The sequence below is a fragment of the Macrosteles quadrilineatus genome, unplaced genomic scaffold (assembly GCF_028750875.1).
Source record: "Macrosteles quadrilineatus isolate MER2022 unplaced genomic scaffold, UCM_ALF_1.0 Scaffold_3__2_contigs__length_128488019, whole genome shotgun sequence".
Taxonomy (NCBI): Eukaryota; Metazoa; Arthropoda; class Insecta; order Hemiptera; family Cicadellidae; genus Macrosteles; species Macrosteles quadrilineatus.
In genome coordinates, this window is record NW_026542596.1 from 48816168 (window position 1) to 48960346 (window position 144179).

The 144179-nt window shown below is 35.2% G+C and overlaps 4 protein-coding genes and 1 non-coding gene across 6 annotated transcripts; 3 read left to right on the top strand and 2 right to left on the bottom strand.

Annotated features, from left to right (window-relative positions):
- Window positions 1-1584: 1584 nt before the first annotated feature.
- On the top strand, window positions 1585-32186 carry LOC128990193 (ubiquitin carboxyl-terminal hydrolase 16). Its single transcript, XM_054412479.1, has 15 exons — window positions 1585-1674; window positions 10528-10697; window positions 12239-12378; window positions 14541-14674; window positions 15964-16085; window positions 16325-16455; window positions 17646-17786; window positions 18961-19188; window positions 20245-20487; window positions 22226-22421; window positions 23922-24827; window positions 26486-26782; window positions 28610-28794; window positions 29889-29972; window positions 31066-32186. The coding sequence occupies exons 2-15, from the start codon at window positions 10601-10603 to the stop codon at window positions 31207-31209; spliced, it is 3048 nt and encodes a 1015-aa protein (XP_054268454.1). The 5' UTR covers window positions 1585-1674; window positions 10528-10600; the 3' UTR covers window positions 31210-32186.
- Window positions 32187-35870: 3684 nt separating this feature from the next.
- On the bottom strand, window positions 35871-58897 carry LOC128990196 (frizzled-10-like). The gene is made up of 5 exons (XM_054412484.1): window positions 58711-58897; window positions 43589-43794; window positions 39002-39212; window positions 37927-38243; window positions 35871-37095 (listed from the first exon to the last, which is right to left on the bottom strand). Exons 1-5 carry the CDS (start codon window positions 58870-58872, stop codon window positions 36435-36437), a joined length of 1557 nt encoding a protein of 518 aa, XP_054268459.1. The 5' UTR covers window positions 58873-58897; the 3' UTR covers window positions 35871-36434.
- A 10162-nt stretch (window positions 58898-69059) lies between these two features.
- LOC128990202 (RPII140-upstream gene protein) lies at window positions 69060-78919 on the top strand. 2 transcript variants are annotated; one of them, XM_054412491.1, is made up of 6 exons: window positions 69060-69137; window positions 73009-73174; window positions 74297-74385; window positions 76416-76549; window positions 77773-77887; window positions 78753-78919. In XM_054412491.1, the coding sequence occupies exons 2-6, from the start codon at window positions 73070-73072 to the stop codon at window positions 78856-78858; spliced, it is 549 nt and encodes a 182-aa protein (XP_054268466.1). In that variant the 5' UTR covers window positions 69060-69137; window positions 73009-73069; the 3' UTR covers window positions 78859-78919. The 2 variants fall into 2 exon arrangements, with proteins under 2 accessions (XP_054268466.1, XP_054268465.1); XM_054412490.1 differs by lacking the exon at window positions 69060-69137 and adding an exon at window positions 70998-71483.
- LOC128991186 (U4 spliceosomal RNA) lies at window positions 69285-69425 on the top strand. Its single transcript, XR_008490608.1, has one exon. It is a non-coding gene; the product is annotated as a U4 spliceosomal RNA (small nuclear RNA).
- A 3480-nt stretch (window positions 78920-82399) lies between the features above and the next one.
- LOC128990200 (phospholipase ABHD3) lies at window positions 82400-108829 on the bottom strand. The gene is made up of 9 exons (XM_054412489.1): window positions 108729-108829; window positions 105305-105430; window positions 100144-100313; window positions 98102-98315; window positions 97582-97694; window positions 96289-96468; window positions 95856-95910; window positions 89953-90118; window positions 82400-86632 (listed from the first exon to the last, which is right to left on the bottom strand). The coding sequence occupies exons 2-9, from the start codon at window positions 105377-105379 to the stop codon at window positions 86427-86429; spliced, it is 1179 nt and encodes a 392-aa protein (XP_054268464.1). The 5' UTR covers window positions 105380-105430; window positions 108729-108829; the 3' UTR covers window positions 82400-86426.
- Window positions 108830-144179: the final 35350 nt, after the last annotated feature.

Genomic DNA, 144179 nt, shown 5'->3' on the forward strand with positions numbered 1-144179 from the left:
TAAACAATAAGAAGATCTCGAATATGTATAGTGCTATATAGTGCATGAAATTTAGTGTGGGATAAGAAAAGCTCCATGAAGATGCCAAACTGAGCGGTGAAATGCACATAGAGTAATTTACATCCTACTAATACCTATCTTCGGACCAAATAAGTAAATAAATCTAGGCTATATAATACGCAGATCTTGTCACTGATTTCAAAATAACATCAAAATATTTGAAGAGAAGAACATTTACTTATTCGGATTGGATTACTCAATATTAAATTTGTAATGTAAATAAGCCAACGTACTACACGATAATCTAGCTACTGCAGGCAACATTCTGAGTCGTGAGTTTATTCGTATCCAACCCGTTACTTTTCAACTTTGATTTTGTAATCTAACGGGTGATTGATGTAACCTGGGTCGCAACCGGTTGCTTGTTCCCACGAATTTTGATTACATTGGCAAGACTGCACATATTGGACATTGGACATTGGACTGCATATGTACGCTGTGGACGAGCCGTGTTACTCTTTTATCACCAACGCATGAAAGAAACTACGTACAGAAATCAAAGAATGGATCTATAAGAGGTGCAAATAAATTAGTTGTTTTTTACTTAAAAAATGATGGGAAAGGGGTTTCCTGTTTGTTATGTGTCACGGGTACATGAGTGCACACATCTCTAGCACGAATCCATATTAAAAATTGCCTCAGATCTATGCAAAACAAACACTTACCCCAACGACATTTAAAACCAGTCGAGGATCAGAGGAGCCACCAAACGACGGTTTTCACGCATAGGTCGTCCAGTCACGTCAAATTCAATGTGTCAGTACTGCCATAGACTAAAGAAAGTGATCAAGCCAGTTGTGGGGCCAGGCGATAAATATCGCGTCCGTGTGCGTGTGTATAGAGGCACAGTATATAGAACCACAGACAAGGGAAGAACCCATGGTCTATGATCTTGATCTATTGTCTGTGATAAAAGGTTAAAGGAGTATCATTACCAAACTAATAACCGCATTGATTGGGGGAGGTGTTGGTCTATAAATGGTAATAGCATAGACTAACCAACACAAGGGAAGGGAGTATGTTTTATCTATGGTAATAGTCAATGATTATACATTTTTATGTGGCGCATTAAAGTAGAAAGACTACTTCTTCACGATTGTACTAGATCCAATTATAAAATCTTTGAAATTTTATTTTAACATCGACTGTAAGATAAATATACGTTACTGCTAGCTTAGTAAAATAAATACTACGTTATATCATAGATAAAAGGAGTATAGACAGTATGTCTATACTCCTTTTATCTATGCTTATATATGTAATTAAATCAATTTTTGAAGTCAGCCTCATATATATATAATATAATTTATTTCATTATTATTGTATCTTGATGTGCTTTGATATAGTTTGTTTGTTGGCTTCTTTGTTTATACAATTGAACATGTGGGCCAAATGGACCTTTTTAGGCTTTTCCATTCACGTGGGAAAAAAATCCTGAACAGTTTCTCTTTCTGTCTGTTTCTGTTTCACGTGTTTCACTGTTTCTCATTTTCTGGCTCCTGTCGAACGAAACGAAGTCTTAGTCTTACTCTCTTCTCTACTCTGCTGACTCTAGTGAGTAGTGAGATACTGAGATGAATTCGTCAAGATAATTATTTACAGTTTTTGTTCAAGGTAAATCCTTATTCATATTTTACATGTTTACTGTAAATTGTATAGATTAACTTATTTTTTATATGTGTAGTGAAGGTTATTACGCAAAATTTAAGAGAAATGTGCCCAACTCTGGAACGTGTCGATCCTCAACTCCACTGCTTTGTCATTATTGACTTGACTTGCTCGTGGCAGATTTTGTAGGATAATATATAAATAATGTTAATTCAAAATTCGTGTTAAGCAACTAAGTTAAGTAGCTATGGCTTTAAATCATAAGTTAACCTACTTTGTGGGCCTCACGTTACCCCTACCTAATAACTTGGGTGACCCATTTATTATTGGGGCATTGCAAGTCAACAGGCAGAAGTTAGGCTAGTGGCCCACAAGGACTTTATCCTAGCAAAGAGTTATTAATTGGCCCTTTCGAGATAACTATGTAAGTTAGAATGAAATATGTAGGCCTAGGATTAAAAATTCAATAGGCTATAGGCTACAATACACTAGTAATTAACCAGGTAAGTAGGCCTATGGTAAACCTCTTTTCACAAAAACACAAAATAAAAATACAAGAACAAATATAGGCCCAGAAGGTACTGTCCTGTTAAAGGAAACATTAATTATTAATGATGATTTTTTTTTTTTGATATACCGTAATGGGTCCGTTTCATTACCACTAGGGGCCTATGCTACTTTTTTGCTATTCCGTTTAACTCATTCCCTACCAGAATGTTTTCATATTAAGCAAGTTTGGTTGGATAGGCCACTGCAAATTGCGAAAATAGGGTACCTACACTTCCATATCTGTTGGCATAAACAACCGAATGAGTAATATAGGCCTAGATTATTCGATTGTTTAATTCCATATATCGTTTGGTTAGTTAGGTTAGGTTAACCTTACCTAACTAACCAAACAATTTATCAAATAATCGATAAATTTTCATTTGGTTGTTTGTGCCAACAGATATGGAAGTGTAGCCTACCCCAAAAATATACGGAACAGAACTAACTTTCTCAAGGCACGGAGCAAATCAGATGCCAGGGAACAAAGTGTGAAGTGATACACACCAAAGTTGTGTATCACAGACCGGTGGCTGTGCTGTGACTGACTTTTAAGGTTAAACATAACTTACTCTTGCTTGGGCTTTGGGCTCCTAGAATGGTCTGTGAACTTACCTAACTGTACCTACTAAGTTAGCTGATCATTTAATTTCATTTCATTTTATTAAACGGCAAACACCATTTTACAAGTGGGTTTAACAAGATAATTAATATTTAAGAAGATGATCAATCAATATTCAAGATAATCAATAACAAAGAACACAATTAATAAGATAAAAAAGAAATATATCATTAAAAACTATACAAAAACAACAACAAAGAGTATCAACAATTGATAAAGATTTATAAATTAATAACAAGGATTTAAATATTTAAAAATGAAAACGATACAGTGATAAATACTCTAGACAAAAAGAAAAACTTAAATTTACGAGATAATATTGCTTGGCAGTTGGCACTTCCTCTCACTGGTTGTGTGGCTCTCTAGAGGCACCACCAAAAGCACAACGACTAAAGCTGGATCTGGTCAGCAGCCCACTTAAACACTATTCTCCTAAAGAGTGGCAAGGACGACCCGAAGAACTCAAGTTGAGCTGCATTTCCCAGACGATGTAAACGGGGAGCTGTGCTATGGTAAGCGTAGGCAGTTGGTTGGTGATGCTTGGAGAAGAGTCGAGATCTCCGGGTGGAGACTGGGACATGGAAGTTAATCATTTCAAGTAGTTCAGGACTGTCCACCTGACCATTGATGATCTTGAAGAGTAGTAGAAGATCAAAAGCGGCTCTTCGTGATGTGAGTGAAAGCACACGGTGGTCCACTGCGATCACGTGGACGTTCACGTCGAGGTAGTTAATGCCATCTCTGACACCAAGCAGCCGGAGAAAGTCCCTCTGGACCATGTTCAGGGAGTTACAGTGGCCAACCTGATGAGGAGACCACACAGGAGAAGCATACTCCAAGATGGGACGGACAAGAGAGTTGTACAAGACCTTCACTGATGCTGTAGATAGAGAACCTCTAGAAGATCGGGCTATCAACCCAAGAACAGAATTAGCTTTGGAACAAATTTTTGCAATGTGAAGTCCAGGATCCAAGCAAGGTGTGAGATAAACCCCAAGATCCTTAATCGATAGGGTCCTATCCAGTTGCGCACCGTGAAGACAGTACAGTACAGTACAGTCCCTCTTATCCGGACTCCTCGGGACCAAGGCCAGTCCGGATAACGGTTTTTCCGGTTAAGCCCCCAAAAACTCATTTAAATGGACCGTTTACGGTGATATTTGACTTAAATTTAAGAGAGCATTGTATTTAGACAGGTGATCACTGGTCTCAAATCTTTCCCACGAGAACAGTCGTTACAGTACCACCCACTTCCTGCCGATTTAGTCCGGTTAAACCAATGTGCTGATAAAAATTGTCTGGTTAAAGAGATGTCATTTCCGTCGAGTGTAGTCCGGTTAAAAGGTGTCCGGATAAGAGGGAGTCTACTGTAGTTGAAGGTCAGCAGCGTTTTGGTTCTTCCAAAAGTCATCACCTGACATTTTTTTGCATTCAGTTGCAAGGAATTATCTAAACACCAATTTTCAGTTCTCCTCAGATCTTGTTGAAGCTCAATTTGTTGTTGGGTGGAAGTGACCTCAGTGAAAACTTTAACATCGTCAGCAAAAATCAGGAACTTGCATGCAAGAGGTTTCGCAATATCATTAATAAATATACAGAACAAGAATGGTCAATAAGGAACCCTGAGGCACACCCGATGTCACTTGTACCGTAGACCTAGAGCAATATGAAGCAAATTTCACACGTAAGGTTCTTCCCGTTAGGTAGCTCCAAATCCAAGTAAGAAGAGGGCCAGTGATACCGAGAGCTTCGAGCTTAGCAATGAGGTGAAGATGGCTAACTCGATCAAACGCCTTAGCAAAATCCAGGTAAAGACAGTCGACCTGATGCAGATGTGTGAAGGCAGATGTCACGAATTTCGAGAAGACACACAGGTTTGTAACTGTGGACCTTCCAGGACGAAACCCGTGTTGCTCAGATATGAAGTAACTCTTGAAAGTGAAGGAGAGTACATCAAGGACCAGACTTTAAAATATTTTAGCCAACACAGACTGGATCACAATTGGTCTGTAATTCTTTACATCAGATGTCGAGCCAGATTTGAAAATGGGGACAAGAAAACTAGACTTCAGTGAATTAGGAAGGATGCCAGCTCGCAAAAGTTGGTTGAAATAAAGAGATAGGTGGGGAGCAAGTGCTGATCCACAAAACCGTAGAACCGCCGGTGGGATGTTGTCAGGACCAGGTCCCTTTGAAGTGTTCAGCTTCAGTAATTTTTTCTCAACATCGACAGCAGAAATATGCCACACAGAAACATTGAAGCTTGGTTCGAGGTTGTAGTGAGGCACAACTCCATCAGGCTGTGCGTAGACAGATGAAAAGTAAGAAGCAAAGACATCACACATAGCCTGAGGCTCCTCAGCAGATTCCTGCTCAAACTGCAGTTTGCTTGGAAAGGGACTGTTCTTGGACAGCGACTTAATATACCTCCAAAAGGATTTGGGATCTGATTTTAAGCAAGTGTCAATCTCCCTTAGGTAGCTCTCATGACAGGCTCTTGTCAACAATTTGCATTGACGCCTGACTTCCTTAAAGTCATTATAGTGGGTGTTACTAAGAGAGTTTTTATAAGTTTTATGCAGCTCCTTCTTTCTAGCAATTAGGAGTCTCAACTCAGGGCTGAACCAATGAGGGAAATTCGATTTGGTAGATTTCCTTAGTGGGGAGTGAAGGCGTATGCAATTTCCAAGCTCACTGCAGAAGGAAGATAATAAAGACTTGACATTCAGTATGGGCAACTTGGAATCCGGATAATTCAGGGACTCGACCCAACGACGCACTGCATGAACGTTGCATCTCCTAAGGTCATACGTAGAAGTTCTACAATCACTTGGTTTCAGATAGGCTACCATCATGGAGAATTCCAGTGCTGGGTGGTATGCTTCTTTTGGGAGTAGAGGTTCAGTCGCTTTGGTAACAGAAATGGATTCATCAGAAGTAAGAACGAGGTCCAGCAGCACTCCATGAGAGTTGAGAATGCGGTTATGTTAGGTGAGCAAAGCTCATAAGATTTATAATACATTCAGAAGCAGAATTTGCAGACACAGGAGAAGGGATAGACCAGTCCACACCCGGCTGGTTGAAGTCACCCGCAATAATGATTTTAGTGCTATCTTCACAGGTAGTGTGCAGTTCCTCAACCGAATCAGTGAAAGCAGAAAACAACTGATTTGGGGATTGAGGTGGCAAATAAACTCCACCAATAATGATGTAAGCTAGCCTTACTACTTACTTCACCATTTACTACCTCATAGACCTGTTTCCTTCCATTCTCATAGCATTTAAGTATTACAGATTCATTTATCTAACTGCCCAAACGGTTCCCCCACTCTGCACTGCCAGCCTTTACTACTTTCTTCACCACTTCCTACGTCGTGGGGCCTGTTTCCCTCCCTTCTCATAGCATTTTGGTATTAAAAATACGTTAATCTAACTGCCACAGACGGATCTCACACTATGCTGATGCTCATACTTTACTACTTCCTACGTCGTGGAACTGTATTCATCACTTTCCATAGCATTTTAGTATTTTAGATAGGTAAGTTAATCTAATTGGCACAAACATTCCCACACTCCGTACTGCTAGCCTTTACTACTTCTTTCACCATTTCCTATGTCAAGGGCATGCTTCCATCCCTTCTCATAGCATTTCAGCATTGCAGATACATTAAAACTGCTACAAACGGTGTCCAGTTTCCACACTCTACACTGCTCACCTTACTACTTCTTTCACCTCTTCCTACGTCGCGGATATGTTTCCCTCTCTTCCCATAGCATTTTAAGATTGTAGATACCTTAAACAGATCCCAAACTCCAAACAACTCACCTTTACTACTTCCTTCACCACTTCCTAATCGCGGACCTGTTTCCCTCTTTTTCCGTAGCATTTTAGGATTGCAGATACCTTAATCGGACCTCCGGACAGCTCGCCTTTACTACTTCGTTCACTACATCCTACGTCGCGGACCTGTTTCGCTCCCTTCCCATAGCATCATAGGATTGCAAATACCTTAATCTAATGGTCACAAACAGATTCCACACCCTGAACAGCTCGCCTTTATTACTTCCTTCACCACTTCCTACGTCACGGACATGTTTCCTTCCCTTCCAATAACATTTTAGGATTAGGCCTACAGATACCTTCATCTAATCGTCATAAACAGTTTCCACACTCCAGACTGCTCGCCTTTACTACTTCCTTCACCACTTCCTAGGTTGCGGCCTTTACTACTTCCTTCACCACTTCCTAGGTTGCGGACCTGTTTTCCTCCCTTCCCATAGAATTTTAGGAATGCAGTTACCTTAATCTAATCGTTATAAACAGTTTCCACACTCCAAACTGCTCGTCTTTACTACTTCCTTCACCACTTCCTACGTCGTGGACCTGTTTCTTTCCCTTCCAATAGAATTTTAGGAATGCATATACCTTAATCTAATCGCCATAAACAGTTTCCACACTCCAGACTGCTCGCCTTTATTACTTCCTTTGCCACTTCCTACGTCGTGGACCTGTTTTCCTCCCTTCCCAAAGAATTTTAGGAATGCAGATACCTTAATCTTATCGTCATAAACAGTTTCCACACTCCAGACTGCTCGTCTTTACTACTTCCTTCACCACTTCCTACGTCGTGGACCTGTTTATTTCCCTTCCAATAGAATTTTAGGAATGCATATATCTTAATCTAATCGCCATAAACAGTTTCCACACTCCAGACTGCTCGCCTTTATTACTTCCTTTGCCACTTCCTACGTCGTGGACCTGTTTTCCTCCCTTCCCATAGAATTTTAGGAATGCAGATACCTTAATCTTATCGTCATAAACAGTTTCCACACCCTGAACAGCTCGCCTTTATTACTTCCTTCACCACTTCCTACGTCACGGACATGTTTCCTTCCCTTCCAATAACATTTTAGGATTAGGCCTACAGATACCTTCATCTAATCGTCATAAACAGTTTCCACACTCCAGACTGCTCGCCTTTACTACTTCCTTCACCACTTCCTAGGTTGCGGCCTTTACTACTTCCTTCACCACTTCCTAGGTTGCGGACCTGTTTTCCTCCCTTCCCATAGAATTTTAGGAATGCAGTTACCTTAATCTAATTGTTATAAACAGTTTCCACACTCCAAACTGCTCGTCTTTACTACTTCCTTTACCACTTCCTACGTCGTGGACCTGTTTCTTTCCCTTCCAATAGAATTTTAGGAATGCATATACCTTAATCTAATCGCCATAAACAGTTTCCACACTCCAGACTGCTCGCCTTTATTACTTCCTTTGCCACTTCCTACGTCGTGGACCTGTTTTCCTCCCTTCCCATAGAATTTTAGGAATGCAGATACCTTAATCTTATCGTCATAAACAGTTTCCACACTCCAGACTGCTCACCTTTACTACTTCCTTCACCACTTCATGCGTCACGGACCTCAAGCTAGTGTCGTCATTTGATTATATTTATGATTCATACCGTTTCTGTTCTAATATCTGGGGAATAATGCTATCAGCTCTTTATTTATCTACTCCATTCAAAAGTCAACAGCTGATCATATGTCTTTGTTTATATGTATCAAATACTGCTTCCATAAGGATTACATTGAAACTTTGTAGACCCAGTTTGCAGACCCAGTGGTGCGGATTCCTGAGAGACTTTTTTAACGCCATATAGATGTTGGCACTCACCGATATGGTCTTTATCACCATGCAAAATTTGAAAACGATTGATTCAGCCGTCTAGGAGGAGTTTGCGTATTACTAAATGCATAAGAGTCAATGTATAAGAGCTTCGCTCTCTCCGCTCAACTAACAAAACCTAACCAAACTTGCTGTATGATTTCATGAATTGGTTTCATAAGAGAAAAGGTATATGGGGAAGCCAGGCCGGGCTTTATGAGGATTCGTGACTAACTTACATTAAGTCCGTTGAAGGTAGCTTAGATTAAGTATGCAATAAGTTAGTTCACTATTACATATTTAGGCTAGCTATATTTTTGTTTGAGGGTAAATAATAACAATAGGATACCTTATATTAAAATTTACGTTTTCAAGTCGTCTTTTTAGATGACTACATAGTTTCGGGGCAAACAGCCCCATTGTCAAACATTCTGTCTTGTTAATTACTGTTAAAGCATTGGTCATCGTTGAATTCCACATGTATACACACACTGACACACGAAACATTTATATTTTTACACGAGACATTAAGAATTAATACTTTTGGCCGGCCTAAACAAAAAATGACTAGCATTGTGCGGACCAGTACACTTCAATCACCCTTCATTCATTTAGTACAAAATATACATGAATACTATTAATATTATTAATAATACCAACAAAAAAATACGTACTGGTACCGTACAAAGGTCAGCTGAAAAAGTCATTGACCTTATAGCAACATTTGTTACATAACAACTTAAATACAATTTTTTTATTACCTGAGAGAAGGTGCAGACTTTATGGAATCAGACAGGTTATTATAAAATTTAATAAATACCAGAGTAGTGGGGAAAAGATCTAAAAGTAGAAGATTTGTGTTTGGAATATGTAAGGCAGTCTTTGTTTCTGGTTTCATAATTGTGGTTGTCTGAACTAACAGAAAATTTAGAGATGTTTAGTTTAATAAAAATTAGTAAATTATAAGTTAGATGTGAATAGGCTAGGAAAAGTAAGAATGTTCCTATTGATTTTAAAATATCCTCACACATGAAACTCTAGCTTTGAGAGAATAGATTATTCTAATGATTTGTTTTTGCAATTTATATACGATAGGCCTACCTTTTTCCTTTTGTCAGAATTTCCCCAACAAATTATTATTCTATAAATAAGAATATGATAAACATATCCATAGTACACCATCATAAGAGTGGAGACATCGATCTACTGATCTAGATAGATAACTTCTGCAATGTGAGTTTTCCAGGTTAAAAATTTGGTACTTTCAGAATAACTGTGTGGTAAAAACTTAGCGTGGTATTGTCATGGAAAATTTGTATGAGGATTTTTTTTTTTTTTAACTGATTAAAAGTGATTTAAACTGATTCAATCTGGCCTAGTAGCTTGAAACCAACTTTCTAGCTTATAGAATTCTTGTTTTATCAGTTGTGGAAACCTTGATTTGTCAGGATGGGTAAATATAGCAGAAGTGTCGTCAGCAAAAATTACTATAGTTCGGCCGCTTAGAAAACGACCTGCGCGCTAATGCTAAACCAATGCTGGAGGAGGTCGCTTTCTAAGCGGCCGAACTATAATTTGGAATTTAAGGCCATAGGCAAGTCATTTACATAAATCAAAAAGATCAAGGGCCCAAGAATAGACCCTTTGAGGAACACCCTCTGTGATGGATCCATGATCAGGCCCCAGTGACTGCAGCCTTATACACTGTTTTCTATTAGCCTAGATAGAAAAAAAACCAACAATTTAATAGTAAATGTCCGATATAGGCCTGCCATAAAACTGCAACTTACAGATCAGGTTATCATTATTTACGCACCCAAACGCTCTTGACAGGTCACAGAACAGACCAGCTACATTCTGTGAACTGTCAAGAGCATCTGCTACTTCAGATACAAAGCTAAATATGGCATCTACAGTGCCACAAAGGCTAACTTATTTAAGCAGCCAACTTATAAAATGCTTAACTGTCTAAATAGGCTATGTGGTTTAAGTAAGGCTAATTGAACTTTTTTCTCTACAGAATTCTTAAATGCCATCAGGAGATTCACTGTAGACACCAGTAAACATCATAAATTTTACATTCTTAATTCATAATGGGTAAGAAGAAGAGATCCCACCAAAACTCAAGCAATATTGTTGGAGATTCATCTGAGTCAGAAAGCAGCAAAGATTCTACTCAACCAGGGGAAGGTAAAAGATGTTTCACTTACAAATAGGGACAATATTTGTAGCGTAGAGCTGCATTCTTTAATATTTTAGACCTAGACAGCTTATTTGGTAAAACTATCAACCTCCAGCCAATTCTCTAAAGATTTCTGTTTTCAAAATGTTTGTGTTTTAGCGCAGTTGTCCGGGAAAGCGAAAAAACAGGATTTTTTTTAAAACCCCATGTTGTAGGTAAGTGTACTCAAATTGTGTGGAATTTCACTTTGAATTCAACGGTTTAATTTCCATTTCAATACGACAACTAATAACCTCAAAAAATCGAATTGATGATAATCGGAAGAATTAATGATTTAAGTTAGCCAAACCTAAAAATTAGGTAAACTGTTGTACACAAGTAATCTCATTAGTCAATTCAAATTAAGTAGCCTAATAATAATTGAACAAGTACAGTATCTTCACAAGGCCTATACATTAATGCTCGGTAGCAAATGTGAAAAAGAACGTCGGTAGCTTAAGAATAATCAACTCTACATGACCAGTTAAAAAAAGAATATTTCTAATTTTACTGAAAAACTATAAACTTACTAGCTGACCCGGCGAACTTCGTATCGCTTAAGTTATAGGTTTCCCCTAAGACAGACCGATGGAAAGAAAGTACCGTTACGTTTAATTTTCAAGATGATCTCGTTCGCATCGCTCAATCACGTCCTGGTTGAAGTTCGTTCGCTACGCTCACTCACCTTTAGGTTGGAACTCGTTCGCTGCGCTCACTTGCCTTCAGGTTAGCTCGTTCGCTACGCTAACTCGCCTCCAGGTTGAAGTTCATTCGCTACGCTCACTCACCTTTGGGTTGGAGCTCGTTCGCTACGCTCACTCACCTTTAGGTTGGAGCTCGTTCGCTGCGCTCACTTGCCTTCAGGTTCTAGGTTGAAGTTCGTTCGCTACGCTCACTCACCTTTTGGTTGCAAATTAGCTGTTGTCATAAATGTAAAAGAAATAATAGTGCTGCACCCTGTTGGTAATCCTTGTAACTTTAATGCTATTGAACATCATAGAACAGAACCAACCTGTTTAATTGAAACAGCTGTTAAGATTCATTAATTCCATTTCTCATAAGGTTAACATGGGAAACTCCAGAGCCACTGGGGCGGAGCCCTTTTAAGAATTTCGAAACGGGAAATAGTTTACGTCCGATTCGCATACCTACAGAATTTACACACCAAATTTCATAACGATCGGTGAAGTCGTTCCGGAGGAGTTTGCAGACAAACACTGTGACACGAGAATTTTATATATTAGATGTACGAGTCTGAATTTTGAGTCAACAGCCCTGAAATATCATAAGTTAGTAGGCCTAGGCCTATCTAACTTTCCAACCAGACCAAATCTTAGGTATATTGTACATTCAGTAGGGCATGTTTTCAACAATACATGTTTATTGACTCTAAATCAAAATACTTTTGGTAGGCTAACTAGTTTGAATGAAAAGTTTCGATAAATATATTGAAGCTTTATTGAGAATAATTCACCCTGACTTGATTTAAAATTGTCTATTTCATTTCCAGCCACCAACAAAGCATGCTGTCCTCACATAAATAAATCTGTTGAGATAGCAAACATTAGGAAAAATTTGAAAACGAGTCGAGACAAAAACACTCATAACTTATGTTCACTTTGTAAAAAAAATGAATCAAGTTTGTGTAAGGTAAGTGTTAAGTTCATTTATTTTTTAAGAAAATAATTTAAAATGTCAATCTTGAAAACAGAGTGAAATGTCAGTCTTATTTATTGAATATTAGATGAAAGACGGCGTTTTGTGTGTTGGAGTTGGTTCTCCTTTAGTTACTTATAGGCTACATAATTGGCCTTATCAAGAACAACGTGTATAAGCTTAGGCCTATACATATGGTTATTAACTCGTAAGAATACATACCCGTGTGAAGATATTTGCAGAAAAGCAAGTATAGACACATGCATAAAAAATAAAAAGGAGGCATATTTCTACATGCAGATAAAAGCATGACAAGCAAGAAAAACAATTGACAAATGATTCAAACAAAGACATCACACACCATTCAGAGTTTAAAACTTAAATTGCAATACTTGCTGGAACTTTAAATTGTCAATTGAGTAATAAATTAGTTTTGTCTTTTTTTAATAGGCCAAGATCTATATTAGGCCTAGGCTATATTTTGCTTAAATTCTTTACTTGATATTGATAAGCCTATATTGGCATATCACATTGATAATAATTCAGAAGCCAACACATTCACTGCTTCTGCGTAATGACCAGCTGGGAGCTGGAACAGCCAATGTCCTGTATGGATGAGTGTGCAAAATGTTTAAATTCAGTTTCATCCAATAGAAAAGCCACATTACAGCATACTGCATTCCAGTTGTGGATAGTTCCACAGGGCATTGGCTTTTCCAACTCCCAGCTGACCATTACAAAAAAGGCCTTTTAGACAAAATATATCACAAAACAAGCCATTCACTGGTACAATGTTTAGTCTTAAAAAAAATGCAATTAAACCCCATCCTTCTAACATCATTGGTTCCAAGCTAACTGATGGAAGTTTGCATGGTGTGCTTGTACAAGGCCTTCACCAGTGACAATGCTGCATTCAACATGTTAACTGTGAAATCAAATACAGATGTTTGAATAAAATAGAAAAATGCAAAAGCAAAACCATATCCACCATTCAAAAAGATTCATCAACAACGTATTTATTTTTTTAACACTTTGTAATTAGAGTACAGTAAAATGTTGATGTTTTATAGTGAAATATGCTCCCCTGAATTAGGCGGAACTAGTTGACCACGCTAATAGCCTTGCTCTTCCAGTCTATTGCGTCCGTTCAATGCTGCTGTGGTAGCCTGGTCAGTGAGTCATACTTTTGGCTTCACTTTATTTTTGTAAAAATTTTGTAATTAAAGAAAATATTACAAAGCATATATATTAAGCTGAGGCTTAAAACAAATTTATTTTAATCATCTATTAATTTTTCTATCAAATTTGATCCGAATTGATAAGTTTTTTGACATTCAAGAAATCAACCCTATGCCTAAAAGTTTGCTGGTTTGTACTGACCTGTGCCACGTGCACACTATTGTGTGCTATTGACTTCAGAGGAGAGGCTAATGGTGCGATAGACTGATTCTGTCTTACTCTGAAGTGCATTTCACTAGTGATTAACTAGTTATTCTGCTAGATCAAAATTTTAGCACAAAACCTTAAGATACACCTCACATTAGCCATACATCTCTGGTTTTAGAAATATCTCCCTCGTACAAATAAAATTAATATAAAATCAAATTCCTAGCCTCGCTTGTGAGAGACACATTGCAATGTATACCTTTCGGTGGTTTGTTTGTGGTTGTTTAACCGAAGCCATTGGTATTATTTACGATTTTTGCTACAGACACCATTTTGGTTGTTATTTTGTGTTTACCCAAGCCTTTGTTATGTAATAAGTTTTTTGATATGGAAAGGCTCAATCCTGTACCATACACTCGTCGTTTGTTAGATATAATTTCAAAGGTCTAGCCCAGTCATGTAGTCGTAAAATTTCTAGTAGGGGAATGCTCATCATCTCTTTGATGGGTCACCAATTAATATACCGGAGTTTTGGAAAAAGCAGAGGTGGGGACGTTGTTCCTACGCGTTCCCGCTGCACTACTGCACTGGCCTATAGCAATGGCAATCGGGTCCAAAATTTATGTTGTGTGGATTCGAACCAGCAACCTTCAGATTTAGGGGCGGTCTCTATAAACTTTCAGCTATTGGGACGATTAAATATGGTGGTATTTTGGATTCTGTTAAGCAAATTCCAATACCAAAAGTAAAGTCCATGTGACAATCCACAGGATGGATGGGTGTGTCTGAGATGTGGCTCGTGCAACTGTGGACCGGAGGAGGAGGATCATAGAACTGACCATTACAAGACTCCTCGCTCTGATGCTCACTACCTGGCCTACCAGGTCAACAACAACCTCATCTGGTAAGTGAGACTGTGAAAACAATAAAAATATGAATAAGCTTTGCATTTTGTCTACTGTAAAAAATGTAAACCTAAACCTGAAGTTGAATCTTTCAAAGTATGGGCCGATTTCCATTTGGGATTTCTTTTTTTCTGGTAATATTTAAGAATTCAAGACTTTGGATTCGATACGGAGAAAATATCACAACATCATGACCTCAGGAGATTGTCAGAATATTTTTGTTATTGCAGAAGACGTTGATACTGTTTTCTTGACCGCAGGAAATGGTCACTGTTTTGCTGCTATTGCGGAGATAATGACGATGTTATCACTGAAATGTGATGTTATTCCGTTATCACTGAAAGATATTCAGAATTTTGTTTCGCAAAAACACCTTATTACCCCATTATTGCTTGTGTAACGATTAAAAGTCATGGGTTGTAATACATTACAAAACTTCATTAAAATTTAATAAAATTTTTAGTAAGAGTTTTATAGTTGTCTAGTAGACAGGAAGTTGGTAATTGGTATTGAATTTCCAAAATGGTCTTGAAAAGTTGGGATTTAGTCTTTATCTTTTTTTTTATATCAAAGTCGAGAATTGTCATTATTTTGCCGTGACTGAGCAAGACGACCATTACGTTTACGTGGCTGTGAAACTACCTAGTTACTACGCGATATAATGTATTATGTATTGTTCTGAACGCCATTCATGTATACTTTTGTATATATGTGAATAAAGTAGTAAAGAATTATTGCAATAAAGTAGTAAAGAATTATGTCTACACATCATTGGGGAGATGTTAACGATTTTGCCGCGATCGCGGACAATGACGATGACGTCACCGTGACTGCGGCAGTCAATGATGATGTCTACACGTCCGCGGAGTTTTCATGATAAAAAAAACCCCCTAATCGGCTATTTAGAATTTTTCATTGCTGCATTTTGTCTTTACTTGAAAACATCACATTATCTTAATAATACTTTATGACATAAAGACAGGGGTGTGTGTAGTATAACCAAATTATTTAGTAAATTTTGTTAAACTATAAAAATTGGTATTGGTACCAAGAAATAACTAGTCTTGAAAATTCTGGAATTAGTCTTGAAAAATCTAGAAATTGGTCATGAATTGTGAGATGGACTCCCCTAATTTTGAATGAATTTTGAAATAAATTAGACACCCTGTAGAGAATTGAAAAATTGTAGTCTCGACACATCTTTAATTTCTAGGTTCATCATTTGTTAAAACATGATTAAGGATGTGTATTTAAAAATCAGTAGGTGAATTAATTATTGTAATTTCAGGTGTTTTATGTGTGAAAGAGATATTCCGATCGATGTATCAAAGAAAGTTCAGAGTTGTGCTGATTTTATCAAGAAACAGTACAGTGATAATTTACCTTTCAGCCCAGTCCGAGTAGAATCAGGTATGTGTGTGGTCTACCACCTTTATTTGATTTTTTTTGTAGAATTATGATGCATTGTTTGATTTCTGCAATAATTTTAGCTATTAAGTTAATTTAAATACCTTTTGATCCGAAGGTATGAAAAAAAAACTGGAATCAGAAAAAAGTCATTAATACATTGTCTTTGTTATATTTTTGTTCTATTGTCTTTGAAAATTCTTGTTTTATATTCACTTTGAATATTTCATGAATTTTTGCAGACTCGAAAAAAATGAATGGGACTGAAGGTTTAGATTTCTTGAAGGATGATATAACACCTAGGATGGCAGCTCTAAATAAGAGCATTAATAAAGATGAGGTTAAACCTGTCTTAAGCCTGCCCAAAGTGAGGGTAAGTTTCTTTTTGTTTTTTTCAGCTTACATTTTTCATACACATACATACAGTAGATAGGATGTATACATCTGTGAAAAAAGAAATATTGATGCCAGTGGTACGTACTGTACAGTCAAACCCTGACTAACCAATACAAAGGAGGCAAGGCCATTTTGCGTAACTTATTTTTAACAATCAATTGTTGAAATTTATAGGCTGTTTCGACTGTTGTGTTTCAAAACAGTGTTATTGTTATATGTTATTTCAATTATCATCATCTAAAAACTGTATAGGCCTAAACTAATAACTATAACAACAGTTGTTTATAACTACTGTATATAGGCCTAAACAAAATCTATTTCTAAAAATAATTGACAATTAATTTTCAAGTACAGATAGGGTTGCTCGGGTGGCAATCATTTTCACAGTGATTGCCGCAACAATGTCTCAGACCTAGCCGGGTCAACTTCACATCTTGGCAGACAAAAATTAAAATATTTTAACAGATTAAAATATTTTATTATGGATTCGGTTTACCCAGATTTCGGTGAGTGTGTATGTGAATGTGACATACTGTATATCCATTAACTCATTCATTCATTGTTTTTTGGTGGCCTAAATCTTTTAGAAATATATTTTGGTCAGTGCTCAAGATGTCTAATTTTACTAATTTTGCTTGTTTTATTGAACATAGCCTAACCTTTTCTTGCTAAATGATTATTTTTGCCGATCTCACTCTAAAGAGAGCAAACAATGGTATTATAGAAGTGAAATTTTTTTAGATTGCTCTAGCTCACTCTGTAATAGATGATCCATAAAATCAACGTTTGTTTATGATCCACAACAAAAAGTGACCTCTAATGTATTTTATCCATAGTTAAGTCAAATGTCAAATTGTACGGTAGGCCTATCCATGTTTTGTCATTGTTTGTGCAGATAGAATTTGATCATGAAAGTGATACTGAAACACTATAAAGGAATCAAGCATTCCAGACCCCTTAAATGTTTTTGGAAATAGGCTACTAGGGATTAAACTCAACGCCATTAAGCTGGCACAACATCTCATTGACACTGTTCATGCGCAAAACAGGCATTAAGTAAAACTAATCTGATTTGTTTTGTAGTTCATAATTACAATGTTTGATTCCTTTCTGGAGACTTGAGAGATTCAAACTCCAAGAGTAAAGAGTTGGTTGTGTTTGCAACAGGGGCTGTCAAACCTGGGCAACACATGTTTCTTCAACTCCGTGCTGCAGTGTCTCGCCCAGACCCCGGGACTAGTGGACTTGTTGAAGGAGATGGACGTCCCTGGAGAGAAGTTCCCTGTGGACGTGAAAGGAGTCACCATTGTGAGTGCAGAAATTCAATTAAATGAAATGTTTATTCGTCATATAAAGCTTACAAAACTGTGATTATTCACATATAAACATATGACATGTCAATACAAATAATACCGTATGCTAAATTAGTACAGAAAATCATCTAGTGAGTTAAGATGAGATTAAAATATTTCGTTCAGCTTCAATTTATTCTGGGATGTCATTGTAAATTTTCCTACTTATGTTCCATAGTGACCCTTCACACTCTGTTTTGTGCACAAGATATTGAAGATATCATTCCTTTGTCGGGTGTTAGAAGACTGTAATGTTTAGACACAAATTCCTCATTATTTATGGTTTACAAAGGTGCACTAAGAAACAGACTATCTCAGTTGTGATATTTAACTCACCTTCATATTGCTATCATAATTATTTCAGTTATCTAACGAGACTAGGCCATCCATATATTTTGTCTTTCCCACTGTACAGTAGAGTTAAAACTCAGACAATCTTGTATCCGAACTTCTTTGTTTAACTGATTTTTCCTTTGGCCGATCAAGTTTTGTGAAATCGTCTGTTATTTCTGTGTGTTCATTATGACTGTACAATAGAGCAGGTACATCAAGACACCCCTTTTTGCCCTCCTATCTGTACTCAAAAGATTCACACCACTTACTTTCTGATCGCATACCTCACAGTTCGACAACTCCTCATACTTGCATTAGTCTCTTCTACCCATATTACTGTGCGGAACGGATACCTGTGCCTGAGTGGGGGAGCCTCGCTTCTAGTTCCAGTTACACTAGCGACGTTTCTAATTTGTTGGTTACTTATGATGTATTTTGTTATAATGGCTTAAAAATTAAAAAATTTTGCGGTTTTAGTGGTAGACTAACTTAACACTTTGTTTATAATTGGCAATGGTGAAACTGAATTGATAATATCGACACATTTACAGTGCTCTTGTTATTTTCTGTGTTACCTGACCTTTCCTCAGCCAGTTTACAATGCGTGATTTTTTCCAGTTCTAAGTTCTGTGACCACCCAGTAATAATAGATGTAAAAAAAATTATTGTAGGGCCGCCAACAAAATTAGGCTCTAGGGAACACGGACAATAATTTTAGGAACTGTTGATTAAAAACAGGTTTAGAGGATTCCTTTTGATTCATTTCGGTATGTTGATACTACTGATGTCTGTTGCAGGACGCTGTGCTAAAGAGACCCAAGGGCCCACTAGTGAGTGCCCCGCTGGCAGATATCCTGACAGAAGTGGCGGGGGTGCCTGGCGGTGGTGACTGTCACACAGTCAACCCTCGCAAGCTACTAGACGCCCTCACCTCCAAGTGTCCACAGTTTGAGGGTGGTGATCAACACGACGCACACGAACTGTTGAGACACCTCTTGGATTCTGTGCATAACGAGGACCTCCGGGTTAGCTGAGAGCTTTCTTTCTTATTAAAGCTGGGTTTTCCTAGGCGCAGAAGCGGAGAGCGGAAAAGAGATTAACATGGTGTACAACAGTAACATTATATTACCTAAGACAAGTGGAGTCCGCTCTCCACTTCTGCGCCTAGGAAAACCTGGCTTAATGCTAGTGTCTACTCTATTAAAATTGTGAATGGAAAAATCACAAAAGTTTGAGGGAAAGAGTCCAAATTTCTTAAATGTTTATGAGGTATGCGGGCGATCAAAGCTGTCCCGTTGTGGAGTTTGCCGTTGTCACTACAGCCAAGACATGTTTGAACTTGATTTTGTATCTGACATCTTCTGTTGTCTGTTGCTTTCCCTACCTTCAGTGACTAGAGTTTCCATCCAACAGCCAAGTTGTTGGTGAGTCAATGGCTCAGTCGATACACAACATTAATTTTTTAAATTATCAATTAACAATGATCAGTGTCATCAAAACCGCAAAATATGCGAATGTGTGTTGCTGCGATCGCGCGATAGGGTTGCTGGTGTCGCCGAGACTGCAAGATATGCCCACGGGTATTCCCGCGATCGCGGTAGATGATAACTGGTGTTACCTTACCTACTAGTTATACTGTTTTAATATGTTGTATAAAATATTATTTTTTGGAAAAGTTTTGTTTCAAAGTTATAGTGCCAGCCAGTTATTGAAAAAATAAATAATACAATTTCTAACTTACTATTTCTGAAGTAAATTTTTAAATACATTAGTTAAATGCATTACCTGTGTGATAAAAATGATGAATTAAAAAAAAAATCTTTTAAAAGTTTTTACTTAATATAAAACGGCGTGATAAAGCTTAAAGTAGGGAATAAAATTCTTAAAATTCAGGAATTTGTCTTGAAATCTTGAAATTTTTAAACCTGATTTAGTAGACACCATGAAATGGTAGAGTGTGTTTCAACAGGAGGTTGTTACAATCATCCAAAATCAGAACCACGTTAAGGTGCAAGCAAATCCGAATCAGAGAGTCCACTGCATAAGTGACCAGATTAATACAATATCCATTAATTTTGCAGAGGTACCAGAAAGCAATACTTGACCACATCGGCTACAACAACAACAACTTGGACGAGCTGGAGGAAGACAAGAAGAAGTTTGCCAAGTCAGTGAACCAGTTGGTGTGTGACACGATCCCCATCCGGCCTGACCAGGTTTTCAAAGGGTCGTTGGTCAGCATCCTACAGTGCACTGTCTGCTACAACAAGTCCGAGCGGGAAGAACCGTTTTTGGACCTTAGTCTTCCAGTTGCCCAAGAGAAGGTAAGAGATTGACTTTTCATGCTATTTCTGTTTATAAGTTAGGTACCTCGTTGTCATCATTGCACTATATATCATTAGATTTATAGTTGTGAGCTTTATAGCTTCATTTTTTAAATTTCAAAAGAAGATAGTAAAAATGGTTTAAATTAAAACACAACACTATCTGTGCAATTGGTACTGTGGCTGGACTTTGTTTTGTTTGTTTGTTACGAAATGCCAATTTGCAATTTTTGTTAAAATGTTAATTTTGTGTTCATAATTTTGGCAAACTTTTGAAATTCTAAAATGGAGCTATAGTGTCTGAAACTAGTAATTTAATAACAGAGACTTGAGTGATGATAGGAAAAGGCTTGTATAAAGTTATTATAAGAATAAGTCTACCAGGAAATTTAAGTAGGTAGTTAAACACTCTTACAAGACATATAGCTACAATATGAATTATTAAGTCAAGATGGAATAAAATCAAGAAAATTCCTATTGCTACAGTTTTTTAAATTCTTTTTTTCATAACAAAGTAAAACACCACAACAAACCAATATTTTAAATTTTCCAATAAAAAATATATAGCCTAAAACAAATACCTTAGATAAAATTTTACTTTCTTAATCCCCAGCTTGAATAAGTACTGTACAAACCCGATATAGTACTTGACCTGAATCTAAAATGTCATTACCCACAGATCTCTAATTTTAACTAAGATTTAATATGTTTTGTTCACTTTACCTGAGCTTGCTGAAAACTGAATAGTACACCTGAAATATTGTAACTGTTGTGTACTTCACCGATTAATAGGGATGGTCAAGTCTCGAAATTTCAGGAAATTTTCGGGAAATTTTCAATCTCGTTACACGAGACGAGATTACTTTTTGGCCGAGATTTTTATCGAGACGAGAATTAAAAAAAAAAAAAAAAAAAAAAATTAAAAACGCCTGCAGAAAGTCAATGCAATACCCGCAATACAGGAGCGTGTTGTAGTTGCGTTTCCTTTTCGAAGGCGTTCTTATTTAATTAATTCTTTTAATGTAAATATTACTTTAATTCTTTTAATGTAAATATTACTTTCATTATTTTAATAATATTACTTTAATAACATTTGAGAAGTTTTGTTAAGTGTAAGCAGTGTGAGGAATGTTTTATTACTATAAAAAAGTCAAAACAAGTAACTATTTTATAAAAATTAATATTGCTTTTATTTTATGATTTATTTTATTTTAGGATAAGTTGAACTCTATCCTAACTGATATCACCATGTTTCCTAATCGTAGGCATTTTTAATAAGTTAGGCGTGATTAATAAAAAAATGTTATGCTGATGTTATTTAATGAAAGATTGTAAATATTCTTGCCTATTATCATTATTTTAGTATTTAAAAGGTCATCTAACAATGTTACAAAATCAGGTAAAAATTTCAAACGTGCATTTCCCGTTGTGTATGAGAAGAGAAATCTCGTCTCGATCTCGTCTCGAAATTTTATGAGAAATAAAAAATCTCGTCTCGTCTCGTCTCGAACTAAAAATCTAATCTCGTCCATCCCTACCGATTAATTAAGTACTAATTTAATTATACAATTTTGTACCTTACTGAACTTTGCTTATCTCAAATTTTCCAACTCCAGACTCCTAGATAATAATGAGCGCCTAAGGCTTAGTCAAATATATTTTTAACAACTATAATTATTCTATTGAAATATAGTTCTCCAAAATTTTCCAACATAATCTTCTACTCAATTTGTTGTAGGCTCAACCTCCGACTGTCCGAAAGAAACAAAACTGCAACAGCCCTGTGGAGGAGGAACATGGTTCTCTTGAGCGGAAGGATACTAAATCAAAACATCAACTGAAGAAGGAAGCAAAGGTGGCAAGAAAAAATGCTAAGAGACAAGGCAAGAAAGATAAAAATGGAGAATTCACCATTGAGGAAGAAGATAAAAAAGGTATATTTGTAGTTTTTGCTTTTGTTGAGTGTGACAAGACTGATTGACAGTTCAGTGACATGGATTATAATCCTTACTTGTTTCATCACTGTAGTAATAGGCCTAGGCATCAAAATTATATTTAACTATGCAGCATAACATTAAAATGTATTTTAAGATGGTAATATGGACAAATAAACTTGTCAGGGATATAGGCCTATAAACTTTTAACACATTCATTATGTACAGAAGCTCCGCTCGAGAAAAGCGCAAGATTCTAGTTTTTTTTAATAGCTTGATTTTGTCATAAATCTCAGGCAATTGCAATATTCTTCATTATCTAGACTTTGTATATACAAATGTTTCCTCAAATCCTTTCTTCTTTTCATCCTCAATTCTTTATTCTTTTTGTATTCGATTTAGTAGAAATATTCCTTTGGCAATAAGTCTTTTTGTAAGAATATCAAGAGCCACTTTCTACAATATTTCTGAAAAGATTTGGTTTTAAACAAATGAATGACTCTTAACAATATTCTAGAGATACTCTTAAAATTTGCACAAATTAAATATATATATGGACTCTTCATACTACAGTAGAACTCAAAGCATCCGGATCAATAGAGACTAAACCCTTTCTGGTTACTTGGAAAACATTTTCTTTAATTAAAAAGAACAAAAGCAGTTAACTAATATGTACGTTTAAAAAAATATAGTGCAAACAAAAAAAAGCATTATCCAGTACTACATTTCTTTCTTTTTTATATACAAACTAGCTGTAACCCGCGGGCTTTGCCCCGTTTAACTTCTTAATTTTCAAGATGATCTCGTTCGCATGGCTCAATCACGTCCTGGTTGAAGTTCGTTCGCTACGCTCACTCACCTTTAGGTTGGAGCTCGTTCGCTACGCTCACTCACCTTTAGGTTGGAGCTCGTTCGCTGCGCTCACTTGCCTTCAGGTTAGCTCGTTCGCTACGCTAACTCGCCTCCAGGTTGAAGTTCGTTCGCTACGCTCACTCACCTTTTGGTTGCAAATTAGCTGTTGTCATAAATGTAAAAGAAATAATAGTGCTGCACCCTGTTGTAATCCTTGTAACTTTAATGCTATTGAACATCATAGAACAGAACCAACTTGTTTAATTGAAACAGCTGTTAAGATTCATTAATTCCATTTCTCATAAGGTTAACATGGGAAACTCCAGAGCCACTGTGGCGGAGCCGATTGGACAGATCACGAAATTGATGGTGTATAAACCTATTCCATGAAATTCTACACGTATATACCAAGTTTTGTGGCCATCGGTCCAGCGGTGTCTGAGTTTATCACTGCCAAATATACCAACATCCTCTTTTATACTTATAGATATGTATAGTGCTGCAAACTGTAAACAGTAATGAACTTAATTTTCTGGTTGATTTTCTTGTTTGTCTTGGATGTGATCCGGATGGTTGGTTTGAATAATTTGAGTTCTACCATACCATACTTGGGCATTTTTAAATCCTAATAATTTCTCTTTTTAACAGATTCCAAGGATGGAGAGCAGAGTGATGCGGACGTGGAGGACAACGAAGACAACGCCTGCGAGGAACAAGATCAGAAAACAGAGATTGTAGAGTCTGGATACAGCTCAGAAAAACAGATGTCCGCCCGGGGTAGTCCAGTTACAACCCAGAGTCCCGAGGACGAGAAAACTACAACATCGCCTGTGCTGCAGAATCAAGCCAGTAATGTGATACCAGGCGTGTACTCATCTGAGGACCCTGAAACTCTACTGGCCAAGAGAGCAGAGTCTGGTCTAGGATCCATCCAGGAGTTGACAGTAGCAATACCAGAAGAAATAAACACAGAGTGTAACAGTCAAGACTCTGTACGAGTCAACGCCTCCAACGGATCTCCGGATATAAGCTCAGACAGTCAACAAAGTAGTTTTAGAAACGTAGACTTGTCTTTGTCGAGTTCCTCAGATTACAAACTACCTCCGAGCAGTGACAGCCAGGTAGACCGCAACACGATGATCTATGATTGGAACTGCAGCGGTGATGTGAAATTGCTGAGTCAAGACAGTAGTTCGTTGAGTGTTTCACTCAGTCCTCTGTGCGGATCTGGATCACACTCACAGAAGAACAGTCCTGGTAGTAATGACAACATGAGTATGTGTGCTAGTCTGCAACACAGCAACGAAATGTCCGTCTGCAACAGCCTCCCCGAGAATGTGTCTATGATTCTCAACAGTCCGGTTAAAAGTCGAGAAGACAACAGTGGTAGCGACGAGAGACCGGAGTCGAGAATGGAATGTCGGAATCGAAGCAGTCCTGTGGAACCCAGAGAGATAACGGAATTGGACTCTGGACTGTTAAAACTCTCCCTGGAGGGAATGACTTGTGCTGATATGGACACTGATGGTGCAGAGGATGTGAAAGTTGACACAGGTAACTTGATGAGATGTACGATACGGGTACCGTCAAATATGCAATTTCATGAAGCACTCTACACTATTCTGGGCTTACATTTCACCCCATTTACGTTTTCACAGAACTTTAGTGATAAGAAATATGTGTATTATCTTTTTACATCCCTATAACTGCAAAAACATCCTTTTCGATTATATTCTAGTTACTGCACATTGGCGTATTACAATTTGGTGCATTTTCATAAAGCTTTTTTACATTTTTATTTTTATACGCCTCAGCAAATTATCAGTGGAAGCTGGATAACAAAACACTTCACCCACTTATCAAAAAGACTATTTGAAATCCTTTTGGGTTAAAATTGAGACTAAATTGTATTCCTTAATAACAAAATTTCTCAATATAGGCTAAATTAATGTTCTTGAGATTGATTTTGTTAAGATTTTAGGACATTTTAGAATATAACTTATTAGCTTTGTTTACTTTTTTGTATACAATACTTCTAAAATCACCTCACAAAAACTCTAGAAGCTCTCTTCAACCATTCTTCCATTCTATCTAAGCTTTGTTGCTACTCAAACACCGAAAAAATACATTTCTTTGGCATTAGCTTTTCTTATTTCAAAGACTTGCAGAAACAAAATACATTTTCAAGGATAGACAAAACGTAAAAAAACTATAATTCTCAACTATACCCAAGTAGACTTAACTTCAGCAACACATCTTTGCGAGCGTTTTATTTCGATTGTATTTTCATTTGAAAACTATGAGAGTTGTCTATAAATTTAAGTGTTCAACAAACTCCAATGCGGTCAATTGAGCTTGTTCAAATCTTACTTGACCTAGTTTAGAGCTCCTTGTTGGAGACTAGTGATGTGTCAAAACCGAATCTCAAATCTCAAAACCATCAAAACTTAGGAAAAGTTTTGATTTCGAGATTCGATCACCAAGTTTCGAGATTCAAAAGTTTCGAAATTGAAGATTTTGACAGTTTTATTTTTGAAACTGCTGACGTTTTTTTGTGCTATTGTAATGGTTTTTAACACTGTTTCCAAACAAGCTGGTAGCAACAGAGCAAACCATTATCAGTAATGAAACAAGAAAATTTGATTCTGAACTTCAAAAGGTATCTTAAATACTATAACTGGTATAACTTAGTTTCACATCAATACTAAACACAAAGAAATATTGATCACTAAATGTTCTAATTAATCTAATATTCATGTTTATGTTGGTGTTAGAAGTTTAATTTATTTTTTTGTTGGTTGTTTATGAACAATCATGTTGTATTGGGTTTTAAGATTATCAGTCATATTCACATATTTTATGTTATGTCACGGTCAGGAGTATCTCTTTCAGTTTTGATTGCATACAACATTTTATGATTATGTGTATTTTTTGTAACCTTGACCTTTGTAACCAGCTAAGTAAAAAGGTTTCGCCTTTGGGTTTTGAGATTCGAGATTCGGGATTCGATTTTTTAAGTTTAGGTTTTTTTGGTTTTGAGATTTGAAATTTCTGGTTTTGACCATCACTATTGGAGACCTTAATATACAAACCGCACCCGCATTACAGAGTTAGCTCAATTGTATAAAGCTTTTACAGGATTGTGGTCACTTGTAGTATTCTTTACTGGAATTGTGATTTGTTCACATAACTTATACCTTGTTTGTTAACAGCTGATTCTCCAACACACGTCGGCAGTTTCAAGGGTGCGATCCCTCTCCCCCCTCCTCAACCCCCTACACAGCTGTTCTCTGCCCCGTATACGTTTGTACACCCCTCTCCTTCTGTGCCGTCTCTTCCTGCCATCCCTCGATACTCCCCCTCTACCTCAACGTCCTACTTCCCCAGACAGAGGATCGAAGAGGGCGAATGCTCACTGCATTCTTGTCTCACCCAGTTCACCTGCATCGAGGTGCTTGCCGGTGCCAACAAAACACACTGCGAAGCTTGCACTGAGCGGCTCAACAAAGGTACACTAGACTTTAGACAGGGTTTGTCACAAAAGTGTTGCATTGGATCTAATTGTCACACAAAGGTTTAAGACCAGTGTCTCAACGTATAATGTTAAAATTGTGTGATAGTATCCAAAAGTACAGTGAGAAAAACGTAGACTATCTATGTTCTTTGGACCTTATGAAAAAAGCGGTTTATTGACGGAAAAGTAGCTGGCTGCAAGCACTTGTCAGTTGCCTTTACTGCATACTAATCAAGTACTTGCAGCCAGCTACTTGTCGTCTTAACTTTCCCCGTTATTAAGCCACTTAAGACTAAATTAAACATCACAGTTTGTACATTTGAAATACTGGTACTAGAATCGTCATACAGTCTAAACAGTACATTGCCTGGTTCTGTTGCACTAAGTCTATAGTCCTCGCCACCCTAACTTGAGGCAGCCCAAGTCCGCACTAGAAATATGGCGTGTAAAATGTTGGTGAAGTACACCAGTAGCATTGACTATTGGATACAGAAGTAGACATCCCATATATATGGACCAGCTGTTGCCAATTTTAGCGAATTTCCCATATAGGGAATAAGCTATTACCGTAGTACTCATGGTAAGACCTGGACGCGGGACCGATTTTTTTTTTCGTTTCGAGGTCCCTAGAGGCCAAAAACACCATCCGTTCAAATTCATATATATATATATTTATATATATATATATATATATTTATATATATATATATATATATGTCCGTTAGCACGATAACTCGAGCAAAAATGATCCGATTTTGATTAAATTTGGTACAAACGTGTAAACCTACGTTTATTCGAACGGGTTCGCGATCCAGCATGATCGGACCATGGGAACGGGGGTTTTATGGGGTAAAAATAGGTTTTTCGCATTTTTGACCCTAAAAACATAAAATTTAGCATTTTCTTTCCAAACCATTTTGTAGAGCTTAAAAAAAAAAATTTAATATATTGAAGCGTTATTATGCGCCTAATGGTTACGGAGAAAATTCCAAAAAATTGTAAATTTAAAATTCCCATGTTATTCTTATGGAGAATAAGTAAACTGTTGTAGTTTGCTTGTTTATGAACATATTTTGATCAAATTTGGAAAATGTTTTTATTTCTTACTAACTATTAACACTAAAAAAAAAACAGTTTTACCTCCCTGATGCAGCAAACCTAAGTACTTGTTAAACTAATTCTATTTAAATCGGGAATAAATGTTATATTTTTAAGTAGACATTTCAGTGTAAATCAAATCAGTCAAATGGAAATTCACTTAGTCTGCAGGTTTGCTGCGGCGGGGGTATTTTACTAAACAAAATGTAGTTGTGTGAGCCAGTCACAGAATGCTCTACTAGTGTCTAAAATTCTATTTGCTACCTTACTTTTTGTTGCTGACAAACTTGATGGGTCATAATAGTTGCTATAGCTCAACAACTTTAACATGGGGATCGAATGTCTACCAGTAGGCACATTTTTTTAAAATTCTGATGTAAGGTTATGGCCAGCATATCTATGGCAAACAAAGCTTAGCTTTATTATTGACGTTATTATGATGAACAAGACTAAAGTCCAGAAATAGTATGCTGGTGTGCAAACCATGTATTAGTGTCACCCTGCTCTTTGTGCCTAAATGGAGGAGGATGTTTTAAAAAAAAAGTTGTAGAGTCTTTTAAAAAGAAAGTTGTAGAGTCAGTCTCATTTCGAACAAGTAACTAACATCTTAAATGTCTTAAAACATTCCAAGAGACTTCTCTAAACATTTAATTAATATTAATTTGTTGTTTTTTCTTACCCATTGATCCCATTTATTTACTCTGATAATTTATGTTTCACGTAGGTAATAAAGAAGGCAAGCCAGTTTACCAGAACTCTACCAAACAACTGCTCATCAGTAAGCTACCTCCAGTCATCATCTTTCATCTGAAGAGGTTCCAGGTGCAAAGATGTTCGTTTAAGAAGATATCACGGCATGTCGACTTCCCTCTAGTACTGGACGTAGCACAGTTTTGTTCCATAAATGAGGTAAATCACAGACTTCTAGGCTTAAAAAGTCACTTTTACCTTTGTTAAAATTTTGAATAACTGAAGGATAGTTTGTGGAGGAAAAGAGTACTAACATGGAAATGCTTTAAGGAAGAAGGAATTGACACAACTAACTTACCCTAGAACAGAGTTCCAGGTGGTTTTGACAGCACACAAAAGTTCCACACATAATTAATTTGATATTTCACCCCTACAAGACGGTTTCTTTGGAAGAACTAAAATTGCAGCTATTAAACTAGCACTGTTTGAGCTCTAAATCAGTATTGTATTATGTATATCTTAGCAAATCCTCATAAAAATGTATTTCCAGTCAGTTGTATAAAATTAAGTAAAATGTACAAAGTAAATATTTAAAAAGGTCATTATAAAACAACATTAGTTCCCGAATAAATGAGCTGGGCTGTTTGCATTTTGCAATGATCGAAACGTTAGAAGATTTCCCTTTTTTTTGCAGAAGTTTTTGGACTAGGTTTTTCAGACTTGGAACCATTAGCTTATGCATCAATAGTCAATAAGGTCTGCTCGCTACCTTGTTGTTTTGCTTCTGTAGCTGGAAGTCATACTTTTTAAAAATGCCACGTTTTTAAACGCACAAAAAAGTTTAAAATAATTTATAAATATGTTGAGAGAATAAATATTTGTAAATATGAAAAACATGGGGCACATGCTAATTTACAATTAACTACACCTATTGAACTATTATGATCTATTGCATGCGCCCTACGTTTTTCGTTTTAAATCTTACAAATATTTATTATCTCAACATATTTATAAATTATTTTCTACTTTTTAGTGTGTTTAAAAACGTGGCATTTTTAAAAAGTATTCTTATTTATAAATTATTTAACCTGATGTTCACATTATGGTACTTTTTAGCTACTGAGTAGAGTTTTTGTGTGGATTGTAATTTAAAGCGCTAAGATTAAATTAAAACATTACAAGATGCCTTTCCAACAGTCTTTAATTGAAATATAAGCAAAATTGAAAAATTTTGGCTATCATGTGTTCTGAAATATTTTTATATGTATGTCTTATTTGCCATTGTAATCTGATGATTTATATTTTGTTTCCAGAATGAACCAATTCTCTATTCATTGTACGGTGTTGTCGAGCACAGTGGAACTCTACATGGAGGACACTATGTAGCCTATGTCAAGGTAAATAATATCTCAAGTACCTTGTTGATTGACAAAATTTATCTTTAAACGATTTATACAGAATTTTTCTTGTAATTGTTTATGGTTCTCTCTAGCTATAACTCTAGTTAATAATTACGGTAGATAAAAGTGAATCATTAGATTGCTATGCTCTTTAAAACAACTAAAAAATAAAACCTTATACAATATGCTAAATGCAATCAAATTTTGGTGAGTCGGTGGCTCAGTTGGTAGCGTCACAGACTTCGGGCCCAAGGCAGCGATGTCGTGGGTTCGGATACTTGTCACTGCCGCAAACATTTTATCAATACAGTTAACCTTCGTACTGTACCGGCTCACCCCTTGGTTTGCTGGATACGTTCTACGCACAGGTCTGTAGTCTATGTGGGCGGTCTATGTAATTATTATTTTATTAGCTAGGCTACTATTATTTAACTTCGTTAAAACTGTATTCAAGCTCTTGTTGGCTGCTAGATAACATCAAAAGTTCAATTCACTAATCAGGTAACATTTTTAGACGTGCTCCATTTGTTTGAAAATAATTTTAGAAGTCGGCCCCGACTAATTATAATGTGTATAGTGGTTATAGTTCTTGCCTTCAAATCTGAAGGTTGCTGGGTTGATTCCAAACAAGATTGTTTCCAGACCTAGATGCCATTTGTCATTGAACAATGAATTAATAATGCTGTCCAACAAAAAGGTTGACGTTGGATAGTAACAAGACCAGATTCTGGACCGTTCCCTTTTAAAACGTAAAAATGTCATTGGTGTAGAAAACGCAAAAAAAAATATTAGTGACAGTCTGGGTAGTTGAGTGCTTATAGTCCTTGCCTTGAAATTTAAAGAAAGCTGGTTCTTCCCAAAAAGTGTCGATTCTTGAAACTAGATGCAAATGTTCTGAATTGGTGGTACAATGGCATCTTGGTCCTGAATTGACAATTTGAACCATATAATTTTTCTAATCAGAAAGTAAAAAGTTAGTTAGAAAGGTTTGGAAAGTTACCTTGAAAAAAAATCATTAAAATTATAATTTTCTTTGAAAGAAGCACAAAATAAATAAAGTAAACCTAACTCTTGGCTGATTATGTCACAGGTTAGATCCCACGCAGACCGAAGACCAGGACAACCTCCGCCAGGACGATGGTATTACATCAGCGACTCCCGCGTTAGTGACGTCGACGAAAATACCGTGCTCAAGACTCAAGCTTACCTCCTATTTTACGAACGAATATTCTAGCTCTAAGTAGTTATTTATTTGTAAATTTGATAATATATTGTATACATGTAATTTATTGTTTAGCGGATATACATACTTGTACAGTAATAGTGTGTCCTTTACTCAAATGGGAAAGTGGAAACTGAATACCTCATCTCGATTATCTCATTTAAGCGGAATCGATTACGTCGTATATTGGTATCAATTATGTTGAAGGTTTTTAATTTTTGTTGTAACTTGTTATTTGTTGACTTTTGAATCAAGGTATGTTCTTTTACAAGACATTAATGAGATTAGTTTTGCTGAAATGTGTGATCGTACTTCACAATGTCCTGATCATTGGTTGTTTTATGTTTAAGAGGTTTCAGGTAAACTCGCCACTTGTTGAATGGTAACTGCTAGGATCGTAGGATCACAAGACTGACTATCATCTCTCACTCTCCATAATGTGGTTGTTAGTGCTAGTAGCCTATTATAACTCAGTGGTCATAGGTTTTATACTGATCAGTGATTAATCTAACGAGTATTGTGATTTTTTAAATCTTTTTTTACTGACAACTTATATCGCGCAAATGATCATCACAATGTTGTCGTCAATGTGACTTGTGTGTCAAAATGTCTATAGGATAAAATGTGATACTTTGTTTAAAAATTAAAGTTTTTACAAACTATATAAAACACTGGGTGTTATGTTTTAGAATTTGTTTATGTTTACTATCAGCTTTGTGTAATGAGATATCCTAATTGCTCAAAAGCAAATGATAACTTTGTTTGAAAAACTTGTTTGGACAAAACTGATTTTATCTGAAGGTAATTTTTTTAAGCAGCTTCATACGTTTTGTGCATGTATTTATTTGTTTTAATTTTTATTAACTGTAAATTTGAGTAAAAATTTAGTAATATGAATGAAACTATAATTATATAACTTGCACTAATTTGGAAGTTATGTAATTTTAAATTGAAATATAAATTATTATTTTGTATATAAAAGATTGTATTATTGATTAACATGTCTTTAACCTATAGTCTTCACATACATATATTGTTGGAAACATTTAAAAGTTGGTTTAGCAACCAATGGTTTTGAAAATGATCATTGGCTTAAATTCAAGGATGTCAGAGCTTATTAGTAATGCAAAAACTGGTAATTTTATATCAAGGAGATTTTTCCCGTTTTAATGAATCGTAATAGCAAAAAAAAAAAAAATCTTAATTAAGTTAGTAATAAGGCTATTTACTATATCATTTACTAGTGTATATGCTAGTACATGCGAATTCAAGCAGTTGCAAGCATTACAGGAGTTATTTGAAAACAAAAAACGGAAAAACACTCATAATTTCCGATAACTTTAAAAGAGTCAACTTAAAGATTATTTAACTACGGTAATGATTAATGAAAATACTAACAATGTCCATACCAGTTCGATATAATGAATATTTCTTGTAGATATTTGATCATTTTTCAAAAGCTGATCTTTTAGTGTTTTCTACTAATTGTTTTCCACTAACTGCATTGGGTTGTACATTATTATAATCGTCATTGATAATGTAGCCTGCTTGGTACCACCATTGTTGCCAGTATGTTTACAAATTTCAGTAATAAAAAAAAAAATAGCGATAAAATTTGTTCACATTACTTAAGAACTACGTACCAGTACCTGATTTCCTGCATAACCTCTGTCACAATTTTATTTGCTTCAATTGGCATTCTTTTGGTAAGTTGCTGTAATAACGTCAATTATATTTACCTGAGAAAATGGAGAGTTAAAAGGCCTAATGTTGTTCAGTTGGTTTTTTTTTGTTTCCTTGACTGGGCATAGTAATGTTTCAATGAAAGTTTTAGTAAAGGTTTCTTGGATGTAGTCATATTCTTCTAAAATTACTTGACTTTTATGAAAACATATATTTAATGTCCTTGCCGTACCAGTTTAATTTAGCCTTAGGGGTTTCCTCTGCAATATATCACAAAGTTTATCCACGTTTCCTACTAAAATTAGTAGCACTTCGGCTAACATCCTCGTTCATCGTTTGTAGGAATCTTCACCTTGTGCGTTTTTCATTTTATATAGGCTAAGAACAATACTGAATTCTTTAAAAAACATTATCCCTATTTCTTCTACTTGGCGGCGTTTTATGACTCTTCTATGTTTCCATAGTTTGCAAATCGGTTCTTTCAAGGATTGCTCAAGAAATACAGCACTGTGTCAATTCATTTATCTTACTTGGTGAAATATATTGAATTGTTCAAGCTTTCTCCATTTTTTTTGTATTATGATATGTATGCAAACCCAAATATTAAATATTTAACACGTTCAGTGCTGACTACATCAATTGATGTATAGTAGACTCCCTCTTATCCGGACTCCTCGGGACCGAGGCCAGTCCGGATAACGGGTTTTCCGATTAATCCGACAGCCCCAAAAACTCATTAAAACGGACTGTTTACTGTGATTTTCAACTTAAATGTAGGAGAGCGTTGTATTAAGACACTTGATCAGTGTTCTCAAATCTTTCCCACGAGAACAGACATTTCAGTACTGCCCACTTCCGGCCAATCTAGTCCGGTTAAACCAATGTGCTGATAAAAATTGTCCGGTTAAAGAGATGTCACTTCCACCGAGTGTAGTCCGGTTAAAAGGTGTCCGGATAAGAGGGAGTCTACTGTAGTCGCGCGACGAGCGCTCCAACCGGCCTACATCAATTGATGTAGTTGCGCAATCCCCACTACAATAGTTCAGTATGAGCTCAGCCATTGCCGGGGAACGTTAAAACCGTTGCTAGCCTGTAGCTTAGAATGTGAACTTTATTTTGGTGTAGGTTTGTACTAAAATCCCGTCTGACAATGCTTTTGTCCCGGTTTCGGGGATTTTCTCTCTTCAAGCCATATTACAAGGCCACTGACTACTGATCCAGGCAATGCTACCTTTGGGTGTTTTAGGGAACTACGTCCAATCTCAGGGGAACGTAGTACAATCACCGCTGTCCTTTTGATATTCGTCAGATTGAAATATTTGAATGCCAATTAATTGCGTTCGCTGTCGCGGTGCCGCGCCGGGGCTTTGCCCGGGCCTCACAGTCATTGGCGAGCGCCTGTTGGAATGCCTGCCGCACTGAACGTGTTAATTTCAACTAAATCAGTGTTTATACATGCTTTTCCTTGAATTACAATAGTAGTTTACGCAACGATTGCGTTAAGTTATTCTTTACGACACGAGTAGAAAATTTAAGGCACGAGCCTTGGCGAGTGCCTTAAAAACTTCTACGAGTGTCGTAAAGACTATTAACGCGAGTTGCGTACACCGCTTTACCTACGACCGTTTTTTAATTACTAAAAATCTGGTTTTTTATTACTAACAATCACTACTCATAAAGCTGATTTCATGTAATTACGTGTTTGTAAAACTTTGTTAAATAATACGTTACTTTTTCAGGCAATAGGTTCTGCTAGCAGCATTCTTACCATAAATACTGTATCAGGTACAATTAGGGAAATATTGCATATATTTTTGGACAACTGAATAATATAGTGAAACAGTTAATTTACAGTTAGATCTCAGCATCGAATATGTGGTCCACGAGTTGGGTGAAAAAGTGGTTAAGAGGTTTTCAAAATAAACCAGAAGAACATTTTCATTTATCAATTTAACCTTATTTTGTTTCGTCCATTTAATGAATTGCTGGTATGTAATTGCATATGGTACCTTTGTTTTGATTTTGGTGGCAAAAGATTAGCACAAACAGTTTGTGCTCTCATTTCTATCTCGTCAACATCACTTTCACTAACTGATATTTTAAAATCAACCTTCATTTAACTTCCACCAACTGATCAACAATTAAAATTGTCAACTGATCAGCTGATTAGTTGACGTTCGAAGTATTACAATTGTACTTTTCTCTCAATCCTTGAACCTCATTGGTCCGTTACCCGTGTTGATATGAGAAAAACTATGCTGATATGAAATGAAACTATGCTGATATGAAATGAAACTATGCTGATATGAAAGTAAACAGCTGTTAAGTGAAACTTTTCAATTCTAAGAACTGAACTGAAATGGCTACTTTAAAAAACGGTCGTAGGTAAAAATACATATTAACAGCATATAATATGATTTTCCATGTTTTTCCTCATTTAACATTGGAAAAAGCTTCCCAAAACTTATTGATCTGTGTTTGATGACCCTGCTTTATTAGGTCTCAAACATAATTATCATTTCATCTGTGATACAACTTCAAAAAAAATGTAGCAGTTGCGTTTTGGTTCATTAAATTCATCAAGAAATTTTGAAATTGAAATATGTTATATGTTTTTAACTAACAATGAATAACTATCTATTTTGACTTGAACTGAATTATTTTATTCCTAGACTTCAAAATATAGGACATATTATTCTTGTTTCTTCTGGAAGTTTGGACAATCTAATAATTATGCTAAAGGGATCAAGTGGTCAAGAATCAAGATGTTCTTAAAGAAAGTACTGAGAATGAAAAACCAGTAGCAAATATTCTTGACCCTGTATCAAATACAAAGTCACAAAACAAAGTATTGAGAATAATCAATTCCTTGTTATGAATGTTATTTTAAAAATTAATTATACTAAACATTTAACAATCATACAATGAAACTGGATCAAAGAAATTAAACCACCGATATTTTACCTTTCAAACTGCTGTATATATTTACAATTAATTGTCAAGTTGATAAGCGTTTCATATTGTACAATAAATAAGGCACATTTTTATTTACACTAATGTAAGATCATCTGTTAAAAAATAATAGATAATATAATCCTAGTTTGTAAAAGAACATTATTTATACTTAAATTACCAAAGGATTTACATTTTTACAAACTTAATAGTGAAATCTATTTCTATTTTTATAAAGCAAGTGGTACTTTTGGTTAGGTGAAACTTGAAGAGTGTAAAAATTAAACGATAAATACACAGCAAGCACCAAACGAATGAAGAAGGCAACTAAACTACACAACTTTAATACAAGGTTTTTAATATTTTTTGTCAGGATATCAGGCTAACTTGATTGGGAAATAATTCAATTTGGCACAAGAAATACAAATTTTCACTTTAAAATAACATCAGAACATTACACTGTTACAGACAGCATTTTCAATTAAAGATTTTAAAATAAATATTTTTTACAAATTCAGTCTATTCAGTATCATTAAAAGTACAACACAAAATATTACAACATTTACAGTAAATATACATGAACATATATAATATTTACAATATCACACTCTAGTTATGGGGACAGGCCGAGCCTTTCTCGGAGCTGTGAACAGTTTACTCCAAGATCTACAGGTCTTACCAGACCAGACCCACATCCCAGACGTCACTCCCACGACAAGTGACAGGAACACTCGTAGCAGCACAACCTCCACACCTGCAGAGTGATAGGAGGGTCCCGGGGGACAGCCAGGAGCAGCACTACAGTCCAGGGCGGAGAGTAGTGCCAGAGAACGCCACCTGGGGCGATGCCACGCCTCGTACACTAGACAAGCCAATGCTGCCAACGCAGGGAGTACATACAGCGCTGTAAACACAGCCAGTCGAGTCATCAAACGTTCAAGTTTAGCTGTACTTCCTCCCGCTTGCCTCAATTCGGTTCTCACTCTGACCAAAGCCGCTGCACCGAGACATGCCACGATGCAGCCGAGACCCAACATAACTCCATGGGGAATCACCAGGAAAGTGATGGAGGACAACTCATCTACTTGACACAGCCCGGTGAGTTCGTCGGCGGAGACACGATGTAGTGCGAGGGCCAGGAGTGCCAGGACTGCGGGGAACGCCCATGCGGCCACGTGGAAGTACGAGGCTAGGCCATGTACTGCCTCACTGCTCCACTTCTTGGCTGCTGAGAGGTACCATGCTGTGGCTAACACCACCCACCTGAAACGTAAAACAATAGTAAGTGATAAGAACATTCTAATGATCACTATCAGTTTTTAGAATTGAATAAAAAAGCACTTGGCTCAGAAATACGTTGAGGAAGAAATTGATACACACAATGAACTTGCTCAAAAAAGAGCTTGGGCAAAAAAACAAATTATGTTCAAAACACAAAAAACAAAAAGCTGTGAATTTTCATACTTAAACTTTTAACAAACAAAATGTGATTTTATTTATCTGCTTTAGAAATCTTTTCTTGGGTAAGTTAGTTCTGATCCTTATTCTTTAATGTATAGACTCTTTTATAACAAGTACCCCATGGAAACCTAATTCATTATTAGTGGAAGTGTTGATTTTCCTTCACATCCTTTTTGGCTACTATGATGACACTTATCTTTGTACATAGGTGGAATCTGCCTAAAATGGTGGTGAATGACAATTTAATAAATCAGGGTTGGTGTCAGATTTGAACTAGCTGGCTTGGCTGTGACAGGAGCTTGTACTTAACTTACACAGATAACCCTCATATTTTCCTTCGTTTACAAATTCTGAGAGTAGAATCTCCACCACAAAAATACTGTAACATCTTAATTTTGTTTTTTCTGGTGTGGTGTACCCCTAGAACTTTTATTGTCAACATTGTACTTTTCTTACCTTTAATATGAGTTTGACATCATAATAAAACTAAAAATCCAAAACGCTAACCACTATGCTATCAACACAACCCTTGTGGTTTACTTGAACTCGATTCTAAATATCTTTGCACTGAGGCAAACCTGTATAATCTGAACGAAAAACATATTTTAATTTGAGTGAAAGCTTAAAACTTACCAAACACTAGCAGACAATCCGCAGTAGTATAGCAGGAGAAACACCACAGTACACGGAGCAGTCTCCAGGCCATCTTTGGCTACGTAGCTGTCGTCCCCGTCCGTGGCGGAGGTGCAGGTGAAGGCCTCGGGACCCACAGAGCCTCGGATGATGTACACGAGAGACACTGCGTTGTAGCAGAGAGCCAGGAACACAACGGGACGTTCCGGGTAGCGAAACCTCGCAGGCTCCACCCAGAATGTCAACAGTGTGAAGAGAGTAGAGACAAAACACAACCAGGCCCAGCCTGTCATCCAGCGTTCAGCAAATAACTTGTCCTGTAACAGGGATTTATATATTAATTTGTGTTTAATGTAATACCATTCTCATGTTTACATCCTTTGTAAAGGTATGATCCGAAGGTAGTGTTGACCTTATTTTGATAGCATCAATTAATAGTCCAATGACAAATGGCATGTGGGCACAGAACCAATCATATCCTAGTTCGGATCGCAACAGAGGCCTTCAAATTCAGTGAGCACAATAACCTTATTCTGTTATCTAGACTCGGTTATAAATAGACCAACGTTAGGATATTTGAAAAGTTAAAAGGAATTTGGTTTACTATCTACTATTCTATGCATTTGCTATACTGGTGTTAATCTTCAGATATTTATTCCTTTATGGATAGCACTTTGACACCTGCATCAGCTGTCTCAATTCGACGCTAATTTTCAATCTAAAACTGGCTTCAACTTGGTAATGGACCTGATACTGTATCAATAGTTAAAAGTACAACTTAGTCTCTGATTTCATTGTGGCCTAGCATCTGGATCACTATGATTATTTTAACAATACTGTAGTAGGTTATGTTACCTGTTGTATCACTAAGTGACCTTGATCTTGCAGTTAGCTTGTAGACTACCATGGTTTTATGTCTTCACTGTTCATGTAGACTTAACAATGAAAGCATTAAGTCTTTTAAACCATGGTAACAAACTACATGAACAGGGTTACTTGGTGATACCAAAAGTAACATAACCTTCTATAGTAATATTAGTCACTGAGGACTAAATTTACATTTCCACCTACACACCTCATGTCTGTAGTAAGCATCCCGGCCACATTTGGGACTGCAGGAGACTGAGGTTGGTTCTCGCGTCCGGGTAAAATCCGGAGGACACTGGTGGCGGGGGGCAGTCACACCTGCGGGGGCCTCAGGCCAACCCCCGCTCTTCACAGTCCCCCTATCTTCACTGGCATTGGGGAACTGCATACATAGCCCATTTCTCTCTGGGATTGGAAACCTAAGGGAAAAGTGTAGTGATTAAGTCAATATAATTGTAAATAATAAAGTTCAAAAATTAAGTAAATCCTGAATCAATGAAGCTGCACTCAAGGGGAGGTTTTGGGGCAGCCTGGGTAGTTTTTCACTTATGCAATACAAAATATTCTGAGGGCTAAAACAATATTTATGTCATTCATTTCCTATAAATGATAAGAAATACCATTCTAAACAGGTGTACAAAAAAATTAATTACTGTCCTATTCTCGTTCACAAAATTTAGGTGGTTTTAGGGAAAGGAATTTATCCCATCCACATCTTGATCCTACAATTAAAACATAGCTCAACAGCTGAGATTTAGTCAAAACGTCAAACAGCTGCAACCAAACAATTTTCCCTTAAAATAGAATACAGGTGAAAGAGCCACTCACAGTGTAGGCTGCTGTTTTCTCTCTAAATTGTTGATACCTTGATGCTTGGTGATAAAATATCCTTAAGTTAAAACTTATTAAAAGTCAGTTGTCTTTTTAGTTTTTCTTGATTACCAGAGAAATCATATGATAGTCATCAACACACTCTGTTGCTGGCTTAGATAAACTATATAAGTTCATTTTGATTCAAAATGTTGCTAAAACTTCAATATGGGAATGGAATGAGTTTTGTCCTTGGTAAATGTGGAATTCAGAAACGCAACGGGCGGGATGATTCAGTACAAGAAATAACTGTACTGATAAAATATCAGTGAGGACACTTGGAAATAAGCCTATGCCATTGCTGGGTTGAATATGGGGTCGGTTACAATAACTACATTATGAGTTTTTCTTGAATTATTCTCCCAAGTGGAGGTGTTTAGGGATAATCTAATTAAAACTACGACGAAAAATGAATTTAAACTATAAAATAATCAAATGTATTTCTCATTAGGCCTAATGTTTTCATGACAAGGAACAATATTGGACAACAAAACAGACAGCTGATAGTAAAAACAACATTCACATCATCTGTAGTATGACTAAATAACAAAAGGCAGGCATTTTCAACACTTTCCCTTATTTGCATAGTCATGCCGAGAGTATAAGATTTTCTTGCAGGACTTGAAGTCTTGGTTGAGGTATAGGGTTCGTTTCATCGTCAACAAGAGTAACTTCGGCAAAGTTTGATGAGACATAATCGTTTAGCCACACAGGTTGCCTTCTTTCCCGAGTCGAGTGCCGGGTTGCAGGATCATTGGATAACTCTGCATCTTCACTATCACTGCTACTTGACGTGTCCTCAGTTGGTCAAAAACCCCCACCATCTTGGACTCTTTATGTTAGCTCTACACAATCATAGTCCAAGCTTTCTCCATTTTTTTGTATTACGATATGTATGCAAACCCAACTAGTAAATATTTAACACGTTCAGTGCTGACTACATCAATTGATGTACAGTAGACTCCCTCTTATCCGGACTCCTCCCCCCCCTCTTAACTCCTTGGTAAATGCAAGGCCCAACATGAAGGCCTTAACACCAACAACTTGTAGTACCTTGTAGCACCAGTAACTTTTCCTTAACTAACAGATATAACTATTTTGGTATATCTCAAGGGGGCTTGACTGAGGGTGCTCATCATCACCCTTCACTGGAGAACTAGGCTCGTCAATAGTCTCTTCAACTTCTTCAACGTCAGTCTTCTTTGACGTCATTGGTTTTCTCAATCTTGATGGACCACTCAACTTTCTTGTCACAGTCTCCAACAATTTCTTGAAAAATTACATCACGAGAAACTACGATATCTCTTCTCTCTGGAACATAGATTCGATATCGTTCTTCGCCATCGTATCCAACCAGGTAACCAACCACAGCTTTCCTGTCCATTTTCCGCCTCCTCTGAACAGGAACATGGACGTAGCACTTTGAGCTGACCACTCGCAGATGTTTGATCCTCGGCTTTTGACCAAACCAGAGCTCAAAAGGTGATTTGTTGGCAACTGCTGACTTCCCAACTCGATTCAAAACGTAGCCAGCAGTGATGACAAGTTTCGCCCAGATCGCTGCAGGAAATAATACATTTGGATTGGCGTACTTGAAGGTCCGGGCCATTTCGACGATTGTTCTGTTCTCTCTCTCCACAGCACCATTTTGTTCGGGTGTATACGGTGCTGTCAGACGTTGGTTAACACCATATTCTCTGAGAATTTGACGAACTTCAGCGTTGTCAAACTCACCACCGTTGTCGCTGAGAAACTCTTTGACGTGATGACCAATTGCACGTGCTTTAGCCAACACTTCACACAACGCTTCCTTCACAGCAGATTTTCCCTTGCGACAAAACAGTATCGATACCTTGAAAAGTGGTCTTTTATGACGATCAAGTATCGGCGACCTCCGAAGGATGGGTCAAACGGACCGCAAACATCACCGGATAACAACTCACCGGGGGCTGAGGGGCGTTCTCGTGTTCCGAATGGTAGACAACTCGCCTTTCCGAACTGACACGGTTCGCAGATCTCGTAGTTGGCTGGCACTTTGATACCCATTTCAGATTCGAGGTTTGATCGCACGTAGCGTTTATCCATGTGACCCCAGCGCTCATGATATAACTACAGAATGCGATTGTCTTCTGCTGCATTAGCGCAAACCTCAGACGGTTGAACTGTGTGAAATGAGGCACGATACAAAGTTCCACCACAGTTTCGACTACCTTTGAATTCAGTTTGTTCGTTAATAGTGAACCGACACTCAGTATAAGTCGATTCAAACCTGCTATTAGGGTTTCGATCATGAGCTGCGAGAATGGACACTAAGTTCCGAGAAACGTCAGGAACATACCAGACATCGTTGAGTGTGGGTGGACGTTTCCATTTTCATAGTTCACTACTTCAACGACTCCACTGCCAAGAGCTTTTATAACTTCCTTTCCCGCCGCCTTTACTGTTGCGTTCGAGTTTACAGGAAAAGGTTTGTACTCCGTGAACCAACTCAGATTTGACGTAATGTGCCGCATAGCACCATTATCGATCCACCACTGGTCGTTCGTGGTCACGATATTCATGTCACTGCTGACGGAAATCAGCACTTCAGTTGTCGGTCACGTTAACGTGCGAGCCCTTCGCTCTCTTCTGATCATTGTCACTCATTTTGAGCTAGTGCTAATGCCGTAGCTGGATACGCAGGCTTGCTGTCAGCTTTCCATTTAGAACACTGGTGAATCCAATGATCTTTCCCCGAATAGTATTTGCACGAAATGTCACCTTTTGGTTTCCTATTCTTCTGACCACCGCTGTTTGTGGCACTAAGAATGTCACCAGCTTTTGACGTAGGAGCAACATTACGCTCATGAAGGATTAATGCAGATGAAACATCTTCAAGTTTCTTGCTCTCGTTTGCCTTCATAAGTAAGTAGCTAGACTTGAAGGATTCAAAACGCTTCGGCAAAATGTGTAACAATTTTGACACAAACAGGAGCTCAAGAAAATCTTCGACTGTTTGGATGTTACGTGTTTTTAGGCCAGCTGCAAATTCGCGGTTTTGATTCTTCAATCTTGAAAGCACGGTCGGGGCATCCTCGGTATCATCCCATTCCATACTGAAAAAATCCAAACACTGACGAAACAACTGGTCTTCTGCCTTGTTATCAAACTGCTCGATCAAAATGTCCCACGCTTCCTTAGCTGATAATCTTCCGGAAATACGTTGATGTAGATCATCACTAACGCACTGAAAAATGACTATTTTTGCCTGAGTCATGGATTTGTTGAATTTCTGAAGTTCTTCCTTTTCGGCTTTAGTCGGAGGCTCAGAGAGGGTAGGCTTCACTCTCTTTCCCTCGACGATATCAACCGCGTCGAACAACTCTAGAATGTCCAACACTCGATCTTTCCACGTCGGCCAATCTTCTGCTCCTTTCAATGATTTATACCTTTTACGCACTCCATTTGTAGAGCTGGACGAACTCGATCAAAAGATATACCAAAGAAATAATACTCTTGAGACAGAAAATTACTTCAGATTAAATTGTTCTTACCGTGTACGTAGTAGACTAAATTTCCCAACACTGTTATGTACATAAAACGATGCTGGGGCCCATAACCTCTCTTGAATTATTCTCCCAAGTGGAGGTGTTTAGGGATAATCTAAGTAAAACTACGACGAAAAACAAATTTAAACCATAAAATAATCAAATGTATTTCTCATTAATGTTTTCATGACAAGGAACAATATTGGACAACAAAACAGACAGCTGATAGTAAAAACAACATTCACCTCATCTGTAGTATGACTATTACAAATAACAAAAGGCAGGCATTTTCAACAGTTTTTAGCCTTTAGCAAGAATCATTTATCAAAAGCCAAAAGCCCAAACAAAAACAACTCAGTTTTTTTTGGCACATCAGAAAGCTACTGACTATCTTCTACCTGGAACAGTTGAAGAGTGCTGGCCAAGGAAAAGCGAAGGTGTCCATGACAGGGCGACAGTCAGCCTCTACTTCCTCACAGAGACTACGGCACGAGGGGATGGCTCCGATGACATGCTCGGAGCACAGCGGGGCAAACACGGAGCACAAGAAGAAACGGAGGTGGCGTGAGCAGTTGTAGTGGACAAGAGGCATGAAGGCCTGTAGCTGAAACAGGGAGAGGAGGATTATAGAATAACAGTTTTTCAAAAGTACAAGTTATTTAACTTCATAAATACATTTTCCAAATACTTGGAACTTGACTACTGATAGAAAGACAATATATTTGTATGTTAAAGCTGTATCTATTTTAGAATACAAGTAAATGAAGTTCACTTGAAACTTGAACCAATGACAGTGTGCTGATATCAATTACTGATTTCTGAAGAATACACCAATTCAAACGACCAAGCTAAACTGGAAGTACCTATATCTTTTTGCAATCTACAGCAATCTTTTATCTCATGAAACATTATGGTTTTTTTTATCTGACAGGCAAAATAGAATTTTGAGATTAGCACACTCTATTTCAATAAAACAATCTGGCTATGACCATAGACAAAAAGAATTAAATACTGGTTTATATTTAGATGGGATTTCTACTTCAGAATCCTAAAGTTAATGGTATATTATGTTACAAGTGCAAGCTGTGATAAGTCATACTAGGATACATGTTTCAATATTGTACATTAAAATACCAGATAACGTTCATTTTATATCCAACCATCTGTAAACAATGAAATGTTTTTGTCTTAACTTTTTTAATCAAGTCCCTGTACCTGTAGTGGATCTGATGTTCGCCAATAAATTACTCAAAAAACAAAGGTGTGTAAAATTCTTTATGTCTGATTGATAATCTATATCGAAACTTTTTATGACGGTAATTGCATTTTAATATTATGGAAGAAGCTCACGGGGTCTGTGATAGCGAGGTGTGTAAGGGTGTGGTGTGAAGTGTGTAAGGGAGCCTGATAACAAAAATATAAAACAAGGCTACCTTGATAACTATGAAACTTGAATTTGGATAAAACTACCATCTAATTGATATTTTTTAATGTGCTTTTCTAGCTTAGGAAGTCACCTACGATGACTTCTTAGTTGTCATTCGATAACTGTTTTGTAATTTTAGATTTTGCATACAGATGCCAGAATATTCTGAACATCGTTCATACAGTATTTGATAAAATATACGTTACAAATGCAGGATGAATTCTATACAGTATTTTACAGTTTTGTTTTGAGGATAGTAATGATCTGTGTCTGCTTAAAATTTGTGTTTGTTAATCTGCTCCACGTTAGCTAAAAATAAAAAGGAAGTAGGCCTATGTGATAGATTATGGTATAACGTATTTCATTCTATACTACTTTAATAAACCATACAGTGCTTATTACATTTCCGACAAAAATAACAAAATGACTTTTACACAATGCCATTTAAAGTATTTGGCATTGGGCGAGATTTTTTCAACCAAAAAGTCCAAAAACAAACCCTTTTAAATTTATCATAAAAACCAAACCTCTCAAAAACCAAATTGTCAACCGAATTGCCCAATTATAATCCGGATAATTGAAAAAAGGAATCCAACGCCGGCGACGATAAAGTAGAAAATGCGGAGTCTGTGCAAGAAGAGGTTGGCCAAAACTGCCCTTAGCTACTGACGGATTCCTTCAACCGGTCGCGGTGCCACAAAAGGCAATCGTACTGCGTCGGCCGCCGAGTTGAACAATGCAGCATCAACGATATGACAGGAATCTTAATTTCTGTTTGGTGTTCGTTGGGTAAGAAGAACGCAGAAAGTTTTTGCCAATCAGCCGTCTGCTGGAATAATTGCCAGGGAATTATTTAACTATGTAACTGCGAGGTTGGATTCTACAGCTGCGCGCGTTTCAAAATGTACAAAAGAATACAGTGTTGTTTCATTTTTATTTTGTGTGTTAACGCCGATAGCAACTTTGCGCATTAAGCAAGAGAACGGGTTGCACCCGACAAATTGCATCTGCATGGGTTCGGAATCGACTTGTGAGTTCATCTTTGATATTTATACGTTTCGGATCTTTTTGCTACGTTCTCAGTACATACAGTTAGTCTAACATAAATATTGAAAATAAGGCCATATTATCAATGATGACAAGGCGATTATCCGCCCTGTTGGACGTTTGTGTGTCAAGTCAAATAGTTCGTTTGTAGTCATTAAAATTGCACAATCAAACAACATAGTTTATAATCTGATTTGCTGTAAAAACGGGATATTCTATTGACATATAAAGCTAAATTTAGTAAAGAAACACATTTAGAAGTCAACTTTTAAATCTATAATGAGGGAATTCTTGAAATCATAATTACAGTAACCACTATCCAAAAGAGAATTTTAGATCAATTTTCAATATCATACAATTGTCTCCTCCTACAATTATTTGCTATTTCGGTACCGTACGTGGACCTTAGAGAATCCGAATATTTTCAGTGTGGACCAAAAATATCTCTGAGCCAATAATCCACTGAAGCTAATCAAGCCTGACGAGGCATTGTGCGGGCAGGAAATTAGCCGGGACTCGACTCAAAGACGCCCCAGGTATCGTGTTTCAGCCCTCGGCAAATCTTTGAGTTTTTTGTAAGGGAGCCGACCGTTGAAAAGACCCGTGGTTTACAAGATGTCATTGAGGGCTAGGAGACTATTCTCGTAAAACATCGTCTATTTAACTGTCCGCTGGCCCATTTTTAAATGCGGAGGAGAACGAAAATTATATATGAAAGGTAAATATAACAGTTATCTGCACGATGAGTTTTTTGTGATGCAATTGATCGTCTATATGATTGTAAACTTTGAGTCTCGTTTTTCGGACAAGTAATATTAAGTCGGTGCTGTTTCATGGGCAAAAACTGGTAATATGAGTCTGTCTGAGGAAGTGATGTTTCAAAGAAGAAAAAGACTGACTTCTCCGACTGGAACATTTCCGTCTGTATTAATTGACATGAGCGTGCAACCGCGCGTAATATTAAACAAGACACTGCCTTCCGTCGTTCCGTCCCTGAACCCTGAACATCAAACTGTTTGAACTATTCACTAAAACACGAAGTTCTCGTATACACTAATACACTATGTGGACGTAGACAAATAAAGTCTAGCGAATACTTTTCTGGTATTAAAGAGTTTAATTAAAGGTAAAAAAAGAGTCAATAGTTTTAGTATGCATCGTTGAATAAAAACCTAACCAAATTAGGCCTACTCTGACAAACGGACATTTATTTGCAGGCGACACACTCGTTGAGATGTTTATAATTTCGTTTTAGTAGTGTAAATAGAATTTGAATTTATAATATTTTACATTAGTTTCACATTATAATTTAGTTTAAAACGTTCATTGGAATACTCAAGTGGTCCAACGAATGGGGAGGGGTGGTACGTGGTTGACAGTAATACTGAGGTCAATTTAAACAAGCACAGCAGGGGCCACGTCGTTATACTGGGGAGGGTAGACCTAACAGAATAATTAGCTGAGGTCTTACCAGACCTTTATTGTTGTGAAAGTATTCAACTGGAAGTTCCACTTTTGAATAATAGAAAAGTAGACCCTCTACCCTCTCGTTGAATGTGATCTGCTAAGGCACAGTCACGTCAACAATCATAAGACCAGAAGAAAATAAAAACTAACGTGTTATAATGTCCCATTAGATCACCATTAGTAGTAAAAACATTTATTGATGTGAAAGTATTCAACTGCAAGTTCACTTTTGAATAATAGAAAAATAGACCCTCTAGTTGAATGTGATCTACTAAGGTACAGAACGTCAACAAGCATAAGACCAGAAAAAAATAAAAAAATAAGGTATTAAATATAATGTCCCATTAGATCACTATTAGTAGTAAAAAGCAAAGTAACCCGGCAGTTCTTCAGTTATAAGCAATCAGCCACATTCTTTAAAATCTCGCAATGTCTTCCAAACTCTTCACTTGGAGTTGTGTAACTGAACCGAAGACCTATGAGCTATAAATAATGAAGAGCAATTTACTGCCGCAATCATGGCCCAAGAAGATTGTCCACGAAAAATATACCAGAGTCCTCTGATGCGTATACCTCTGCTAAATGAACGTAGCACAGACACAGCTTGCAAGGCGGCGAGGCCATAAATGAAGACTAGCCTCAGATGATGGTTGACATAATGGGAGGAGAGAGAAGGAGAGGGGGGATGGGTTCCCGAGGCCAGTCCAGAGCCCATCATTACAGGCCCATCACAGTAATTACCAACGCCCAGGCTGTGGCCAGACACTCTCCAATTAAACATAATTAATACTTGTAAACACATTCCTCCGGGAAAATTGCCTCAGGGGAGTTATGGGCCGAACTGCCAAAACGCTTTTATTGACTCCGGCTGGTGTTGCGGCCGGCATTTACTGTAAAGAACAGTTACGGACGAAGTGCTTCTAAGCAGTGTTTCCCAACCGGTGTGCCGGTACGCCTCTGTAGGTGTGCCGCGAAATTTGAAGTAGTTAAAAAATTTTTGATGTCGTAATAGAGGTGCTTTAAGTGCGGTTGCGCGTTCATGAGAACACAATCTATTGTGTAGAATTACTTGTCAGTGTTGAATCCATGTTTCCAATTTTGAAAAGTCTGCGTCTGTTTGAAGGAAATATAAAAGAGTACTTCTCATCCCTTGATATTTCGAACATTATTGCCACCAGGACTGATGTACGAATGATATGATAGGTTCCGTACCTTTTTATTCCGTGTCCAGTCCTTAAAATAGTCAAGGGTGACTAGTTTCGGGTCATAAATGACCCATTTTCAAACCCATGTCATCAAATTGATTGGTCCATAAATCTGATAGAAGCCTTCGTTATAAGATACAAATACACGTCATCTTGTTAATTAAGCATAAAGTTCAACATAAAAAATTACATTCAACATTAAACATAAAGTCCACACATTTTTAACACAAAATACATGATTAATCAGTGTGGCAGATTGCGTGTAATAAATATAAAGGTTACTTACAGTCTTCGCAATCCTGTTAGTTGAGCACTACGGCCGTTTCGGAGATAACTCCATCGTCGGGTGCGTAGTCATTATACACTAATCTGAGCTATTTACATATTTACATTTCTTACGTGGTTTCTTCATTTTCATTGCGTCAAAGTTAAATAAATAGTACATACAACACAAAACACGGACACGACACGAAAACATTAAGGCACGTGCACGGCTAAAAACTGACGACCGACTGATCCGTCAGTCGGTCGTCAGTTTTTAGCCGTGCACGTGCCTTAATGTTTTCGTGTCGTGTCCGTGTTTTGTGTTGTATGTACTATTTATTTAACTTTGACGCAATGAAAATGAAGAAACCACGTAAGAAATGTAAATATGTAAATAGCTCAGATTAGTGTATAATGACTACGCACCCGACGATGGAGTTATCTCCGAAACGGCCGTAGTGCTCAACTAACAGGATTGCGAAGACTGTAAGTAACCTTTATATTTACAAAATACATTTAATGAAGGTAGCCGGCCACATTTATAAGGGACACACTGACGCAGGTAGCACGGCGTACACGACTGTGGTCATGATATTTTTGTAGAAAAGTGTGCCGTGACTACAAACGTGTTCTAGTTAGTGTGCCCTGAACGGAAAAAGGTTGGGAAACACTGTTCTAAAGTGTATGTCTACATCTGCCGACCTGCTGGTTCGGTCTTGGCGAAGATATTGCAAGAGATGAAGCGGTCTGAGACATCAGATCCTGGCAGATCATCAATGAAAGGAATTATTCCGTCAAACGGTTAACGAGACACTTGGATGTACCAAAACCTTTTCCTTTAAACATACTGATCAAAAAATAAAAGTACTAACAAAAGGGGGTATAGTAAGTCAATTATGAGTTATAAATCAGTACGTTTTGTCATTGACTATGACGATGAGCTGGTTCTATAGTCATTAGCATTTATTAAAAACCAAATGATTAAGAACAGATTAGAACAATTTCGACCAACAACAATAGTTTGACTTTTATCAGCATAGAACTGACGACTTTCAGATTAAGTAGGAGAACCCAAAAATATCTTAAAGCTACTCAGCTATATGGACACCCTTTCCTGTATGTGAACACTGAAAATCTCTAACACAAAGTGTAAGGACTAAAAGAATGGTAAAGTTCTGCTTGAACTGATATTTATATAAAAGAAACTAAAAGAGAAAATAGTTGTTATTTACCAAACCATAAAGTGTTTTCTATCTATGGCTATTCGTTGCATAAATTGAATGGAAACGATATTTACAAGACTTTGCATGGGATACAAGGGGTTTCTCTGCGTTTATTTATACATCGTGAGAGCCCTTCTTCAGTTAGTTATTTCTAGACGTATTCAGTGCTATCTCTTGTTGTTTACAGGATGCTTATGGACCCCTTCATCAAATGGGTCTAAGTGTGTGTTCCTCTAAGTTAGGATTCTAAAAAAATATAAATAGAAGCAATATCATCCTGTCTAGTTTTTATAAAAGCATTTTGCAGATTGCCTCCTGTTGAATAAGCTGGCAGTTTTTTTAAGTCCTTTTCTATGGTTTCTTGGCCGTTTATAAGTTTGAAACCGCCTAAACTCTAATAACTCCTTAGTTTATAAAATATAGCTGTAGCCGAAGTATTGTAGGAACAACTACAATACTTACATTGCATTTCATCGAAGTCCTTTTACGTCCAATTTCTTGGCCTAAATGTGTCTTAAAAGTGTAATTTGTAATAGTTCAGAATTATGAAATTTATTCGTTTGTTACTTCTATAAAACTAAATCGTAGTTTCGAGTCGAAGGAATCTTTTAAAACCCGTAAACAATGAGTAAATGTAAGCAATGTACCGGGAGTAACCAAAGATAAGTTTTCAATCGCAAAGCAATCGAGGTTATTTCCTTCTGTAACATGGTTTAAGGACTTAAGTAGCAATGTTAAAGTTAAATAAATTAAAGTTCCCAATGAAAATAAACACGAAAGTACTTTCTGAAAGGAGGACGAGAAACGGAGTCCTGCAGATTTAACAAGCTCTCTTGCTTTACACTTCAAAGTGAGCTACCGTCGACAGCAGTCTGTTTATGAGTCATGCGCTGCACCATTGTCGAGCTGCGCATTGCTATGCCGCGCATGCGTGAGTGACAAAGACACCGCGCAACTGACATCCCAGACACTGCGCACTTCTAGTCTGTCTGTCTGCACGAACATCGAAATCATAGCATTCATCCCGTTCATCCAAACAGTAAAACTTCGGAATTTTGTAAAGTTGATCCTGGGATATCTAAAGTGTTGATATTGCTATGCTATATCATCTGCTGGATGCGGCATTCAGACATATGTAAAAATGAATGAAATTGTATTTAAAATCCACAGATTTAAATGTTTTAGTTTAAGTTAGACAGACGCGGAGACACCATGAGCGTATTTTAACGCTGAGATGATTGCACGAAAAGAACTAAGAGTGTTGAGTGAATGAGATGACAGCTTTGTCACTGACTAAGATCAGCTGATTCTTCAGTCAGGGTCATGTGTTAAAATCCAATGATCAAGTGGGTTTTTAACAATCAAAAAGCCACTGACTTTTATCAGGACCAGAACTAGCAAACCTGAACACCGCTGATAAATAATAGGTACCGGTACAGCCACACTGATAACACTATGATTCGTCGTTCGAAGATCTTGCTCTGAATTACTGTACAACGATCCAAATATTTAACTACAAGACAGAGAAGTAAGGTGACTACCATCCAAAACTGACTACGGAATTATACTGTCTTGGAGATGTTTTGAGAACAAATTATAATTTTTGACGACGCCTGTCTCCTTAAGATATTTCACCCTGAACATCTGACCGTAACACGTTTTGATCTAAGACGACGGCGGTTGATATTTCGGGTATCTTTCAACGTTAGAAGTTATATTTTGATTTTAACGAGGCATGGAAAATGAGTCTCGGGCGGGTATCTTTAGATGTCACCGGAGCTGCTTCGATGTGTTTCACTTGGAAGAAACTGTTCTATCAACGAAGTGGGAAATTTTAGTTATGGTTTTATTTTATATTTATGAATACGTTGATAAAATAATAAAACATATTAGATTGACACATTTGTTTGAAAGGTAGAGTTAATAAATTATCAAATAGTCGAGATTAGGTTGTAAATAAATATAAGCTAGCCATTTCATTGATAAAGTCTGGTAAAACTAAATCAAATGATTCAAATGATTTATTTGGCCATTCAGTTCATACAGGACAATAGGCTACGTCAACAATACAATAAATAATAAATAACATGCCAAGCTTCTTCTAGCATTCTTGACTAACAAAATTAAATTAAAAGCTGAAAAAAACACATGCAGGACCTCAATCAATATGACTGAAGACATATTGACAAGTTGTTGCCAATTTTTATTCCAATAGAACTTAGTTTAGAGATCCACTAACAGTGGCCTACTGTTTTCTCTTTAGGCTTTTGGTACACAGTACTATGGTTGATGTCACAAAAGTTGTAAGTTGTATCTTTGACTATTAGTTGTATTTTCGGCTTGGCTGGTTACAAAAAGTTAGTATATTTGACAGAAAGGGGTAATAATTGACATCAGCGCAAACTGTCGGCGGCTCATTTTAACTTATTCGTTTTAGGCCAAATCTGTGTAGGCCCTACAGCTACATATGTGATATTTTACCTATTCCTAACACTACATTCCTAATTACATTAATTTGTTCCCCGACACAATACTGTTAGTGTAAATTACATATTTCATTGTATAATTTTAAACCACACGCATTACATGAAGTGACCTTCCACTTCAGGTTCTCATACAATCAGTATCCACTTCAGAACCTCAGCCTCGCCACATAAAATTATCGGACGAAGTGGTATTCCTTGTCGCGACGTTCTCCTGTGTTATTTACCCTCAAGATAACGCTACACTGAAAGCCCATCTACCGTCGTCTCTTTACATGACTTAAAAACGCAAATTTGGCAGTTCCAGTGATATGGTAGGCAGTGCCGTAGACAACACACCCGTTGTTCTGGTAGATACTGTAAACTATGACTCCTCTGTCAAAACAATTTCGCGAATGGAAATGGTTAGAGCACGTATTTATAAAGGAAGGCAATTGTTCAAATAATATAGATTGCATGCGACGCACGCCTGAATTAAAAGCGAATATATTTTAAGAGAATCAATAATATTTGAAATAATGATCAAGGACAGCTAGGTTCATTTTTGAATTATCAAAAAACTACTGATTTTCCTCAGGACCGAACTGACAATCTTCTGATTAGATGTAAACTATTGTAAACAGTTTTGATCCCAACGTGAAGTTAGATTATTTTGATTGTTACTGAAAAAGGTGAGGTAAACTTATCAATAGTACTCGAGTGTATAGTCGAATAGTCATAATTTCAATCGGAAGAGTGAAGGTATGAAAATTTCATCGGCCTTGGGTCCTAATTATCAAATTCTTGATGAACCTGGTTTTGGCACCTACATAAACATTAAACTACATTCCCACCAAAGGGCATACTCTTACCACAATTTGCAGTTTTCTTATGGGTTTTTTACTTTAGCTCCCCCGCTAACTGGGAAATAAATGTATTTAATAGCCTATGTCGATGAATATTTTCTAACACTTAAATTCTCTTAACAATTCACACACTACTGAAGTTTAAATTGTGCACGCAGCTGAACTTGTATCTTCTCCTTCTCTGACCTGTAATTACTAGAGCAATTTACTTTTCCCTTGTCGCAGCCCAGACCACATACCTGACAGACCAGTCCGAGACAGACTCGCCGCATACTGCGGTGGAAGCCACGGCAGAAATTAGATGACATTGATGGATGAGGCGGCTGAAGAATAGAGCCGAGTGACGTCGCTGCAGACCGGAGCTACAATGGATTTGATCGGAGGCTGGGGTGGAATCTCGAAAACAAGACCTTCGATAACGAATAGTCATTCGATGGCAAAATCGATTATAATACCATTCCGGTGATAACAGAACTGTTGCAAAGTTACTCGATAAGAAGATCCTTAGTGTCAAAAAGTGATTCGACGACCAGATAGCCTACTTGGTGACAAAGAGTACGAAGCAGCATTGACTTTAAAATTAGCCCTCCATGTTAAGATCTTGATAACTAAAAGTCACTCGATTACAACTCCTCAACGATAACCAAGAGTCTCTCAATGAGAATAACCTTGAGCACAAGAACCTTTATTACAAAACGTGATTTAAAAAAGTTCCTCGAAAACAACCGTCGATAAAAAGAAAATTTGATTACAAGACCCTTGACAACAAAAACTTGAGTGGTTATAGTACTTGCCTAACAATCAAAAGGTCGCTGGTTCGATTTTAAGAAAAGTCAGTTGCTTTTTGTTTGTTCGAAACCAGACTTAGCTGTTCCTGATCATTGGGCTTTGAATAAATTAATGAAACAGCTGATCTTAGTCAGTAACAAAACTGCACAGATCATCTCACAACATTCTACACTCATCCTTCATTCATATTTGGGTAAAAAACGCACTAGATGGCGTCTCCATCTCAAACAAAATTCGTAATAAGAGGCTAATTGATAATTGAACATTGATTACAAAAAGTCCCTCGATAAAATAACCGTGTATAAAAAGACGTTGTGTAATAAGGGACCCTTGATATGGAACGTGTTGATATAAAGAGTACCTCAGTAACAAGACTCTTGATGACCAAGAGGTTCTTCTCGATAAAAAATATCCTTGATAGAGTGAATCGATTGCAAGGCCCTAGAAATCAACTAACCTGTCCGTAGTAAAAAAATAATTAAAATTTAAAATTGTTTTGGATAAAAACTCAATAAAGCAGCTAATAATTCACTTAGTCATTAGGTTTGGTTGGAGCGATAGTCAATGAGGGTATTTAGATATATATATAGATTTCCCAAGCAAAATGCACAGTTATGCACTGTACAGAATTTAAAATGTTTAACTTCGTAAAGAATGAAATCTTAATAAACTAGCAAACCAACTCACCGTTCGGGAGTTTCTTGACCTCTTGGCGAGCACCCAGAGCGCCGTGCCATGGTCCACCCGCGCCTCTCAAGTAACCACAGAAATAAGTTAAGAGTTTTTCCCTTACCATGATAGTTTGAAAGACGAATGATAGAGTAAATCATGTTTATATTAAACCCAGGACTACTAACATAAACCACTATATTTAATGGTATGCATTTACAATTTCAGTTTTCGTCAGTACAATGTTTTACAGTTTTGCTTATGACTGATATAAATTTCTATCTTTCATATAAGAGTCTCAAACGTGATACGTTGTATTTTTCTGTTCTGTTTCAACATGTAACTTCTTTACATTGTTTAAACATCGTAATCTTCTTATAAAACAACACAAACCTTCTATTCCATTTCTTCCGCAATCATTTGTATTTTCCCCTTCCCGCTATTACGATCTCAAAACGTAGGAAAAACAACGATCACGATCCTTGTGAAACATACAACATGCCCGAATTCTTGTGTTATATATTGTTAAGGGGTATAAACTATGTACTGTATCGATTGATTCAATCGGCTGTAGCTTATTGTCGCATTCATGTCAATAGTTCGACATATCGATAGCACAATGCAAACAATCTTAAAAGGCGAAATGATAGATTGAATCAATTAACTCAGCAGCTATTTGTTTGCATTAAAAAATATAAACAAGCTTGGAGTTATCTTGAGAGGTGATATTTACATGAAACGATGAAACGTATTTTCGTTCTCTTAACTTAGTTTGTTAAACAATTCTGCAAAAATTCGAAAAATATAGTTCATTACACGGTAAAAAGTGTTTTTCCAACCCTCGCCTATTTTCCGTGAAAATTGAGGTCGTGTCGAAAAGAATCGCTGTTCACTTTTAGCGAAATACTTGCTGTAACCCGCGGGCTTTCCCCCGTTTAACTTCTTCATTTTCAAGATGATCTCGTTCGCATGGCTCAATCACGTCCTGACGTCCTGGTTGAGTTAGCCTTGGTAGCCTGATAGCCTTGGTTTAGGTTAGAGTTCGTTCGCTACGCTCACTCACTTTTAGGTTAGAGCTCGTTCGCTTCGCTCACTTGCCTTCAGGTTAGCTCGTTCGCTACGCTAACTCGCCTCCAGGTTGAAGTTCGTTCGCTACGCTCACTCACCTTTTGGTTGCAAATTAGCTGTTGTCATAAATATGTAAAAGAAATAATAGTGCTGCACCTTGAAACAGCTGTTAAGATTCATTAATTCCATTTAAATATGAGTACTCACAAGGTTAACATGGGAAACTCCAGAGCCACTGGGGCGGAGCCCTGAGGTCGGAGGGTAAAATCCATTTTTAGTGAGCGTCTACTACCCAAAAGGAAGATGCCTGCCAAATCAGGTTCCTAGGTCTTATGGTTTCTGAGTTTTCCTGATGAGTGAGTGAGTCAGTCAGTGGTATTTGAGCTTTATATTTATATAGATATTCACTTTTCGCTTATACTGATGAAATATGCTTTCACCTTGTGTCACTAGACAGGTCAGCTGATCTGAGTTTTTGCTGGTCGACCAGCTGTAGCGCTGTAGCGGCTCTGGGCAGGCTTTTAGACACCTATTGCTACTCTTTGTCGGCAGGCGTGCCTTTATAGCCGTTGTAAATACCTCGCTCCACTCCCCTCCGGGTTTTATTACTCTGTGCTGCTCGCCGGCATCGGCTACACGGTTCAGCGGGAAACCCAAAGATGCACTATGTTATTGTTGCCATGCAACCTCTATGTTCTCCATCCGCGGCAACGAAGTAACGTTAAACTTTGCGTGTACAGTATTATCAATGGGCGTGTTTAACCCCAAATATGATTTGAAAGATGTGTATATAGAGTTAGATGACTTATGTTTGTTACTAAGACAAGCAGCTAATTCAGCCAGGATAACTTTGTTAAAGCTCAATAAGTGCGACCGCATGTGGTGTACTACCACAATCACTTGGCTACCCAGACAATGAAAGATAAGTAAGGACATTGAAAATATATTGTGAGACGAATTGAACATATACAAAAATTAACCCGGCAAGACATCGAGCAGAAAAATATTAAAATCAAATTTATAATCGTCTATGTCTGATCACAGAGAAGTGGATCGACGAACAAAAACGTCCAAGCGTCCAAGCCATTTTCCATAAATCCTATATCATGTTGAAACATAACTTAACCAATCCACAAATCATTTTAGAAAAATAAAGCATAAAATAAATCATAAATCTGTTTTAAATTACAAAACGACCCTAAGGCAGACGAGTCGAGCGGAGAAAGCAAAAGTTTCGACTCGAAATTGGGGTCGGAGGTTCTAGGAAGGTGGTTGCGTACGTGAGTGTGTGTGTGTGTCTGTGTGCATATGTGTGGGTGTAGTAGTGGGAGAGAGAGACAGGTAAACGCTTTCAAATGAGCCGCCGCGCCGTCGAATCCCGGAAACATCTGAGATTGTATCACCACAACAGCTGATCATGTGCACAGCTGATTGCATACATAGAGTATTCCTTTCCGCTTCCGGCCACCACGCATGGAGTAATAATTACTACGCTCAACGATGCACCGGTGGGTTTCGCAACTAGTTCCACATGGATGATAAACCATGCATGGTTTCGAGTGTTTCTCTTGCCTTACCGAACGGTAACGTGCGTTGAGACATACGAAAACTCATTAACTTATTTTAGTAAGTTCTTCTTCAAATGTAATATCAAGTCCTTCACTAAAAGCATTTTTTTAGAAACGTAATGAGCTCACTTTCAATTTTATACAAGGGGTTTATTAATTGTAGATAACAAATTTCCTATCAAATTTAATGAAGGTTGACTGAATGGATAGAATGTTGAACATAAAAATGGACCATAAATTCTAATCACAAAGCTATGCAATTAGGTAAGTATGTGTAGTTAATTTACTATGGATCAACATTTTGGTCATTTTAGAGAAGTACGTTGAGTAGGCTATTATTTAACAATAGGTACTAATATTGAATTTATTATAAAATTGTAGATTAGAAGATTAATAAACAGTTTAGCCTTTACAAGAGAAGTATTATTTATTTTTTATCTTAAGTCACTGATAAGAACAACTAGGCCTATACATATATAATGTCTTAATCCATGTTGTAAAGATATTGTCCACGATGTAAAAATGTAGTTTAAGCTAATCAGTGCATTGATTATTCCCTTCTACAGTACTGAACTAGTCAAAAGCTACGTAATTACCTTCATAGCTAGGTTATCTACTGTAGTTTAAAATAACTTCAAAGAAATAGCTAGAGATATGTTGTTTTAATGCAAAACTTTACCTTTACAGAAGTATATGTTAAGGCATAGATTAAACGAGGTGTAACTGTTTTTCCATTGGCTCTTTTGGCAATTGAATTCGTAAACTTACTGTCATTGTCATTATTAATGTCAACTATCCGCTTGGCAAATAAATAAATTACAAAATAAAAAGAGGTAGGGAAAATCACTGATCACGATAGCAAAAAGTGTGACTTCATGTATTTCTTACCAGATTCATCATTGACTATATAAGTCAATGATAACAATCCTTCAAACAAATCTCCTGAAGTTAGCAATCTAACTCAAAATAGGAATCAATTCAAATCTCGACTATAATAAACCGCCTTTTGGTGTCCACAGTTCTGAATTAAATCGACGGCTTCATTAAGAACTGATGGGTAATCTTTGACGCAAAAATCGTATCCTACTGTGAGAAACGGGAAATCATTAATGATGGACCATTACCAATACAAACATGACTAGCCAAAAAACCAACTAGGCTACTGTACAAGAGTCGAAAATGTGATATTCATGTACATGGTACATGTTTGATGTGAGTACAATATACTGTACGAAGACTTTTTTTAGGTGTAGATATTGACCTCAGTTTGAGATCTTACCAAAGTTCTGAACAGTACTTAGTTGATAGATCACAATGAGCTTATGGTAAAATACCAGACAAATCGTGAAAAACGTTTGGCTACTATCATTGACATCGTGTAAAACACATTTTAAACGCGCCAAAGTTAATACTGCAAAGTTGTTTATATGCTACAATTATTACTAAAATTTCACAAATTTACTCACCCCTCTCTCCGCCTGCAGCTGATCCTCGTGTCCGACGAAATTAGGCATAACTGTCAGATTATACCCAAGCTCCTGGCACATAGGTATGGTGATTTTCTCGCACCTGTCTGCCTCCCCATAGCACCACAGGGCACACAACACTATCACTAGACTTCGCCCCATGCCGGCCCGATCATCACTGACTGCTCTCCGCTCTGCCACTCTCTCCGCGCTCCTTCGACCATGACGGAATGTACCTCCCCTCGATCCTTTGACAACGCCGCCGAGAGAGACGGCAAATGAGCGCATTAGATCCACCGCTGCAGTTTTTATTAGCTCTGCGACAATGATGGCAAATGAACCGGCTTAAAGCTGTCGATATGGATGGAAGGACTCGGTTGAGTAGGAATCATTCGGTGACGATTTTCAGTTGTTATGCCCGTGTCACGGGGAGAGAACACCGAAAGATATGGAGATTCTTCACCGCTTTGTTCAACGCAAATTGCTCGTTGATTAAGCTCTTGTTCTTGGTGTAAATTAATTTTATAATAATTTTAAAATAATCTAAAGATGCATTTTTTCCAGTTGGAACACAAAAGGCTCCGTCCAAACTCTATAGTCTTGTGTTGAATACATAACATTTGTCTGCAACATCAAACAAATAATTGTGTTTTTCAAATATACTGAACTAATAAGTAAACAATTGAAACATAATTCAAAGGCTTGAAAACTACTATACAACATTATAAAAATATAAAAAACCAATGTTATAATCAAAAAAGGTTAACACAAGGAAAAGTAAACAAACAAACTAAAACAAAAACGAATCTAACAGCTGATGTATCTTCAATAATTTAAATGGGATTTAATACAGCCCTTTGATTGAGGTTCCTGCCCTTAGGAGAGGGTTTATCGAAGAACTGATATTTTTCAGGATAGTTTCACGTTAAGACCTTTAATTCAAGTATGCGGTTGATAAGATTCCTTGTTGGCTTTTTATAGACGAGCTTTTTTCTATTAGTGTAGCCTACTGGAATTTGCATAAGCATCTATTTCTTTTTTCGTTGAATGATCAAATTAAGTTCATTTTAGGGTTTGTTTCCATTTATCATTACTGTTTTATAACATGTCGTAACATATATTAGTCCTTAAGTAGTAGAGAGTTACATAATAAACATCACTACTTGTACATCCGTTATTAGTTATTTAAATTACGAACACGCATCACAAAAATGAATGATTCTTCTCTTCTTACTCCGATTCGCAAAATTATAATATCTTCCTAAATTGTAAAAGGAAAATTTAATAAATATCTAAATGTAATTGAATATTGGCTCATTCCATTGACTATAACCCCTTTACACTGGTTCAGTTAATGCAGTGACTTTGCCCGTTTGTATCCCATACTAAATAGCGTTATTAGAAGAGGAAAACTAAACTGGAAAAATGAAAAATGTGTATTCACAAAGTCATAAGCTCCTCGTGAAAAATGGATGTCTTACCTTATTACAGCACCAAAAAAAGCGAAATCTTTGACAAAACAAATGAAGGTTACACAATCCACAGATTCAATCTGAAAGTTAATTAAATGTGAACACTCTCCATTATTTTCCAGGGAAAGTTTGCATTATATCGCCCAGACACAATGAAGTGTGGGCTGCATGCAAACTTAGAAAGCCTACAATTAGTGAAACAAGAAGACCATTGCTCTGCGACTGGCAAGGTGGGCTCAGTGATGGGAATTTGTACTTTGTTGAAACTTGTTGCAACTCAGTCACGCACGGGGACAAACTTTCCACAAGGGTTTCAACTGGGAAACTCTCATTATTGAAAAGTGAATGTTGACATTCGCACAGTTAATGATAAATAAAATTAACAACCACACGTTAGCGGGGTTTATAATTATTTTCGCACATCCAGAAGTTGAATTGAGATTGATACACATTCATATTACCGATTGAGATGAGAAAGAATATGTGAATATTATTACCCAAATATGAGCGTAGAATGAAGTGGGATGCCTTTCAGTCTGGGCAAATTATTAAAATCGTAATAATCAAAGAACTAATCTAATGTATTTGAATTGCGCCTTTTAAAATGTGTCTAAGTTTCTTGGAAAGAAAAAGCATGTATCTTGCACGCATAGAAGTAAAATACGTCGAATTTAAACTCTTGGTTCAAATTTATCCTCACACGACACAAACCAATCACGAACACGCTTACAAAAGCATGCAAGTTTCATCACTGTATAAAAGAACATCGCCACTAATTTTATAAATAATTTAATTGTGTCAGGTAAAAAATGAATTTTTTAGAATTACAGAAAATTGCTTTCGTATTTTGTTTTATCACGCAAACCTTGGGCTTTGGCTAAAATATAACAAAACGCACTTAACCCTATGCCTCATAAAAATTCACCGCACTGCTGTTTCATTTCAAATTAACACAAAATTCGTTGCTCTATAGACTCATTTTTATATTTACTTATTTAATTGGACCTGTTTTAAAGATCACATTGTTCAAATATCCACAACATAAAAAGTACAACGGAAAGTTTTGTACACATGTTTAAAAGTGCGTACTTAGAGTACTGTACCAAGCAACCCAACCACACATTGCGCCGCTATAAACCAAGTATGAAACATTGTTCATTCGTTGATTATTATTTAAATGACTCGAACACAGAGAACAGATTAATCGACGATGTCTCATGTATTAGTCATTACATAGAGTAATAAACGTAAATCACTAGCGGCCGCCTCCGGCCCGCGTTCTTGTTCTTCTTTTTATACTCTATTGATTCATGTCTCATGCTACGCTAATGGTACACTTCTTTTACTTATTGCTAGCTGTAAAATGGGCTTGGTTAGTAATTCCTGGTAATTCAGTGAATTGGTAATTATTGATCAATTGATTGACCAGGTTTACATGGATGATCCCTGAACAAGAAATAAATGTTTTAGTGACCATTTGCAGCGTCAAGGGCAAGTGAGTTAAATTGTAAATGTAAAATGTCTGTTGTTGAGCTCGCAAACCAGCATGACCGGACAATGAGAACAGGTGTTTATAGAGGGTTGCTTAGTCTTATTGTTACAGCTGGTAATCTTATTGTTGTTATTACATTAATGTTACTACCAATAACAATTGTTTTCTATTACTCCTGTAACTTACTTATAAGGTAAATACTTAATCTGTTTAATCACAAGGATATCGAATAAAGCATATTTAATAACAAACAATCACCAATACATTTGCATGTCTACTCATTTAATCTATCCGACCGAAATGGCAGGTGAAAAGGAGTTCTGTACCAAATAGGCAGTAACCAAGATAAAATAACGTTAAGTCGTACGGTTTATACTTTGCCGCAAATCAGGATTCCAACGAAACAACACAAAACAGCGTGGTTCGACTCGGGATCGACTATTATACACGTAATCCGTGTACGCTTGGAAATAGGTTGGCAACACTTAAAGATAATAATACTATGAGCTGATTGACTATTATAACTACGATTTAACCTGTCATTTCGTGTTTATAGTTTCGGCATTTCTTAACTTTCTAGACTTTTCTTTTAAACGTTTTTAAAACATTCCTACGGTCTTAATAAACAAGAAAATACCTTTAAAGCATTTTTTTTTATGCGCGGAAACCACTTCAAATTACAATAATCATACGGAACAATATTCTCAAAACGCGGAGCACATTTTCTTGCCGAGGAAAAATAGCGGAGTGATACGGACCGCGGGTACTACTTTCTCTATGGCACCATTTGTGTTGCCAGCTGAACCTAAAAACGTGTTGTATAGTGTTTGAAAGACTAATTATTTATATGATTTATAGTGACTGTAGGAAAAATATAATGTGTAGGCCCTAACACGAGTGAAAAAGGCCTTTGCTGCACTCGAGATCATTCCGATCATTGTAAACATTGGTCTCGTGTGCAGCAAAGTGCCACTTTCACCACTAGTTACACAAATAACTATTGTATAAAAATTAAAAACAATAAAACTATGCATTAGTCTCATTTTTTACCCGCACAGTAAAATTTGTTACTGAATGAATGAACGGATACTAATTTATATATATGTGACCCAATATAAGGTATACTATAGTTTCAGGCGCGGCAGTGTCTGCAGCCTTCTTTGCTACAATAACAGGGCATCGTTCTTCGTTCTACTATAACAAAGTTCTCTCAAACTCAGGAACTCTCATGAATTCCTTTCTTGTTTCTTCTCCATAGCAATAAATGTAAGGTGGAACCTTGTAAATCGATGAGAACTCAAACTCAAAATTCTGCCTCACGATCTAAACACTTTGACCCGTCCGGTCTAATGGGTCTAACACGTCCCAACATGGTAACTTCCAAAGTTACGCTTCATCACATTGCACATGCATGGTACAGTATAATTTAATTTTCCAGTAAATGACTAATATTGCGTCGAGGGACTGTACACATGCCCTCCGACTGTACCGGTCCAGCGCCGGCCTATAATTACCCTACCATTAGCTCACCTCTACCCCCTAATTTTCGCAGCTCATTGTTGCCCCTCTCACTCTCCCTCACCTCCCCCCTACTTTATTATCGTCGGTGGACCGAGTTCATCATTATTATTACTGCCTCGGAGATTGCCCTTCACGGCTTCGGTTCAAGTTCTTTGTCTGGAGCTCCACCTTGTGTATTAACATCATTATTAGCATATGGGAATATGAAAAAGCACATTTAGTTTGTTATAGTGTTTGAGGAACAAATACTAATTGGACTTGTATAATTTGTATTACTTACACGATTTTTTGTAAAATTTCTTCGGAAATTATGTTACACAGGAATAGGCAAAGGATGAACTTGGACAGCTATTTTCAAGAAATATCAAACATCATTGGATGAGATTCTTCCTTCAAGTTGAACGTTGCGTTGTCGTCTGCAGACAGTATTTGGTGGTATTTGGCAGTGTTACAACTGTATGAAGGGGAGGACAACTCTCTGTTACCCGAAACGACATTAAATATGCAAAGGAAGTATTGGAGTACTGTTGAAAATAGGTATCACATAGCTTTGCAACAACTATTCTTTTGTGAATGTCTTTCTTTCTCAATGTGGAAAACACAGTAATAAAATTCTCAACATTTATAACCCATTGAAATAGAAATAGTGTTTTATGTTTTTGAACTAAGGCGCGGTTGATTTTTTCCGTGGTTATTATTTAGTGAAAGGTCTATGAAAATACAATGCAATGACAATCTATTTACTAACTTTTATAGGCTAGATTAGGTAGATTTGCATAACTCTGAAAGGGTATTTTAATTCGAAAATTAATGAATGGTGAGTGTTGAATGAGTGCCAACTTTGTTATTGAATAAACAAACAACAAAAAAGACCATATAGTTTATCCAGGATCAAGCCCAATGATCGAGGGCAGCTGGGTTACGTGGCGCGAGTGCCGTGTGGCCCGAGCGCCGTGTGGCCCGAGCGCCGCGCGGACTACCTGCTACATTGTGACAGCGCTAATCGAGTATACACTGTACACTTAGGCCCGCCGCACATTGGAGCTAGGCAAGGAGCAGGCGAGGTGCAGGCTAAGCGCAGACGGGAGCGAGGACTTTTTCGTGTCACCGCACATTGAAGCGAGGCGGGACCATCGGCGGGACAGAGGTTTCCTCGCTTTGGTCCTACTGTCGCGAATAGAAGAATATTCTTTGGACCTTTACTGATTCTGATTGTGAAATTAATAATTTATTTTGACTCTATTCGCTATCCGAAAAACGTAAAAAATGTTTTTTTTTAAACGTGTTTGCAAGAAATAAAAATTAAACCATGAAGTTTTAACTACTGAACTGCCAGACCGGTCTTTTAGAGAATATTTTCGTGTGAACACATAATAACAGTTTGATGATATCCATAACTTGATTGAAAGTGGCATTATTGGAAAGGAATGCAAAGCTCAACAACATATAGCCATCTGAATTAAATGCTCAATTTCTATATCTTTCACTCTCAAAACACTAGAAACCCAACGTAGGCACGAGCGAGGTGCAGGAAAACTGTATTCCAACTACAACGCCGCGGAGGCCTGACAGAGGCTGCAGCTGTGCCTGCTCAATGTGCGGTGCTCCATATTACAGAATTAGCCGCTCCTCGCCTGCACCTAGCCTGCACCTCGCCTCGCTCCAATGGGGAACCGGAGTTTTGCCAACGGGTGTCAGGTAGATGGGGGGATGCCGTCGGCCACATCTTGGCGCGGAGATTTGCCAACGGTGGGGGTGGGAGAAAGAGAGTGTGAGTGAGGGAGAGAGAGCGATTGTCAGGGTTGTCTACGCTTGGGGTTGACGACCATGGTGATGACCGCGTTCATAGGAATGCAGTTATGCGCTTGTCACAGTGGATTGTGTTAGGTTAAATTAGGTTAGGTTAGGTTAGGTTATGTTAGGTTAAAAATTCAATACATTTCCTTTCACAGTCAGAGGTGCATAATTGAATTCCTTTGAACACAGTCAGCATACTGCCTGGTTTGTTCACCCCACCCCTAGCGGAAGCCACCCTCACGGTCACGTGTAATCTCTCTCTTTCCCCCTCCCCCTCTCGTGCCCACCCCCAACCGATGACAAAACTCCGCAGTATGAGGATTTCGCGGATGGACCCTTTCTACCTGATACCCGTTGGCAAAACTCCTACACTCCTTCAATGTGCGGCGGGTCTATTAATCGTCAAATTATCATGTTGTAGATAAATTGTGTCCGTATATGCGAGCTTTTAAAACCTTTTTTAAAACTTAGTGTTTTTAGAGCGTTCTTGTACCTAATTATAATAGCATAAACGTTTGCTACCTAACCTAACCTAACCTAACCAAACCTAACATAACAGCTGGCTCTCCGAACTTGGACATGTGACGCGGGGAACCCGAAGTGACCACTGCGCGGAGTTAGGATAAGCCCTACCACAGAGGCTCGTGTTAACCTCGTCACTTCTGCTTCATTTTGCAGACCCTTACAAGATTTGGCTTCGGCGCTCGCACCACTAATTTAGCAGCGGCGCTCGAAGCACGACACCGGGCAGCTGGGCCCAGTAAAAAATTTAATTTTACTTTCTCCCACTATACCTGAAATTTAATGTTTGCTATGTCAATTGTCTACATTGAAGACGGGGATTTCCACATTTTTTTATTTTAAGGCAAATTTTGGCTATCTTGATTGAGTACTAGTTTTGTTTTATTACTCTGAGGTACTAGCTATTGTACTTCTTCAGGTGTACTTCTTCGCAACGGAGAGGACACTGAAGCAAAAAAAATGTATCTTGAATTCCGTTGTATAAAATAGTTACACATCCCTTTGGTTTCAGGAACATAACTCAATTGAAACTCTTAGTTTGAAAAATATCTTTCTTGAAGACTAGACTAACTTATAAGGCTACCTAGTGCGAATTATATGAGGCGCTGATGCATTTATGGAAATAATGTACCCATACGAATCAATTTTCAAATGATAATCTTACTTAAACATTTATTTCGTGGGAAAACGTACATACAGGGTGGCCGAAAAGTAACTTGCACCCCCACTTAACTTTTTAACAATTTGAGATATTTGAAATCGATTTGCGGCAACCTTCTTAGATATGAGTGGCTACAATAATTACGGTCAATTTTGAAATTTTCAAATGACAAGTATAGTCGAGTTTGGTATCATTTTACAGGTCTTGACGAAACATGAACATTGACATAAAGAAAACCAATATCGGCTCACTAATAACAAAATGGCGCCCTAAAACGTTTCAAATCCAAATAACCATGAGGGTGGCAAAAAAATTAACTTGTACCCTCTTTAACTTTTTAACTATTTGAGATATAAGAAATTGGTTTGTGGCAACTTGTTTGGAAATGAAGGGCTACAATAATTATGGTCAGTTTTGAAAATTTCGCCCTTAGGGGTAGCGGGGGTAGGGGGTAGCTCAAAATTTTCAAATAGCAAGTATAGTCGAGTTTGGTATCATTTTGTAGGTCTTGACGAAACATAACAAATAACATAAAGAAAATAGAAATCGGGTCATTAATAACAAACCGGCAGCTCAAAATTACTTTAAATAACCATTGTCTCAATCATTTTTAGCTGCCATTTTGTTATTAATGGTCCGATTTCTATTTGCTTTACCTTAATTGTTATTTTTCGTCAAGACCTACAAAATGATTCCAAACTCGATTCAAAACTCGACTATACTTGCTGTTTGAAAATTTTGAGCTCGCTACCCCTAAGGGCAAAATTTTCAAAACTGACCATAATTATTGTAAACCTTCATTTCCAAAGAAGTTGCCGCAAACCGATTTCAAATATCTCAAATAGTTAAAAAGTTAAAGAGGGTGCAAGTTAATTTTTTGACACCCTCATGGTTATTTGGATTTGAATCATTTTAGGGCGCCATTTTGTTATTAGTGAGCCGATTTTGGGTTTCTTTATGTCAATGTTCATGTTTCGTCAAGACCTGTAAAATGATACCAAACTCGACTATACTTGTCATTTGAAAATTTTGAGCTACCCCCTACCCCCGCTACCCCTAAGGGCAAAATTTTCAAAATTGACCATAATTATTGTAGCCCCTCATATCTAAGAAGGTTGCCGCAAACCAATTTCAAATACCTCAAATGGTTGAAAAGTTAAGTGGGGGTGCAAGTTACTTTTCAGCCACCCTGTATAAAGTAAATAAGGAACAATAATCGCACAACATAAAGCAGTGTAGTAAAGTAAAAAAATTAAAAAAACCAAAAACAGTTTATATTGATTTCACATACAATTAATATGTTTTACCGTAGCTACTGAGCTTTTTACAAAGTTCAATCTTTACCTGCAGATCAGTGTGTATATATAACAATAATAAGCAAAAATAAACTAATGGAAAACTTGTATTACCTTGTGTTAGAAAGCCAACCACTATTATTGAATCAGGGCACAACAACATAATACATAACAGTTATAATTTTAAATCGTTCCATAGTTCAAAACGTGTATGTATTTGCATTCATTTACATCATGGTTTAAAACATTGAGTAAGTTAAAAAAAAACATAGTTACGTTACAGATATTTAATTGATTTTAGAAACAAAAGTGAATTGCGTGCAGTTTTGTGATATTCTCCATAGTCAAATTAATGCAGTGTTGTAAAAACACAACTAACTACAAAGGAGATTTCTGTAAATTTAAACAAGCGAATGTGAAATAGATGATAAAAGAAAATATAAGTTGTAGCTACCTCTGGACAGAATAAAAGTTGGTATAGTTGAAATTTAGTTTGTAAATTGAATTAAAACCCAAATAAAAGTGTAAACATTGAGTCAGTTAAATTTTTAAAACTGTACCAGTCTGATCCAAACATTTGTTTATCAGTTCAAATTTTTAAACTAAAAGCTACCATATCAAAATTATTCCAAAATAATTATTTATTGTAATGACCCTTCTGTTTCCATGAAAATAAGTATATTTTCATAAATATTTTAATCAAACTATTGCTGTTTGAACTGTCAATTTATATTATTTACAGCTGACTTCGATTAATATTTTTTACTATTTAACTTCTTCCAAAATGTAAACATTAAAATTTTGGAAGCCCATGGGGCGTAGCCCAAGGGGAATATAATATCAGATTATCAGATATCAGACAGCCTATATGTTAACCAGGTATATAAGCTACCTTCATACAAAATTTTATTTCAATCGGTTCAGTGGTTCTTGCCTTATTAAGTAACAGACAGACACACACACACACAAACACACCATCTCATTTTTATATATTAGTATTATATTGATTTTCAAGAAATGTATAATAGGAAATTGTATGCTTTCGGAATATTGCCGGAATATTACTTTGGTCGAGTCCCTCACCATTTAAAACCTATTTGCAAAAACGTTAAGCAACCTCCGAATTTATACAGGTGAAAAAAGTTAAGGATTTCTTTTTAACTTGTACAAATCTACAGTTCTACTGTATCGATTTTGTTACCGGTAGGCCTAAATGATATATCGTTGTGGTTGTAAGGCATCTCAACTCTCTGAGTTAGTTGAATTTTCATTTGATGTGTTATTTATAACGGTAAGTTTAAAGTATACAAGTTATAAACTGTAAAATCCCAATATCCATTTATAATCAATCACCCGGTCTACTGAATATTGAATTACCCGTTGGGCCGTTGGAGGAAAGGAGGATTCGGATACTGCAGCTAGCGATCCTAGCAGAGCTAGCTGAAAGTGCTGAAACTTCTTTACATTCGGCAACTTCTTAGTTCGAAGAGCTAGCTGTTTTACTAACCGCACTCTAGCGGTGCAAAACGAAACTACGTACAGCAACAGAAGTAGTACAGAGTGTAGCCGCTAGAGCGATTCAGTAGTTTCAACAAATGGTAGTTATGTTTCCTAATAAATTAAAATAATTACAGACACTTTTCGATAAATAATATCCCCAGAAAGTGGTAAGTAATATGTTTTAAGTAGGTTTATATAGCTTTTAAAGTAATTGTAATTTGTTTTAGACAACAATATTGTAATTTACCGTTTGGCTCTCGCTTTGAAAACAGCATCCATATTTGGTTGGGTACCTTGAATCCCCACTCCAACACAACTTTGCGCAGTGGCAATATCGTAACCAATGAAGTTTAACTGAGGTGCGATTATTGCTAATTGAAAACTTTTACCAATACCCCGCCATGGGGGCTTGAAATATAGCCCACATCGGCAATTTTTGGCAGCCTCTACGGGGGCTCATAATCAATCAAATCGAATCGACCTAGCCAAGCCTTGTACTAACGTAGTGAGGACTGAGGATATTCCTCGAAAAGCGTCTGTCGTCTGTAATTGTTTAATTTCAAGATAGGAAACATGAACAACAATGTTGAATTCACTGAATCGTTCTTCTTCACTACAAATAAAGTGGCTTTCGGAAAACATAGTCCCTTATGTTTTATCATAGATAAAGCAAGGGACTATGTTTAATCTATAAAAAACATAAAGTATAATGCAATGCAGCAGGAACATTTGCAAAACGCAGGAAATGAACCTACCTCTCTGGAATATGGTTCACCTTCTTTAATAACCTTAACCTTCTTAAACAAAATCCGAGTTGGCTTTTGTTCACACGTTATTACTGACTGATTTATGATTGCGGATCTATTTAAATAAGGATTCACCCGACCTGTACATCCAAGTTTGACGATTGTTCTAATAACTTTAACAAACAAATAGGTAACATAACAAATAATTTGTTATGTACTTAAAAAGTTAAAATATTCTGAGGTTAACAATTTATTTTTTTTACCTAACCCATTTATTTCATAGATACACTATACTACCTAATATTCTATTTGAATCAAATCATACAAACGCTCTTTGATGTAATAAGATCGTTCTGTTCCATACTTTTGTTATGATAATCTGTAAAATACCCCCGCCGCAGCAAACCTGCAGACTAAGCGAATTTCAATTTGCCTGATTGGATTTAGGCCTACACTAAAATGTCTCCTTCCTTAAAAAATATCACATTTATTCCCTATTTAAATAACATTAGTTTAACGAGTACAGTACTTAGGTTTGCTACAACAGGGAGGGTAAAAAGGTGTTTTTTGTAAAATGTTAGTAGTTTAGTATGAAATGAATGCATTTTCCAAATTTGATCAAAATATGATCATAAACAAGCAAACTACAACAGTTTACTTATTCTCCATAAGAATAACATAGCAATTTTAAATTTACAGTTTTTTTGGAATTCTCTCCGCAACCATTAGGCGCCTAATAACGCTTCAATATACTAAATTATTTGTTTTTTAAGCTCTACAAAATGGGTTGGAAAGAAAATGCTAAATTTTAAGTTTTTAGGGTCAACTATGGTATGGGCAAACCAATTTTTGGCCCATAAAACCCCCATAAACCCCTGTTCCCATAGTTCGATCATGCTGGTTCGCGAACTCATTCGAATAAACGTAGGTTTACACGTTTGTACCAAATTTCATCAAAATCGGATGATTTTTGCTCGTGTTATCGCGCTAACGGACACGTATATAAATATATATATATGAATTTAAACGGATGGTGTTTTTGGTCTCTAGGGGACCTCAAAACGAAAAAGGAAATCGGTCCCGGGTCCAGGTCTTACCATGAGTACTACCGTAATAGCTTATTCCCTATACCTATGGGAAATTCGCTAAAAGTATTTGAAATTTGCATTTAATAATTGTAAGCTGCATGAAAGAAACTGGGCTAGACTAATATGCATATTCTACATAATTTCTCTGCTCTTCTGCTTCTAGCTCCCAGCCAGCTGTAATATCTAATCTATAAGCAAAACAAAACAATTAACCTAACCATCAACCATCAATAACATAACCTAACTAACCAAGGGAAAGAGTAAGGAAAGACCAAACCAAGACTTTAAGACTTTTTATTTAAGACTTAGAAGTTAGAAGTGAAGTTAGTGATTTGATAACTATTGTGCATGAAGAGGTCTTAGTAATGTCGATATTCTAGTTTTGTTAAAAAATGTTCATATTTCGTACCACCTACCGAAGGCTGTTTCGAGTGATTAATTCAAATTTCAGCTACGCTAAATTAAATACCTTATCAAACACAAAGAATAAGAATATCTTGGTAATTGGTCTATTACCAATAATCCCCACCATTTCAGCACAAAGTTTAGGCATTAAAGAAGAAATTAAACCTAATTTTAACAATACTATAGAAGAGAACAAGCAGACAAATTATGTAGGCCTACCTATCGATGATGAGAAAACACCTTGGGAAAGAGTGAGAGCTATATTCGAAAGAGAGTAAGTTGTAGGCCTAGTGTTTAAAACCCAATAGAATTAGGCCTAGCTAGAACTTACTTGATACTTGATGTCTTCGTCTTTGACCCAGCTTGTGGGATTGACTGCGTCAGATGCCTTTCGGCTATTTCCTTCCCTTGAATAGTGGGATTCCTTCTGCATCATTCAGGGTGTATACTGGCCATTCTAAAAGTTCATGTTTGATTTACTACATTTAGCTGAAGTGTGTTACTACCTGATCTGCCACCATCTCACACCAGCCTAGGTCTCTAGGCTACTTTCCCTCCCATTTAAGTTTAGGCCTACATCCTTGAGACGCTGTCATTTGTTAGGCAAAACCTTCCCAAGTTTCATCTCGATTCTCACCCCTTGCACTCCGCGATCAACTGTAAAATTCCAAAACACTAGGTACACTTCTTTTTTTCAACATCATCTACTACGAAATTAAACTTTTCAACAGTCTAACTTATCTATTGATCTTAAGTTAGAGAAAGACCAACTTACATTCAAGAGAAAACTTAAGTCAATGTTGCTTATGAGATGTTGCTACGGTGTCTGTGAATTTCTGGCTGGTGGTTAAAGATTTTTTTTCTTTCAATTTTATTAAAAATCCATAAACACCTCAATGTTTAAGGTATGTTCAAGGTAAGGGATGTTTAAGGTTGTTTTAACTCAATGTTTTAATGTATTGTCTAAGGGTATAAATTTTAAGTTGCTGAGTTGTATCATATAGACGAATAGAATAAATATAGACTGTCAAAGGAAGGTTCCAGCGCCCACCGCCAGGTGGTACCTTCAGATTCTCAGCCCGGCACGTTATCCATTAGACCACCGAGGCCGGTGGCTTCAAACCGTATCGTTGCGGTAATGGTGTTCCCTCAGTCAATAGAATGCTGTGCTTCCCCCACTCCGCAGTGCCAGGGGACAACATCGTGATGATTTAGCGAAGGTTTAGACTCCAATCTAACTAATAGAAGCAAGCAAACTTTAATAGCACTAAGCTTAAATAGCCTAGTTTAAAATACTATAATTAAGATAGACTAGCGTACTATAGGCTGATCCTTGTTGGATGCATGCAATTTTAAATTTAACTTAATATGGTCAAATTGAAAAAAAAAACATTTTTAGGGTCTTAACTGTGATATTTTGGATAAGAATATTTTTTGGCAAAGCATCGTCAATAAGCGGTTTATAGAAGAAATTAAATTAGGCTAAAGAAGTTTTAGAGATAAAGCAGTTTGAATGAGTTTCCACTGTACTAACTTAAGAAGGATCTGACAAAAATCAAGTCAAATATCTTTTATTGCCGTAAAACACAGTAACATGCACAGCTTAAGTAACGTTATTCTTGTACGTAGGTAATAAAATACAATCTCGCACACATTAAACATCTTTATTACCTATAAGATTTTAATTAACCTTGAACATAATCATCTGTTACATGTAAAATTTAACAGAGAAATAACTTATTTAGGCCTAACTGGTTTGGATTGTAGCTCAAATGTCATAATTTTGGTTCATTTTTCAGTGAATATGGGAAATTCAGTAAAGAGTTGATTACCATTCTCAACTCAAGTTATTTGGCAGCAATGATTGGTAGCATGTATGGTGGGATTCAGAGCTCTCGAAACGCTTTTGTTGATTTCATGGAGAGGAATCAAGCAACCATTTTCGATAACCATCTTGATGCTAAAGTAAGTGATTAAAATTTTTTACTTTAAAACCTGAGTTTTAAAATTTGATTGCTAACTTAAATTGGAATTTTATAAATTCTACATTCACCATAAAAATGGCTAGCATTCATAAAGGTACCACACACAGGGAATGCGCCGGGTCTCCCCTAGAGAAAAGGAATATGTTTATGTTTCAAAAATGTTCCACTCCTACTGCAGACTACGATCGTGCATGCCTCAGTGGAAATATTCTGCTTGTATTCTCCTGAAAGTTTTGTCAGTGGAACAATTCCATGGTGACTACGACTGTGCAGCACACTTTCAGTGTGCACACTCTAATTTACGTAGGCCAATTTGTAAAGTAACTTATTTAACCAGAATATTTTTCAAAATTGCGAGGAGAGCCGCAAAGGGCACACTCCCTGTGTACAATGAGCTTTGTATATCCCTATTTGATTATATTTGGTCTTATCTGTGGTGATGGAAAATATATGCAATAGATTATTCCTTTTTTAAATAATATATCAACAACTAATGAACCCAAAATAAATTAACCATGGTATCTTTTAAATAAATTAATAATGACATCTTTTTTACTAGCATACATCAGATGCATTTAAAGTTCTGTTTTACCGTACTTGAAATCTGCTGTAAAATACACAAAATTCAGTGTTGCTTCGCCTCACATTCCAATAATAGCCTACCTGTTCCCTGTTCCCCTTCTACATAGATTTCATAAGTTAATAGATTTGTTTAAAAATCCATTAAAGTTTCATTCAAATACAATCTCAAAACATTTCAAATGTGAGAATTAGGCCTAATGTTGATTCATATTACCTCTAATATAATGAAAATAATATTTATGTTCCCATAGCCTGATCATGCTGGTTTGAATAAATTTAGATTTACATGTTCATACCAAAATTCATCAAATTAGGATAGTTTTTTATTGAGTTTTGCAGTTTTATATTTTAGTGCAGTGGGGACCATCATACTAACGAACACACCCACACAAACATATAGGCCTATATGTTTCAATATATGAACGGATGGTGTTTTTGGATTGTGGGGACCTAAAAACAAAAAATCAATAGTTATATCTATCAAATTAAAAGTAGTAAGTTAATGTTTAAACTATTTCAGAGAAAACTGCAAAACCATGTGACGATACATTTTGCAAAAGGTGCGTTCAAATGGGCTTGGAGGATGACTGCTTTTACCGGTGGATTTACGTAAGATTTGCACATTTGTTTGCTTTTAATACTATCAACCAATAACAGTTAAACAAGAAACCACCAAAACACACGAACACATTTTTTCTAAAGTGTGAAACTTCTTGTACAGTAGAGTCCCGTTAGTCCGAAATGGTTGGGACCGGGCCCATTTCGAATTACCGAATATTTCGGATTAAAGGTTTTTTTTTTGAAATTTTTTTTATTTTTTGAATTTTTTTTTTGTCTTACTTCTTACTACTTTTTTTTCGGACGCAGGCAAGAGCCCGGGATCGTTTTTCACATTACTTAAGGCTAGACCTATTGGCTGCAGCATTATCACTTAGTAAAATCCTTTTTTGATTTGGCAGACGAAAATGTAAAATGTTACAGTAATAACAAAAATGGTGAAATTTTTACTAAAATACTCTACAAAAAATGTCTATCTCGTCCAGCCGCTACAGAATACTTTGACGAGATACAGCTAACTGTGAAAAAAGTTTAATAAAAAAAATTTCAAAAAATTCCCAAAAAACTAAAAAATATATTTTTTGGTTTCGGATTAAGCGGACTTTCGGATTACCGAAGTTCGGATTATCGGTACTCCACTGTACAATGAAAAGTGCAGATTTGCTAATTGGCAGAAAAACTGATAACTTGGACTGTTTAGTGTTGCTGAAATACCTCCTTCTAGGCGCAAAATTATTTTTCAATTCACAAAACATTTTCCAATCCAATATTTTTATAAGTATTGTAGCATTTTATAAATCATGTCTAGGTTTGCAAAGCTTATGGGAGTAAAATAATGATGTTTTAAAGTGTTTCAAACTCTGTTCAGATTACTAAGGCGTAGAAAATTGTTTTTAGAAGAAAATGCAGTAAAATTGGACATAAAACAAAAATATGTATTATTACAACTGTAAATGACCTTATATTGTTCCTGCAATCACAAAACACTGTGATACTCTTTTGCAATCATGGAAATATCAACAATTATCTACTGCAAATTTGCAACAATACCGCTGAACATCTATTACAACCACATTCTTCTTACTACATGAGGGCGAGGACCTTAAAAAGAGAACCAACAAAACAATGTTAAGGAGGGAACGCAGTGGTGTAGCGCGATTGGAGAGCCCTGGAGCAGGGATGACCCAAGTCACCCCCCTTGGCAGGGGGGTCTGGGGGATATGGAATATTCCCCTGGTAGGTGGGGGGGGGGGTCCTGGGGTCTTCCGTTGGAAACATTTTTTGAAAAATAACTGTAAACTAGCGGTTTTATGCAATCTAGGCATAATAATTTTTAAACATAAATTGCTATTTTAATTGGGTTTATTATATTCAACCTATTTGATTAGTGTGTTTGAAAATAAAAACATGAATTTACATTAAGTTATTGGATAGAACTTATCGTTATTTAGATTAGAAATCTCCTCAAAACAGGATAGGCTTACCAAGTGCAAGTAAACAGCGGGAACTGAGCAAAGAACGCAAATTTACAAATGTTGGATAGATGTCGGTGACGTTTAAGCACCTAGTTAGAAGATGTGTGTAAAAAAATCACGTACAAATTCAAAGACTTTTTCCCAGTGATGAAAATGTATATGTATAATTCCCTAACTGGTGGTTCGATTAAACAAACCTTCGGATTAATAGTGTTCAGGTTGGCGGGACTTTGGTGTAGTCACGAATTAGTGTCAAATATCTGTTTATCAATTTCAAGCAACACAATATGTTTGAGCTTAAGGGTACTTTGGTATTATACGTACCACGCCTAATAATTATAACATAACCTAACCTAAGGGTAGACTACGTTTTAGGTTAGGTTAGGGTAGGGAGATTTTGCTATTTAAACTAGCCTAATTAAAATGCTTTTTAAAAGTGGATTTTTCGGTGTGGTCGCTATAATACCAAAGTACCAAATAAGTCCTCAAAAAGCTGTATAAGTTAGTTATGAGTAGTATTACTTTATTTTGGCCAATGGTACAAGTGTACTTTTGTCTCTTTGTTTTGTAAATCTCAATCAACTCTTTCCCTGACTGTTATTTCAGCTTGGTGTTTTTTTCGCTTCATGCCTATCGAGGATCTACAAGTCTTCTGGATTATGGGACTAGTGGCGCCATAATTGGAGCAATTCTGAGATTAAAACTCGGGCCAACAGGAATACTTATTGGAGGAACCGTAGGTAGGTTGATTGTGCAAATTACTAATCAATAGCAGCCTTGGCATCTGTGGTCCCTTTGGGCTGCTCACTGCATTTTTAAGAGTCATTTACAGGAATCTACCAGAAAAGTAAAAACCAGAACGAATATAGTGCAGCAACTAGTAACATCTTGGAAGCCAACACCCAAGTTTTGTGTACAGTACATGGGTGTTCAGTTTAACAGGATTACCCCTCTTTTTTTGTCCTAGGACGCTAGGCACGAGCCCGGGATTGTTTTTCACATTACTTCAGGCTATACCTAGGGGTTGCGGCAATATCATTTAGATAAAATCCATTGGTGATTTGGCGGGATTTGAACCCGGGACTGAAGAAGTCCCGGGCTCTAACCACTAGACCAGCTCGCTTCCCCAGAGTTGCTCCTCTTAGCTGGCTCACAGTGTCTGAATCAAATTCCTCCTCTTAAAATCTGCCACGAAATATCATCACTAAGATAATACAAAAATGTTTGCCTCAATCTACATGCATGAAATCACCTTAAATCCTGGCATTCACCATAGCAAATTACTAGCCAGCTAGAGAATCAATGCTTGCCTATTATTGTTGAGTCGGTGTCTCAGTCAGGAGCACCACAGACTTTGAGCCCAAGGCAACGATGTCGTGAGTTCGTATGCTGGTACCAACTAATTTTTATCAGTACAGCTTACCCTCGTGCTGTACCGACTCACTCCTTGCTTTGCTGGATATGTTCCATGCACAGATCTCTGTGGGCTATGTGGACGAGCAAATGCAAAGTAAAACAGACTGCCAACCTCTAAAAAGTCACAACTGGGTTACGTTTTTGGAATATGTTTATTGGCAAAACCAGTTCTTAAATCCATTTGATATAACAGCAGGCTGTACGTAGCTCCCTTGTAAGGAGTATGCCTTTTTAAACTGTGTTTGCAATAGTGTTGGAAGTTACAATTCCTATAAATTCAAATAAAAAGAGGTTCTGGTTCAATCATTTGGGGCTGAAGAGTAAATGATGTATTGTAAGTTTGATTAAAGAGGAAATTTGGTTTTGCAGAAACATGATAAATGTTTGGGACAAATCGTTCTTCTTTGGCTTCCTGACCACTGATATTTGAGTTGATAAACCTCAATAAGATGTGGTTTTGATAAAACAGAGAAAACAAATTTGGTTTGTAAATGGTACAATGCGTAGTCAGTGTGAATTAGCTGATGTATGTTTCATTACATTATAGGTGGAATATTAGGCTTCTTTTGTGGATTGGTAAATCAATCTCTACTCAGTCTATTCAATGTCTCGTACGATGATGTATTGTCAGCGCAGTGGAAATTTGACAGAGAACGAGCAATGTAAGTAAAAAAGCTCTTCTCATTGAAATTAAATTGCTTACGCTTAAGAAGAAATTCTTTGTGCATGAAAATTGATGTTATAAATCGTATTTTGCTCATTAAATTTGAGTTATTGAAATTAAGAAAAAAACATAATAAGTATTTAGTAGTAGTGTATTTGGGTTTACACTGTATTGGACGACTACAAACACGTTTCAGAGACCGTAGGAGACGACGATGACGTTTCCATGACCGAGGGAGACAACGATGATGTCTTCCTCAACAACATGGCCATGGGAAATGTCATTATTTTACCGCGATCGCGGACCAAGACGATGACGTTTCGTTGTCCATGGCAGTTTGTAATGATGATGTCCACACAGTCGCGGAAGATTTTCATGATCCAAAAAAAAACCAAATTGGCTAGTTAGAACTTTTCATTGCTGCATTTTTTTCTTTACTCAAAAAACAACCCATTATCTTACTAATACCTGTAATACTTTATGAAATAAATACAGAGGTTGGTATAGTATAACCAAATTATTTTGAAAATTTGGTTAAACTATAAAATTTTGTATCCGTATCAAGGATCGAAAATCGATACATTATGGTATCAACACATCACAAATTGTAGAAAAAACTAATCTTGAAAAATCTGGAATTAGTCTTGAATTTTAAATTGGAAATAAACTAGACACCCTGAATGTACCTCCAGGTCAAAATATAATCTAGAGCCTTAATTATATGTGTTCCTATCAAGATCTACCTCTATTCTAGTAATTATTCACTCCATATATCTGTTAACTAATATTTATGGAAAAATCTTCTTTGTAATCTTTTTTAATACCTGTGGCACACTTATGTTTTGTTTCAAATTCTGTTTTAGGCTGATGGAAGAAAATCTCAAATTAAAATTTGAAAATAGTAACCAGGCACCCAAAGCAGCTATTGAAATGCTGAAAGATCGTGAAAATCAGTCAAAAGAGTTATGATTAGTTTTTAATTCCAACTGTACTTTATTAGGAATGTAAATAAATGTTACTCAAGACCTTTTGATTGTGTTTTTCTGAGCTGCCATTTCATGATTTATTTGGATGAATAGATCTAGTTTAGTACCAGCTAGAAATATTAAGGTCAGATAGAAGTAGTAGGTGTTCCCTGTTAAAAAAAAACAGTCAATAAGCCTTATAGGAAGTCTGATGTTTTTAGCAGCTGCAACGAGACCCGACCAGGGGCGGACTGGCCCGCCACGCCTTCTCAACATTCCAATATTTGCGCCCTCGTTAAAGGAAAAATTCATAAAAAATTTTAAAAAATGAGACGAGATGTGTTTTTAGAAAGCAAGAGGAAAAACTTAGAGTAGGTAAAAGTTTCAGCAGTGAATAGCAAAACATAAAGTCGGGTGTGAGACCTGAATAGACACTGTCGACAAGCGAGAGCAAAGCAGCTCTTCTCTCTCGTACGTGTAGGCCTACTCCGAGTGGAAGGCACTTTACTCTGTTGTCTGAGGTACTTAAAAACAGCTGTCCTCTTCCCGCGTCATTTTGCGCCGAACCCGAAAAAAACTGCACTGCGACTGCATCCGACATCGGTCGGTGTCACGATGTCGTCTGTGGTAAACAACTAGTGAAGATAATTTAATATTATTCATATTTGTTATAATATTTCATTATTGCTCACACTATAACTATTTCACTTTAAGTCACATTTAATTTTTATCAATGTCAACTCAACTCTCTTGTAAAATGGCGTTTGCCGTGCATGTAATAAATAAATAAAGAGTGTGAGCTGCCAATTAAAATGTGTCTCTCTTTAGTGAGTGTCTGATTTGTGTCTCTGTGTCGAAAGCTTCAATTTATTTTTATATTATTTACCTACACAGGAAACATGAACGAAAGCAGTATTGTAGAATCACTACTTTTACAAAATTTAAATTAGATTTAGTGACAGTGTATTTGTTAACTTAACCATTACACAGTAAAGGTTAAACAGTAAACATTATTTTAATACCGTATGTGGCTACCGCCTATTAATTAATTATTTCAATATGCACTATGGCACTAATTTGGTCAACTTTCCTACTTTACTTACAGATAGCCAGCTCAAAATACCTTCGTAGTTCTCTCTAGGCTATTTCGTTTGTAGAAATAGGTTAGGTAGGCCTACTTTAGGGTTACAGTTTTGACTTAATGTAATGCTAAAAAAGTTTAAGTCAATAAATTGGTTTTGTTCACAGTGAAAGCATATTGTTTGTGTTAAAATAATTTCATAGAAATCTAAAATATATAACTTCCGTTATTTACAGTGCCAAAAAATACAACAGTTGCAAGTTCAGGTTGTAAACAGGAAGCAAATGATTTATATTGTATGCATGCAGCCAAGTCATGCATGGGAAAATAAAGAAAATACCGTACACAAATATAATACGAAAGAACCTAAGAAAATCATTTCTGAGGTGTTGCCTAAGAAAATCATTTGTATTTTTATTTTTATTAGGATATTTACTGTCAGAATAGCACCAAGTCGTGTGGGTAAATAGTCTAAATTTTGTAAACCAAACATTGACCAATAGTGTCAGTTATCAGATTTCTGATTTTCCACTGTTAATGCCTCTAGATTGCCTAAAAATTGCGAGTTTACAGGTATAATTTTTAAACAATTTCCCGGGGGAGGGCCCCCGGACCCCCCTCTGTACAGGGGGGTATTCCATACCCCCCAGACCCCCCGGTTGGCGCCTTCGGGCTGGTCAAGGTTTACGCCCTAATAGAGTACCCAGTCCGCCCCTGGACCCGACATAGCATATAGCGTCAGTTATTTGAGTCAGCTTAACAATAACTACTCTCAAGAGCATTGGAAAGCTGCGAAGTGTGTTCTAAGATACCTTCAAGGAACAAAAGATAAGTCACTGGTATTTGAAAAATCAAATAAACAACTTGCAGGACTTGCTGATGCTGTGGGGATCTTTGTCAACAAACAGAAAATCGCTGTCTAAATATTGCTTCATGCATGCTAATGGAAGTGTTAGTTGGGCATCTCAAAAACAGAAGAGTACATCTCTTTCAACTGCCGAAGCAGAATTTTACTCAATCACAGAAGCTACCAAAGAAGCATTTCACTTAAGAATATTGATTCATGATATGGGAGATTATCATGAGAAGATAACTATCTACAAATGACAATCAAGCAGCATAACACATAGCCTCAAATCCTGTTGTGAGTGCAAAATCAAAACATATGGAAATTAGATCACACCATAGAAAACATACTCCCTTAGTAGATTTCCCATCCTTATGGAACAGCTGAAGCCAATTTTACTGTTAGTTCTGTCCGTTGTACTGTAGATGCTATGTTTTTTTTACAATTCGTTTCTTGTTATTTCAGTAATTTAAAACCTTAAAACCAAATAAAACTATCTAATCATAAACAATAACTCGTCCACTAGCTATATAACCAAACAGTTAGGCACAAATAATGAGAAACTAACCCTAAAATAATAGAAACAAATTGTAAACAAAACACAACATCTACATTACACTGGACAGAACTAACAATAAAATTGGCTTCAGCTGTTCCATAAGGTTGGGAAATCTGCTAAGGGAGTATGTTTTATCTATTTGACAGAGAATACACTTTGTTCGAAAAAAAATTGAAGAAGGATCTATTGAACTGGAATATCTTCCTACAGAGTCAATGATGGCTGATGTTCAAACCAAAGCTCTCGGAAAACCTAATTTTGAAAGACATGTGACCAAACTTGGACTCAAATCACTTTACCAAGATCATTCGTGAGGGGGAGTGTTGGACTTTCACTCATGATCCGTATATAAGAAAGCATGTGACTATTATTTTTATTTAAATAATACAGTATGTTTATGTTTTTATATTTGATTATTGACCTTTGTGTTTTTATCGTTATTCAATAAACACTAGTTTTCTATTCTGTCTCAAATTTAATTTGATATTCATGAGATTTAGAGTTAATTCCACATTTAATATGCTCTCCCCTTTACAAAGTTGAGATGTTTTGAGATTTGAGATTCAGTTTCGACACATCACTAAAGACAAGACTTTAGTCCGTTCCGTTCAGCCAATCAGACCTCAAGGCCTACCATCTAAATAACACTGGTGAACTAACCATAGCAGCTCCAATCTTGTTTACAGTCTGGGTAGCTGAGTGGTTATAGTTCTCGCCTTCAAATCTAAAGGTTGCTGGTTTGATACCAAGCAAGATCGGTTCCAGACCAAGATGCTATTTGTCATTGGGCTATGAACTAATGATGCTATCTAACAAAAAGGTTGACATTAGATAGTAACAAGACCAGGGTTCGGACTGTTCCCTCTCAAAAAGTAAAAAATGCCACTGGCGAGAAACATACAAAATAAAAAAAATCTTGAATTAAGATTCAAACAAGTTTTGTGTGATTTACTTCATCATGGTTGACAATAAGTTCATGAAACTATTAAGTTCTTGAGTAAGAACATACTTTAGGGGATCTGGATTGTTAAGGAGTAATTAATAATTTAAACAAATAATTAATTATTGTATTTGTATAATATACAATAAAATCAATAGCACTAATGACAGTTTGTTAATTTTAAACTGAAAAAATCACAGGACATGTAATTTACTACATACTAGAGCAATTTATTTATTACTAGATTTAAAACTGTAAAATATTACACAATATAGTGTACCACAAGATAATCTATGTGACCGAAGTAAGTTGCTGAAACTATTACTAGTATTACTTATAACTACAAGATCGGAGAAAAAGTTAAAATAGGGAGGGAATCGTAAGATACAACCACTTTAAAAAACTATCTAACCATAGTAAGCCAAGGCTAAGCTAATTGGTTGGTTCCGTATAGATATGATATAATAGAGATACAAAGGTTAAAAACCTCTGCAATCTTGGGTAAAACCATTGACTATTGGATAGTCTTAAAGGTAAAACTTAGGATACAAACATTATGGAAAAGGCTTTTACCTTAGCCGTTTCAGTTCAGTTCTTAGAATTGAAAAGATTCACTTAACACTCTTAACAGCATTGTTTACTTACATAATTGTTTTTTTTTTTTTACTTAACAACACAGGCAATGGACCAATAAGGTCCACCGATTGAGAGAAAAGAAGTAAAATTGTATTACTTCAAACTTTAACTAATCAGCTGTTCATGCCAATTTAATTGTTGAGTGGTGCAATTATTTTTTGGTACAATGATTCGTTGCATCACTGTCAGTGGCAATGAGAGGTTATAAACAAAAACATAACCTCTCTTAGAAGTTATGAGTAGTGATTGTTAGTAAAACCTGTCGTAAAAGAGTGAACACAATTGCCTAAATAGGTCTGAACAACACTCGTGGACGTTTTTAAGGCACTCGCCTTAAATTTCTACTCGTGTCGTTAACACTATCTTTACGTAAACTACTATAACAGGAAATATTTTGTGGTCATTTAATTAACATTTTCTTTTGTTTCGACTGTTGAGACAATAAGTTTTATTACAATTACCTGAAAATTGCATGTAATTTATTCATTATTTTGTATTCCTGCTATTGATCATTCAATCGTTAATCATTAGAGAGGAGAAAATATTTCATGTTTTATTATTCACTAATCTGAGTTAGAATAATATGACAAATTTAATCTCTTTGCTCACCAAACGGCCACACAACAATTATTACAATGAGCAAAACTTGACTCAAATAGAAACAATAATTGAAATTGCCTTAAACCCTTAGAGTCTAAGAAATTGTACAGGGTGTCAAAATTGTTATCCTACATTCATCTCCATTTGAAATTGGCTTAAAGTACCTACTTTGTATGGTCGCAATTTCATAGAACAGTATTTAAATATTGCACCAAGCTCCTTTACATCTGTTAGGCATTTCTTTGAAGTGAAACTTTCCTTTACTCTTAAAATTAACACTATTTAAAGTGGCTTTGTTCCCCAATATTACGTTAGTTGAAAAGCAAAAGTTGAAAGCAAATGTTGGTAAATGTTCATTGCTGATTTCTGGCTAAGTTTAAGTTTCAATTCTTTTCGGGACGTCAAGCTTGGAATATTAAGGCGCAAACTATTCAAATAACTTCTGCGATTGAAAATTTATGACATCTTGTGATTGCAATAGAGTGATACTATGAAGTCATTGCTAACACCTTCTGAGGTTCTGGAATCGTTATTTAATCCAAAAACAAAGTATCAAAAATTGGAATTGGTCCATCCCTGTTTGTAAGGTTTGGCCCAAAATTCACAGATGAATCCAAGTTTTTGCATGGTTGACAACATTTACAGCTCATTCTCAATTTTAGGTTTTCAAAATTAAGAGGGTTTCCTGTTAATCATATGCAAATACCAATAAAGTACAAGATACAGTAGATACAGTGGGGATTGATTGATTGACTAATTATATGTGACGAAGGCATGCTAAGCATCGATTAAACTATTTACAATAAAGTGAAGCTATTAACTAAATACTTGCACCAACGCGTAAAGATTTACAAAATTGATATTTTTTTGAGAAACATGATGCTTATAGAACACCCTGTATTCTAAGCATGGCACAATGGTGAAACATTCTAGTCAGGCATGGCACTTGCTTCAAAAGTATATTTTAAGAAAATTTAAAACAATGAAAAGAGACACTCCAAGTTAAGTAGATTATTATCTTGACATAAACCTTACTTAAAGAAAATACTACCTTTAAAAGGATAGAGCTTAAAATAAATATTGGACAATCTAAATTAACAACAATCATTTATTGACTTGTTCCAATTTCAATTAAACTTTAATTGTATAACATATCTCACAGTTTTCATTAATACTACATGTATCATTGAAAACTCAAAAACCTAAGTTGGAGCACCTCTTAATATTAAAATGTAAATTTATACAATCACAGATACAATGGTAAACATATTTAAAATACGTTTTCAATGGACTTAGACAACTATTTATGAGCAAGAAATGTCTCGGATATGTACAACATCTAATAACTAACGTAAACAATCAGAACTAAAAACAAAATGGAATAAATACAAATTATGAGTATGCAACAAGAACTAACTGCTATTTAAGTGCTAAATATATGAGTCTAGATCCATGGTGCCTAGTGGTAAATATGAAACATGAACCTATTCACACTTTTGAGTATAATCAGAGTTGAAACTGTCAAGGTTAATACAGCTCTAGGAAGGATTATAAAGTGAACAAGTTGAAAAGTTTCTTATATAGGCCTACTGTAATTAATTAGTAGTGTCTTTGACTATACACCTTTACCAGGCTCTGTATTTATGAAGAGCCAGAGGTTGGTGTGATTTACGTTTGTCTAACTAAATAGTTAGTTAAAAGATTACTATTAGGACACACTCATCCAGACCTATTTCATGAATCTGATGCTTATTTAACCTATTTATTGCATTAGTTGTTGCACCTATAACTGGTATACCATCGAAGACATTAAAAGACTCAGACAATTATATTCTTAAGGTTTTGAAAACCGACGTACGTGATGAGCGTACCATGGATTGAATTCCATTCCGTCCGCAATGTTCAAATATAACTGCACATTTTGGAAAAACTACAGTAGGCGAATGCTTGAACCTCTTTCATATATTTGTTCAAGATAATGCATATTACTTGTGTATTTACTAGAATCAAATCTTCCATGGTTTCAGATCACTCGTCAAAACACTCAACTTCATAATAATCACAAAGACAACAAATTAGAGGTTATATATAATCGGATATATCCTATGTATATTACAAGTGGGAACTACAAGAAAACAATTTGAATTCAAGGCTAGCACACCTAAATTGCAAATGAATGACATAGATTTTTACATATATAGATGCAATTCGGAATAAAAAAATAAAGCAATTGCAAATTGCCCGAGATTGCACTGTGCTAACATTTTACTTATAAAAAGACTACTTAAAAACTTAATAATGGTAAATTTTTGCAAGCATGATGCAAATTTGCCATCATGCAAATTTGCCATCATGCAAATTTTAAGCATGATTTTTGGGTAACTCTTTGTTAAAAATCCATCTTAACAAACTTTTGGACTAGAAAGATACAAGAGTTAAAAACTAACCTACTAGATCCACAAAGATGTGCGAGTTAGCATTTTAGAGTAAAAAATAACTAGAATTTTACAGTGAATTATATTCAAGTATTACAAAATAGTTATTGCTTTTTATCAAGGAATACTGTAGGGCTTACACCTAAGTATTGAAGTATAGTGAAGCATCCAACACTAGGATACTTATAAATTAGGCATTAATTTAAGTGTACCTAAATAAATATTATTGCAACATTTAGACAAAGTACTGATATGACAGCTAAATAGAGTTATTCGATGACAAGTTTAAAACAATCCCATCCATCCCTTGAAAAATCAAATACATTTCCACTTAAACTATTTCCTTTTGAAAAGGAAAAATCACAAGGCTCTTTAAGGCCGAATTCCTCTCAGGAATTAACAAAACCTCTCAAAACCATTCCTTATCACATGGAATGTGCAGCAGCCATTACAATGCATACAATGTGTTTGCTTCTAATTCCCTTTCTGCTTCAAGCCGTCATCTAGCAGTTTGTAGCCTCCTTTGTAGAACATGGACTCGAAGAACTGACCAAAAACCTCAAACATATACTGGTTGTTGTAGAACGGCCAGAACCCTTCCATGAAGCCGATGTGTCCTCCTCGAGCCGTCACCACAATGGCTACGTGATCGGAGTTGTTAGCTTCATCTACCGGGATAGCTGAAACATTCACCCAAACGTCTTGTAAAATTTTCGAGGCTAGGATGACAAAAAACTTTATCTAAGAAAGATGAAATGTTTAAAGAGGTTGGCTTGATCATTTAACTTATTCATCAAAGCCAAAGGTGAAACAACAATAGGGATGGACAAGTCTCAAAATTTTAAATTGAATCGTTCTACGAGACGAGAAAGTCAATACAATGTAATACAGCGCTTTGTTTTTGAATTTTCTTTGCGAAGGCGTTCTTATGTTCTCATGTAAATATTGCTTTTAAATTTTATTCTACTTGTTTTTTTTGGCATAGCAAAATAAAATGATAAGAAGTTTTGTTAAGTGTAAGCAGTGTGAGCAATGTTTTACTACTGTAAACATAGCCAAAACAAGTCACTCCAAAATCATTTTAAAAATAACGCAAGACAGAAAAATTGTTACTTGATACTTAACTAGTAAGACTGATGTTTCAGACTGACATTTTTTTTGTATTTTTCAAAGTTGAAATATATTCTTCCTATGCGAAAGAATTATTTTTAATAATGTAGGCATAGTTAATATTTGTTTTTTTTTGTACTGACGTTTTTATTGATATTTTTTAATAAAAGATTTGAAATATTCATGCCTATTATTATTATTAGCGAATTTCCCTATAGAGAAGTAGCTATTACCGTAGGTCTCATGGTAAGACCTAAGCCCGGGACCGATTTACTTTTTCATTTTGATGTCCCCAGAGGTCAAAAACACCATTCGCTTGAGGGCGGCCGCGCTACTTTTTCTCTCTCTCTCTCCCTAAGCTGATTCTTTGCCTCACTCTCTCACACTCAGTCGACTGACTTGGCTGTGCGCTTGCGACAGTCTACCTCCCAGCGGCCGAGGGTACTATCCGAAATTCAAATATTCCCAGACTGAATTTCTTACTAAGGCATTGCGCTTCTTATAATTTGTGTATTCATTGCTTTAAGGTATGGTACTATACGTATGCAATGGTTTATCCCATCAATAAGCACCAGCAGCCAATGAGTAGCCAGTAAGTAGCCAGTAAGTAATTATGAAATTTATTCTGAAAGTTTAGGTATGCACAGTTTTAATAAATGTTTAAAAGCAAAGAGAAACAAATTCGCTGAAAAACATAACATCAACACTTGTGTCTATGGTATATTAAGTACAAAATGGTTTAAATTACCTCATCATACCAAACGGTTAGATTGATTAGTGTTACCTGTGTATACATTAATTAGAAGGCACCAACTGTTCAATTTTGTGTCGAATTAATCAACTCTCAAAATAAAATAAACATAATCTTGTACTTTTTTCACAAGATACAGTAGACTCCTTCTTATCCAGACTCCTCGTGACAGAGGCCAGTCCGGATAACAGTTTTTCAGGTTAAACCGACGTCCCCAAGAACTCATTAAAACGGAATGTTTAAATGCATACTGTACTGTACTGTATTTGACTTAAATTTAAGAGAGCATTGTATTTAGATACCTGATCACTGGTCTCAAATCTTTCCCTCAAGAACAGTCGTTTCAGTACCGCCCACTTCCTGCAGATCTAGTCTGGTTAAACCGATGTGCTAATACAAATTGTCCAGTTAAAGAGATGTAATTTCTGCTGAGTGTAGTCCGGTTAAAAGGTGTCCGGATAAGAGGGAGTCTACTGTAGCTTTTTTTTAAAAACCGCATGACTTACTGACGAAAATATTTCGAAAAAGCATTCTACTTCTACTAAAAATTTGTGTTCCACTTTTTTTAGATAAGTATAAGTACATTAGACCCTTGGTTAACCAAAATAATGGGGGGAGAGCCATTTCGGTTAACCCATCATATGCTAAAAATAGCCTATAGTATCACCACAGTGTGTAGGAAAAATGAATTTAAGAGAATGTCTATATAATTCAGTGTTTTATTTCAGCTACAAAAATGTTACAATGGGATAGAAAATGCTTTAAACCAGACAACTGAAGTTATTAAAGCATTTTACAGCCCTATATTATTTTATAGAACCATTTTGGTTAACCCGGGTTTTGGTTAAACCGAATTTGGTTAGACCGTAAGTTCTACTGTATCTGGAATACATAAAGTTTGGGTTATAGGCCACAATGGACTCAAGTTCTATTGATAATAATACTTTTACACATTCATTTTAATAGTAACTATTCAAAACATTTACCAGGGTGTCTAGTTTATTTCCATTATAAAATTCAAGACTAATTCCAGACTTTTCAAGACTAATTCCAGATTTTTCAAGACTAGTTTTTTCAACAATTAGTGGGTGTTGATAGCAAAATGTATCGCTTATCAATTCTTGATACCGATACCAATTTTTATAGCTTAACCAAATTTTCAAAATAATACTACACCAACCCCTGTCTTTGTCATAAAGTACTATTATGATAATGTGATGTTTTAAAGTAAAGAAATAATGCAGCAAAAAAAAATTCTAACTAGCAAATTTGTTTTTTTTTATCATGAAATCTTCCGTGTACCGTATGTTTAGACATCATCATTGACTGCAGCGGTTACATGAACCAAACATAAATAAACTAATCACTAAATAATGTCAATGTGTCACCAATTCAAATTGTCACATGTATTTTAATGAAAGAAATTGGTGACTGCTGGTCCATATAGATGGGATCTCTACTAGAGATGGTCAAAACCAGAAATTTCAAATCTCAAAACTGAAACTGAAACTTAAAAAATCGAATCCCGAATCCGAATCTCAAAACCTAAATGCAAAACTTTTTACTTACCGGTAGCTGGTTACAAAGGTTAAGGTTAAAAAATACAGGTAATAATGACATGTTAATTATGCAATCAAAACTGAAGGAGATTGACACTGTCATATTAACATAAAAATATGCTACTGATAAACTGATAAACTTTAAAGCAGAACAACATAATTTTTAATAAACAACCAACATAAACATGAATATCAGATTAATTAGAACATTTAGTGGTCAATATTTCTTTGTGTTTAGTAAATATCGTCATGAAACTGAATTGTATGTTGTGCCTGTAATAGTATTTAAGATACCTTTTGACGTTCAGAATACAATTTACTGTTTTAATTACTGTTAATGGTAATCATGGTTTTATTGTTTTTTGTGGAAACAGAGTTATAACCAAAAAAATACGCAAAAAATATCAGCAGTTTCAAAAATAAAACGGCAAAAATCTTCAATTTCAAAAATCGCAGATCAAATCTCGGAACTGAAATTTTTCCAAAGTTTTGATGGTTTTGAGATTTGGTTTTGACACATCACTCATGTCTACCTCAGTATTGAAAAGTCAATCGCATAATCAACTCGGTTTAGGCCTACCTTCAAACGGTTGGAACGGGTCATCGCCTGCACTGAGACACAAAGTGGGCAAGCAGATCTTGTGCAGCTTGTTGTGAATGGTGGCGTGAGTGTAATAGTCCTCCACGTCTCTGTAGCCAAACTGTTTGGACGTGAAGTTGGAATCAAACTCTCTGATGGTGGAGCTCTGCGGAAGAAGTTTGAGTCAAATATCTACTCGTACATGTATGTTGTAAAAACTCTGGTTACAAAGAGGCGAGGGATAATTTAAGTAGAAATTAGGGAACTTGAGTTAAAAGTTTTACAATATAACAGAAAAATAACTGTTTTAGCTTGCTAAGATTCAGTGTTGTCATAGGCCCACACAGAGTTTTACTGTTTTGTATTATTTTGAAGACAAATAGCTGATAAGGAATTAAGCTTAGCTGACAAAAATGTGGACTACACAACGAGGTAAAAATTCTATTTTGTCAAAAAGGAGTCCAGGGGCTATAAGAAGATTTGCTACTGTTTAGTGTAAAAACATACATGCTTAGCATAGGGCAGCGCAGCGCATGTTTTAAATGAAAACCGTGCATTGAAATGAGGTATGACATACTAGTAGCGTATTTCGGCGTAGTGTAGCACAGCGTACGACCAAGGAACAAACTATTTTGTTGTTCTCATAGCGTACTGGGGCGCATTCGACTGCACACACGCTTAAAGTTAATACTAGTCTCTTTTCTGCACCAATTGGTCTCCTCCAATTAGTTGTCAGCTTCTCCAAATAATCCTTCACCAAACTAAATATGTAATCAAATGTTGTAGTTGACATTCTTGTGTAATCCATAAACCAAGACTCGTGTTTCCTAAGGATTGGAAATAAGAGGTGATTATCACCATGTTTGTCCCTGCCTTTACAGACTTCATGCACCCCGACACTTCTCCTACTGATCAAAAACTGCCACCTTAAGGTATTTTTGACAAGAGTAATACGAGCCGTCTTTGACAGAGCCATCCTCTATACTTATGTACCTTATTAAAACTGTCTACAACCTATAATGTGCTACGCTACGCTGCGCTCTCTGTGTTACGCTGCGCTACGTAACGCTACGCTGTCTGTATGTTCTACACTTAGCTTGCATCTTTTCTCACTTTCTTCTATTTTTTCTATTCTTTGCAGTTGAATATTCACTTGTCAATTAACGTTAAAAAAATATTGAAGACCATTTGGAAGTTGGAAACTCATTTTGATCAGCTCCCTTAACGTGAAACCCATTGGTAATATTACTTATCAGAACTGTAAAACTGGATGTCGTCTTGATAAGGGTTTTTTTTTTGTCCTAGGACGCTAGGCACGACCCTGGGATTGTTTTTCACATTACTTCAGGCATTGAATATATACCCTATAAGAAGGACACATCTTATGGCCAGAATTCAGACCAATATGTTCGTCTTCAAGTGCTACATTTCGCCTTTGCCACCAGAGTTCTCCAACCCCAGTTTTCCTCGCCTTCTGTGCGAGAGAGAGCGCGCCGAGGGTGCGAGAGAGAGCGCGCCGGGGGTGTGACAGAGAGCGAGGATATTGAGGGAGAGAGATAGAAAATCTGCCTGGTGGAGTTGGGTCAGGGAGAAAGCAAACGGCCAAACGAGTCAAATAATGAGAAATTCTGAGAACAAATTCGTCCCTCAAACTATTATTGTTCTAATGGAAACAATACCCCAAACGGTATAAGCACTGGTTAGGTTTCAGTTTAGTTGTCACTCTTCTACATATCACATCTCCTTAAACTTAAAATAGCAATTCTTAGTATAATAGTGTCTTTAGCTGAACTAGTATAGACAATATTTAATTAGTTTATTAGTGAGTAATGTGTTGTATACTATATCGTTTTTATTAGTTAGTAGTGAAATGTCTAGAGGTGGTAAATGTTCGTATGTTAACCGTGAAAATACGCCTGCGAAGAACCGAGAATTGTCATTCTTCAGTTTCCCAGTGAACGACAATGAAAGGTAAGAAATTTTCAATTTTTTGAGTTCATCGTTAAGAAACCACCAATCCTAAATACTTGTTTATATCAAACCGGCATACTTGTTGAATATATATTTGACCGTGAACACTTATTTAGGCTACATAGGATGATATAAAAGATGTGCCGATGTACAAATGATTTAATTTATATAGAAACGTAGCCTTGTTTCTCCGAATTACCACTCTAATTTCAGTAAATATGTTATTGACAAATAACTTGCAAACCGCTGGCTTAATTCGTCAATCCTTAATAGCAAGTGTCACTTTACCCGTTTAATAATGCAAGGCACATTCTTAAACACTCTTACCATTGACTATAGAAAAATAACATTACTAACTTACTCTTTCTAATGATTTTAGAAACAAAAGTCAACTAACTGTAAACCGCTTGGTTTTAAAATAGGGCCAGCTTTTTAGCTAAACACAACTACTAAAATCAAGTGCAATGTATAACCAACTATGTTATGGCTAAGTTAAGTAAAAAAAGAATAAATATTTTTTCAACAACAAATAATGCATGAAACACAGGTCATGAAAGGCTTGAGAGATACCAATACGATGCAAAAAATATACTTCTGCTTGTTGCAGCATCCAAAATAAACGACTGATTTTAAGGTATACATTTTAAGGTGAAAGGAAAATACATTGGTGTGATATTCCCATCATATGCTGACGTCACTCAGATTGCAAACACCATTTTACCATTTAGAATAATTATGAAAACAATAACAATCAAATCAAAACAAATTATGTACTTAAGGCAATACATCAGCTGATTTTTTTGCAATCTGGGTGACGTTAGCAAATGACGGGAATAGCACACCTGTGTATTTTCCTTCCACCATGAGGTATACAGTTATTCATAAAACATGTTGAGTAGTTTGTACTGTAAACGAAAAGCTATCACAACAGTTCCAAACCTGTCAACAGTGTCATTTTCTAACATTTTTAAAGATAAATTTTAGTGTAAATATAATCAAGCGAATGGAAATTCGCATAGTCTGCAGGTTTGCTGTGGTGAGGGTATTTATTACTGTTTTCACAAAATACAGGGTTATTCAAAATGAATGGCCAGTTTTAACGCTTTATAACTTTTAAACTATTAAACTTACCGCTATAAAATACACATCAAACGAAAAAGCAACTCAAAGAGTTTACGCCTTCCAAAGACACATCATTTAACAAAATCGGTCCAACAGAACTGTAGATTTAATTGTACAAAGTTAAAAAGTAATCTCCAACTATTTTTACCACTAAAAATTTGGAGGTTACTTGACGTTTTTGCAAATAACTTTTAAATGGTGAGGAAATCGACCAAAGTGGAAGATATTATTCCGAAAGAGAATAAAATTTCCTACAATCTACTATTAGGCATTTTTTGAAAATACTCAAGAAAGGTACCAAAAATTGCTTCAAAATGAAAAAAAAAATTGAAAATCCCCGTCTTCAATGTAGACAATAAACATAGCAAACATTAAATTTCACACTTTTTTTATTTTAAGCCATTTTAAGTCCTGTGATACATACCAGCAACCGGAGCAGCCAGTCCAAGAAGAAATTAAAGTGACACTATTTGAAGACAGTGTTATTTGTTATATATCTGGTTGGATTGGGAAAAAGTGTATTGATAAATTTTCCTGTGACACATGCAAAACAAATCTTCTAAAAGAAAACTCTACCGTATTTATACCGCGGGAACACCTTCTACTGATGAAAACCTTCACTACACACACCGGGGAATTAGCGAAGCTGTGCAAGCCATCTGATTTTCTTCACAAAGTTGTAAAATTTCAAGCACTTTGCTTCGCTAATATTCTTCCAAAGGTAATTGCAAGCACCGGCGTTGCCAAGACATTGGTGGAGCAAATTTCATTACATACCGAGAAGATATATCCTCAGTGGTTGGTGCAGTGTAAAGAACATAAGTTGTTCATGTTAAAATTCTTAGTGAGGTGCAAACTATTCAACAGTGTAAAGTGGAAGTCAAACGAGATCAGGGACTCAGCATTGTTGAAAATAAGGGTAAAAAGAGTTTCACAGGACGACCACGTAAAACTAAACAAAAAGGTAAAAAAAAACTGTCTCATGTTTAACAGGCTACAAGAGGGAAAACAAATGTAAGGGTGTCCTGTAGATGTATTTAGACTACTAGATTTTTTCATTTCGATTTACTGAGATATGTACATATATTTTAATAAACTAATTAAACAGTCAGTGTGTAAAATGATTGGGATATTTTTCCATTTAAAATATTTAATGAAATCTGGTAACGCAATAAATTATTCGTAGTTGGATGCATAAAATCAAAAGGACTCTTGAAATGTTGAAAACTTACACAATTGTGTTTATGCAACGCACGTATTTAAAAAAAAAATGATATTTGATACCACAAATTCTGTATAACCAATTTCATACCTTGACTTGTTTTTATTATATTGTTACCATTTTATATTATAAAACCTACTGTATTTAGTATTATTATTAGATTTGCTGAATGTTTTTTTTCATTGCCTTTTTGATTGGTAAAAGCTAAGTTAAATTTCTTTCAACTTGTTATAGTATAGGCATCGTCTTTTTATTATATTTTTGTTATTTTATTTATATTTTATTAATGTACAAATGTATTAATGTGTTTATTATTGTACTTTTATATTGTAAAGTTTGTTGTTTTTGAATGATAATGTTTGAGTTTAGTTGCAAATTGGTTTATAGCTAATTATAATCAGTTTAGTTTGTTATATTTGTGGATTCCTGTACAATTTTGCTTGAATGTTATATAGTTACTAGTTGTATATACATTAAACGCTATTTTACCAATCAATGTGGTTGTTTGTTAAATAAATTGTATTTGATCCATGTCCCCCCTGCAATTAATATAAATGTATTTTGGATTATTGACATTAGGCCTATTATGGTTTTAAGATTGTTGTGTATTAAAAAGAAAAAATACCCCGTTGCAGCAGACCTGCATACTGAGCAAATTTCAAATGCTAAAATAATAAATGTAGACGAGGCCTTCTTTAAAGTAAAACCAGCTTACGTCCATAAATGTGGAAGCTAAAAGATTCTCCATATGATAATATGGGAAGTGATAATGCAGATTTGCTTCAACAAAATTCAATTCACTGGTTCCAACATCAATAATTAACAGTAAAATAAAAAATTTTAGTTGACAAATCTTGTTTTAATTTAATCATAATTTCAAAGTGTGATTAACAGCAAACCTGCGAAAATTCGTAAAAATAAAATGGAATGGAAAGCAATTAAATTAAAATGCTTATATGACAGTATAGCCTACACATCCAGTGAGCATACGTCTCAACATCCGACACTGTGGTTCTATATGTATTATAGGCAAGGAAGAAGCATCTCGACTCGATCACCGGACACCTAGCTGAGGCAGGGGGCTGCCGAGTGCCGAGTCGAAATCCCGTTAAGGGTTGGTGTCACGTGACAAGGCTCTCGCACGCACGCACATTGCCGCACCCGGCACTAGGCATTGAAAGAACTATTAGCGCTGCCTCGCGTCAAAGGCGAGAACTAGCGTTTTGACCTGTCGAACTGGTCTGAATTTTTAACATGGCGTGTCTTTCTTATAGGGTATATATTCAATGCTTCAGGCTAGACCTGAAGATTAGGAGTTACGGCATTATCACTTAGATAAAGTCCATTGGTGACTTGGCAGGGATCGAACCTGGGACCTCAGGGACTGAAGTCCCGCGCTCTAACCACTACGCCAGCTTGCTCCCCCCGTCTTGATAAGGTGGCACACATTACATTGATAAACTACTGGAGGGTTTGGTTGCAAAAGTCGTCTATGGTTACTTACAAGATTTATAAAGACTAACTAACCGACTTCTAACCTATTTTAAACATTAGGCCTACAGCAACTGGTTGTGTTTGATCTAATTACCTTGAGGCAGGTGTCGATGTCCCAGATACCAGCTGGCTCTACAACGTGCCTTATCCTGTAAACAAAATAAAAGTCACATTACATATATTACAGTATATCCAATCGAGATTTTTGGCAGGTTTTTATTAAGTCACTCAAAGTAAAAATGTCCTTTGATAAATCTAATTTCAAACCTAATTAGTGGGATTCCTTGGTAGCAAGTACCCTTTTCAAACCCAAAGGGTGTAAAATTTTTAAGTACACAGGTTTGACCATTTCAACCTTCCCTCCCTTACTGAGCAAGACTGCACAGATTTGATGAAAATCACAGAGCAACTCCTTACCTCCAATGAACTAATGTAGGAATTCAAGTGAAGTCTGTTAATCCAAGCTGCGGTTGATCCTTGGTCAATCACGGATAATGTACAAGTAAAACTATTACCTAGCTACGTACCTGGCTAAAACTTTGCACAGACAGCCGGCCAGATGATAGTTGAGTAGCCTGTTGAGGATAGGCCTCTCAATACTCTCCACTCCCTTAAACACATCCCACGGGACGGAGATGATCATAGCGGCATTGAGGTGTCTAGCTGCCTCCTCACCCGTCCCCGCCAGGTAGTTGCCCAGGATCAGGCTGTTGGATATGATTACACTAGACATTAGATTCATTCGACAAGACCCCAGGTGAAGACGAGCAAAGATTGTTGAATAAATGAGATGATTGCTTGATGACTATAATGAGCTGGTTCTTTAGTCAGGATCATTTAGTAAAATAGGCTACTTATGATCAGGGATAATAGTTTTGCACAAACATGTACAGTAGGCCTATACTGACTTTTTACTTATCATCATCATATTTTTATTTCATAAAACGTACATTCTCGTACATGAAATAATGTCTACTTCTCTCAGGATAAAATACAGTAATACTCTTGTGAATTCGAAATTGGCAGTGGCGCCCCCAGGATTAGATTTCGGGGGGGGGGGGGGGGGGGACCACCGGGGGTCTGGGGGTATGGAATGTCCCCAAGAAAAAAGGGGGAAAAAAGAAAGTGTGGATATATCCCTCCCATCCCCTACCCCTGGGACCGCCAGTGGAAATTGGTGGTTGTCACCTCCTAGCGAATTTCTAGAGTGTTTTGCCGACAAAACTTCAAATAACTGTTTGTTCTCAATCGGCCTGCCTTCTGCTTGGAAGTATTGAGTGGATTAAAATGCATGGTAAAATTTCAAAATAGAGATTTTCTAGGGACTGAGCCTGTATTTTAAATTATCGAAAGTTTCTACTTATCGAGTGTTTTGTATTACCAATGTCTAAATTTAGTCGATATCTCTTTTGTTGAAAAAAAAAGTCCCTCGTTCAAGTAACTTCCCAAACCTTGCTTGTTGATAAACATTGTCAGGGTAGGATTAATTGTGACTTGTGTTGGAACTTCTTGGATGGTTATTCAAACAGAGCAGTCAATGTAAAAAACCAAATGATGTTTTAAGAGGTCTATCGGTTTTTATACCCTCATACGAATATCAAAAACAAAATACCTTTTTGGTTCAGAAAGAGGCAATAACTTGGTTGTGCATTTTAAGTGTTTTTGACATGAATAAAAAATAAAGAAGACGTTGGCTACTGATTATTATTCAGGAGACTATAAACATTGACATTCTTTACGTACATTAATTTAAAACCATTCAATTAAAATAAAGTAAGTATAAATATTTTACAAAATAAAAAAAAAAAATAAAAACATACCCTCCCATAGATATTCCAACTGCTCCAACCAGTGATTTGGGATACTTTCTGTTGACATAATGCAAAACCTCAGCAAAGTCTTCATAATTGGCTCCACAGTAAGTTCTTGGCGTCTGGAAACACATTCATCAAATCATTAAATACGACAAAAAAAATAATACTGCAAGTGTGCAGGGATAAGTAAAATTCTAGTTTTTTTTAAGACAAAAGGGTGGAAAAGTTATTAATTACAAGTTCAGATATCTCTCTTAGCTGTGACTGATACGATGGAAACATTAATTTAAAGACAACTCTCGTACAAATTTAAAAACACTATGAATGAATAGAATATAATATGTTTGTACTGCTGTTGTTGGCTGGTAAGATCTCCACCAAATAAAAAGTTAAAGAAAAAAATTTATATTTACTTTTACATGTAAAACAGTGTTTGTATTTGTTTAAAAAAGACTGAAAAGCAAATATTACAAAACATGCACATATCGAAACTGGAACTCCCAAAACGACAATGAAAAGTTCATACCTTCAATGTGATTCCTCCGATGCCTCTGTTCATGAAGACTACAGCCCTGATCCTTCGCTCCCGACACTGCAGGACGATGCCTTTGATGTAGTCAGTCTCACTCGAGCCTGTCAGTCCTGGTAGTATGACCACTACAGGAGTCTCGTCTGTCGCTCCCTCCAGCCTGAGCCAGTCTAGAGCTACATCTCCACCATCCTTCAGAGTCAGGATGTCCCTTGAAACAGAACAATAGTTTAATGAGACTTTTTCAGGGTAAACCTTTTGAAATTTGTGTTGTGACAGAGGAGTTTTGTGTGATTTCAGTTGACGTTTACTACGATTGGTAGGGATAGTGTTTTACAAGGTATGTACATAAATTTAGGTTTACATCGAGCTACCGCAGAAAAGCCAGCTGGAGCAAATCTTCTTTCAGTTCTTTACTACATACACTATTTATCTATCTGGTTCCCACTCCTATACGACAGTGTGTCTTGTCATACTTGCCGAAAACGTCATAAGAGTAATTCAACGCTCCTTTCCAATATGAATTGTGTTCTGCGTGAAGAGGGTCAGCCCATATCATAATCATAGTTTGCCTTCAATCATAAATTATTCATATGACAGATATCACAGGTAAGACATAAAAATGTTCAGTTTTGCAAAGGATCGTAGTAAAACATTTCATAGATGTAAAGAAAAATATTTGACCTATTATGAAGTGCAATACAAAATTTCTTTAATAGCATAAATTATTATAAAATTATAACAAATATCCTGTAGTGTTTGTGTTAGTAAATTGTAGACATAAAGTTTTAAAAGTTTTCATACTTGTAAGTTTTATTATTTACAAAATGAAAACACTTTTGGATAATACAGTGAGTTCTCTGATGCAGAATGAATTGCTTTCAATTACGCTTTTGCGTCACTGGAATCAATAATGTCCCATGTAATGGATTAGGGAGGTGCAATTACTTGTACACTGCAGGGCTAAAAACCAGTGAAATATCAATTCACAAAAATATAAACAGCTAAAAAAAGTTTACTGAGTCAAGAGAAAGCTAGTAAAGTATTTAACTGTCAATTAACCATCAAATGAACATTTAACAACAGGTGCAACAGAATTTAATGTTTGCCTCTAAAATACCGTTCAGTTCAAAGGTGATAAGTTCACAGTTAAATAGTGCTATTCCCAACAACCAACATCAAAATTTAAACATAATTTTTTTAGAAAAATTGTATACTCCTAATTGATTTTTCCAATAAATGGTGTTAGAATAATACCGTAACAACTCTCTAAATCTAAGCATAAATAATACTAAATCATTTAAAGTGAATAAGTGAATTGTGTTAAATGCGAAGTGGCTAAAATTCCAGAAGGCTCACAGGGTCACTTAAGTCAATTCTAGTCACACATCACACATCATTTGTCTGCAGTCATTGTTCCTTCTAAACATTACAACGCTACAATCAGTATTCATTGTTTTCTTTACGAATGACTCATAGACATAAAGTTTGTGGCTTTGCTATTGACTGACATATGGGTATAGATGTGACTAAAAAACTAAATAAAAGAGTTTACTAATTTTTGTCTATCCATAAGTTAAACTGTAGAAATAAACACGTCAGCCTAAAAAATTAGGTTGCCAAAAACTGACACAGAAAAATATACACGTCAAATATTGAATGATTATAACGGCTATAAGACTGATAAAAAGTAAAAGTTTACAAACAATTTTGATAATGTCCCTCTAGAACCAATAAACAATACAATCAACTCCATTTTTGAAATTGTATTTTATTTAAATTTTCATCAACATTAAATCGAGATGAAAGAACACAACTAGGCGTAGGTATTTCAACCCAAAAATGAGTAAGGGATTAGTATAGTGGAGTCAGATGCCTTGTGTAGCTTTGTTACTGACCACCTGTTTTATTAGCCAGGATCATTTTTAGTTCAAAGCCAAATGTCCGAGGACAGCTAGATTCCAACCATCAAAAACTTTCTGACCTAAAAAATAACAACCAATGTATACAAGTTGGTGGTTAAACTATAGACTAGTCACCTTTCATAGTTAATACTGGAGAAGATAAGTCCTCTGATGAAGCTGGAGATGACTGTCTGCGCTCGTGACTCAAAACACCAAACTGTCGGCCAGAATTTGCGCTTTGTGATCTCTAAGTTGCCTTCTATGAACTTTCTAAACTTTCCAGGGGCACAAAATAGAAGAGGAGCCTGTAAAAAATGTAATGTATTAGTACAACTTTTTACATGCATAAACGCTGAAATTATACAACAAAGAACTGTTGAAAAATTTTGTAGGGTAATCTTTGTAAAGAATAAACCGTACAAGTTATTCAGCAACAATTTTACAAGTTTACAAAACTAGTGGGGATTAATGTGACTAAGCCTTGTTTTTACATAATTAACAAAACCCTGACCCAGCCCCTAAAAACATGAACATAATTATTTTCATCCATTATCCTAATATCCGGATTTGTATTGACTTAATGTTACTGAATAAGTTACAGTAGTAAGTAGACCAACTAAGTAGTTTAGGGGAATCCAAAAATTAAGGGATGGATGAATTAAGGGACAGTATATGATCAACCAAAAATTTAATTTAATAACTTAACTATTCAGTACAATAAATGTTACCATCTTAAGATACAGTTAAGCTTTTACAAACAAAAACAAAAAATAAATAACTACCTTCTGCATTTTAAGATATATTATTACAATCAGCTGTTTTTTAAAAGCCAGCATGTATTATATTATTAAAGTGATACAAAAAAATGTTAGGTAAACGGTAAAAATATATTTAAAAAATATATATATATAATAGCTTATAAAATTTAAAAATATATTAACTTAAATTTAGCCAGTAGACTTGCATTTTTTTGCCATTACAATTATCAAATCCCAGGGCGAGACTCTAGATCACGTTGGTGTTTGGTTGCCAGAGCCAGTTTTTTCAGACGGGCAGCTTTATGTGGCAATGTCAAGAGCACGATTATTTGATAGTTTAAAAGTTAAAGTAGAATACAGCCCTAACAATAATGCATCTATTACTTCAAACGTTGTATTCAGTAAACTCCCTCTTATCCGGACTCCTCGGGACCGAGGCCAGTCTGGATAACGGTTTTTCCGGTTAAACCAAAGTCCCCAAAAACTCGTAAAAACGGACCATTTAAATGTGTATTTGACTTAAATTTAGGAAAGTATTGCATTTAGACACGTCATCACTGGTCTCAAATCATTCCTTTCGAGAACAGTCGTTTCAGTACCGCCCACTTCCTGCCGATCTAGTCCGGTTAAACCGATGTGCTGATTAAAATTGTCCGGTTAAAGAGATGTCATTTCCGCCGAGTGTGATCCGGTTAAAGGTGTCCGGATAAGAGGGTGTCTACTGTAAAAAGAAGTTCTAAGAATTTAAATTGATCCTAAGTTACAGTATTTTCTCTCTAACGTTTTTTTTTTTTAATTTTGTATAGATAGCCTAATAAAACTTATATTCTTAAATCTTGGTATTTGTTTTTTAATGTTGGCTTCTAAATTGTACCCACATGAATACACGGGAGGAACCTATTGTCGTTTATTAAATGCCTGGTGAGCAAGGCCAGATGGGTCCAGTTTGAACTTCTTATCACTGTCTGACTTTTTTTACTGATAACTAATTCTAAACAAATGTAAAATAGCTCATTTCTTTTAATAATGAGGTTCAACTAAAAATTGAATGGATTGGGTCCACCAGATTCCTTAAATGAAAATCTGTAACTTTTTAAGTGATCTTTATCCATTAAGAATTTGTAATCTAACAAAAAACCACTAAGTGGTAACACTTCCCCCGCCAAGTCAGCAACCCAAAAAAGACAATAAATCACCACTTTTCCGCCAAGAAAAACAATGTAATGTATGTAAGTTTGGCAACTTGGCGGCAGACTTTTGCTCGATCACTTTAAAAAATACCCATAAAACTAGTTTCATTGAGCAAGTATCACTCCCATTAGTACATTGCTAGGTGAGAGCTTATTTTACAAAATTTGACCTTATTTGTGCCACATTTCATAAACTCGTAATAGTGATGGTTTTATATTTACTGATTACCTCGAAATTATTATACTTAGTTGGACTAATTAATTAGAGAAGTTGATTTGTGAAATTATCCACGAACGTAACTTCAATGAAAAAAACCAAGCAAAAGTCTGCCGCCAAGTGGCCAAACTTACATACATTACATTGTTTTACTTGGCGGAAAAGTGGTGATTTATTGTCTTTTTTGGGTTGCTGACTTGGCGGGGGAAGTGTTACCACTTAGTGGTTTTTTGTTAGATTGTATTTATTTTTGTAGAAAATTAACAGTTGTAACAATTCAATATTTTCACCAATATTTTTTTAATGGAATAATTTAATTTCCACCATATGTTTTTCATTTTATCTAAACGTTAATCCCTTTTCAAACCATATATAGTAATTAATTGACCAAGCAGACCAATAGGTAATCAATTTAATACAATAATATAGAAATTTTCAAATAACCTAATATCATGTAAATATATAATAGCCTATAACTTTTGTAACAAAATTGCTTCAAATTCAACATAAATTTATTTAAATAACTTTTCAAAATTTTAATTTAGCTCTCTAGTAAATGAAATTTGTTATAATATATTTGTGAACAGTGGCCTATAATTTTATATTATTAAGTCGGCATTGACATATGTGAGTGCAACAATACATCAGACCATCATCACTTCCAATAGAACCAAGATAGTATGAAGATGCAAATTAGACACTACATATTTAATATCAAAATTTTTAAAAAAAAAGTACATTATTTGGACAAAATTAGTGAAATTTGTTGAAAGAAGAACCATCCTTGTGACGAACATTCATAATTTATAACATCAAGAACTTAACTTCAAAGAAGACATCAATTTTGGTGAGATAACTCCAATAGACATTTTCCCCTTTGGAAGCCATTAAAACCTTTTTTAAAACCTTTGGACATTTATACTCAAAGTCAAGAACTAATAGAAGCTTAACTTATTCAGAAATATTATTAATTCAACCAATCTATAATTCGAACATACTTTATATTTTAAAACAAAATTTAATTAGGCTTATATCACAAGATTAAATTCAAATGCCGCTCGATCACCCCACCTGAGATTAAGATCCTTACAGTAAATTATAACATTGAACCTAAATAATTAAAACCATTGTAATAGGCCTAGCCTAAAGTTTTAAAGTAAATTCATCTCCCACTGTTTGTACAATTTATTGTGAACCCCCTTTCTTTTCTTTACTATCAGTTTTGTATTATAATTAATAAATTTAAGTTTCGAAATTGTACATGGAGTTTCCATTGTAGACCTAAGTTAAAGGTTGATTACACAGTTAAAATAAAAATCCTCTTTTCTCTTATATATAGACCAGGGCACAACTACACATAAAATGCATTGGTGTTACATAAGTGTTCCGATAATTAAACCCGTATATCTAAAGACTAGTGTAAATTGAGCCCTTATTAGAGAAGTAAAAATGTAATCAAACAGATTAGGTTTGTTAGAAATAGCATAAGGCAAAACAAATATTGAAAAACTCATTTTTATCCTAAATTTACATATCACTTTTTACATTCACTTTTTTGCTTGTTTAACATACGTAGACGGATTTTCCCGATTGTTTTATTTGTTTTATAGTGTATCAAAACATAAAACTAACCTTATTTAGTTAAATAAATTTTGGCAATATTATGAAGAAACAATGTTAAAACTAACCTTAGTACTAGTACTAAGTTTCAAGTTCCTAGGTTTCATATGTTTTGATAAGTAGTATTAAACTGTTAAAAATGACGAGCTGCTGTACCAGTGTACCATCGGTACACTGCATTTTTCAATGGAAAGTATCGGGGAATATCACTGCTCTAAGTAATTTTATACAGTAAGTAGCTCAAATCATTCGGTATACCTGAAAAAAATACTTTATAAAAGTTTTAAAATAATTTTTCAGCTGATCCTATGAATTTCTCTAACATTTTAAATTAATTGAGATTTAATCGCAGCTGATCCTTCTTTTGTTTTGATTTTAATCCCATGTTATTTAAATGGGCCAAAATCGTACTTTGAGGGCTTGCCAAGGGTTTATGGGTCAACGCACCGACTTGTGACCCTCAAAAGGCACATCTACACGCTAAGGGCTTTCAAACAACATAAAAAACATTAAAATTGAGCCAGTGGTTTGGGCTGTAGGTCCGTCAACATTTAAGGAGAAGAAGGAGAACACGGAAAATTTGTGAATTTTCAAACTAGTTTTTCTTGGCTCAAACACAACCTTTTTTTAAATTCTTTTTTTTATTTTGCCAAGAATGATTGCCCCTATCCAGTGGATGAACAATTATTTTAATAGCTTTTGTTTCTTCAGAGCTATAGACGAGTAAAAAAGCCACTTTGTCACGTCATGTATATATACACTGCAGCAGCTGTGTACCGCTGGGGGACTTGGCGGGGCGGAACGCTGCCGCGTTCCTTAATATCGCAGACAAGATTCCCTTGTCTGTGGTAATAATTAATGCACACTTTATCTGTATTAAAAAAAACTTGAATTTCAGAGAGCATGAATAACCACCAAGTAAATTATAAGAAAAACGTAAATGCACAGTTCAATGTACGACTTAATTTTCTTTGGAATAAATACCTAGTAAAAAAAGATTGATTTTCCGTTGTTACTTCTATAACTTTTGACGACAAAAGTTAAACAGTTTAACGATTTAACTTTCTTTGCCCTGATAAAAAAAACACAACTTAGAGATCCTTTGAATTAATGTGACTTTCATGACCCTTTATAAATGTCAGGGACTTCAGTGGACTGTAGGTACCATGAGTTTGCGTGTCAAATTGAGTCACAAGCAGGACTAATCACGTCAATTCATGAGTTATTTTACCGTGACCAAGGATAGGCTACATCGATTGAAAACTTCAAAAGCGATATAAGATGTTGTTGAGGGATTTATTTATAAATATAAAATAAACTTAAGGATTGTGTTGCAAGATAGTTGCATGTTTAAAATGATTCTTAAGTAAATGATTTCTCAATTAATTCGAAAACTAAATTAGTTACCCTATCTTATTACCAAGATAAATATTGGGCTTAACTTAGAATTTAGGCTATGTGGTTGAACCTAAAATAAAATAATGGCACAGAAAGTAAAAACAAATGCTTACCTTGACAACCTCTTTGAGATAATATGTGACAAACAAAACTGCACCAAAAAACGACCCAAAGTACCAATAGACCATTTTGATGTTGTCAAGCACCAATTGCAATTCCTTAACTGATTGTTATTTTAGCTGAAAACCAAAATACAGGGTTAGACAGTCCAAAAATATTAGATCCAGGCTAAAAATCACTAGGTACCTTTGTTCAACATACAATGCCATTTTGGAGTCAAGACAGCTCGTCTCATAACTCGTCTCAAACGTCTCATAACTTACAGGGTATTCATCTTTCAATAATTATGTTTGGATTAAAATGCACATTGGTGGATCCCATTTTGGATTGTGACACAGTGATATAAACATGATACTATGTTTGACTACTACTACTTGCAGCTAGTAAACCATCAAGCAAGTATGTCATACAGGGAATAAAACACCAATCAGCCAAAAGGAAAATGAATTCTTGTTTTTACATAGTTATGCTGTAAAACATTAATAAATGGTTCATTTTAGATGCAACCTACACACCCCAAACATAAATTATTTAAGAATTATAACTGTGTGAAATCAAATCTTTTAAGATTAAAAAAACTATTCATTATTTTAAACTAGCAAAGTTAAATAAGCATGTTGGCAAAACACTAACCAGAGTGTGACAACAAAAGATTAAGATAGTTTAGCTTGAGGCGTGATTCATTCATAGTCAACTTAAAGTCATTAGGCTTAAGTTACGTTCAGTGATGTTATTTATAGCACATAGTTTAGAAGTTCAAGGTGTGCTAACTCTTATACCGTAAAACCATAGTGGAGTTTAAAAATGTAGCAATTCCCATAGAGTAACTTGCATACCAATTGTCTGTTGGAATAATAGCTAAACTAAATTTAATAATTCAATATTTACAAAAAAATATAAATAAATAAAACCTACTTTGACATTTGAATCTAGGCCTACTCTAGATAACCTGATTCCTAATTGCAAATTACAGCAATTTTTACAAGAAAATTAATCCTTGACAGTTGTATAAGTTTGAAACATTTACAGATGTTTCTGTGAGTTTTGCATGGAAAGTTATAGGTCCTTATCTAACATAACACACAAGACTGTCATAAACTGTATAATGACCTTGGTCTACAATGCAAGTCTAGTTTACATTCCTTTAACATTGAACAATATTTTACGATTTGAAACAAGTTAAATTGATAACATAACATTACAGCTATTACAGTAAAAGACCATGTAAAACTACAAGCAATACATTAGTCTTTAGAATAGAAACAGATAAATATACAAGGGGAAAATGGATAATTGTTTGTAATTATTGGTATTTACTGATAAAATTAAGAAGGAATCCTGTTAAGAAACTTATCTTACAACTTTGCTGGAGTTCATATTTCACTTAATCTATAAAAATTGAAGTTGATTGGTATCGTATCCATGTAGGCCTATTAGCAATAAAATTAAAGTTTAGCTTTAAATTATGAAAGACTACTTAAATAGGTTTTATAGTAACCATGAAAAATGGCCTAAACTTTATTTGTGATTTAACTGCATATAACAATGTTAAATAGAGGTAATTTAAAAATAGAACATGGATGAAGGTAAATGAAGATGAATGGCCAAGCAAAATGTTTAACTATTACCCTATAAAATACAATTCCAATACATTTTAAGTAAGGAATGTAATAATTCAATACCTAACTAACTTAGCTGATTTAAAATACATAGGTAATGTTGTACCAACTTCAATACCACATCATACGTACAGCCTTTATGGCAACACTTGACTTCACTTATTGACTGGTTTAGTGATTTTTTTTGTATTACAAAGTTAATTGGGTTGTCTTATTTAGGCCTACCTTTAGCTTTAGATAAATGATTCCGACTTCTGGCTGATAAAAAAGATGAACTTATTCAGTAACAAACACGTATCATCTTACTCCATTCTACACTTATCATTCACTCATATTTGGGTTAAAATACTCACATAGTGGCATCTGAATCTCAATTGATAATTTATAATAATTTTGTCAAAATAATAAATTATGGCCATCTACACAAAACATATAGCTTAGGTAGCTAAGATCAATTAAAAAAAGGACACAGTTCCGCAAAGAACCTACGATATCATCGGATGAAAATTTCCATTTGCTGCACAGTAAAAAGGTAGCTTTAAAATATTTCATTTGATATAAATAAGTAAATATATATTTTTCTGTTACCGGAATTAATCTTCTTTCTTTTCAAGAGGGCCGCCCACTACTCTTTTAACATGCTGCGCCGTAGGGCCTATATGCTGAGTTCAGTTCAGTTTAGTGACTGACAAATAGGCTAGGAAACTATTTACAAAATTTACGTTTTTCTAGACTATTTTATTCTAGTTTTAAATTTAATTAAGTCAAGTGAATAACTATGATTACTGTAGTAATGGATCTGTCATTCAATTTGTTCAACACTCATTCTCATTGTTTTCACCCTGACGTGTCAAGTGTTGTGGAAATAAAAACAATGCAGTTTTAGATAGCTATAAAAATACCTTAATGTCTCATTTTTTAAATTCACGGTACTATAAACTTAACTGATATATTGTGTCTTGATACTTAAATTAGGCTACCTTAGTTTTTGTACAAGTTAGTCTAATAAATGCCTATCAATAGAAATTGCAAAAAGCAAGTTAAGCCACTTGCAGCGATGAGCTGTGTCTATCAACGTGTATACTCGGAATAACGCTTTGATAGCCTCTAGGCTCTAGGACTTCTTTTTTAATCTGCTGTGACAATTTTTTTTCCTACTAAGGCCTATGTTTGATAGATCTACACATCTTAATAGTATAGTTGGCCAGACTACAACCCTACAAACCATTAAAAGTAGGCCTAAGTACAGGCTTTTAAACTCTGAAACTTATAACTTAACCTGAAAATTTGTTACCAGTATTCAGTAGGTGTATCAAAACTCCCAAAAACTACTCAGGGGACAATGTGGTTTTGTTAACCTAATATTTTTGATGGTAAAATAAAAAGTTTGGCTTGGCCAATATCTTGTTTCCGATCCAATCCGGTAATTGGGTGATGGCCAATTAAGTTAGCCTATAAAACCATTGGCAAATCTAAGTTAGGTGTATCCATCAAAGAGTATCCATAAAAACAGGCCCCATCCTTATTAAAACAAGAATACAACTTACTATCATAAGTGGGCCATTAGATTAGACTATAATTAGTTTCAGTTTCGGCTATTTTGTTTAATGTGAAACCTCATTTTAAATCGCCATCCTGCTATTCAATTAGATTAAACACCTTAAATGTACAATCAATTTCTACCCATGTTGCTATCATTTATTGAGTTAACAAAACGAAAACATAAAAATGCCAAGGTTGTTTACTAATAAACTAATTACTTATGATTATAATAAACTAAGAGAGAGATAACACTTACAAAACCGTAAAGCATAATCCCGGCAAATTATTTTTAAGAGTTAACGAGAGCACCGCACCTCCAACACATCAGACATTGGCACGGCACGGCACTGATGCACTGGCCACTGATCGTCTGCTCTGCATGCAGGCAACGAACAGGAACGAAACGAGGCAAGCAGACAGACAAGTCGAGAGAAATCAGCTGTTCGTTGCCAACCCAAGGACGTTCATTTTAAGTTAACCCACTTTTAATACTAGAACGAATGACTTTCTAAACAGCGAATACTCATTTTACGACTAAATTTATATTTTACTCTTGTTAATTTCGTTAAGACGTTAGAGTGGTATAGTTTATTATAGAAATCATGGTTTTTAACTGAACTACTATACTGAACTACTGAACAACATTCACCTGAAAGGAAAATGGATTGCTGTACATCGTATTGTATCTTAAAAATTGAAAATATAACTGTATTGCTTTTGGGGCTACCACTTAATTACTGTACTTAAATATTATATGCTCTTACAGTAATGTTTGTTATTCATAATTGAATGTTAATGTTCGTATTTGTATATATATATATATATATATTTAATGTGCTTCTAACTTGTAACCAGATATAAATGCCACAATTAAAGTATATTACTATCTTGCAATAGCGTGCCTACTTACATCTAGGATAAATTTATGTATTTTTACGGCCAAATTACCATTTTTACAATTAATTGCATGCATGAAAATGTGTAAATAATCAATTCTATATTATACATATACAATGACTTTTACATTGTTTTGTATTAAAGTGCTTTACAATTACTGTACATACACAAATTTAACAAATTCAACTATTGTAGAAGACAGGTAACATTAATTTACAGTGAACAAACAACATCAACAAACAAGAAAAAACATGCAATGGTCTTGAATCTGAATAAAAATATATCACTAAAATCTATCTTCCCTAGTGTTAGACCCTGCCAGCAGTATATTTTTTGTAAGGGGGGGGGCAAAGAGGAATTTTATTTCAGGGGTAGTAGGGAAAGATTTCCCATGCACCCTTTTATTATAAAACACGTTCATTACAAAATCATTTTATCATCAAAACAATAGGTAATAACAGTATCATTACAATTTCCCGAACATTTTCCAGCATATCAGGCATGTTTAAGTTTGTAAGTTTTATTATTTTTGATCAAATACCTTCCACTTAATTGTATGTTTGGTTAAATATCACATAATTGTTGGTTAAATTAATTAAAAGTGGTTCTAAAATTATTCCATAGCTATTTCTAATTCACAAACTATACAGAATGATGAAATAATTAATCGTAACATGCACAAGCTTCACATTATCTAAGTGTGTACATGAGCTGTTTGGCTGATAAGAAGTCAAGATTTAATAAGGGTCAAAAACCAACAGTCAAAAGCCAATTTTAAGGCTATGCACTCACAGGGCCAAAACGTGATAGTACTTATCAGCTGATAGTCTTTTAAGTTATTGACACTTAGTTCAGTGACTAATTCAGAATCTGATTTACAAATATGCCACACAAGTACAATATTGCTTTAATTCTGTAAATAAACAACTACATCTCTACACACCATTTTCACTAGGAAATATTGAGGTACTACTCCTGTGAAATAACCCTTCCGAGTAAGCAAATTGCTTTTACATTTTTACATGAATTGTTAGACTTAAGCCTGCAGTAAAAAAGTAGTTGATACATAGAACACCCAAGTATGGTTCTGATTTAATTTTTAATCACAATGAAATTAACATCCTTATGGGCCACCTTTACCCAATATGATTTATGTCTCAAAAAACATTGAGTATATGAATGTAAGTTATATAACCTTATTTTATTGATTTTAGATATATTTTTGACTGAGCACAAACACTTTGTAAAATGTTCTAATAAAATGGTATCAGAGAAGTGACTCAATTTTCTCCAATTTAGCTTGTCAACCCTTGAAATGGGCAGGACAGGCCTAAGCAGCGGGAGTTGGGAGTAACTATAGTATTTTAGGGGCGAAATCTCAAAAATTACAATACATTTTGAACTGCAACTTTTACAACATTGATGGTTGTACTATTCGTTTAAACGATAATACTTAACTTGAATCAAAATTGCGCAAGCTATTTTTGTAAAAAATCCAATATTTCCTTTAGGCAATTTAATTGGGTTTTTTATGGAAACCCCCCAAGGAGATTATCAATTATCAATTATCAATTATATCAATTATTTAAGATGGGGACGCCACTATGTGCGAGATACCATGTATTGTGCCCACTTACAAAATTCCATCAAAATCTAACCACAGGTGTAGACTGTAACTCTGTACACACATCCGCACATCCGCACACCCAGAGAAACATTGTACAATAGTTTACAACATATCAACACAATCTAAGCATTTTGTTAATTTTGGTTGCTGGCAGATCTGTAGTTAGCTGGGATTAAATTTGTTGAATCAATCATTTCTTTGGACAAAAATGAAAAAGTGATAGAAGTTTTCACAGATTTATCAAATGATAACGTCTGTCATGAACTTACTTAATTGAAAGAAATCAGTTTTTTTCATATTAATTACTTAAATAATCATAAACAGTAATCCCATTCCATTCACCATACTGTTAAGTTTGGAATTCCTCAAGGCTCTATATTGGGTCCGCTTTAGTTTTTAATCTACATGAATGGGTATCTGTTACAGTTTGCAAAGATAACTTTATATGCCGATAATATAAACTTTAAAGTAGCTAGTAGCTGGGGAAAATCATAATGACATTGAAGTGCCTAGTTTTTGTTAACTATAACAAATATTCAACAATGTTTAGCATTATTTTTTAGCAACTTATTTTACAATAATTTGTTCTCAGATTTTTTTATTATTCTGTATGGTCAATCAATTGTATCAATTATATTAATTATTTAAGATGGGGACGCCCCTAGGTGCGTATTTGAATCCAATTATGAGTGTAGGATGAGTGGTGCGATCTTATAGTCTTGTTAGTGACTAAGGCCGACATGTTTCTTAGACATAGCCGTTAATTAATAGCCCACACAGCCAATGGCAACTAAGGAACCTACAGTTTATAGTGGAATCCAAACCACATTTTGTCCTTGTAGTTAACAAATTGGTCTAAATATCAGGATAGTACTGCCCATAGTCTTAGTACTCATTAGTGCAGATGTATTATACACACCAGGGAGTATCGCATCCATAGTGCATGCATATAAATATCCACAATTCGTGACCTCCTAGTAGTTGGATTACAGGACAACGCTACCGTCCCAGTCACATCTAGTAACAATTATTTACATAAAATAAAAAATGAGCAATTAGAATAATGTTAAAATTGAGATGGTCTGATACAACTAAAAGTTATTTCCCTGAGCTAGGTATATTACCAGTGTTTAGTTTATATATTTTTGAAATTGATTATGTGGATAAAGAGTAATATTAGTTCTTAAAATACTATGGGTGATCATCTTGAAATAAATAGAAGATTTAGAAGCTACCTCTTTTACTAGACACACGCACAACACTTTTGGAGAAAAAAAAAAACAAGTTATGTTGGAATAAAATATTTAAATGGATTTCCTGCTGAAAAAGTCAACAGCATCATAAAACAATATATTATGTTATCTATACTTCTTTTTTCTTTGGTTTTTTTGTAGTTGTTTTTAAAGATAATCTTGTAGAACTAAACAAAAATACTAGTATATAACAATGTAAACAATGTAAAGAATAAAGAAATGTTGACTGACTATAATAAAATAATCTTGATTTAATATTTATCGATATGCCTCCTCTGTATTTTGTATTTTTAATTGAACTTAATATTAGGCCTACATATCTTCAGTACCATTACTTTTAAAATATTTAATCCTCTTTTTTTAGATGGGCAATTACTAAATTGTGCTGCTAAATGTTGATGCAGTGCTTAATGATAAAGAGACAGTTTATGTGATTTAAAGCCCCCTGCGATTTTTTGAAGACTGCATATAACTGTTATGCAAGGCACAATGCATTTTGTACAATACAGGCGCTTCTCTTTCGAGCTTGATTATAAAAAAAAACATTTTAGAATGCAAACACGAAAACAAATTTTAAATGATTGAACTGAGATTCATTTAAGAAAAAAGGAATGTTTCACAATGGTTTAACGTAACAATTAACACTTGCAATGAAAGCATGCACATCAATGACTGAATTACCGTACACATGTTCTAAAACTTCAAAAACTGTTGCTGTAGTCAATACAAATAAATAACCAAATGCCAAATTTGGTCATAACAAGATTGTCTTCTTGAAGATAATTGCTATCACAAATGTCAACAGTTGAGTTCAACCATTTTTAACACTAAGTGAAGGTATGAGAAAGTGCACTTTAAGCAGGAAACCCACTGGTCCGACACTCTACGACATGACATCTTACGACAAGTCTCTGACACCTTCGGACAAAATTACTTTGCACGACTTTCAATGGACTGTAACCCACTAGTCCGACGTCCGACACGACACCTTACGACAACATTGCTCTCTGGGGCATTATTATCGGATGTCGGATCCGACATTTCTCCACTCTGAGTGCACCAGGCCTAGATTAGTCACTGTCTAGCTTTGTGTGTGACATGAGTATTGACGAACGTTTGATCGAAGCGGTTTGGGAACATCCCTTTCTTTATACAGTACAATATAAAAGCTGCCTGAACATATTCTGATGCTTTCAATAATGCAAGTTCTCTGGATTTGAGTGGTCATTGGTTCTTAAATTGTTGACCAACTATTATAGAAAAAGATTATGCGAGCAAAGAACAATTAGATGGACAAATAATGACCTCTTATACTACTCTAGCAGCAAAAAAATTACAAAAAAGCCTGAAATATCTAATTTCTTGTCAGTTACTGAAGGAGCCCGTCGGACCAATGGGTTACTGCCTTAAAAAGTGCGGAAGGCGTCGGAAGGTGTCGGAGACTTGTCGGTAGGTGTCGTGTCGGAGACTGTCGTACTAGTGGGTTTCCTGCTTCAGGTTATACCACAGAAAAGTAAGTTACAGTGGAGATGAAACATCCAATGGTACAATGTGGTGTCTAGCGCAGGTCGCTGGTGTCTAGGGCAAAGTCCAACACATGTATTACAACGTTCTCGGTGGAGGGAGACCCTGTGTTCTGTGTTATAGGAATTTACGCAGAACAATCTACACCGCTTTGGCTCATCCTATCTCGTCACAAGTATATTTTAGGCACAACATAATAGAGCTGAAAGCGCATGGTCATCCGATAAGCAAGTTCCCTCTATACCTTACTTCTCTGTGGTTACACTTATCATAATAGAAATTCAGTTTTAATGACTTAAGCAACAATTTGTGAGCAGAGTAAGGAGAAAAAATTTAAATACAAGTGTAAAATGGGACAATAATGACTTTACCAGAGTTTGAGAAGCTAAGCTACATCAAGCAGATGGTGTAAAAGGAAATATAATATTGTTATCATAGCAACAAACGATTATTGGGTAAAATTACATGTAAATTTTTAATTTGAAAATTTATAGAATATTTTGTTGTTAAATTTTTAAGAATGCCACTGTGTATTCTAGAAGATGCCTATGAATGGGTACCGTTCGTGGAACCGATATACAAAATTAGTGGCAGAGGAAGTTTTTCTAACGATTATAAGGAAAAACGAGGAATTTGTGATGTAAATAACGCAGGTAACTGTTTAAATCACAATTCAAACATGCATATGATCTCAAATACGCAGCAGCTAGGAGCAGATGCTGGCATAGGTGGAAAGAGAATGAAATTAGATGAACACAAAAATGAAAATGTTTCTCAACTTGGAAGCACTTTTGGTATCCTAGAGAACCAAAACAACTGCGATATAGATAACAATCACAAAAAAGAGGTGCAAACTAACTCCAATAAAGCGAATGCAGTAACATCCTCTGAAAATACCTTGAGATCAAAAGGTTCAGCATTGTTTGCTGGGGAAAAAAATCAAACGATTGCCTCGAAGAACAGTCATTATTGTGGACGATGCATAAGACGAAGTGCAAGGTTAAGTCAACAACATTCAAAGCTACCTATTTTACCGCAAACAAAAATCATTAAAAACAAAGCGAGACATAACATTACGCTACGAAAAAGACCAAGCAACTGGGAAAAACTTTTCTCAAAAAAATACATGCAGATATTCCTTTCTGGAGGTATTTTGAAGCAAACCGATCTTGACAAACTAAAAAATACTAAAGCTTTATCCAAAGGTTTGTATGATCTGGATGTTCTGTACGGTCACACGTATGGTTTAAGAGACCTAGATTCTCGTCTTTTACAATATCCTCTACTTTTCAAAAGGGTAAAATAATGTGCAATAGATTGAATAAAATTAAAATGTGTTAGAAGTACAAACTTGAAATCATTTACTTTGTACATGCAGTTTTATGTGAAAGATGTATAGTGTACTGATATAGCCCTACTCATACTGTGATACCTGAACACCTCGGTATTTTTAGACAGACATGAATGTTTACAAAATAAAAAAAATTAAAAATGAAAAAAGTAATGAAAAACACAAATGTTGCATGATCAGTTATGTAAACGGTCTGGACAAAGATGCATTATAGCACTTACTTTTACTAAAAATATTTTCATTGTTTTGTTTTAACAAATCAGCTCCAGTTTTTAGAGGGAAATCTGTTCTGTCATATATATCTACTATAGTATCCAATAGCACTGACTATTGGATACTGAACTAGTCATCCCATCTATGTGGACCAGGCTGTCTCAATTTTTATACACAAGAACATTGTTGTGTGAATATAATAGTGTCTGAAATTCTGTTATCCACCTTATTTTTTGTTGCTGACCAAGTTGATGGGTCATAACAGTTGCTATAGCTAAAAAAAACATTCCATTAGTTAGAATTGGTTAAACGGTTTGTGTATTCGACAGAAATTAGTAATTTAGATCAGCTTACTCTGTCAGTGGCTCTCATCATCCACATGATTTTGATTAAAAACTTGTGACAAATCCAACATGGGGATGGAATGTTTATAGTTCGGCCGCTTAGAAAACGACCTGCGCGCTAATGCTAAACCAATGCTGGAGGAGGTCGCTTTCTAAGCGGCGTATTAACTATACTAAGTCAAAGCCAATAGTAAAATTCTGTATGTAGAGTCTCCAGACCTCTGGTAGTGGTAGTGAATGTGTTAGACCTGGTAACTAAGAATATGAAATAATATTTTCAGTAGTAACCGTAATATTAAACTACTGTAATAATTATTTAAAAAAATGATTTGTTACCATACTTCTGTATAGTCAAAGAAAGTTTAGTTTTGATTATAGACTACTCTATCCATTATTTTCAGTGTTCATGTTTTATTTGTGTGTTCATGGTTGATTTTAATGTTGCATTTTGGGTTACTACCCAAATAATGTTTAATAACCTGCTAAAAAGTGAATTAAATTGGTAATAAAGCTAAAATTAAAGACTAAAGGGTGGACTCTGGCTCTTCTGATGATAGTTTCTACTAATAATTTAATAAACTTGAGTCATAACATAAACACATAGCAGACCCGCTGGAGGAACACTCTTAGCAAGTAGCGCACTTGTGGCCGGGGACTGAACTAAGCTATGACCCGATTAAAGACAGAACAACTAGTAGGCTGCAGCAAGTGGCGCTCCTGCAGCAATGAGTGGAACTATTTGCAGCCCGGTTTTAGGCAGTATAGTCATGTTATGAATCCCAGTAAAACAATATACAGTCAAACGGTTTCAAAATGTACACGTAAAACTCACCTATTTGTAAAAGGTACAGGTACAGTAAGTTATTAATTATATATATATATATTTACTTATTGGTTTCTGTCAGTATCAAAAGTGTGAAAACATATCACTTATTAGAAAGCTTTAAGACTTATTGGTATTTCGATCCTGAAAAATATCAGTTAGGCTTTTGATGGCTTGAAAATGACCCCAGCTGTCCTTGATCATTTTAATAATAAGAGATTATAAATGAAATTTGTATACACTGATGTTAACTACAATTATAGTTGTAACGTTTTTAAATTTAATAAACATCTTTATGATTAAGAAACTTTTTGAATATTATATAAATAACGGTTAGCATCCCAAAAATTAATAGTTTCATCAAACCATTTCCAAGTTGTAAGATTTTTTTTTAATTTTATCACTTTTATACTCAATACCATTTTTTTGGTAAATGGGAATTTATTACATCGCCAGATCTTTATAAGCAGACCAATTTCTCAACTACACTTTTATTGGTACTTTGACGTATTGAAGGGCTTCTTTTGTAACTCTCAGAGTTCGATTCCAACTTGAAGCCGACAATGGCAGTACGGAAACTATTCAACGAAGTTCTATCTAGAGGAGATTTCTATAGCTAACTCGGTCAAGGAACGGTCAGAAACAACAATACTTAGAACAACTATTGGTGTTCTGTTTTTTGTAGTTGTCTTGGCTTAATACAGGTTGTGCTCAAAGCCAATAGGGAAACTTTCAACAAAACGTCTGAATGAGTTCCAACAGTTAGCTTGTAACAATAGTAAAGTATTTGTTCATTTTCTATTGTTTTTTTGTTGTTTACTAGAAACATGAAATTGTATTTTTGAAACAGTGAGAGTATAAAGAGTGCATTTTGGGGAACCGCTTAATCATTATGTATTTAATTAAACTAGAGGTCATCCAGTGGTCGAAAGACCTATTTTTTCACCCCAGTCTGTAAAAAAACATGTGATTGGAATTTATTCCATTTATTTGACTTTAAGTTTATAGTTCGTTAATATTGCATTGTCATCCATTTGTGAGCTATGTTCCAAGTTTCAAGTCTCTAGCTCATCCGGGAAGTGAGTATAAAATTGATTGCAAAATTTGTACCGGTCAAAGAAAGCGAGCTAATAAAAACGTTTTAATATAACATGTATACTTCAACCAAAAAATTCGATTGAACGATGAACCGTTATTTTTTGATTTATTAACTGCAAATTTAGTTAAAGTGCATCATTGGCATAGCCGTATTAAAAGGATAATAAACTATTTAAATATCTTTCTAATAAACTGTACTTAGTACAAGTAACCATGGCTGTAATTGTCACATTTTGATTTATTTGTATTTATTCATGTCAAATTCAAATTCAAATATATTTATTATGAAAATTACAACAGCTTGGCCTCACCAAGTTTAAAAAAAACTTGTCGGTGAGGTCCAATTGATACATACAGGGTGAATAAAAAGTCAAGACCCCCCCATCTAATATTTTTCCAAGTAAATATATAGAGATATCCTTTTGGGGGTCGTGCAATCTTAGCAGGAAGTTTATTTTTATGATTTTGAAATTTTTGAGTGTCCCCCAAAAGGGGGGATTTGGAGGGTAACTCAAATATTTTAAATTAAAACCCCCTTCAAGTGACACCTCATTTTAAAGTGTTTACAAAAACTTAAAGAATGGTGAAAACTAGAGGTCGCTATCTCTTCTCTGTCGAAAATGGTAGCCCGTCAAATGTTGTGGAACATCAATGGTTAATATTGGTTCGTAATGGTAATATTGGCTACCATTTTGAAAGAAAAGAGATAGCGAACTCTGGTTTTCACCATTCTTTAAGTTTTTGTAAACACTTCAAAATGAGGGGTCACTAAATGGGAGTTTACATTTCAAATTTTTGAGTGTCCCCCCAAAAGATCCCCTTGGGGGGCAACTAAAATCTTTTCAATGTAAAACCCCATCAAGTGACAACTCATCTTGAAGTGTTTGCAAAAACTTAAAGAATGGTGAAAACCAGAGTTCGCTATCTCTTTTCTATCCAAAATGGTAGCCAATATTACCATTACGAACCAATATTAACCATTGATTTTCCACAACATTTGACGGGCTACCATTTTCGACAGAGAAGAGATAGCGACCTCTAGTTTTCACCATTCTTTAAGTTTTTGTAAACACTTTAAAATGAGGTGTCACTTGAAGGGGGTTTACATTTAAAATATTTGAGTTACCCCCCAAATCCCCCCTTTTGGGGGACACTCAAAAATTTCAAAATCATAAAAAGAAACTTCCTGCTAAGATTGCACGACCCCCAAAAGGATATCTCTGTATATTTACTTGGAAAAATATTAGAGGGGGGGGTCTTGACTTTTTATTCACCCTGTATGGCTAACAAACAAATAGTTACATTTTTTTTCTCTTTTTTTTAACAAAGTTTTCTTAATATACTATATTTCTATGGCGGTTTGTGGCTAACTTAAAACAAAGTGTCAATTGAATAATTTGTTAATGGCAATCAGTGTGGGGAGATGGATAAGGAAATGGAACGTGATCAGTGGTAATACACTTTAAATGTTCATTTCCAATACGTAATTAGAATATCAATGCAACGACAAAAAACTGCACACTACCAACCCTGCTACCAACCATTGTGACGAAAATTATATTTTATTTCAGTTGTACAAATTACTACATTACCATACAAATTACTAAAAATGTATATTTGATAAATTTTCATAATAACTGTACATGGTTTAGGTTTCAGTAACATTAAAATAAACGGAATCAACAATCTGACAAATATTTTCTCCCATTAGCTTGTCCTCAAAACCCATAAAAAATGAACGCCCATCTTAATTATGTAGGGTTGCTATGGGGCAAGCGGTTGGAGTATCTATTATATTTCATCGGGAAAATTAAAAAAAAGTGACAATCACATTTCAACAGTAATTTGGACAGCATTGGGATCGTATGATTTTGGTTAGAGTTAAATGGACCATAACTAACTAAATTGTATTCAAAACTGTTCGTTGACAAAAACATACAGTTAGTAAATGTAATAATTAGAATCCAGTTAGTAAACATGCAAAAATAATCAATTTATCATACTCAATACAAATGTGTATTTATGCCTGTCTTGCATAAAGAAAACTACAAAAGATAAATAAACTGGTATTAAATAAACACCCCCACCGCAGCAAACCTGCAGATTAAGCGAATTTCAACTTGTCTGATTAAATTTGTACTAAAATATTTCCATAAGATATAATTATTCTAAATTTAAATAACATTAGATTTAACGAGTACTTAGGTTTGCTGCTACGGGGAAGTAAAACATGTTTTTTTACGATACTTTAATAGTATAGGATGAAATAAATAAATTTGCTAAATTTTCTCAATATATATCCATAAACAAGTAAACTACAACAGTTTTCATTTTCTCCATAAGAATAACATGGGAATTAAAAAAATAAACTTTTTTTTGAATTTTCTCTGCGACCGTTAGGCATACAACGGTGCTTCAATGTACTAAATTATTTCTTTTTTTAAGCTCTACAAAATGGTTTAGGAAGAAATTGCAGAATTGTTTGTTTTTAGGGTCAAAAATGGTAAAAACCCATTTTTACCCCATAAAACCCCCCATAAACCCCCGTACCCATGGTCCGATTATGCTGGTTTGCGAACTCGATCGAATAAACGCAGGTTTACACGTTTGTACCAAATTTCATCAAAATCATTTTTGCTCGAGTTATCGCGCTAACGGACACATATATAAATATATATATATATATATATGAATTTGAACGGATGGTGTTTTTGACCTTTGGGGACCTCAAAACGAAAAAGTAAATCGGTCCCGGGCCCAGGTCTTACCATGAGACCTACGGTAATAGCTTATTCCCTATATGGGAAATTCGCTAAAAGAGTAAATTTATCATTAAAATGTATGAAATTGATAGCAATTGGATATCTCCGCAGAGGGCTTTGCCTTAGTTATTCCTTAAGGTGATTTGGAAAGCAAAAATAATTATCGGCTTATATGGAAGAAACTATCTACATTTTTTTTGTTACGACTTCAAATGCTTTCAATACTGCACATAATGCACCTGATCCAAAACAATAATTTAGCATAGGCTATATTTTTTGTAACCAAACACTTTTATATTATGTCTTCCATTGTGATATTTGGTTATTGAAACCACCTTGAGTTTTGTAATCAATGCTGATACTCCATCTGTTATTATACAAAGGACAATTTTTCTTTTCTTCAGGAAAAAAGATAGACTACATGAAGAGAAACAGAAAAAAAACTGACACATCATATGTTATTCACAGCTGTATCTGTGTTCGTCCACTGTGTTTACACAAGCCCGTATACCCTTATTGTTTATAGGTTAAGTAAATAGATAGCAAACGCATAAAGTGATTATGTATTCTAAATTTTTGGGTTAGAACCCTCATGAAATGTTAACTATCTTTGTACTTATTTCATGGTATTACACATTCTTAGTTATTGCTAAAGACCCATCGCAGGACGGGCTACGCTCTGTATTAAAAAAAGTTCAAGAAGAAATAGAACTGACAAAAAAGTCAAACGCTGATCTAAACGCGGAAATCTCCCAGACTCAAAGAGAATCTTTGAACAATTTAACAGATTTTAATTTAAAGAAGTACAACTTGTCAACTGAACTGGAAAAAGAAATAGACAAATTGAAAATGCTTCAAACAAATCTCACCGCTTTGCATCAAGAGGAAAATCACATCATGCGTGAAGAAAGATTGGTAAATTCGACAAGAGAAAAACTGGGTCTTGGTTTACAACTGGTAGAAGAAGATCTCGCTAAACTTGAGTCTAGAAGAAAGACAGGCGTTGAAGAAAAATGCACTCGACTTATTCCGTCGTTGACAGATAGAAATATTAAAATACGAAAAGTCAATTTAAATGAAGAAGATGAAATAATTTTTCTCGAAAATGAGCTTGCGCTAGAGAAAACAAAGCTGTTTGAAGCATTGAATAAAAACGAAGAGCTAAAAGAGGTGTTAAAAAGCAAAGCATCGCTGTCGAACATAGCTCTCAATAATTTACAATCTATGATTAAAGAAATCGATGGAGATTTATCAAGAGCTAAACAAAGGGTCGTTTTACTGAGTGAAAAATGTGAAAATAAGAAAGCTCAAGTTAATTCTGCAAAAGCTAATTTACACCACAGTATTGACTTTATGAAAGGTCAAAAGGAATCGTTAGTGAATTTGCGAAATAAATTGATACAGTTTGGAAACGCGATACAATGTTACAATAGGCTGGAGGAAGAGATATTTCAAAAACATTATTGAATTATAATAGCACGGAATTATTGATTGGTTCTTTCATTAAAATGTGCAGTATTAAACATCTTGGTGCAGTTGAAAAAATGCAGTAAAAGTGATTGAAATGTAAATTTAGAGTATGAAACGATGAGAATATTAAATCAGCTATAACATTATCCTATTGTAGATTTATCTATTTTATCTTACAGTCCACACTGTTTTCTCTTTTACCCCACTTTGTCTTCATTGTATATGCCTTTCTTTACTTCATGCCTACTTACTATTTGAGAAGTGGGAACTCAAAATATTTACTAATAAAGGAGTTATTCATCAGGTTTGTTTAGTGACTGAAAGTTTTTTAAAAATTATTTTTGTGGTGAAGAGGAAATGCACTTACACACACTGGGAGGCTTACTCTCAGTAGTGCCGGACTCCCGCGGGCCCAATGTCCCTGGACCTGCTATAAACCGACTCATCTCCTTGGACACTAGCCTGGAACAGCTGTAGGTCACTCACATGAGTAAACATTAGTCTTGTAAAACTAGGCTGTAGTAAAAACAGCCTGTCTTTATTTTAAACATGTTGATGCATTTATCTTTCTAGTTATTAACATTATAAACGTATTGTCCAGACTTCACACTTCAAACCTCAGACAACTCGGTTAAAACGTACTCTCCAACTAACTTAAAGTCAAGATTATTACTACGACTTGACCACGTCCATTGTCAAATTTTAATTTCGAAAACTTGAAACTCCTATTTAAGCTGAATGCAAGTCTACTAATTAAATATAGGTACATTTTGCACTCGCATATAAACGAAAACCTTGACTAAATTAAAGAAAAATACGATAATATAAATAATTAAAACATAACTCATTAGATTGAATGTTTATTTTAACGTGTTCACGGCTTATACAAAGAGCTACGAAGTGCAAGTTTTATTTCTATATAAAAAATTAAAAAAATAAGTTAAAAAAGGAGTAATTTCTCGGCGCGTCTGTTTCTCTGAAAGTGACATTACATTGATAAATAGCGCCAACGTTGACTGAAGACGTTCAGATGATCAACTGATAATATATCATCTTGCTGTCACAACTCTTAAAATATTTTATCTTTTACTCGCTTATTATTTCGTGTCTCTTTTTGCCGTTGGAAACTATTATTGTGTAATAGTTTGAACTTTCCAAACCCTGGCCTTTTTACCATCTAACACCGAAATCTTTACAGGTAATTACAATTAATTAAAATTAGACAAAATAGCCTAATGACTAATAACCTTTGGGTCCACAAATTCAATTTTCGAACACTTGGAATTGAACCAGCTACCGTCGGATTTCAAGGTGAGCACTTTAACTCTTTGGTTGCCCAAACAGTAACGTTACCAACCCACTACAGCTGCGTTGAAAAATATAGAAAACAGTATGGTTTGATGATCTCCACACAATTTTATCTTAAACTCTTAGTTTTGTAGACTTAACTTTTAGTCTACAAGGAGGAATGAAGTCATGCATTAACTGTCGCACCCCGTTTTACGTATCACTATAACAGGCTTTAGCATTGATAGTAAAATCTATATAAATAAAATTAGAGTTTTGTCTGTACATTGCTCAGAATCATAAACTTTTAGGTTATTTTTACGTTTTATACATTAAAGAAACCGAAACAAGTCTAATCTAAATTTCTGTCTGTCTGTCTTCCTGTCTGTCACGGCCCAAGAGCCATTTTACGCGGCCTTCTCCTGAAAAACGAGAGTACCTATCAAGTTCCAAATCATTTTAATGTATTCACTGGATTGGCGAGATTGTCTTTAGCCATTAAAATATGGCGTCACTAGTTAAAAAAAATGACGGACGTTTAAAATCCCAATATTATGCGATTTTTTGTAAAGTTTTCTCCCAATGTTTATCACATATTCATCTATGAAATAACGAACAGCTGTTCGAATCAAGATTATTTCTTCTAGCTGTCACTGATATGTTTACATTGAATGTTGTTTACAAATACCGCAACCAATTCCGATCACGTTTTGAAAGCAAATCCAAACCAAGTAAGATTAAAAATGTTTTTCCTTACATAACGGATTTAATTAATCGCAAGTGCAATAATCTGTAGGGTAACCGGAAATGAAAATAGAGATTCTTTGTGTATAAAATTGTTCTTGAGTTTTGATAACCGGGAAAAAGACCTTGAATCAGTGTTGTATATGGCTGGGAAATTTACATTTTTTAAATGAGCGTTTTCAGTCGAGACTTGGCACACGACCGACGCGCGTCTACACGTCCATAGTAAAAATCAAATTAGTCCTACCGTGAATTTATGTTTTCTTCGTCATGTGTATAAGTGTACAGTTCGTGTATGTGTTTCAAAAACTCCATAACGCACCTAATGGTGAAGCTCAAGACTCAAGACCTTATATAAGGACTGATGATGGCAATTTAATTTCGCCGAAATGCGTCTCCTGTAATAGGATACATTAGGACCGACCGGTGGACACAGGTAATTTAACCTTTTATTGATTGTCATCCAGAACAACAAAAAACAACATAAAATGAAGTTATGTATAATAGTTTGGCCAGCATATCTGAAAATATGCAAACCAACTGCTGTTCTATATACAAGAAGATTTCAACTGAATACTTTAAGATCCCCGTGCGTAGAACGGGTACACAGCTAGTACGTTTATAAATTAGACTGGATCTAGACACTTTTTATATAATTTATATTTAAGAAAGTGAACGCATTTTGGATAAAAACGCCATGCTTAATAATTTGTATCGAGGAAATGCCCACACCAATATTCAATGGAATGCCTCATAGGCCTAGTTTTTTATTTATTTATCGCAATAAATTATCTTATCTTAATATTGATATCTTATCAATAAAAATAATATTAATATTATATTCTAATATTATATATTGAAAGTTTTCTCTAGACCTCTCAGCTATAGAAATTGTTTATTAAAACCTATCTATAATGCTATGTCTAGACGTAAATATAACAGCAAGGAACACATATTAAACTCAAAATATCTTTTGGTGTGGTCCTATTTTAGCCTATAAATAACAAAAGGACAATTAACAAAAGGTCTGATACAAAAACTCTTACATGGGAAGACCTCATAACTGATTTACGACAAGTCACTAGTCAGGGTGAGTTGCAATGACTTCTGGTCAGGTACTTCTGTCTTGAGGTTGTAAACTAGATCCTAAATTGCCCACCGGTTTATTCCCTTGGTTTATTTAGCATTTTATTGCTACATGTTCCTGCAAAAGAAAATTATTCCTTTTTATTTCCTTGCCGAAGACATTTGTAAGCAATCTCGATAGCTCTAAATGAAAAAAGTTTGTTATAACTTGTTAGGTTGCATATACCTTTCATCAATGGATTGAGACAGTGTTCTTCAAGCGTAAAGGACTGTTAAATGGGTGAAAGTAGCTCTAATAAATGTTTGTAAATTGGTTGTCTAAGTATAAAATAATACAAGGTATAATACAGGTAAATAATACAAAATTATACAAGGTGTAGCTTACCAAATTTTACATACGATTTTAAGTAGGTTTGAAAATAATTTCCAAAATGTCAGCTTACCAATATAAAATTTGTAGAAACAAAAATTTGGCATACCAAACATTTTTCCAATTTGAATTATTTAAAATTACAATTCACTATACAGAATGGACTTCCTATGTACTGTAAAATTTTGAAGCCAAGAAAATAGATGAAGTTCAGGACCATCTCACCAGATATGTATTGGGTTAATTATCCTTATATAATACGTGAAAGCGATTTCTACGAAACACTACTCCTCCGTTAATATTGGGCAATTTTTTACAAATGATGTGTCAAAATTAAGTATTTTTTGTGTAGACACCCCCTTTTACCAATTCCTGTAATAAAAGTCCTCGGCTTTGCTCCACAGGCCATCAAAATCTCAATGATTTTTTATGAAGAAAAGATTTTGCTTTTTTATAAACAGACTAATAATTTGTATTAATTAAAGCTGTTCATAGTAAACACATGATACACAAATGAGCGTTCGTTTTCAGTTTCGATAACTGTAGTGGAGTGATTGATTCCATTATCTTTGGGTTGACTCTTTTAACTAATCGGAAATTGTGACTGTTATTCGTTTTTAAATAACGCCTGTAATGCAGTTGCTCGAGTTCGAGCAACAGGTGCGCTAGTTAATTATAATCAATGCAGTATCATAGCAAACAGCTGATTGATTAATCATTTGACACAGAATGTCATTAGTTGGTATACCATCTCAATAGATCGCACCACGTTTTTTTTGGCTTCAAGTCGTTACATTACATGAGAAGTCTATTGTATCTATAGTCATTGAAATTACATATTACATGATTTGTTTCTACATTGCAGTTTTAAAACTAATGGATGAACAGGTGAATGATTGAAAATATTGCTTGAAGCATAAAAGCATTTCTTAGCCTTCTCAAAGTCAGTAATAGTCAATGGTTTTAATAACGTTAGTAGAAGCATTAAGCAATATTCCAAACAGAGAGTTACTAGAAATTTTAGTTTCAGTAAAACTGCAATTAATTGATAAGGTTAAACTATGTTTTTATGGCTTAAACAATAGGCAACTTTAAAATCATGCAACTGTTCAAATGTATTATAATGGCAAAGTTTTAAACAAATCAGGTAGTAACCTTAAAGTAATTTTTATGGGAATCAATGCGATAAAAACTGTCAATATTTACTTGAACATTATATTTACTTTACCATTTTACTTAATGCTAGAAAACTGAAATGTTTACTAGAAATTTGTAATAACTACTTAACATAGTACGATAAGTTTTGAAACTTTTCGTACATAAACGGCTAAGTAATAAAAAAATCAAAACTGCTTCGTGGGACACCCTATACATAATACGTAAATAATAGCAGTCTAGAGCTTCATATGTTACTATATAGCTTTTAAACCAACATCCCTCAGCCTAATTAAACACATCAAGTAGGCTTTATTGATTGAGATTCAAAATGATAAATACCAGGGTTTGATAATTTAGGAAATGAATAATTGTATTAATAAATAAGTTAAGCTGTCTATCAAATACTAAGAATGCCTTGTAAGAATATTTAATTAAAATAATCTATTACAGAATAACTCAGATTGCATGGCTACGCTTTGTCTGCTCTTCATTAAAAATGACAATGTCAGTCTTGTTGAAAAAAGTTGATTTCTCTCTCTCAATTATCTTAGTAACAAGTCAGGACAGTTGTTGATGTTAGGTAATTTATTTTTCAACCCAAGATGTGATAAGGGCAACACGTTGTGTTTTAATTTGCTACGATTTTTAAACTAGGAAATAGTAAATGTGTAACTTTTTACAACTTAAACAAATTTCAAAAATGAAAAAGTTTTTGATCTTTAAACATTAGGGAAATTTCTAGTGTTCTTTCAAGGGGACGGTCTACGGTATATGCCCTGGTTTTATTTATATCCTAGATAATGACCTTTTGCTAGATAACATAATTAAATGGCAAAAAACACCCTAGACTAGAATTGAACCAGCGACCTTCAAATTTTAAGGCGAACACTACAACTACTCAGCTACTTAGAAAATTGTACTTTTCCCACAACTTATTCTTTTTACTTTTTCAATACATATGCACATTGGCATATAAGGGTCTAAATAAAAAGCCGCCTTAAACAAACTATTTATAATATCTGTTCTCATAATTTACATTATCATAAAACAACTTGCGTATAATACTACTGTCACAAAGTATCAAGTATCACACAGTTTAATGCTTAGTTGCTGCCTTATTAGCCAAAGTGTTCGTCTCCTACTATATATATTTCACCAACACATTTTATTTGATCGTCATATCTCTTTTTCATCACCTGGTAAAACGTTTCTAGATTCAAAATAGTAGGCCTACAATTCGTTGTAGCCGAAATGCTCGGATAGCAAGATAAAGTACTAAAGAAAGCGAAGGATAAAATAAATGGTGTAAGCAATATTAGTCTTCTGGGGGTTCGTTCATGTGACGAATTCAGCTATCTACATATTCCTTACAACTAGGGTGTATTCAAAATAGATGTATGTGAAATGATAAGATTTGCTTTTTGCATTGCTATAAGAGAGTAATATTCTCGGTGAAAATGTTGTAAAGAGAATAATTTTACAATTTTCATATCAAAGTCTTCAGATGAGGTTCTACTCTCTTTGTCCGGTTCACTTTTGGACTAATCCTTTCTGGATTTAAAGTCAGTAACCTACAGCTGGTGTCTTACAATTCACCCGTGCCTTGAACACTTTGCTTCATTTCTGTAAAATCAGCTCAATTTTTATTTACTCATCAGAAAACTAGATAGTAGTAAAACTATCTAGTAATGGTTCAAGACTTAGTGACATACGATCAAAATAAAAGTACTGAACCAAAAAGAATCTACTGTCTATTATTAACACTGGAATTGTTAAAACAAAAAAATGAATAAAACCTATCCAAGAATCCTTTAAGTTTATCCAATTGCTGAGGTGGGATCTCTAAACATGCCCAAGCGATTCAACAGTTTGAGACCAGCACATTAACTCTCCCAATTAAGTAGGTAGTTGGTTACTGGTTTTAGGAAAAGGTCTAAGGAGATCTAGGTTGTGAATTTCTTAAGTAATGAATTTACTAAATGTATTTTAGCAGTTATCAGCCATAAAACGTATAAAATATATTCTAATAAAACTAGAGGACCCATGCTACTCTGCAGCGTTAGAATAAATATGATATCCGAGAAATACGAGTAATTAAATTTATGATTTTTGATTCAGTAATACAGTATCTTGAGCTTAACTTATTCTAACGATCAATAGCTCAAATTAAAGCATATGATTTACTGATTCTTTTGAGTCTAAACATATAGAAAAACATGAAAAATACTGGAGCTATTGATTTTCAATCATATCAAAAAACCTTATGACGAATAATTTTTATGTTGGTTGTTCACCTTGCGTTTGCTTGAAACTCTTCCGATTTGAATAACTAATAGCTAATAGCCAGTATTTCACTGATATATTGGATTATGAAACTATAAGTGGCGAAGGTACATCATAAATTGAAGTAAGAATTAGAAAATAAATTATTTGCTGATGCTTTATGTGAAAACATGGCGTGCATGCCTTCAATTTAAGACCTAAATCATGAAAATCGGTCGGGTGGAAGAGCCAAACGAACTCGGAAAAGAAAACCCAAATTTAACTCCCGTAAGAAATACATGGAAAGCAAATTTCGCTATCGTGTAAGTCGAATGGGATAACAGATAAATATATGCCGATGATTGATGTGAAATTTGAGACCTAAATCACGAAAATCGGTCGGGTATAAGAGCCAAACGAACTCGGAAAAGAAAAACCAAAATTAACTCCCATAAAAAATACATGGGGTGCAAAATTTGTTTACGTATACTGTGGGATTATAGATAAAAATATGCTGATGTTTAATGGAAAATCTGAATACGCACACCTTCAATTCAAGACCTCAATAATGAGAATTGGTTGGGTAGAAGAGCCAAGCGAACTCGGCAAAGAAAAACCAAATTTAACTCCCATAAGAAATACAAGAGGAGCAAATTTCGTTTATGTACAAGCCGAGATGGATTATAGATCTTTGATGTGAAATTTGAGTGTGCATAACTTCAATTTGAGACCTCAATCATGAAATTCGGTCGGGTAGAAGAGCCAAGCGAACTCGGAAAAGAAAAACCAAATTTAACTCCCATAAGAAAGAAGTGGGGAGCAAATTTTGTTTACGTATACGCCAAGTGGGATTATAGATAAAAAAATATGCCGATGCTTGATGGCAAATCTGTGCGTGCATACCTTCAATTTGATACCTCAATCATAAAAATCGTTCGTGTCAAAGAGCCAAACGAACTCGAAAAACCTAATTTTTAAATACATAACCCCCCTTGCCCCTCGTTGCATTATTTAATTATTTATTTATTAAGATTTATTAAAATTATTTACTAAGAGGAAATCTTATGCTTAAAGCAATCAAAACCTATGAAATCATATGATTTTATTTACTACTAGCTGTGTACCCGTTCTACGCACGGGGATCTTATAATATTCAGTTGAAACCTTCTTATATAAAGAACAGCAGTTGGTTTGCATATTTTAAGATATGCTGGCCAAACTATTATACATAGCTTCATTTTATGTTGTTTTTTGTTGTTCCGGATCGGTATGACAATCAATAAAAGGTTAAATTACCTCTGTGTCTGCCGGTCGATCCTATAACGGTAGGCTTACTTTTATTTTTACTATCTGATCTCGTTTGCATGGCTCAATCACGTCCTGGTTGAAGTTCGTTCGCTACGCTCACTCACCTGTATGTTGGAGCTCGTTCGCTGCGCTCACTTTCCTTCAGGTTAGCTCGTTCGCTACGCTCACTTGCCTTCAGGTTAGCTCGTTCGCTACGCTCACTCGCCTCCAGGTTGCAAATTAGCTGTTGTCATAAATGTAAAAGAAATAATAGTGCTAGTGCTGCACCCTGTTGGTAATCCTTGTAACTTTAATGCTATTGAACATCACAGAACAGAACCAACTTGTTTAATTGAAACAGCTGTTAAGATTCAATAATTTCATTTCTCATAAGGTTAACATGGGCTTCCAGAAATTCCACGTCAAAAATCGACAAAAACTTGATTTTCAAGGGTTTACTGTTAAATATCTAACTGTCTCATATTCGATGAAATACGTCTAAAACCATCTCATATATGTATAGTATTTGGAAAATAAGTTTCAGGCGGGACAGTGCTATAGTTATTGAGGAGTAGTTGTAATAAAGTGCGTATTTTAGCGTTACCAAGAGAATGACAGATAGACAGACAGACAGACAGACAGACAGACAGACAGAAATTGAGATAAGGTTTGATTCGGTTTCTCTGACCTATGAAATGTAAAAATAACCAAAAAGTTCATTATTCTAAGCAATGTACAGACAAAACTCTAATTTTATTTATATAGACTAGCTGTAACCCGCGGGCTTTGCCCCGTTTAACTTCTTAATTTTCAAGATGATCTCGTTCGCATGGCTCAATCACGTCTTGGTTGAAGTTCGTTCGCTACGCTCACTCACCTTTAGGTAAATTGCAAAAAAGGGTACGTAGTTTTTAATGGATGGTGTTTTTGGCCTCTAGGGACCTCAAAACGAAAAAGTAAATCGTATGAGTACTACAGTAATAGCTTATTTCCTATATGAGAAATTTGCTAACAGTTTGAAACCAGTCACATACAACCGTGGGCCCACGGTTGCAGTTGCGTTGCTGACTTCAGTTGCACGAGACCACTTAATACTTAACAAACTTAAAATTAACTTGGTGTTTTGGTAGTATTTTGACGACGATCGCAACATGAATTATCAAGAATTCAACTTGAAGCTTAAAGCTTAATCATTCTGTAAAAAGGTTTAAATTTCCCATCCGACTGTGACAACTCTCTAGCTGCTACAAACTAGAATTCACATTCTTGCTCAAATAAGGGTGAACCCAATGCTCTCTCTGTACCCTTCGCTGTCTTTGGTATTGATAATAGCTAATAACGTCTTCTTCGTCTGAGTCTGACATAGTAAGTGAACTAAAGGCCTTAAAAAAAACTTTAACTGCACTTAAACTAACACGCCACTGATACCCAATAGACGCAACAATTAACACACAACGCTGATTAAAACAGTCATACCGTGTGCGAACCTAAGCTTGGTTTCAGTTGCAAACTGTTTTCAGACGCAACTGGTTTGCAACAGTAGTTACCATTTGCTCTGGTCCTTAGTGGTTGGACACCATCCCACCTGTACTTGTTAATAAGACTTGTAATCACTGTTACTGATTAAATAAAAAGCAGTTTTTAGCCAGAATAAAAACCAAACGAGGCATCTCTCAACTATTCACCCACCCTTTGGGGTTAAACAAGCGTATCTTTTCGCCAATATTTTCACATAATAATAATATATTGATTAAAAGCTAATCAAGGTATATAATTTTACATATTTATTTATTATATAATAAATTGTATTTAGTTTTTTTACGTTCATAATTTAACACAAAGATGTATAATATTATTTTCCAAAACAACTTCCCAAAACAACATTTTCACTGTTACGTTTTTAAAAGCTAGTTTTAAATCAAAACCCAGCGAACCTTTGTAACGAATACAAAGTGACAAATAAACAGTCTTCTTTGGAAACGTCAAAATAACAAGATAAGTTCTACAACATGTGTTAAATAACATGTAACTTTGCTTTCAAAGATACTTTTAAGAGTTGAGCTATTTTTTATATTGTTTATATTGTTTTGTTATTTTAATAATTTAACGTGTACACAAAATCATTATAATTTTGTGCAGTACCGTTAGCAAAATCCTTATAGTTTTGTGCAGAAACGCTAGCAAATTGTATATGTGTAAAATTGTACAGTGTTATTTAACTTTACGATGCATCAGTGCCAAACTTTGGATAGTTACATAATTATATTTGTAATACCTTTAAAATATTATAAAATAGCTGTGTACCCGTTCTACGTACAGGATGAAAAAATACGAGTATATAGTACAAACAATACAATGAGGAATATTATTATGTCTAGTATAAATTCGAGCATTTAATTTACAGTAATAACAAAAAGAAAGAGTTATAACTAACACAAGATTAAGTACGGTGTATTAAAAAGAAATATTATTTAAATAGATACTATATGGAAATAACTACAGTTAATTACAGTCTAATTGTTGTTGTTTGGTATCTTTTATTGTTTTTGGTTTGAAAAATGGATGAGAAAAATTTTGATTTAATGTTATTGGAAAGCAATTGATTACTTAATACACCTACAAGAAAGTGGGTTCTTGAGTTTAATGAATACCAGTCTCAAAGCGAATACCAAACAACCTGCTTACCAATGCGTGATCATCCAGACAAATTAATATATATATATATATATATATATAAATATATTATATTTGATATTGTTCGCGTGTAGGGCTACTGTAATTAATATCAATAAATAATACACCATAGTACCCTTTTTTAAATTATGTTTAATGACTGATACATTTCAACACTAAGGCCATGGCCTTAGTGTTAAAATGCATCATCATTCATTAAAAATAATTTAAAAAAGGGTACTATGGTGTATTATTTATTGATATATATATATACCACTTCTGAATATCCCCTTCTATGCGTGACAAGATGTAGTCAAAGGTTTTCCTTGTCATTCTGTGATATATATATCACAGAATGACAAGGAAAACCTTTGACTACATCTTGTCACACATAGAAGGGGATATTCAGAAGTGGAGTAATTTCAGGGCGAGTATAGAACCAGCAGAAAAACTATCGATTTTGTTGAGGTAAATTATTTTAATGCAATCTTAGTAAGAACAACTTTATTACAATACTTTGAAATGTAAAGTACATGAACATTCACATTTAAATAAATCACATTTTAACTAACTAACAAAAACATTCTTATATAAAAAATAGCAAAAAGTTAATAGTTATTAAAGAAAATAATAATAAAAATGATGGCCATTGTCGACAAATAAAAAAAAACTCTCATTACATTTGAATGATTAAGTTTCAAACAATTTTTAAGACTTAAAAATTATTAGAGAAATTTTGAAGGTCTGCTAAATCGGAATTTTGTAGTTAGGACTGGTATAGGGATGGGGTGGATCCGGGGCATGTTTCTGAAGAATTGGATACATATTGTAGATTGAGGTGGTATGTTGTGTACTGCCGTGGAGGCTCATTTGAAACGATCGGTGGGGATGGCCATGGTCTGTTGCTGGGTTGTCCTAGTTGAAGCTCTGCGATGACACAATTCATAATTTTGGACCTTAAAATCATTCTTCTCAGAAGTGGCAGTTCTTTGAGCAAAGAAATTAAACTTTTGAAGAAAGATAAGTCATCATCCTCTTCGGCTAAACCTGTCGGTTGTGGGGCTGCAAAACGTGATTCCAGCAACTCCACTTTTCTTCTTTCTAAATTTAGCGCTTCTTTTAGAATAGTTTGGTTATTGTCTGTGGTTTGGCTTTGCTGTCTTTTGAATCCAGGGCACTCATCCTTAATGCTTTCTGGAGTAGTATTTGTAGGTGAGGAGGTAAGTGTAGTCTGATGAGTTTCGCTTACTTGAGCAGGTTCCTCAGGTTCAGGCTCATCGGCATTCTCATCTTGCCCAGTGTGGACGAAGGGGTCATTTTCTGGTTGAGGAAGGCCTGGCTCTTCATCTAAGTCGAGTTTATATACTACTTCGGGCTCATCTTGCCCAGTGTGGACGATGGGGTCATTTTCTGGTTGAGGAAGGCCTGGCTCTTCATCTAAGTCGAGTTTATATACTACTTCGGGCTCATCTTGCCCAGTGTGGACGATGGGGTCATGTTCTGGTTGAGGAAGGCCTGGCTCTTCATCTAAGTCGAGTTTATATGATACTTCACACAGAGGGAGATTGCCTGAAGTGCGACACTTCCCCCTTGCGATGTGGCGTTTCCGATCGTGCAACCGCTTGAAAGTCTGAAATGTAAAATATTTATGACAATAAGAAATACATATGTAGTTTTCATAAAAGTGAATGACGTTTACGAAACTGTAATCAACGTCATTCGACTTGATACTTAATCTTATTTAAGCCTGGTGTTGTAAATCGGCGAGACCTATTATTGTAAACAATGTTTTTATTAGTGGCCGATAAAGTTCTTATTCAAAGATGGTCCAAATGTTTTAAAACACCGCCAGCACTGAAGACTGCCGATCTTAGACAAAGACCTCTGCGTACTACCTGTCACACTTGTTACAGTATACTAACTGGGGTTTGTTATAGTACTTATGTGAGTCTGTTTATTTCGTTGGCGTTTGGGGTCACCAAGAGTTATAGGCTCGACCAACTGCTTAAAAAAATGCAGTTCTCTTGCTTTCAAGTTATTTTGTTAGATTTCTTCGTTGAAAAAACGTTAATTCACTTAAAGTTAACACTCTTTTGATAAATTGTTTTATGCTCAACCTGATTATTAGACTTGTAATTTTCAAAAACTTTTGCTATTTTGCAAGTAGTCTTTTAAATTCGTAAAATACGTAAAAGTGTATTTATAAGAAACAGCATTCGAGAAATTGTGTACTATGAAACTGCAACTGAACGAATTTAATTTAAAGCAATGAACTATATTTGTATTTAAAAATATAACTGTAACTGTAGCCGATTTGATTGCAACGTCATTCACCTTTGTTTAAGATGCATTTTTGACATAAAAAAAATCAATAGACTACGATTACGTAAAGCAGCAAAGTTTTCTACTATATACTTATTTGATCGTATTTTACAGGCGAGGTGCATTCTATTTTGAAAACACGATTGATTACCAAAAAGACACTTTCGCTCCTTGTGACGAACAGCATTTTTCACCATAGCTTTTCCTTCAAACACGTCGTATGAACTTCCAACGCAGATAATTCCCACGGATATAGACTAGCAAGCATATTCAAGTGTAATTGAATTGAGTGCCGGCATTACTATGGGAAAACCCCGAGTTAGAACTCGAATTCAATCAGGTTAGAATGCAAAGTTTGTTGTATAAGAACTACATGCATAGAAAATACAATAGTCTGATCGGTTGGTATTGATGGTGGTTGTTTGATTAATGTAAATAATTAATTTTTAAAGCACCCATTAACTGTAATAGTTGATGTACTAATAGTATGTAATGTCAATCGATTTCTGAACAAATTCCGTTTTAAACAAGTAAATGTTATAAAACAATTATAATATAGACACCTGGGGCCCATTTCATAATAAAGTACAAACTAATATTATTAGTAAATCAGCTGATCGCGCAATGCAAATCTAATGGAAATTACAAGTTACAAGTTGTAACTTGTAGTTTATTATGAAATGGGCCCCAGGTTTAAAACAACAGATTTACTTGTTGCCAAAAAAACTATATATAAAAAACATTACCGTTTCGCAGAACGGGCATCGATGTCGTTTGACAGGTCTGTGGATGGTATCGATGTGCCTTTTAAGGAGGTCACGGCGGCTGAAGTATCGTCCGCACTCATCGCACCTCAAGGCAGCCGGCTTCCCACACGTCTTCATGTGGCGGTTCAGTTCACATCTCCTTCCGAATGACTTTGAGCATGCGCCGCAGACGTTTCTCTTCTGAAAAATAACCCAAGCCATAGAATCGTAAGACAGACGAGGGATGATTATGATTAGCCGACTATACTTGGCATGAGTTACAGCGACTCTCCACTCTAGATTGGAATTTGGAATAGAGCTAGTCTTAATAATATTATAGCAAAACAAGTTATTTTCTTTAGTGAAATTTCACATGAAACATCAGCCATTGTAATTGATACATATACAAATTTATGTATTTCTTCGGTCTAATCTGCAAACATCGGACGAGAGAAGAAACCTATATTCATTGGCTTTTAAACATTTTCATAAATCAGTTTTGAAAATAAAAAAAGTTACAAAATAATTCTAAAAAAGTCTACAGCCGTTTCTTAACCTTTAAATAACTGCCTATTAATGATTTTAATAGTTAGCTCAAGTAATCAGAATTTTGTATAGTATTGTAAAAACAATTCCTGTCATTAATTTCTTATCACATACGTAATGTCATTTACTTAACTAATTTTTAATTTTCAAAAGTATATGTTAATAACGAATTTAGTCATGGTGGTGAGCAAACAGAAAAGTTACATTACGTATACTGATGTATATGTACATTATTATTGCATACGTATATTAAATTACAATCTAACGATAAAAGTAACGAGTAGCACATTTTGTAGTTGTTTCGTATATATATCTTAGGCCTACGTAACGCAAAGAGGAGCAAGTATTTCACTAACATAAATTCCTAAGTAAGGAGTTAGATTTTCGGCTAACGTTTATTGTTATCACACATAAATGTTATTATATACCAACGCCAACATTGGCGAACACTGTAAGGGCCGTCTCTGTCGGGTCAAAAGTATAGATACTCTAGTTTAGGATTTTATCGCAACGTAACAAGTAGACATAGAAAAATACAAGTTACATCATAATTTTAAGAATTTATTTCTGCGTTTATGTGTGTTAGTTTCAAATTTTTATGCATTTTCAACTCAGCCTTTCAGCGAGTTGAATGAAAAAAGTACAGGTTTTTCAGCACTTTACCAACAACGGGCGACTTTAACATTTTATTACAAAACTAGTGATCTTATCACTATGAAACTTTTATAGCTTTTAGAACATATACCTATAAAGCATATATAAAAAAAGGATATAAAGCATCCGAGTTCGCAATCCAGCATGATCGGACCATGGGAACAGGGGTTTACGGGGGGGGGGGGGGGGTTATGGGGTAAAAATAGGTTTTTCCCATTTTTGACCCAAAAAACATAAAAATTAGCAATTTCTTTTCAAACCATTTAGTAGAGCTTAAAAAAAGAAATAATTTAGTATATTGAAACGTTATTATGCGCCTAATGGTTACGGAGAAAATTCCAAAAAATTGTAAATTTAAAATTCCCATGTAATTCTTATGGAGAATAAGTAAACTGTTGTAGTTTGCTTGTTTATGAACATATTTTGATCAAATTTGGAAATTTTTTTTATTTCTTACTAACTATTAACATTTTACAAAATAAAAAAACAGTTTTACCCTCCCTGATGCAGCAAACCTAAGTACTTGTTAAACTAATTCTATTTAAATGGGGAATAAATGTAATATTTTTAAGTAGACATTTCAGTGTAAATCCAATCAGTCAAATGGAAATTCGCTTAGTCTGCAGGTTTGCTGCGGCGGGGGTATTTGTTTAAACAAAACATATCGCCTTCAAAATCCTAGTGATTTCACCTTCTGATAAATGGGGCGCTCTGGGCATCTTGACTACAACGAACAAGACAGACTGACTGAGGAAGATATGATCAACCCACAATAATAACATTGTAGGGATGGAATGTAGGCATTAAGGTATGACTCAGTGGTACGAGTAAGGGTGGTTCGTAGGCAGATAATCTTGCGGGGTATGTATGATTCATCGTTCGAGCGTCCGGGCTGCCAAAACCGGTCTCGGGCAGGGAGAACTCCCTGCCTACGGATCGATAGCGGTACAAATTTCATGCACTATTGCGTTTCAGATCAGCTTTGATTATACGTCCATTTTAATTATCAAAAACCTCTAAGCTAATGTGTAACATAATTTGTATGTTTTTAAGAGCTTTAATTTAAGCTTTCATCGGAGTTTTTAACTTGTCCCGTCGTGGAAATAAAATGCCTTTACAAAAACCATAACAGATTTTTTTATTGACGAAAAATTCTAAAACTTATAAATATGCTTTATAAGTATATGTTCTAAAAGCTATAAAAAACCATGACGATATGATCGGTATTTTTTTCATAAAATGTTAAAGTCGCCCGTTGTTGGCAAAGCGCCGAAAAACCTGTACTTTTTTCAATCAACCTGCTGAAAGGCTGAGTTGAAACTGCACAAAAATTTGAAACTAACACACATAAACGCAGAAATAAATTCTTAAAATTAGGATGTAATTTGTATTTTTCTGCGTCTACTTGTTACGTTTCAATAAAAGCTCAAACTCGAGTATCTATACTTTTGACCCTACAAGAGGTTTAATTAATTTCCCGAGATAAACTATTATGATACGTGTCAAAGTTAACGTGCTCTGACTTCAAACACGTATGAACTCAAGTTCCAACGCACGGGTTATTCACACGTTTGTAGCATATTAATTAAAATATATTTAAACTGAATGCCGGTATTTCCATGGGAAACCCCATGAACACCATGACTCGGAACTGGAATTCAAACAGAGTTTAATTCAAATTGTGTTGCATTAGAACTGCATTTATTGAATGAACAATGTACGCAATGGACAATATAAGGTTTGCATTTAGGTTAATATTTGGGGTTTTGCAGGGTTGTAGCTCCATAATATTCAAAAATACAACTGAACTAACAAAAACCTAAACAAGTTAGGTTACTAAATTAAAGAGAGTTTAAAACAAATCATTTTATAAAATCAATTGCTCGAATAACACACGTATTATGTTTCAACTACATAATATGGGATTTTTCACAATTATAATGAATTAGCGAATTTCCCTATAGGGAATTAGCTATTATCGTAGGTGGCATGGTAAGACTTAGGCCCGGCACCAATTTACTTTTTCATTTTTAAAATAAAAAAAAATAATTGTTATTTTAAAATTCCCATGCTATTCTTATAGAGAATTTTGTAAAATGTTGTAGTTTGCTTGTTTATGGATGTTTTTGGATAAAACTTGGTAAATTTATTTTTTTATACTAAGTTATTACCATTTTACTTATTTTTTACCTTCCCTGTAGCAGCAGGCCTAGGTAATCATAAATACCTAATGTTAATTAAATAGATTTAATTGAAAATCAATTCAGGCAAATGGAAATTTGCTTAGTCGGCAGGTTTGCTGTGGCGGGGGTAATTATTTTAATTTATAGTATGATGATATAAAATAAAAATATGTCAAAAGTATTAAATAATGATTACATTTCTTTGTTTTTATACTAGAATGTTTTCAACATTCACAAACATTAAATAGCAATCACTTTCTTCGTTCTTTTTAAATAAGTAAAGCTATGCACAATGTTTAATAAATCTAAAGTTTCAATGTATAATTTTGATATGTTGAACAAATAATGAACAATTGCTAGAGGTATTCTTGGTTGTAACATGGATGTTGAACAAATCTAGTTTAGAACACATTGCCAGCTGTTGATCTACATCAATGTAATTTTTATCCGAGTGAATAGGCAGGCTTAATGTCGCTGGACATTTTCTCCCCTGAGTAAAAAAAATGATCTTACCTTATTAACCTCTTTGCCATTCAGTGGATTTTTAAAGGACGACCCCCTTTTAGACATTTCTCTCAGTTAATGGAACCAACTTAACGTGGATCACTGATGGCTGCAGGGCAGGAGTGAGAGCAGGTGTGTCCTCGTCGACTGTTCGGAAAGAACTGATACTGATGCTATACTGAGACGCAGCTCTGTATTTATGCGTTTTCCCTACCGGAGGCATTTGGCTCGAAACGAGTCGTGCCCCCGGCCGGCGGCGGCGTGAACTGTCGGCCGGTGGCGCGTACGCTTTAACAGGGCACAGTAACTTAAGTGGCAAATACAGCTACAAATCAGACTATTCTATTTGATATACTTTTTTGGCGCAAGCGGTCGGTACTGCATCAGCAAGTACGTTATACCCACATCCTTGAGAAGACAGTGGTCACAATACCACTGCATGATATTAATGATCACGATTAGATCAAGTTCACTAAAGTCAAACAGCAAACAAGTGCAAAACATGGATGTTGAACAAATTTAGTTTAGAACACTCTCAAAGGGCTCAACCTACCACTCAACCCACCATTATACAGACATTATTTAGGCATTGACTTTGCCAGCTGTTGATCTACATCAATGTAAATGTATAGACATTTAAGTACTACAACTATTGTACAATAGTTAATAATACTAAACTACGACCGGTAGTTACAAACAATGTGGGTTTTGAATCATTAAGGATAAGCATTGGCCACAAAATGACGAGAATCAATGGAGGAAAATACATCTAATTATAAAAATAGTCTTTTTATTCAAGATTGTTTATTCCAACATATTTTTTACAAAACAATGTTACAAATACAAAATATTACAAAATATTTCTAAATTAACATATACATTTTAGAACTAAAACTAAATCAAATCATTTACTATAACAACAACAAAAATACAATCCAAACAAATAAGAAAAAATATGTGGTTAAGTTTCTCATGAAATTAATCGCGTTGAGATACCATCTCACTAAAAGACAGTAGTGCTGCCTCTCCCTAAATAACATAATACGACTATTAGATAAAAAAAAAATTGATTGAATTTGATAAAAAACATATTGGAGGGCTTTGTAATAGTCGATAAATTTTTAATAAAATAAAACAACTAATAAGGTTACCTAATTAATTAACAAAACTTAAACCTTAAGTAAAATTACAAAAACAAAAACTCCACATCCTCATGGGAAAAGAGCCATATACTTAAATTAGTTAAAAATTTAGCTAAACTTTTACAAATTGTTACTTTGAGTGGCAATAGATTATAAAACTTTAATTAACAAAAAGTAAAAGATCTACGATAAGCTTCGTTATTTTCTTTCAATAGTACAACCCGAATTTGAAACCTAAGTCTATTGGAATAAATATTTATATTGCCACATGTATGACCACCTCTTATAAAAAATATCCTAAGAACCCCATATACATACAAATATCGGAGAGAGATTCTCGGCTGCCGACACTGGCCGTCACTTTAACATGGAGCGCATATAATAATTCCTCGTTTTCTGCTCTATCCGTGTTCCAAAAATTATTTCCCACACTCAAAACATTGTAAATGTATCTAGGATTAAGATTGTGCAATATAAAAATCATAATGTTTAATTACAAGCCGGATATAAAATAAATCATTTCTTACATTTCCCATAAGGAATTGCAATACTTTCTGCTAAAAGATAAAATGACTGGCACTATAAACAATTCTGGTTCAAACACCATATTGAAGAGCATATATTCATTAGTGTATTGAGTGTGGCAGATATTTATTTTTCGATGGTTAACATTAAGTTTTGTATTTTTTTGTAAAAGCTTGCAAAAAAGCCTTGCTTGCCGACTGAGTACTAGTTCGACGATGTCCCGGCCGATGGCAGCACAGTCGATTTTTCAAAGCATACATTATTGAGCCCAGTAGCACTAGTATATTATTTATAATTGAATACATTATCATGTATTTTTATATTAAAATTAAGTGTATGGATCAAAATGTCTTACTGAAAGTGCTATTTGTATCCCCAACACATTTTTTGTGTGGAAAATTAGCATATTGTGCGGTGACGAACTGAGGCCTGCTGAGACGCAAAGGGTGGTGAGCGAAGGTAGCAAACCAGTGAAAGTGAAACATGCGGTGGGACAATAGACAAGAGCGAGGACACAGGCTGAGGGTAGTCGAGTTGATGCTTTCAAGTTTCTAGGTAACACAAGGTTGTCAACAATTTCAGATCCCGTTATGCGACAGCCACGAAACTGGTGGCCAAGGGTGGTACTATTACAAAAGTCTGTTTTGGGAGGACTGTTTTGTTGCTCGTGACGCCAGGTAAAATAATATCAAAATGTGTGGTCAGTTCTACTAAGTCCAATTATTATTCTGACAAATTTCTTTTGTGCTACAAATTATGAATTAATATTTGAAAAATAGCTTATACCACAACAAGTAATACCGTACTGAAGTTTACTGTATACAATTGAAAAATATTTATTCCCACGACTTTTTCTTGAAACTAATAGAAAGTTCGTATAGCTGATATCATGTATTTATAAACTAGTGTCCATGTTGCTCGAAATCAAGCAATTGCTAAGTATTACAGGCGTTATTTTAAAACGAATAACAGTCATATTTTTTATGACTATAAAAGATTCGACTCAAAGATTATGGAATACTCAAGATGTACATAACAGATCGATATAATCAACATTTCTTGTAAATATCTTATCATTTTTCAAAAGCTGATTTTGTTTTTTAGTGTTTATAACACACATTATTTCTATTTCTTCCCCTTGGTGGTGTTCTATGACTTTCCTATGTTTACATAGTTTGCAAATCGTCTCTTTTAATGATTACTAAGAAATGCAGCACAGTGTTAATTCAGTTTTCTTTTTAGTATATCAATTTATCCAGGCTCTCTTGTTTTTTCCCATTGTAATAATAACGCCAACCCAAATTCAAATAGTAACTATTTCATTTCAACCAAGTAAGTAAATGTTTGTGGCAAACTAAGCAAACCTATTGACTGTTTACAATTAACATATGTTCTTCTTCTCACTTTTAATTTCTGACAACAGCTGGAGTTTCATAACAATATTTTTTTCCCAAGTTAATCTTATGGAGAAATACGAAATTTTAAAGGGCCCCAGAGCCTCACCTTCTAATTATTTCCCTAAAAAGAAAGTTTCCTGCACAACTTCAAGTTAAGCTCTTTCCAATGACACCAAGAACATGTAAATCGGCCCAGTAGTTTTGGAGGAGTAATTGTCACAACAAACCTGCTTGCGTATTAAATAAGTACGAGGTGTTAGCCCGTCCTACGTACGGGAGTTCAGTAGTCAGTTAAAAACCGTGTACACATATAAAGTTTACACATATAAAGACAAAGTTGCTTGCAGTTTTAATGTGAAAAATCATATTGTAAACAAATGTTGTGTGACCAAATATGTCTTTATTCCATCAAATAGGCATATACGATATGCATTTTAAATCCGATAATTTTACATTGAAACAGCAATCCTGCAATTTTTACGATGTGAAAAGAGTTGAAGTGAGATTTGCAGCAGATTCGCACAGACGCACACTGATTATAAGTAGCCTACAGTAGAGAGAGTAATAGTCAATTGAGAAGTGTATAGACCTAGTCAACGATACCACCTTCCATCGCATACCTGCCTCTTCCATAATTATTATCACCACAATACAACTACTATACACAATTAAATAAAACGATAATATCCAATAAAATTCACAGTACACATAATTTAACTTTGGTGTCCTAACATCAAAACTAATCGTCACACATCAATTTCACTGAATTAATTGCTAAGTAAATAAGTGTAAACAAAGAAAAGTAAAAACAATAACAGTTTGTTTTGAAACAGCTGTTTGGTCCAAATAACATTCATTTGAAAAAAGAACTGGTCACATGCAGCAAGAATAAACACGCTAGTGAAGCTAATGACGTAATTGTCAACGTTTATTATCCATACCGGTATCAGTTCTATCCTTGATAATTACCCACCCTCTTTGAATAAATGTACATCGTAATTTCCCATATTAGTTAATTTAAACCACAATATATTCATAGTTGAAATAAAAGTGATATTTTCACGTTTGGGGGCACTGATATAGGCACCCCCAAACGTAACCACAACTAAACACGATTTTATAAAAGGATGGTTTGTCTAATTGCAGTATGACCTAAAATACTGACGTTGTGTTCAATCTATGTCATCCATCTGTTTATCTTCGTATAAAACCCGGCTGAGGTTGTGGTGGTAATTTAAAATCGTGACTCCTGATTATTCTTTATCTTCTTTTTATGACATCAATGTTTCCGGGCCTAATCCAAACAAAGTTAAAGCAGACAAACATTAATTGTAAACAAAAAGCTACCAAGAAGAATTAAAACATGTAAACATTGTTATTTTTCTATTCTTTCCTTGAAAAGTGGAGCAGTAAAATAATTTGCATTTGTCCTTTTTTATTAAGACTCGTGTACAGAGCC

What these genes read in the sequence shown, in the direction of transcription:
- LOC128990193 (XM_054412479.1), top strand. Translation starts at nt 10,601, where the DNA reads ATGGGTAAGAAGAAGAGATCCCACCAAAACTCAAGCAATATTGTTGGA. An exon ending in ACGTGAAAGGAGTCACCATT is followed by an intron (nt 17,787 to 18,960) that starts GTGAGTGCAGAA and finishes TGTCTGTTGCAG; the next exon opens with GACGCTGTGCTAAAGAGACC. An exon ending in TGAGGAAGAAGATAAAAAAG is followed by an intron (nt 22,422 to 23,921) that starts GTATATTTGTAG and finishes TCTTTTTAACAG; the next exon opens with ATTCCAAGGATGGAGAGCAG.
- LOC128990196 (XM_054412484.1), bottom strand. Translation starts at nt 58,872, where the DNA reads ATGGGGCGAAGTCTAGTGATAGTGTTGTGTGCCCTGTGGTGCTATGGG. An exon ending in AGCTGCAGGCGGAGAGAGGG is followed by an intron (nt 43,795 to 58,710) that starts GTGAGTAAATTT and finishes TCCCTGTTTCAG; the next exon opens with CTACAGGCCTTCATGCCTCT. An exon ending in GGATTGTCTGCTAGTGTTTG is followed by an intron (nt 37,096 to 37,926) that starts GTAAGTTTTAAG and finishes TTTACGTTTCAG; the next exon opens with GTGGGTGGTGTTAGCCACAG.
- LOC128990202 (XM_054412490.1), top strand. Translation starts at nt 71,197, where the DNA reads ATGTTCATATTTCGTACCACCTACCGAAGGCTGTTTCGAGTGATTAAT. An exon ending in AGAGCTATATTCGAAAGAGA is followed by an intron (nt 71,484 to 73,008) that starts GTAAGTTGTAGG and finishes TTCATTTTTCAG; the next exon opens with TGAATATGGGAAATTCAGTA. An exon ending in ATAACCATCTTGATGCTAAA is followed by an intron (nt 73,175 to 74,296) that starts GTAAGTGATTAA and finishes AAACTATTTCAG; the next exon opens with AGAAAACTGCAAAACCATGT.
- LOC128990200 (XM_054412489.1), bottom strand. Translation starts at nt 105,379, where the DNA reads ATGGTCTATTGGTACTTTGGGTCGTTTTTTGGTGCAGTTTTGTTTGTC. An exon ending in TCCAGTATTAACTATGAAAG is followed by an intron (nt 98,316 to 100,143) that starts GTGACTAGTCTA and finishes TTCTGTTTCAAG; the next exon opens with GGACATCCTGACTCTGAAGG. An exon ending in GTTGGAATATCTATGGGAGG is followed by an intron (nt 96,469 to 97,581) that starts GTATGTTTTTAT and finishes CATATCCAACAG; the next exon opens with CCTGATCCTGGGCAACTACC.